Source organism: Pyxicephalus adspersus, chromosome Z (assembly GCF_032062135.1).
Source record: "Pyxicephalus adspersus chromosome Z, UCB_Pads_2.0, whole genome shotgun sequence".
NCBI classification, from domain to species: domain Eukaryota; kingdom Metazoa; phylum Chordata; class Amphibia; order Anura; family Pyxicephalidae; genus Pyxicephalus; species Pyxicephalus adspersus.
In genome coordinates, this window is record NC_092871.1 from 80,193,948 (window position 1) to 80,338,126 (window position 144,179).

Genomic DNA, 144,179 nt, shown 5'->3' on the forward strand with positions numbered 1-144,179 from the left:
GCCTCCTTGGTGTACTCAAAAATAAACCAGCCCCATTCAAAATTACCCAGACTACAAATAAGTTACTGGTCCTATTCACTGCGGCCCCTATTCATTTTGTGTGGAGCTACCGCCAAGTAAGATACATGTGATACAAGCGATTCCCTGCCAATGTGAACAAAGCCTTAGGCTACGTACACACATGCAATAATTATCGTTGGAAAGAAACGAATAGCGACCAATCATCCGATATTCGTTAACAAAAAATGTGAACAACGACAGGCCAACAATGACGATAAACGAGGAATGTCTCAGGAAACGAACGACCATCCTGACAGATCCGATTAGGCGATGATCGTTCGAGTACGCTTTCTCTTGTATGCATTACCAGCTGCATTGTTCAAACAATCCTATCTAGTGTGTGTACATCATTGGTGGATTATATTTGAACGATCGTATGGTAACAGCATGTACAGAAGCGTGCACTATACAAACGTTCAAATCGTGCATAATCGCTGATTTGTCATTAGTTGTTCATTTTCTAAAGATAAATTTTGCACATGCATACGTAGCCTTAAGGAAAATGTTTGGAAAAGCTGTCTGATAACATGCAAAACTACACTCTGGAGGTATTGGAGCCCTTGTCTTTAACTCTTGTATTTTTGAAGCAGAGATTAGAAAAATCTGTAGTATATTGTGGAAGATCCCTTTATGATAAATCTGTACAGATATCCTCATTCCAAAGGTGCCTAAACAAAGCTGAAAAAGAAAGTTTTAGCAATCAGACGAGTTAGCAAAAAAAACAGAAAATACTTTGAGGCACCAGGAACAACTAGCAGGTGTTATGTATAGCAGGAAATGCTGACTCTGTTTTTGTTTAATGCTGCATTATTTCCTTTTCAAAGAGTAACAACATCAATCAGAAAGGGAAAAAAGGGGGGGTGTTGTTTTGCAATATTGGATGTTATGTTTAGGAATATATGTTGAATATAAAGGATGGAAGGAAATAGGTTCAGCCAGAGTTTCTCAACCAGGGTTCCTCTAAAGGTTGGTAGGCGTTGAGCAAGGAGAAATTTGTGACTTTCAGGTCGGTGACACCAATGATTTTTTTGGCTATGTGTAAGGGTGACATTTTTACCAATGGCCAGCAATTTAGGGGGAATTCATCTAACTGACCCCCACTCTTATATACTCTGTGAGCTGTGAATATTGGTATTATTATCAGGGTCTCCCTAGAACCTGAAAGTTATTTTAAAGGTTCCCCTATGTTAAGGCTGGGTTAAACCATTGAAAACCCAAGAAATTTCTATTTCCCTTTGCAACATATAATGTATACAATCTTCCCGGTCTCTCTGCAGCCCTTCCTCCTCTTACTGTCTTAACGTACCAGGGGACAGATTTAATGACCTAAGCAAAGAGCATCCATATGCCAGCAACACGTACACACGTTAACAACTAAAGCTGTCTAGGAAACACTGTAGCCCCGTTTAAGTCAGGAAAGCAAATTCCGTGTTCTTTCGTTAAAGCAATCCATTATAGTCAGATTCAGGGGGCTTTTCTGGGATGGACATCAGTCATTTAGTTCTCTGCATTCTCTGTATTGCATGGAGCAAGGCCTGCAATTCCGACATTAAGCCATTGTCTCAGGAGTATGTTGAGATGAGAGTAATGGAAAACTTTATAGGATTTCTTGTGCCAGCTGCTGTTGTAAAAAGTAGAGCAGATCCCTCGTGTGATCTCCTACTGGGAAGATGAACTTCCACTGAACTCAAAAAACATCACCATATACCATATTTGTTTTATGTATTAATGATAGATTACTTCCTCATAAATCCTTTCCCTCCTTTGCAGAGAGCTGCATATCCTTAATGGCTGTGGCTACAGCTCATGCTTCGCTCACAATTTCTTCATTTGTAACCACCCCATTGTGAGGCACACAACTGGGACTAGTTTAATCCCAGCCCAACCCATGATACACAGTGCAAGGAATCATGGGACATGGAGTTTTCTCTTGGGCAGGAAGCTGACATTGCATCCACTCTGTCTAGTGTAGTAGTGAAAAACCACTTCTTGGATAGACTGCATACCATACATGAACATTTTTTTTTAGCAAATACCTAAAAATATGTATGATTGCTTCTTGATCTTCATTATTGCTTAACGTGAGGACTGTGACTTTCTTTAGGTATAAATAGAAGTTTGGTCATATGTAACTACAATGTCCTAAGCTTAAGGCTCACTTGGTGCAAATGATAAAGAAAAAAGAACACCGCACTAATTATTTATGAGTCCAGGACTATTATTCTTTTTGGAAACAGACAGCCAACATGTCTCAGAGGTCAAACACACTCCACCCCCTTCACCTGGGGTAATGGAGGTCTCAGTGTTCTTTGCTGGAAAAGAAACCCTGGTGGGTATTGCTACTTAGGAACTCCTGAAAGTAAAGCCAAATTAATGTCATGGATTGCTTTTACACTGATTGGGGTTTTTATTTGGGATTCAAGGTGCTACACAGGCATTGCAGCAACTGAGAAGGATGGTGGCACCCCTAGCAATCACCCCATTGACCCGATCCAAAATTGGCCCTGTCAGCTGCTATGTTATGTCCCTTCAGTTAGAATACCAGCAACCTTTAAATTAAACTGGATTGAATTGTTCAAGCTAAACTCCTGATATAAAAGACACAAGTACATATCTGTGCAGAGACCACCTGCAATGAACAGAAAGGAAAGAAAGGCTCCAAGGTAAGGAAACTTGGCAATGAGGACTGTGATTGAGTATTAATATGACCCTGATGGTAATAGGTAACTTCTAAAAATGTACATACCTGCAAAGAGGAAGTTTCTATACTTACCTTTGCAGTACCTTTTTGTTGAAAGACCACCTGTTCAGTATTTTTTATCTGCACCAGCTGGGTGAGTGAATACATGTTTCCCTCAGTGCATGCAATGATTCATTCCACCACCTTGTATGTCCTGTAGTACCATAGGGAGGGATGTAGAAACCACAGCATGCAGTGGGGTGGGGGCAGATCATTCCACACACCTGGAAGTTGGGAATGTTTGCAACATTTTTGCCTGTCAGCCATCTCCTCATGGATGTCTGACCGATTCCTGAAACTCAACCTGGATAAAACAGAACTCATCCTCGTCCTATTCGGCTTGCTCCTACTTTCTGCTCATTTAAAAGAGCGCTCAAAACCCATTTTTTCAAACTTGCCTACCCGTCTTCTTCTGTTTTCTGAAACTACCACTACTTCCCACCACTACATGTCTCCCATCTTATTGTGTGTGAAATTCCCTCACCTACTAGATTGTAAGCTCTTTGGGGCAGGGTCCTCTCCTCCTATATCACTGTCTGTATTAGTCTGTCATTTGCAATCCCTATTTAATGTACAGCGCTGCGTAATATGTTGGCGCAATATAAATCCTGTTTATAAATATTAATAATAATAACATTTTGCAAGCAATGAACCAGAGATATCTGTAAGTAAAATGCTGCAGGTATGTCTTTTATTACATGTGTGTAATTCGTACATGTGACAGTGTGTTACATTTTCAGTGTGTTACATCGCCTATGGCAATGATTATATAGAGACCTATAAAGTTAATGTCATCCCAAAAACATGCAGTTAGGTTAATTGGCTTCCCCCTAAATTGACCTTAGACTACATTAATGGCATATGACTATACTAGGGACATTAGATTGTGAGCTCCTTTGAGGGACAGTTAGTGACACGACTATGGACTTTGTACAGCCCTGTGTAATATGATGGCGCTATATAAATACTATGTAATAATAATAACAAATGCTGATCATCACATGGTGGTTATCTATTTTAAGCAGTTAAAGCCACCATCTGCTAAAAGCGTCAATGTTTAAGTTGATTGCCACTTTTCTAAACATGCCAATCTTATAAAAAAGCATAATTTCTGCAAAATCTTTCTAAAAAGGGCACCAAATGTTATTTACATAATACTGACTTTACTTTAGCCATGTTAATGTTCAATTCTTGGCATTGCAATCCCAACAGTGTAATACAACTAGTGACCACTTGTAGGCGCCAATTTCCGATCTACTCAACTCTTCCACTACAAACGTACTGCAGGTAAAGCCCCACCCACCACTTCCTCCACCCGGACTACATCTCCCGGCACTATTTGCGCCGAAGTGTGACGTTTCTCGCGAGGTAGGGCGCGCGCATATCTCTAGTCCTACATGCTGCGGATCAGCCAGGCCACGCGCACGAGGTGAGGAGCAGGGGGCGCGCTCCGGCGTAAGAGACGGGGGTAAAAAAAAAAAGCGCGGGCACGGCAGATACCTCACGGCTTAGAGACCATTGTGTATTTCAGTGTCGATGGGTGGCATTGGGAATGATTTATATACGGCGGTATTGGGGTGAAAAACGGACTGTTAGGTATTTTTTTTTATTCCTATAGAGCCCCGGATTTTCCTTACACAGAGACGCATTCCTACTTCTATCTGTTGTTTCCCGCATTCATGCCATTGTTTTTTTTTTTTTTATCATATTCGGGTATATTAATATTCGCTCGTCTTTTTTTTTTTTTGTTTCCTGAGGTAAACTCGGGGGCGCGCTCGGGAGGCGCGCGCTCTCTCTATTCGCCCCCGCTACGGCCTCGGGTGCGCGCGTTGGTTGATCGGTGTGTGGTGAGGCGGCGGCGGGTTGTCTGTGAGCGCTTTATAACCGGCGCCCCCCTCTCCACACACACATATATTCCCCCCTAACACCGAGAGGCTTCCCGTGCTCCAACCTACCTCCGTCACCCCCCCTTCCTCAACCTACCTCCTCCGCCCCGTGACAGAGCCTGGTAGCCGCTGACAGGGAGAGGGGGGCGGCCGGGGTATCATCCGGTGAGGTGAGGCGGGGAGGATGGGGCTGTTGTGTCATGACATGTCTGTGTGTGTCTCATTACATGTCAGCTGATGGCATCCATGTGAAGATCTCCCCAGCATCTATACAATGGCTTTCCCTTCCATCACCCCCCATAGTGAGCCCCCCCGTGCAGGGACCATGCATGTGTTGCTGGGACTCCGCTCAGCTTCTGGGATGCCATTGGCTTAGCACATCGATCGGCAGACTTCAGCACATCGATCGGCAGACTTCAGCACATCGATCGGCAGACTTCAGCACATCGATCGGCAGACTTTGTGTCCATGCATATACCTCCTTTCCTTATTGGTGGAGTGATCCTTTAGGAGATTGTATTGATTGCGTCCATGCATGTGCTGCTGTACTTGTGTGTGTGTGTTGTTTTTATTGATACATGTTTTGCTGTTTTATTTTGTTCTTCATACACAAGTAGTAGTTAAATCTTGTAGTCACCAAAACATCCTCTTTTTGCTGGAATTGTTTTGTTTTTACAATGTGTGGCATGTGTACGGTCCGTGTCTTACAATCAATAAACAGTTCTTATTTAGCGCCAACATATTACACAGCGCTTTACTTTTATTAATATTAAGTCTCAGCTATCCCTATCTCTGTTTACATTATTTTGTCACGGATCGATCAGATTGTGCTTCTAGACTTCCCCACAACGACCTCTCTTCCATTTCATCTAAAGCCCAGCGGTGGGATTATCGCCTTCGGCTCGGCTTTGTTCTTGGTTTGGTCTTTTTGTTTATTTTCCCTGCCAAACTCCACCTTTTTGTATCTTTGCCTGGTAATGAATAACTTATGTCGTTTGCATTGATTGAGGTTCCGGAGTATACAGTGTGATTAAATGTCGTTGGAGTTAAAACCATCACCGGCTTTTCCGCTGCTTGCCTTTTTCTGTAATTCATTTTCCAAAAGGTTCTCTTGGTAGAGATTAAAAAGAAACCCGTTTGTTCGTCTTGGCCAAGTTTACAAAGCTCGAACGCTGAAAGCAATGACTACCAGGCAAACGGCTTCGCCACGAATCGTCAATGCAGCCTGCTCTGTCTCAAGTGAAGTTTTTTTTGTTTTTTTGTGAGTTTAGGGGACTTGACTAAAGCTGCGTACACACGTGCAATTTTTGTCATTGGAAAGGATCTTCACAATCCTTTCCAACGACAAAGGACTACACGATGCATGAATGGTGCTGTACATACAGCACCATTCTGCTCTATGGAGAGGGGAGGGGGAGAGCGACGGAGCGGCACCCTGCTGCACGCTCTCCCCCTTCCCTTGCATTAGGATCGGTCGTCGTTCGTGGATCCGCCAGGACGGATCCACGGAGGATGAACGACGCCGACTGTACACACGCCAGATTCTCGCCCGATATCTGGCCGATGCCGATTATCGGGCGAGAAAAATCTGACGTGTGTACGCAGCTTTAGGAGACTCTGTTGATTAGTTGCCTGTGCATTGTCAGGTTGTATGATAACCTTTTATTGATTCCTTTTTCTATTTCAGGTCTTGCATTTGTTCTCTTGTTATATAACAGTTTGTATTGTGTGTTTTATTGTACATGTTTGGCTATAATTGTTGAGCATTGTCAGTTTATTTCAACATGAATATTGCAATTTTTTATTTGTAATGGCATGATAAAGCAATTATGAGTCCAAGTACCTCTTAGGCTCTGGGCTTGTATCAATGGGTAAATGCAGCTTGCATCTAGCTTGCTTTTTATCATTAAGAAGCTGCTTTTTGCATTCTTATAGACTTACATTGGAAGAGAAGTAGGCCATATTCAAACCACATGACCCAGGCACCTAAGGGCAGGTTATGAGCTGCTTCAGGATCAGGCGATCCCAAGGGGGCTCCAAACAGCTGGCACCTTGACAGTCAGTTGCACTGCAATGCTAGTTCTTAAAGAACCAGCTTCAGCACATTTAATAGCAGGCAGCAGTAAGTGCTACTAGTAGCGCCCTGTGCTGCCCCTTTTTATGGGGCTGAAGCCAGGAGAAGCTACATGTACTCTTTGCACAAGCAATCAGTAACCACACTGAAAGCACAGGGTATCTAAATCCCAAACTGTTAAATAGTGCAGCTATTGGATTCTAGATGCAATACTTTAATTAGCTTTTTTTTTTTGCTTAGATTTATGGATTTTACTTACTGTCCCTGGGTGGCCACATTTTCTCCTCCACTCTATCTAGGAGCCATGGTTGCCACCCAGGTTGGACTTTAATCTCTGCCTTTGTTCAGTTCCATGACATTGGTGCTGATGGCATTAGAAGTTTATAGAAGAAGCTTTTTGTTTTGGCTCATAGAAAATGATGGCACATAATTTTGGCCAGATTATGTATTTCATGTGCTGGCTTCAAATTTTCCTGAAACTATTGCATTCACTACAGCAATACCATCCATATTTATTTTTAGATTTGAAACAATGTTATTTAATACATATAAGTGTTTTTTAGACCTGGATTGTTGTTTATTAGCTTTGAACAATGTGGAGAAAAACCCGTCTTTTATTTTGTTTTTTATTGATGTTGAGGACACAGATATTCTGTCACTTTCTATCCTCAAGTTAAGCAGACAAGGCATTGAGGCAAAGTCTGCAAAAGGGACAGAGCAGGAAGATGTAGACAAGGATTCTAGCTTTTTCCCACGCTTCATGTCCGGTGAAACCCTAGTGAACGGGACTGTAAAAGTGAGGAAAGATCTCCCTATTGGAGACCTGTATACCAAACTAATCTACTCACAATCTATCCAGTGCTGAAACAAGTTTGGGTCGGACATTTAGTTTTCATAATAAATAATTTGTAACCCTTCTTATTATTTCTTCTTGCAGAAATCACAGTACTCCTTCTTGCCTTGTATTTGCCTTTCTCTGCAGAAGCACTAGGTTAGTCGAGATGCCGGTTTTGAGATAAAACACTCACGTCAATTCAGGTGCCAGTCGCTTCCGACTGACGCAGATCAGCCCCTTCTGCAAGTTGTTCACCTTTCTTCTTGTTACAATGTTGCATTATGATTAGAGGAAACTGAGGAAATGCTTCCTTCTGCTTGCAGCAGACTGATGACTTTATCTCAACCTAACACTGAAAGCTCGAGAATGGCCTTATGATTACAGAAACGAAAAAATATGTTGTATATTAGTATGTGAGGAATTTAAAGGTCAACTTTAAGTTAAACAGAATGTGTATCTAACTTGGCATTGTCTTTACTGATTACAGGAAATGTGTTCAAACCTAATTCATCAAGATCCTGCGTGGGAAATGCGGTTTTGGGTTTTGCATTACGCAGTGAAAAGTTTTCTATAGTTTCTTCTCCTAAAATGTTAATCATTTCCTGAGAGAATATATCATGCATCTAGATTTGTTTTATCTCTTCCTATTTGCATAGGCCATAACCTGTAGCTGAACTACATTTTTTTCTCTCTCTCTTTGGGGCCTGAAGGCATCAGATGAGCTCATGCAGAATGAGAGAGAACTGGTTCAGCTAGTATCCAAACTCGATAGTTTCCTAGGGCCAGCAGCCCGTATTCTTCTGAAGACAAGCTCTGCCTCCTGCACTTTCAAGTTCCCTCTGACACTTTCCTACATGGGACTGCATCACGGATGACGTGCCAGGGAAAAGAGTCTAAGGGGAATATGTTAGTGCCAGCTCAAACGGATCGCTGGAAAATCAATCTTACCGCTGGTATCTGTGGACTTTTGCTGCCTCTTGACATCAACTTAATGATATTTTTTTTCCACGCTTAATTATTTTTATATCTGTTGCAATAGGAACGTCCTAGATTGTGTTCTTTACTACGTATGTATATCTGTATCTTTCTGCGTTCCCTTTGCTTTTTTAGATTAAGTACAGAGGAGTCAGTCAGAACAAAGGGAGTTTCCTATGGTAGACATGGAGTTAAGTGATTCATTAAGCAGCACTGCACTTGAAAGAACTTGGTATCTTTACTATGTTGTCATATTATTCTTATCTGTGTTGGTTTTGGAACAGGATCCTGTTATTTTGGGAAGCTGCCCACTCTCTGGATATAATACAGGATTATTGAATGTTGTGGTATTATAGGGGTTCTGCTGTGTGTTATAGTTAAATGTTGGTTTGTCTGGAAGACGTGAAGTATTGTGTATTTTTTTTTTTCTCTTACAAATGGTAGCTTTGTTCTTTAAATGCTATTGGCCAGAGCTATAGTTATCTTCTCTTCCTGCATATGTCATGTGCTACAATTCTAGAGATGTTTGACCTCTGTGCATGTTTTCTATAACCCTTTGAGTCTGAAATTAACCCTTTGTATAAAAAGGAAACTAGATTAAGTATATATATATTTTGCTGTGCAGTGCAGCATTTACTTATCTATAGTGGATATAGACATATCGTATAGTATTTGTATTTCAAAGATTTTATGGAAAACTTTCAGAAGTAAATTACAGAAGTTGTGTTGTAAACCAAAACACATATATCAAGATAAAACAAAACAAATATTCCGCAATTTTAAAAATGCATATAGTATTTGATTTAAATTTAGTATTTGGTGGAATTATATATATATATATATATATATATATCTCAAAAATTGCAAGCATGCAGGTAGCTTTTTTACAGAATGGACAGTGTTCCTTAATTAAAGCTTCTTAGCATGTTCATAATTGTTTTTCTATAGCGTTACATATGTTTAATGTACAATCCGGGCATACCTGGTTTCTGAGAATGAATTCTCTCCCTCATTGCATAACCTGGTCAATCAAGATATCTGAAGATCCTGACCTATCTTGGCCCTTCTGTAATTAAAAAAATTCACTTAAAGTTCTACTTAAATATATATTTTAGAAGTCATATGTAATTTAATTTTAAAAAGTTGACCATTGTGCTTCTGGAGACGTTCAAAGGAGCAAAATATCAGTTGCAAGCTATTGGTACTAACAAAGATTTCTCTTAATCTCATGGTAACACAATGAATCTGATGACTGTAACAAGAATTCTGGCCTCTTATGAACAAAAAAAGTGCTGCAGCACCTAATTATTTCTGCAATTACAGTTTTCTCTTACAGTCATCTGGCCAAGACCTGAAAATACCTGTTGAGCTGGTCAGTGAAGTTCACCTAAATTTAACTTCTTTTGATGGTCTGACAACAATGGTGCACTTAAAAGCAGATTTGTGGCTTCTAAGTTGGTTGCGTGCATTCACTAGAGTGGGATGGATTTTGCTTTGCAGGGGGTGTGGGTTCCGTTTCTCAAGCCTTTGACTTGCCAGTCGGCTTTTAGCCATGCTCAGTCCTGCCCAATGCATTCTAGATTGACAGCACCGCCTCTGTTGCAGAACCCCTCGTACTGTGAGCTGCAGTGACTAAGGGGAGGACAAGAGATACAAAAAAGAATTAGGCTCAGGAAAAAGGGAGGTAAAGGAAGTTTCTTTCTTTTCTCAGACTTGTGTATTATGTGTTATCCTAATTTGGGATTTGTTTAGGTTGTCATACAGAATCCTTCATACTTTAAATCTGATTGACAAAATGTTTTTTTTTTTATTCTGATGACTAGCTGTACAAAGATCCATGTTTACAGTGTGTTGTTTGTGCAACAGGTTTTTACACAACAGACAATCCTGTTGTTTGCACCATTACACCACCACTAGCTTAAAGGGGTGTGTTGGGTTTCTTTTTCTATGGTGTAATTGTTGTTAGCATTGTGATAGAAATTACTCTTGATTTTTTTTTTTCACACCATTTCTTGTCAACTTTATTATATCCTGTCCCCTTTTTAAAAGTATTTCTTACTCTAACTCCCCACCCCACCTCCAGTCCTTTCATTTTGAAAGTTCACTCTAACCTCAATATTCTAAGAATTCTTTAGATTCTATATTTCTAAAACACCATTATGTTTTTTTTTTTTTTATAAATTAAGAACCTTTGACAAGAACTTGCTGTCTTTGTCTCCTCACTTCCTGTGTGGCCACCAAAATAGAAGGCCAGAAAGAATACCGGGTACATTTTTTTTTTTTTGTTCTTTTTAATGGAACGCTCTTCACTCTTATGTAGAACTAGAAAATAGATTTGGACTGAAAGAAGACATTAAAGCTGTTCTTTAAGTGACATAAGCAGCCCCTGAAGTTCACATATCGCTGGTATAGAAACTGTGCAGTCACAGCTTAGGTACATAAGGACCCCAGGAACAAACTGACCAGGTCTTTCATGGTCATTGTGTAGCTGTGCTTGGCGGTAGCTATTCACCTATCCATGCTGAAATTGTTAGCTGCTATTTTTGATCAGGTTCTAAAATTACAGCTTGCCTGGCTGGTGTCCTGATCCTCTGCCTTGAATAGCTTCTGAGTTCCAGAATGAGTATTTAGCTCAGGTATTCAGCTAATCGGCGCTCAACTTACCGCTTCTGCTTGCTTGTTTCAGGTGTGCCTGAAACTACTGAAACCACAAAATCGGCCTTACATCCAGGCAATCGGCATGGTTTAGAATACATTCAGCACTGGCAGCTTTTATCATCTTTATGTTGGTCCTATAAGGTTGTACTGTCATCCAGGAAATATGGTCTGTCATTTGTTGATCTTCCTTTGTTTGAATTCAGAGATGCGAAGGGAATAAAAAGCTGTAGTGTAGTGTGCAACCACATGAAACCAATATTTTGTTCACCATTTTGCTTCTCTGCAGTTCATAACCTTCAAAAATTCCTTTTTACGTGTGATGTCCTTTTTATAGTATTCAGAATACTTTTCTTTTCCTGTTGATAAAAAATTGAACAGTGATTGATATAGAGTATTACTTAGCTGAACACATCTGAAAACGGTGACCAATTACTAACGGTTTGTGACCCAAAATCAATGAGATAGTTACCTTAAAACTTTGGTATGCTCTGCAATGATTTCCTTTCATGCATAGCTAGCTTTTTGAGAATTTTTACTGTTTTCTCTTGTATCTGCCATTATAGCTTGAAAAATGTTTCTTCTTCCTATGAAAAGGAGTGCACTTGAATGCAGATTTGTTGGCTTTTTGTTTGTGCCTTGTTGTTTGAAATTGTTCATTATTCTGAATTGATTGCATTGCAATGGTTTGGGGACAGAATGGGACATTGTTATGGCAGAGCCCCTAAGCTATGGCTGCATAGTTCACATGGCATACAGCTAGAAAGCCATGAATTCTAAACACGCCAGGATTGTCATGTGTTTACATTGTATTTTACTTCTTGGGCAGTTAATTGGCTTGCTTATGAGTGGTTTGACTTTGCAGTTGTGTATACTTTAGCTATATTAAAACACACATAAGATTGGCATCATCACTTTGCCCTTGAGCACTTTAATATAGTTCTCCTTCTAGTAGATTTAACATGCTGTCTTATCCACATTCTTCGACACTTCTCGATAGATTGTAATAATATGTTACTTTTGTTTTCTGCAGACTTTGTGAAGGATTATCTGTTTTACATCCAGTGCATATTTGAACTGCAAAACTGAGGAAGATGGCTACTGACTCTGGAGAGCCTGCTACGGATGAATCTGATAAACCAGCTGGATTTTCTGCAGAGAAGAACTTGGCCACTCAAGACTCTTCCTTGGCCAGACAGGCAAGCACAGAGAGCACAGACAAGCCCCTTTCTGCTTCAGGCACTAGTGAAAGAAAAAGATTCTTTAGAAAGAGCGTGGACATTACTGAGGATGATAGAATTTTGGAACAACCCCTCAAAGAGGAGAAGGTTCCTTCCTCTGCGGGCCAGCAGCAATTGGATGGTCTAGTGTCAAATACTACAGACTTAGTGCAAGAAGGCAAAAACGAATCCAAAATGGTATCTGAGACTAGTAAAGACACCCCCAGAGAAAAGACTGAAAAAGAGATGGAGGAAGAGGCAGAAATGAAAGCTGTGGCAACGTCACCCGGTGGACGATTTTTGAAATTTGACATCGAATTAGGCCGAGGAGCTTTCAAAACTGTATTCAAGGGGCTGGACACAGAGACTTGGGTTGAAGTTGCCTGGTGCGAGCTGCAGGTTAGTCCAGTTTCAGTAAATTCACAGTTTACAGATAGCTTTTATGGAGGTTTTCAGCTTCATGGCTTGCTAAATTCCATGTTTGCTTTTGAACTTCCTGGAACATCAGCTTATGACTGTACCTTTCATTTTCTTCGAGGTGTCAGTGAGGTACATGTGAACATTTATTACAAACCATAGCCAGCAAGGCAAAAATAAATAGAGGAGGAATGTATATTTTTACATGTGGTTTTTGAGGCAAGGTAGAATTTATTTAAACTAAAGTCTCAGTGCCAATTACTGAAGTCAATATGCTTCTGTTAAACTGAAAAACATCTTCACTGAAAAGCCTACCTAAAGCATACAACATTTTTATGTATCAAAAATGTGATACAAAAATATAAGGTTTAGGCTTTCCTTGTAAACTGTAATTGTAATCTTTGAAAGAAGAGACGAGTAAAGAGAAGTCATTTTTTGTGCTTAATACAAATAGAGGGGTATACCTCCCCAATAGACACAGACATCTTCAATGCAAACTTGTCAAAACCCTTTAACACTTAGTTTTTCTCTAGAGATACTTTACAGTCTCATCCACACGAGCATCCTAGACCTAAAACCAGAAACAGACATTTCTTCAATGGCATTAACATATCTCTTTCTGTAATAATTACCGTTCAGCTTAAAAAAATAAAATGAAAAGTATCTAAGAAATGTAGTGGCGCAAGAAGATATCCCTTTATGTGGTTTACCTTTGCTGAAATACACTTTTTATTTTGGCTCTTGCTGACGTTCCCCCTGTTAATCTACTAAACCTAAGCTTCCTGTTGGATATGGAGTCCTAAAAGCAGAATGGGATGAGATTACTGACTGCATCTTAAATCGGCCCGTGCTGTCTACCTATATTTCGTTAAAGCAAAAACAGTTAAAAATTAGGTTTGATTCCAGAAGGTTAGAAGTGTATTTTAGAGTAATTTAAAATGGATATGCACTACATAAATAAAACACAGGTAAAAGGAAATCTGTTCTTTGGCATCTGCGAGTACATTGAAAGTGGAACATTGGTCAAATGATTCATTATATCTGCTTGTCTGATGAATAATTCATTATAGTTTGTACTTATCTACTGTAGAAGATTAGAAGAAACTTTCTCAGAGAAACATGGCAGATGCTACCTCTGTCATCTGCAAATCCTGGTTTACTATAAGACTCTTAAGGAGACTAAATGTACCCCGGAGCTGGACTGCCAGTAGTATGGGTGGGACCCCACCTAACTTCTTCATTGCAGTGTGGGAGCCTCCTCCTTTAAAAGGCTCTAGATCCCAATGATTTAGGTATTTATTTGTATCATTATTTATGCTGTCTACACACTAGCATACTAAATACTACATACTGTACATAAAACAGACTCTTTGTTTGTGATCTTCTATTGAATGTACACTGAGCTGTGCACATGTACAATCCCAGCACACCTGGGTACTAGATATTATTTTCTGCACATTCCTCCAGCAGCCCCTCTTTTGAACGGTCACCCTAAACCAAATTCTTTGTTTAAGAGATGGTGTGACACTTTGCATTTTTGCAGGTTTAACTTTTTTATTTTTTGTGAAAATGGTATTTGGCCACGCCTCCTAGAAAACTCATTGTCATCGATATTTATGCCTTGCAGAGGCAGTATTTTAAGGCTGTCTCTTTAACTGTTGTGTTCTTGTCTAGTAAGTAGTAGTCTTGAAGTCTCTGCTGTATTTGAAATACTTCTGTATTTTGCCACGCACTCTATGAAGTCTCTAGAGCTTCAGAAGCTGGCACAGCAGTCTTTCTCCCAAACAACCAAGGACGTGTCACAGTCTGAAACATCAACCATTAAAGTCTAAGTAGAAGCTGCGTATTTTATTCCTTGTATCCTCTTTTACCTCGTCTCAGTAACTGTTTTCTGTATTGGTGGTGCAAGTTAGCGTGTTCTGGAATTTTCAAAGAGGATTTTTATTTCTTATTCTCTTGTTAAAAGGAGATAGCTAAAAAATACAAGTGATATAAAAAAAATCCTGTGTCTGCCAAAGTACAATTTTTTTTTTTCTTGTTTGGTTGATAACCACCGCATTTTTGTAATGTCCATTAGGTGTGTTGGTGCACTGTCGCTGTTTATGAATCTCACGCATTTCTTTTGAATGGCACCCCATTGCACTTCTAAAGTTCACATTCCCTGCAACTTGCCTCAGCATGGCACATTGTACAGATTGCATCCTACTCTTTTAGTATATTCAGTGATTACCTTTAAGTTAAGATGAGAAGATTTTGGAATCCCCTCCAGATTGTCAGAGCTGCACTAAATTTCAATAGTAGTCAAAACAGTACTGAATAAAATCCAATAGTTAGACATTTAGAGACCTTTCAGTCAGAATGAAAGGACAAGTTCAAATAAATGTTCCAGTTCTGTTTTTTAATGATATGAAACTTTACCCTGGATATCATAAAGTGAATGCAGCATTATCTAATCTGGCTTGGCATGTGGTCTTTATTTTTGAGTATGCATCTACTAAACACCCCTATGGGGGAAAATAGAGTTAAGGGATCCCTTTAGAAATCATTTTCCTGAGTTTTTATAGGGTTTTTTTAATGTTTGTATAATTATATATGATTATGTATATCATCTTGTGATGAAGTTCTGTCATTTCTGCTTTGAGTGGAGTTATTTAAATCAGTTGTTCCCTAACCTTTTGGACATCATAGACCACTAAATTTAAGGACTCTGGACTGTGCATGTGCAGGGATCCCCTGAGTGACGTCATGATGCCAGAACCCAGAGACAAAGCCCACCCACTGCTCTGAGCCTGCGATGCATACGAGAACATGGAGCTGCGGACCATCAAAATTTTTCCACAGGCTGGGGACCGCTGATTTAAATGCTTTCTAGATGAGTTAATATAAATGTTTGTAAAATATTAAAGGTGTGGTTGTTTCAAGTAAGTGCATACTAAACATGTCAAGCCTCCGAATTGCATGGGCGGACAAAATGGTGAGAGGATACCGTATCCAAAAGTTTTCACCTTTATTATTCATAATTTTAGAGCTTAGCAAAAGCACTGGACATACAATTATTTCTCACCCATGTTTTTTCAAGCAAAGCTTTGATACATTTGCACAATATCCCCTACTTTGAAGATATCTGTTCCTAAATGATAAGTCTAAATAGGTGTAGCAGAAAGTTAGAAACGGATGTAGACCTTTTATTGCAGATACCATCGCCCTCAAAATATGTCCTGTTTTGGAAGGAAATGGTCTAAGTACATTTACTGCACACAAAGGCTTGTAGTCGGTGGGCAGCTGCTGCAACCAGTCATGTTCTGTGAATTGTGAAACCGGAATTTCCAACTGCTGACCTTGTTCCTGCTCTTTTTTTAGTCGGCCATTTGCTACTTAGAGACATATGGATAAATATTCTGCTCTTCTTTCAACAGCTTGAGCACATACATTTTGGTGAGGCTATAAAATAAGCCCTAACTGAATGATGTTTAAATCATTGTGCGTAATACACAACAGGCCTTTTTTTAAAATAAATAAAACATTTTTTTTTTTTTTTAAAGGAGTTTTTGCAACCTACCTAAATTTTTAAAGGAGTTTTTGCAACCTACTGTAGGGTCAATCATGATCCTTTAACTAAATGGGAGCAGTTGAAAACCATTTTTGCTCATGGCAATGGCAGGTTGATGGTGGTACGGATCCTTTTTGGATGAAAAACCAAATTTCAACCTCAACTGCTCTCGTCCTCACAGCAATACAAAGCAGTTGTCAAATGCCACGAGTGACAGCATAGTAGTTCAAGAGGGGTGCCTGGGGATGACTAACAGTTCAGTTACAGCATCAGTGGCCAGTGTCTAGGAGTTAATCAGTGGCCATGCAATGGCTGAAGAGGATTACCTTCAAGGAAATCTTTTGTGGAGCTGGCAGCAAAGATGGCGCCTTCCTCAGATCCAGTGAAAACAGGTCCTGGACCTGTGATCACTGCAGGGAAGTTACACACGGGTAAGTATGCGCCATAATTGGCAGGTACACTGTGCATACTTGCTGATTATGTCAGAAGTTCACCACCCACTAAAGACTTTATTCCTCTTTAATGATTTTACCTTTAGATTGTGCTGACTGAGAGCACTGTTTGTTATTCCTTAAGCAATACAAGAAACTTTGGGATTCTGCTATTGGATATTTGGATAGTATAATGTTTTGCAGCACAATCTTTCTGATCGAGTTCAACCAATAGATAAAATGAAAGCCTTCATATACAAATAATTCCTTATCTCCTAGGGCAATCGGATATTCTCTCAATCAACAATTTTATTCATAATCTTTATTACTTTTAAATGTTTTTATAGTCAGTTGTATTCTGAGTTTTTAGGAATGCATCCAGGTTTTTTTTTTCTTTTATTATAATCAACTGCTTCCTGAGGGATTTCAGATTCTCACAGTGCTTACTGCGAAGAAGCCTTTCTATATGAAAAGATTAAACCTTCTTTCCTCCAGACACAAAGAGCCCTTGTCCTATGCAGTGACTTTAAAGTGAATAACTTTGCACCAAGTGAACTATGTGTATGCTGTATGTAGCTATTGATTCTAGCATTTCTAACATGTATTTAAGCATTCGGTCAACTATTAGTTTTAGGTTTTTCATATTGTATTTATTGTCTTTTATCTTTTTTTTTTTTATTGTGTTTTTTTTTTTTTTTTTTTTTTTATTTTTAATGTTCCGGTTTTCCTTATGGCTAGGTTCACATTCTATGTGAATGTGTATTGTAGTAAGGCAGCCAACATACCCTAGCATGGCTAAAACCATTTTCTGAAATATCAAACATAACAGGTTGCAATGTGCTGCAACACATGTATGTTGCCCTAGTAGGTTCATGATGAATACCAGCACATTTTGTGAACTTTACTTACAAATAACAGCTTGTAGATTGGGCCAACAACCTCCTGTGTTCTTCTATTGTTCTTCCACTGGTCTACATGCATGCAGCTTTTTGATTCAGGGGAGGCACTATATGTATCGTCTACCTGCGACAGCCCAACTGTAAACAAATGGGGGTGGCAGGGATGGGTTTAATACCGCTCGCTGCTGCCTGTTGTCAAATCTGCAGATGCTGGTTCTTTAAGAACCAACACTGCGCTGCAGGGGCTAAGTGGCTTGCGGAGCTACCAGCTGCCAGGAACCATGTGGGATTGCTTGATCCCATTGCAAGTCTGAACCCAGTAAAAATACATTTAAGTAAATGCAGAAAGACATCCTTTTATTTTGTTGCCAAGGCAAATTCTATTCTTGCCACACAGTTTATGTAATCCAAAGCATCAACTACCAAGGTTACACTGATACTATTGGGGTGCTGGGCTCAGGAGCAGGAAGAGCTCCTTATTATTGTGCTACATTTTCCCATCTTAATCAAAAAAAGCACCAGCAAAATCCTATTGTAACTGCTGCATCATTCACAGTGAACTTGTTTTCTTCTTCTTTTAAGGAATTAAGTCTTAATAAATTTGCTTCCCCTTTCTCATGAAAGTTCAAATGTTCCCCTTCTTACACATCTTGACTTTTATCTGGGGAGTAGGGTAAATTACAAAATGAGAATGGTTTTACCTTTCAGTGAAGTATTAACAAACCCCCAATCCATAAGTGTCCTTCCCACCCACTCACCCAAGTACTGTTGATGTCACTTGGCCTTCTTGTGGCATCCTGGGAAAGAATCCAAAATTACTTAGGAATGCACTCTGCAAAAGAACAGAATAATATGAGTAATATGTTGAAGTGCTGATAATGTAAGTAATTGAACTGTTGAGTCATTCATCATGTTCTCTTTTGTGCTAAATTTGGTGTTGGATTCACTGATTGTATATATGTGTTTGCTGCCCGCATTAGGGAAAGCTGCCACAAAATAAAAACACAGGCTGCCAGAGGTAAGCTGGCCATACACAATGCCATCTGATGATCTCTGTAAAATCTCTTTCATTTTTAAAACAAATCTACACAATCCATTACCTTGGTTTTTAAACGGCCAACTTTGAACTTATTGTAAAAGTTCTAATCGCCCATCGAGACATTCTGAAAGGTCTGCAACTATACAGTGCAAAGTTGCCTCTCTCTTAAAGTCTTAGAGTATAATTTTCATTCCATTCGTTTCATGAACTGTTTTGTATCTCGGATACAACTTCACTAAAGTCTTACTGAAAATGTTTTGAGAATTTTGAGCATTTTAGGCGTAGCACCATCCAAACGAGTACAGTGGTCATAAATCATAGCCTGCATTCTCCTGTCAACATGTTCTCACTCAAGGTATGTGCCTGTGAGGAGCCTGGTCAGCTGCTAGTGCAGCCTTTTCCTCTCCTAGTTGAAGTAATTTTGGTTTTTTTTCCCCCCCCAATATCTGCATAAAGCCCTGCTGTATTGAAAAGTTCTGCAGCTAGGAAAGGCTTTTAGTAGTTTGGTATAGTTGCCATATGGACAGCCTCAGATCAATGGTTTACCAATTTTTTAAATATGTAGATTCATCTCAAGGAGTTGCCAGAATGAAGTAAATGTATATGGAAGCCTTAAGCTACGTACACACGTCAGATTTTTATCGCCCGATAATCGGCATCGGCCAATTATCGGGCGAAAATCTGCCGTGTGTACAGTCGGTGTCGTCCATCGTCCGGACGACCGACCTGCCGGATCCACGGACGATGGACGACAGCCGATCCTAATGAAAGGGAAGGGGAGAGCGTGCAGCAGGGTGCCGCTCCGTCGCTCTCCCCCTCCCCTCTCCATAGAGCAGAATGGTGCTGTATGTACAGCACCGTTCATGCATCGTGCACTCCCTTGTCGTTGGAAAGCATCGTGAAAGATCCTTTCCAACGACAAAAATTGGAAGTGTGTACGCAGCTTTAGACACAGAACGCCAACCTTTGTCCTGCGCCATGACCTCTATGTAACTTTTGCATTGTCTGATGTCTTTAAATTCAGCTCTGCTGCCTTTCTCGTTACATCATCCGTTGACTGTAAGCAAATGAAGCCAAAGTAACCCTTCTGTTTATTTTAAAAAATGTTTGTACAGGATGTTGGCACGGACATGTGCCAGCTCAACATTAGCAAAGCTCTTGGTTGACAGCAGAGGTCCACAGTACAATACATGGCAGTGAACAAAGGTTATATAATAAGAACTAACCATGCGAGGCATGAAACTTTTCAATGAATCCTGAGATGATTAAACAAATGCCTCAAAGTATATACACAGAGAAGCAGTCAGTCAGAAGAGTGCAGTTTAACCCCTAAAGTAATAGATAGACTGGAAATAACTGGGGTAAGGAAAGTCTAAATGTAAACTTTTCCTTTTTAGGTTCCTTTTGCACAGAACACGTGATATTTACAGTAGTGGGTGACCCCCAACATTATAAGCAGACCCTACATTTTACTGCAAAGTCTGCCTTAAAGCTATGGGAACATTGACAAAGTGTTGTAGGTATTTTTAAACTTTTCCGGCAACAAAAATATTAATAATAATTATATTGTATTTATATGGTGCCAAGACATTTTGCAGTGCTGTACATATAAATAGGGGTTGCAAATGCAGGGATTGACACAGGAGGAGGAGAGGATATAAAGCATAATGCCAAAGAAATACCTCATGAACATTTATAAGGTGTTTATTCTGTGTTCTGTTTGGATTGCATGAGAGCCGTGACACAGCCAAAAGAAAAAAGTGGCAGCTGACATTTTCATAGACACATAGGCATAAGTGATGCTGGCATCCATGTAAAATGTACACTATCTTGATAAATATTGATACAGGTGGCTTTTAGAGATTAATCGACGCTCAAAAAAGGACGTGTAGGCACTGTATTTGTTTACATTTGCATCTTGCGGTTGCTCCATCGTTGTGTCAAGCTTGCCAACCCTTAATTGGACTGCTAGCTGTTTGGTAACGTTCAAGAACGAACCATATAATCATCATTTATGTTCCCATTAAAAGCCATGCAAGGTATTTGTAGCAGCAACCTAACAGACAATAAATGGGTTTAATTTATTTTACAGATACTCAAGTACCTCTTATGATAATCTTTGAAACAATAGGTGGTAAATGGTTACCAACAAGCTCTTTAGAATGGTTACAGCAGTAAAAAAAAAGAATTGTATTATGGTCATATTCACAATGGTTGTATCTAATTCCCAACCACCTCACAAATTGCCAACACTAAAAGTAGTGTCTGGTTATTGAATCATTTCAAACTTCACCTAAACCTTTAAGCCCTTGTCCCAGCCTTCCAATATTAAACTGGAATTTTAGAGTTTTAGTAAATAAAAGCAGCGTTGGGGTCTGCATTGTGCTTTTGCCAACGACATCAATTTGAGGTGTCTATTAGGTTATTCAGAACTGATAGGTGCATTTGACCTGCAGTTGATCTCCTATTGACCTATATTGAGGTATCCCCTCACTTTGGAAATTGGAACCCGCCATGCTTTGGGGAAAAAGTGTGCGTGGCTATGATAGGCTGAAAACTGGACATGCCCCTAAGGGTCAAAAAAGAATATTCCAAGTCTACTCATAGCATATAAATATGCTATAATCAGTGAAACCACAAATTCCTCTATACCACAGATGACAAAGACTAAAACTCTATTAATACGTATGTTTTCCAGCATACGGAATGAAGATGCAAATTGAAGGTAAAACCTAATATAAATAGTTGGGAGCTACTTTATATGGGATAAACTTGAGATAACTATTTTAAAATGCTAATATACAACACGGAATATAAAATACAGGATTCATAACTATGTAATGTTCAAAATGGTGTACAGATTGCAAGGGTCATGGTTTAAGACGTGTCTATACAATTCAGCATTGCATGTAGAGAGCAAGGTCAAGATTATGAACTATGAACATACAGCATACAGGCATGTATGACACTATTCCAGTACATTGCTGGTCAGCAGCTGTAAAATATCCAGAATTGTTGGTCAGGTGTTTAAAGTCCACATCCATAAATTATGGTTAGGTGTATGAGGAGTGTACATATGTGCAAAATGTGATAAGTAGGTGAGGTGTGAATTTTGGAAAGGCAGGTGTGTAAATTATATAGATGGGGTATTAGTAGTGTGTAAATTTTTTTAGATGGAGTATTAGTAGTGTGTAAACTATATAGATAGGTAGTGTGTAAATTATATAGATGGGGTATTAGTAGTGTGTAAATTATATAGATAGGTAGTGTGTAAGTTATATAGATGGGGTATTAGTAGTGTGTAAATGAAGTGTGTATGAAATGGGTATATGGGATCTCCTAGATTGTAAGCTCTTCGGGGCAGGGTCCTCTCTTCCTCCTGTATCACTGTCTGTATTAGTCCGTCATTTGCAACCCCTATTTAATCTACAGCGCTGTGTAATATGTTGGCGCTATATAAATCCTGTTTAATAATAATAAGAGGGTCATGTATTATATGCAGTAGGTAGGTGAGTTGTAAATACAGTGGTGTGGCTTGAGATCATACCCAGGATAAATCGAAACTGATTGCAAATGTTGCTAATAAATAATGTTTTCCATTCCTTTTCTTCTCTGCCATTCCTGTTTACCTGTGATGGGGACACAATGGACTTGGGTTATTAAAATCAAATCACTTACTCTGATCTAACCACATACTAATTTTCCAGCATAGGGCTTGCGGAACTTTGGGTTTTGTTAGAAATCCTAGGACATCCCAGCACAATTTCTTCTGTGTTCTCCAAAAATTTTCAAGTAGGCCTTTTCACTTCTATATCTGTCTGGATTGTAAGCTCTTTGGGGCAGGGTCATCTCTTTCTGTGTCACTGTCTGTCATTTGCAACCCCTATATAATGTGCAGCGCTGCGTAATATGTCGGGGCTATATAAATCCTGTTTAATAATAATAATTAGACTTTTATAGGGATGTAAAATGGGCTCAAAGCAATGTTTCCTTTCATAGTAGCATTGATTTCCAAAAATCTTCTGTGCTACAAGTTACAAACAAACAAAAAGTGCTTTCTTTGCTTGATTCAAAATAGCTTGCATATCTCCTATTCTTAAGCTCTAAAATCAAACCACTTTATGTTCTTGTCTGTCCTCCGACGCATCTATGAATTATCCATGATCTCTTTATTTACATGTATGGATTAAGTGTTTGGATCTTGTATGATGATGCAGAATGAGAGTGATTAGCTCAAACTATATAGACATCAGTCCCTTGAGATCATTCAGTACAGCTAATCGACCTATTTACTAACAGGTCCCATAAGCCTGCCCTTAATTGATTGCTTGTGTTCGTTGTAAGCTCCAAGTAAATGATATGTTCTATAAATATGGTATATCTGTGAGTGGTGTGTGAGCAGTTTTAGGAACTGGCACTGAAAGACTGGCCTTATGTGGTTAGAACTGTCAGTAACAGGGAAATTTACACATCTTGCAGCTCTTCACTTTTGTGTGTATGAGAACACAGTCAGCTGCCTCAGTTTTGTGTTTTATATCAGGAAAAGGAAAAAAATATGCTTGCTGTATGTGTTTTTTTTTCCCATTACTTCAACTTTACCCTCGAGCAGTATTTTGTTGCTGCAATATGCTTAGTTCTGTTTCCATTGTTTGCCAGCAATGCACAGCGCTCGTTGCAATAGTTTTCTTCAAGTAGTTGTTTCATGAATACTCATAAACCTCAGGGGCCAGTTTTTAAATTCTAACTGTTTTTTTGAATTGATTTTTGAAATGTCTTTACTTACTAGCACAGCGTACATTCTCACTGAAAAATGTATTAGGAACACTATACTAATGCTGGTACAGGGCCTCTCTTTGCTTTCTCAATTCATTGTGGCGTGGATTCCACATTCCACAGACATTCCTTTTAAGATTCTGGTCCATGCTAACACAACTGCATCATTCAATTCCTGGAGATTTGTCAGTTGCGCATTTTATGTAAATCTCCTCCGTTCTGCCACATCCTAAAGGCGTTTTATTGGATTTAGATCATGTGGTTGGTCTAACATCTGTTGCCTCTGTAGAAATTGGAGCTGATCAGACTAAGCCACATATTTCCAGTTTTTAAAAGTGTGCAAACTTTGATTGTGTTCTTGGTTTACAGGAGTGAAACCCAAGTTGTCTGATGCTGTTGTAGGCCATCTGCCTAATGATTCATCAAACTGTGCATTATGGTTTCTGCTTCCCACAGTTGTAAAAAAATGTTATCGTAGCCTTTCTTTTAGTTAAAAACTAGTCTGGTCATTTTCTCTGGCCTTTGTAAATGTTAAGGTTCTCTCCCAGCAGAACTGCTGCTTGAGGACTGGAGTCTGATTGTCCTGCTTTAGAAAGAGTATCACTTGTACATTTTTATCTTTACAGTGGAATGTTTGAGTTCTAATAATGTGGGTATTTTTATTTTACTTTTTTAATCCATTGCCAGACTTGTAGGCATCCACAGCTTTCTTTTGAGGGGCTTTTTTTTTGATCTTCTGGAAAACCAGGCCCTAACTGATATAAAACTTAACTAAACCCACAATACTTACCTGTCTCTGTTCTGTCATGGGGCTCCACAATCTTTTTCTTTCTTCTCTTCTTAGAGACCCAATTGTCATTAGATTGGCGAGGATGACATAACTCCTGCACGGCCATGCAAGAGTTTTTGTTCCTTACCAGTGTGTGCAGGGGAAGTTGGGATTTCTGGCTATCCTGACACATACCTGGATAAAACGACTAGGTAGGAGGTATTATTGAAGAAGGGTCATTGCTTGTGCCTTTTTGCAATAATAACCTGCCTGATCGGTTTACTTCCATTGTAAGTGGGACAAGTTCAGCCCTCATACTATACAAAGAGACTTCAATCGCTGGAACACCGGATACTAATTTTATCTCGTTAAAGTGATGACAAATATAGGGGTGTACTTTTTTCCATGTAACAAATCTGCCTTTTTATTTATTTAGGTTAAGATTGAATAAACCATGTCAAAATACACAATAACACAGTTAAATGTGAAATATTTAATTTTTAATTTGTAGGCACGGTTTGAATTATGAGGTAATGGTAACTTTAAATATTGCCAAAAAACAGCACTCTTCATATGACTGCATAATACTAATTCTCAACCAATGTTACCTGCTAGTTTTAAGGCTTAAAAATATAGGGCAACGTTTCACATTTCTGTCAGTTTTGTACCAGTGGGATACTGTTGGACAAAAATCACATGCAGATTTCATTTGTCAGGGACTCCAGGGGCAGGCTATCCCTAGCAAGATTTTTTAAAGCAAACCTATGGAAAATTAGCTGCTTTGATAACAAAAAAAATGTGTTCTGCCTACAGACATTTTTCAGAGATCCCTGAGAGCCCATAAACTTGGAATTATATTATATTTGAACAGTGACATGAGCTAGAAAGCTGGCAATTTGACTCTAGCCCCCTCTAATTCCTTTGGCCAATAAAGCTGCTAAACATGCTGACGTCTGTTTCCCTGTTACAGTACGTAAGCTTTTGAGGTTGCTTTTGGCTTTCTACAAAATCTACAGAATCTAAAAAACAAGTACAGTCAATTTTTAGTTTTCTCATGGTTACAGTTCAATTCAGCTCATCTGCCAATTGCAATATGAAACGTGTAAGCACCTTCTGGACCTACAACTACTTGCACAGAGTAAACGTTTCTCAGGCATCAGACATGTAGCCAGCTTGGCATTTGCATGCAGAGAAAAGGAGGTAAAGTATAATGATCATGGATTTTGTGTGGTTAGATGATTATGTATTCTTTGTGCATTCTTTACCATAAGCGCAGAAGGTACATTTTGTGGCACTTTTGAGATCCAGGACAAAATGTGACACAGAAAAATGTAAAATGACAGCACATGCAGAGATATTTTTGCCTGCCATGTTTACCTAAACATATAATGTTTCTTAGTGACTCTTCATATATAAATATCATTCAGTTTTCATGTGTTAAGTTTTTCCAGTTGGTAAAAATACCTGATCAATCGGTGAAGAGTCAAGGGTGCACTAATTACCGTAACAGCAGGGGACCTGTGACCAGCTGCCCCAAGTAACTAAAGACAGCTGCCCAAATGTGCAACAAGTAAAAGGATCAAGTCTAACTTCTGAGAACTAGCTCCCCTGGGAAGCAAGACCTCTCCCGCCATACTCTGAATAAGAAGGGACTGGTGTATGAGGTCAACTTTTGCAAAAGTGCATGTGTGTGTTACATGAGGGGTGAAGAGTGCAATAGAATTGTACCTGCTTTTTACACTGAGGTCATCTTTCCATTGCTTTTTTTGTAAGTGTTCTGTTTTCTACCATCTACCTTCCAGGTAATTTTGTCCTGCTTACATGTATCAGCCACTAGAAATTTGGCCAAAAATTGTTCGAAGCAAGAGTGCAACTCTCGATGTGCAAGGAAAAAACATAAATCATGGTCTCATCCGCATTAAAAAAAAAAAGTCTTCCTGTCAGCTATCCCTCTAAATCAAAGTTCATTCTACTGTTAAATATTGAAGAGTTTTCTGTACCTTTGTGTTAGATTAACTTTTCCCTATTCAATGCTAGAACTGATAGCTGATGATTAACATGTTCTGGAATGTATGTGAAGACTATGACCTAGAACTGAGAGGTGATGATGTTTTTCAATCCTTTACATTCCTTTGCTTTCAGGGTTACCACATATTCGTTTTTAAAAAATGAGCATAGCAATTATATAGTTAGTTGGCTTCTCATGCATTGCTGTATACATAACTAGTTGGGTGTCTTCTGGAAGGATTTACTTATCTATATGTGCCTCCCATTCTGCAATGTGCTACTTCAAAGCGACGCTAATTACTGAAGCCATCCTGATTCTGCAGTGACTGAGTGCTGTACATTTTGTAAAGGACATAATAGTGATGTAGAATCATCAAGTGTTGGCTAGGACCATTGCTTCTAGCTCTGCAAAAAAACAGTGTACTGGATATTGTTCAGTCAGTAATTAAGCACAACTGCATACTCAGGGTTTATTGACAGGCTCCTTGCAATGCCTGATGGTGGTAGCCTCTGTCCTATTGCTAGCAAGAGAAGGGAAGACTTTCCACCTTGTTTGTCTAGGAACCGTTGAGCGATTGGTGGATGAATCATTAGATGCTTCATGAAAATTCTGCAACCTTAGGGGGAGTATGGGAAAACCTTAGGAGTAGTTTTTGTTTGTTGGTAAAGGTAAGTTTTAGTTCAGGCTTTCTTGAAGTTCTGATGAAAAGTTGAACTCCAGACAAAAGTATTTTTAGAAAAAGAATCGGCACAAGGAGCCAAAGGTGTATTCACATTAGCCTGGGACTGGATGTAGAACGGAGATGCAGTGCAGCGATGGGCTCATCTCTTGATCCCACTGCTATCACTTATTAACATGGCCATCTCTAGCTTAAAAAAAGTTTGAACTGTCATGTGTTTGTCCTGTGACTTGCATTGTTTGTATAGTGTGCAGGTTTATTTTTTATATTTCATGGAATCTATTATGTGGCCAATTGGCTACTATTTATTTTGGAACATTTGTAATAACAAGATAAATTACTAAGAAGGAAGTAATGGTGAAATACCCTTACTGAACAACAGTGGCATACAGTGTGAAACAATGAACATTGATTACAAAAGGAGAATTGTAATTCACACTGTAGTGCCCTTGCAACATCACTGTAGCCAAAGTTAGGCATTGCCCCAAGCTGTTTTTTCTCCTATTTTTGTTCAAGCGCCTAAATGTCTGTGTGCTTTTATTAGGAAATGTTATCTGTAACAATACAGGGCCCGTTTGTATAGTGGCAGTGAGAAGTGTCTGTGGCCATACCACTACAGTAAAAACTATGGGCACACAGATAGCCACTTTGGGAATGCATATACATTTATGTAAGGGAAGGTAGGTGAACCCAGGAATGATATTCCAATCATTTGATTGGTTAGTACTCCAATGTTCACCCTGCAGTATTATAAGAACAGAAGTCTCTTGTAGAAGGAGCTCCTAGTGGCTCAGTGCAGTTACCGTCCCTCTTTAGCATCTCTTAAGCTATTATCTAGATACAAAGTGCTTTATAATTTTCAATGATTAGGGTGACTTTTATAAAGGCGTGCAAAAAACATGGATCCTGCTTATCTATATAAAATATATGCCTGTCCCATGTTACATACATACGTTTGTAACATGGGTAAAGAAAAGTATCAACCCTTGAAAATATTCATTGTTTTGCAGTCTGAAAATACACAGAAAAACAAAATTCCCCCCCATTGGTATTTACTCAATGCAATTTACCCAAATGAAAGATGCTGTCTATAATAGAAACAGTTCAAGAATAAAAATTATCACTGTGATGTAAAAATGACCTGACCATTCTTGAAAAGTACACACACACGTGTCAGGTATACCTACCTACTCTGCTGCACACAAAGCAACATAATTGCTTTCTGTGATCGAATTTAAGTTAGAAGATGGACACCTAAAAATATAAAAAGTTTTATTAATCCCTAGGGGCACAGTAAAGCCTATTTTTGAGAAGTAGAAAGTGTTTGGTATTATAGATACCCTCTCCAGATCAGACTGTCCTCCAAACTAAAAAGTGAGGAGGAAACTGGTCAGAAAGGATACCAAGAAGGTTTGTGTTAAAAAAAAAAAATGGGTATCATGTTGTGCATGTGATAACAATATTGTGTGTTCTCTATAAACGTGACATGTATAGAAGGTTGATAAAGAGAAGACTCCTCTAAAATAGAAAAGTGTCAAGGTCAGATGAGACCAAAATTGACCTGTTTGGCCTCAACACCAAAGGGCACATTGGTCCGAAAGCCAATACAGCTCCCCATCCAAAAAACACTGTACCTGCAATAAATTGTGGTAGATGTTGTGGAGTGTTTCCCTGCAGCAAGAAAAGGGCCCTTGTAAGGACAGAAAATGGATAGGCAATAGATATTTTTCATTCTTTATGAAAACCTGCTGACCTCTGCCAGAAAGTTCTTGGTGGGAGGAAGTTTCACATTAAACATAAAAATGACCGGAAACACACAGCAAAACTGTCAAAGGAGAAATTGGTGAATGTTTTTCTGTGGCCTGATCAGAGCCCAAATGTAAACCACATGACAATTTGAGGAATGACTTGAAGGTTGCATTCTACCAACAATCATCATTCATTTTGAGTGCACTTAAAAAGAGTGGGCAAGTTGTCTGGATGTGTGAAGTTGAGGAGTAGTAACCCAGCAGATCCAGGGGCTTACAAAGCCATAGAAGAAGCTGTACATTCTCATTAGGAGAGCACAAGCTGCATACAGTAAATTAAAGGAACTACAGATCCTATATACAACATAATTTAATATTTGTTTTCTGCAATTCATTCCTGTGAATTTTTCAATTCCGTGAGGTTCTCGTTTTGTGTGTAAGCATTATTAAAGGCAGAAAGTGTGTTTGCTATTCTCAAACACCGGCATCAAAAAGCTGTGTTGCTTTGCAGAAGTTATTAATTGCTCTGAATTTAAATTACAGGAAAATGCATCTTGTGCTGCTATACTGATATTTACAACGCATTACAAGGAATTCAGCCTTTCTTGGTTTATTCTGAATGTTTTGTAAAAATGCTAGTTCTCTATTTTACCTATGCGGAGCAAGGTGATAATGTCTTTGTAAAGCCCCTTGACCCAGTTACACACCTTTTGCAGGTCTCCTTATATATGCACCATATTTTGCCTATCAAAATGTAAAATAAACCTTTTGGGTACACACTAATCAAATAAGATGAATGCCAATGAAAAGAGTCTGTATGCATGTTTAAATGCCGCAAAAGTAAATCGGGTTTACCACAAAACGGAGAAGAACCACTCTTAAGGAGACACTTCCTCTAGCACAATCATTCTCTACTAGGGGTCCATGGAACCTTATGGTTCCTCTACAGGTTGTTAGGTGTTGCTTGAGTTTTGGCAGATTGACTTTACATTCACATTTGACTTTATAGTTTTGTGACTGACAGTTGCTTGCATGACACAAAGATTTTTTTTAGCTAGCTGTAAGAGTGCAAATATTCCACTAACCAGCAATATAAGGTATATGTTTTCAGAAGTTCCCCAAAATCTGAAAATTTAAAGGGTCACTCAGAAGTAAAAGGTTCGGAATGGCAACAAACTTGAATCCCTGTTCGTGATTTTTATTCATACATTTGAGATACTTCTGTAGCTCAAACTAGCTCCTACAATCAAGGTGAATGTATTTTTGAAGTGTCTCCCTGACTCAGCTTTGAGGCTTATGTGTCAGTGTTTTAGCCTCCTGTGTTTTTTTTACATATCTACATATGTGGGTACATACATGCACTTGCCTTACCCGGTGTGTTCTGTGTGTTGTGGTGCTCTGTAGCTCAGGTGTATGTTATGCCTACTGTATATGTAGACTGATGTGCCATGCAGAATAAATTACAAAGTATTGCAACAGCAAAATTTCACATACTGCCATATGGGTTTTGGTGCATTTTGCCACAACGTAAAGCTGAGAATACATCCTAAAGCAAATCCAAATTTTACATTCTGCCTAATGTAACCTAGCGACATACTTTTTTATATAGGAAATCCAGATGTGCAGATAAATCTTTTTGGAATATTTATATTTACAGAAAGATAATTTAGTTAAGGTAAGTCTTGTGATTTGCACAGCCAAGAGAGCAGTAGTTTCTGATTAGGTTATTCTTTTTCTGGTTTATCAAATAAGGTGAGGAAATGAAAATTGTCTACTTGATAGATAGTAAATTGCCATCAAATTACCTTTCTTGAGGTAGCTGAAGTCCAGGATCAAGAAGTATCCTACTAGCACACGTATGTGTCCCAAGAATGACTGTTTATAACCTTTGCAAGTGTATGTATCTTTTTTTTTTTTTGAAACTCCACTATAGAACCCGTTCAGACAACAATTGTTAGATGCAATTTGCAAGAACACGTGGATATACATTTGTACGCTGTTGGGAAAAGAAAAGAAGCAAGACATTGAAAGCTCTGTTCTCTTGCTAGTCCTCTGCCACCATTAAAAAAACTAAAAATTGTGGAAAATAAAGTAACTCTCTTCCTATGATGCTATGGAGGACCATAGTCTAAAATCCCACATCTTCTGTGACATCCACAAACCAATGGGCATGTAGCCAATATTTACCTTAGTACCCATCTGGATTTTGGGTCCTGGTGACTGAAATCTGATAATCATTTTTTTTACCTTATTTCCTACCTTTGGTAGGATGTTGAAAGTTAGGTGTTGGAAATGTGCTTAAAAAAGGATTTTAATATGCTAAAACAACGAATTGTAGTGATTATTTTATTCATTCAAATGCATTGCTGTTAGTGCAATGCTTGTGGTGTGAATCCAGCTTTTTTTTTTTGTGGCAGAAATGTGCAAACATTTTCAGGACTTTGGAAAATAACTGTCCAAACTTGCATACGTTTCTTATTTGTTAATCTGCTGTTTAATTTTAGTTGACCCCCTAATCAGTGTTTACTGTGTAATATTCCAGCATTACTCGAGTCAAATGTTTAGCTGAACTACCTAGCTTTAATTAAATTTCCACAAGAATAATGCCACTCTGCAGTGCTCAATAAAGCATCTAAATACGAGTTCCCCAAAGGCCTGTATTAATAAATTATAGCTTAATAAGAATGTTCATCTCATACATCAGGGGTAAAATATTTGTCTGACTCTTGCGGTAATAAAGGTTATTCATTAGCCCGGCTTCTCATTTTATGGCCATTCTCTGCTTCCTCATTCAGTAGATCAGAAAGATTTTATGATAATGTTCACTGGTTCATGGGAGCTCAGATGGGTGCAAATTCCAAATTTTATTTTTATTGCTAGCCCAGGGGATTGTTTGTTTGAGATTCAATTGTGGCTCTAAAACCAGTCACCTTCCTTCATTAGCACAATAATAAGAAGCTGCTTTATTGGCCATTAGCATTAATATACTTTTACTAATGAATCTATTTAACCTCCAATAGCCAGAGCTGCTAGGCCTAAGGAAATGTCTGATAAATGTGTCCTAAATTTTTTTTTTGATACTATAATTTAGGATGCTTATCATGTTTAGGTTTTCAATTGTAGGTGAATAAAACCTTATATGTGATAGGGACTGTAATGACTGCTGTCTGTCAGACACTTTGCATTACTTAGAGTTAACAGCAAAACTTCCCTTTTACCCTCTGTATTCAGTCATTTGGAGGGAGGAGATATGAAAATTTCATTTTGAGCTATTGAGTTTTCTAAACAGTTTTAAACAATTCTCAACTATTTACTAAAACGCCATTTGCGGAAGACAAAAACTTAAAGCCAGTCGATGGGGACCAACACCTCTCCTCTAACCATGCTGCTCATTTTCCACCAGGAGTGCTTGAGTAGAGAATGGTAATGTTTTGTGAAGTTTTCTTCCACAGTCCCTCCAGTTGGATGATTTTGTGTAGCTGCTTGGTAGACATCAATAACTTAGATTGAAAGCTCTTTGGGGCAGGGTCCTCTCCTCCACCTGTGTCTGTATTAGTTTGTCATTTGCAACTTCTATTTAATGTACAGCGCTGCATAATATGTTGGTGCTATATAAATCCTGTTAATAATGTACTTGAAGTTCTCCTTTAGGCTTAGACCATGATTTCTTTGTTACAAAGACTAAATATGCTTTTGAATATTTTTATAAACTTAAATTTGTCCGTTTGTTGGCTTTGTTTCATGTCAAAACAGTAGTTTTGTGAGAATGCTAAATTCTTATCTATGTAAAATCCTTTAATAATTGCTGAATTTTTAATTTCTGTTTTCCAGGACAGAAAACTAACCAAAGCAGAGCAGCAACGATTTAAGGAGGAGGCCGAAATGTTAAAGGGGCTTCAACATCCCAACATTGTGCGGTTCTATGATTCCTGGGAGTCCACATTGAAGGGAAAGAAGTGCATAGTCCTGGTGACAGAACTGATGACATCTGGCACATTAAAAACGTAACTATCTTTACACTCGTACCAGTAGTGCCTTTTTTTTGCACAGGTCTTTTACGTTTGGGGGATGCTGTTAAGTGGCATTATTTTGCCTTGGCGTGGAAGCTTTTGTTGAAAGAGTTATAAGGCTATAACAGTCTATAGGGAGCAGCATGAGCTGTTTTTACATACACATAAGATTAAGTGGGAACTAAAATTGTGAAGGAAATTATGAATCCATCAGTTTTGATTACAAAAATGATCAAATGTTTTAAGGCCACCTAATTCCAGTTTTACTGAGATTCTTTGGAAATTGAAAGTAACAACTGTTAGTAGAATAGGTTTCAAGCCGTCAGTAAGCAGGTATGTAGTTAAACTAGGAATACTTGTTAATACTTTGCCTCCTTGATCATTGTGTGGCTCTTGTATTTTCTACATCCTCGAATGATCACTTGAGGAGCTAAGCTTTATAGTTTGAGAGTAGCTTTACAAGGGCCATTGTACTGTAACATATATCCACGGCTTCACACAAAGGAACAAATTATAAATTCTGCGCCTACACTTGTCACATTCTGACTGTCTTCTCACAAGGATGATATTAGGATGATATTAAGATTATGGTGAATGGTCTCCTTTTTGTACACATAATGGTGGCTCAGGGGTTAGCAGTCTGGCCTTTGCAGCACTGGGTCCCAGGTTCGAATCCCAGCCAGGACACTATCTGCATGGAGTTTGCAGGTTCTCCCCGTGTCTGCGTGGGTTTCCCCAGGGTACTCCGGTTTCCTCCCACATTCCAAAAATGTGCAGTTAAGTTAATTGGCTTCCCCCTAAATTGACCTTGGACTACATTAATGACATATGACTATAGTAGGGACATTAGATTGTGAGCCCCTTGGAGGGACAGTTAGTGACACGACTATGGACTTTGTGCAGCGCTGCGTAATATGATGGCGCTATATAAATACTGTGTAATGATATGATTAATAGCATAAGAAATGACCCTTCATTTTTTGTAGTCGTTTTGCAAAAAAAAGAAAAACGCCTTGAACAGTAAAGCTACGTACACACGTCAGATTTTTATCGCCCGATAATCGACATCGGCCAATTATCGGGCGAAAATCTGCCGTGTGTACAGTCGGTGTCGTCCATCGTCCGGACGACCGACCTGCCGGATCCACGGACGATGGACGACAGCCGATCCTAATGAAAGGGAAGGGGAGAGCGCGCAGCAGGGTGCCGCTCCGTCGCTCTCCCCCTCCCCTCTCCATAGAGCATGAACGGTGCTGTATGTACAGCACCGTTCATGCATCGTGCACTCCCTTGTCGTTGGAAAGGATCGTGAAAGATCCTTTCCAACGACAAAAATTGGAAGTGTGTACGCAGCTTTAGACTCTCCCATATATCAACATTGATACATGTATATGTCGAAGGAGAAGAAGCTGAAGGCGCATATGTGGATTGCCTAGATTTTCTGCATACATGCTGATTAACACTTCTTACATTGTAAGCCATTTTAAGAGTGAGATGTTGGTAACTCTTCCTTGAGCTTTGCTTCAATAAGCATTGTAAATAATATTTCTGGTTGTTGATTTTCTGGCAGATGTCAATACCAGTGGTTGCGAAACTGTCCATCCATTATGCAGATCTACATTTCCAGGTTTATGACTTTTTAGTTATTGCAGTGAGGGCCAGGCACTATCCTTTTCAAAGATTACCAATATAGTTTACAATTTATCTCAGTAGTAGTTAGAAGTTTGGATACTGATTTAAAGTCACATACATTTTTTTTTTTTTATTCCTTCATGTGAATTTCTGCACCTGATGTTTCAGTTCTACCCAAAACATTGAATCGTTTTTTTTCTGGCTTTTTAATGTCTCTTCAGGATGATTATCTTCCCACAGGAGTGCATGCTTTTCTTCCCTCCTGCAAAACTGTAACAAAAATATTAGTTTTTTAACTGCATATCCCAAGTATCTGTTTATTCCACAGTATGAATAATAGTGAGCAGCACCATCATTAGGCCTTGAAATAGTTGAGTGTCCAAACTGGTGACTTTACCTCTCTGTGCCGTTTAGTTACAAAACAACTTTTCATTGCAACGTTACCTTTTATAAATAGTGGCAGGTTTCTTTCTACTAATTTACACTCTGTCTCTCTGCTTACACATCTTTGGGCTACATTGTTGTGTTTCCACATAGACACTTTGTAGCTGCAAACACTTGTTTATTTACAGCATTATTAGTGAATGTGATTGTGTCTATGCAACAGTAAATCTTGCTCAAGGTGCTTTTGTGTTCTGTCCTGTCCACCCCAGGTGCAGGATCTTCCTGGCTGTCCTCCAAGCTTGCTCAATATGATCCAAAGAATGGCAGCTGCGTGTTATAATCCACAATAAACATCATTGTTTCAAGGGCCACATAACAAACTCTTCCTCTTGATGTGTTTTGGCTTAACAGGTTAAATTGTGCAGTAGAGACTCCTTTGCCTTTGGTAATCTTTACCAATAATGCCTAATGTATTTGTGTGCAATTTCCATTCTTGGGTCATGTTATATTTTTGAAAATAAAATGGTTTCTTGTTGAGTTGTTTAGGTAAATTTTAAAGAACCAAATTACCATTGTTTTTACAAAGCTTTTTTTTTTTTTAACATGGCCGTTTTTGTATTTTCTATCTTGCCACTAGCTAGTGTGATTTTACTACATAATTGTTTTTGTTACTTTTTTCTGGTGTACAATGGTTTGTCAGAGATCGATATATCATATTTTTAGGTGTGCTGGGAGAAAGATGTTTTACAGTTCTTTTTTCCATTCCATGTAAATGCAACCTCACTATATGTATTGAAGCAGTGGCCTCATTGCAGAGCTCACACACCTTTTTTTTCTCCGTCAGACCTAAGTTCTGCAGTTGGAATACCTCTGACTAAACTCTTACCTATAGCAATCGGCTTCCTAGACGTGGAGAATGGTTTGGTTTTGATGCAGCAAAGGGTTGTTCTTCATCAAAGAGATCACTGTGTCTTTACAGAGACCAAAGCTTCCACATTACATGATGCCTCAGCGGACAGGACTTTGCAAACCTTTATTTTGATGCATCTGCAATGTATTTAGCTTTAAACCTAAATGTAATATGGCTTTAACAGAGAATGATCAAATTGTGGTTTGTTACCAAGAAATCTAGAATGTTTAACAATGTTGGCATGCAGTTTAGCTTCCTTCAATTATTTTAAGCTTTTGCAAACTGTTACTGTTTAAAGCCAAATTCAAGGCCACCAAAGCTACTGTATTAATGCATGTGTGTGTTTATTTTTCTTCTATTTGTTTTATGTTGCAGTTACTTGAAACGTTTTAAGGTAATGAAGCCCAAAGTACTAAGAAGCTGGTGTAGACAGATCTTGAAAGGCCTTCAGTTTCTACACACGCGGACCCCTCCTATTATCCATCGTGATCTAAAATGTGACAATATTTTTATTACTGGGCCCACTGGCTCAGTGAAGATTGGAGATCTTGGTCTGGCTACTCTAATGCGGACATCCTTTGCGAAGAGTGTGATTGGTAAGTGTTTGTGCTAAAGGTAAATTTGGTGATGTTTTATGTACTCCCTGCCATGGTGAGTGAAAACGCACAACTCTGGGCAATGACGACTACTTAACTTTGAGTTTAATTTGTAATGCAGACATTTGCAATGCTCTATCTGCTCAAAATCACCTATTTACATTGCAACCTTCATTTTGTGATTATTTCTAAAATGCAGGCTGTGGTGTGAAATGCGTGGTATCTCCATTTTTTTTTAATCATTTAGTTGCAATTAGGATTAAGATGTGCTGCTGCAGTCGGTTGCACATATACTGTCACCTACCTCTCCTACTTATTCCCTACAACTTTATCCTCTCCAAATTTTTGTTTTCTCTTTTCTAATTCAGTCATCTTAACCAAAGGTGTCAGCATGCTGTCCTGTGTTAAAAATTGAAGGCAAATGGGACACATGTCTTGATAATTTAGTTTAACTAAAATTGTGAACTTTATGGATGCTTAAAAAAGTTATTTTGCCCCTAACACTTTGGGACATACTGAAGCAATGTACAGAATATAGCATGTGAAAACTGATTTTGCAATATTATTTGTACTGCATCCCAAGAGAACGATAATACAAAAGCCCACACATTGGACATCCAGACATTAAAGGTGCAACATACAGTCAACTGCAGTTTTGATTTACCATTTTAAAATTATTTAGAGCCATGATGGTAATAAAAACACAAGATGTTTTTGAATGCAGTATATGTTTTACCCACTAATGTCCAAGCAATACGTTTCTCTTTATGCACAGCAGGTCAACAATAATTGCTTTATTCTACTTATTCCAGGTCCTATCTACTTTAGAATGACTGACTTGGTGATCATGTGACATTAGCTAGGGTATTATTACAGGGGTCACTGTGTATACTGCTATTCTGTTCTTTAAATTGCCTTTCCACATTGTTCTACGTGCATACCAGAAATGATTGTGTTGCAAATCTGTGCTTCTAAGCTTTATTTCTCCAGCCCTGCATAAAAAATAAAAGCAGTTTTGCCATCTGAGACTGTATATTCTTTACTAGCTTTATAGCAAGCAAATATTCATCAAGTCGTCATTAACTAGGAAGCACTGAAACCTGTGCAAATATGGCATATGTCATAGAAATTCCTATGCTATTACTGGTATAGTAAATTGAAAGCAGTTACCTGTGTGTGCAACATGACCTTCCTAGAGCTAGCATGAAAAATAAACTGTTTGACAAAAGTTGCAGGTGTTTGTACAGAATGCACAAAAATTAAAATTTCCCTTTTGTAGCAGCAAAGGCATAGAAAATATCTTGTGACTTTTTATACAGATCTGTGCAAGGGAGGTTTAGTTTCAAAATGACCTGTTTCAGGAAATACATTTTAGCAATGATGATAATCTTGATGCTTTATTACTTTTTATGGCTATGCCATGGGTATGTTATAGCCCTGAAAGGGAGTTCTGGAAGCTTGCCTTTTGTGTGCATAGAAATGGGGGGTACTTTAAATGTTTACCAGATGTTGTTCCTCCTTTTTTCTTCCTACAAACTATTGCTTTATTAAAATCACAGTCCTACACTGTGTGTTTTAAAATGGGCTTGCAGGTGAAGGTGATGCATTCTGTAATAATTTCTCTCCAGGAACCCCAGAATTCATGGCCCCAGAAATGTACGAAGAGCATTACGACGAATCTGTTGATGTCTATGCATTTGGCATGTGCATGCTGGAAATGGCTACCTCAGAATACCCATACTCTGAATGCCAGAATGCCGCTCAGATCTACCGCAAAGTAACCAGCGTACGTCCGCTTTCTAACATTGTTTTGCCTTCTACCTTAAATCTATATTGTAGTCTGCTTTTGTTTCTCTCCTGGTGCAATTTTCTCCTAATTTGAGGAGTAAGCCTGTATGTGAATTACTTTTTTCATCATTGCTGTCAAGTACCTTTTAGAAAATCCGTTTTGTTTTTTTTACCTTTGTTTCATTAGAACTTTTTTCTAAACTTTATCAGGCTTGTTTTGTATGGCAAGGTAAAGAACACCAGGGCTTTATAAAATGTTTAAACCTAGCAATTTGGTTATATCCTGTTACCACTTCTTAGTTACTATAATTCTCTTGCCCATATTGTATTTATTTTGCTCATTATTTATATGAATCAATATTTTCAGTATTAATATGATTATTTTATACAATCTAGTAGCAATGTTTGCAAGAGCCTATACACATTTGCATCTCCCTGCTCCTTGTATCCTACCTGGTTTCTCTTCCAGTGTTGGTCCTTATGCTGGGGATGAGGTCACATGCTCCCTCCCTTGTGATAGGCTTATGTACTGTCACACGGGGGAGGTCACATGTTAGGACTTCAGCAGTAACGGGAGGTAGAGAGGGTGCATGACTCAGTAAATAAGCTGTCCTTGCTGTCTGCTATTTGCAAGCAATGTTGCTTTGTTACACTTGGGCTTAGTTCTGGAGCGTAGGTGATCATCATTACAATTTCCCTCCCCTATCGTTTCATTTTCAGTGCAGTGCCGTTAGGTGGCAGAAGAGGTAGTTGTATACTTCCTGCTTTACTGGCACATCTTTCTTTGGAACTTGTAGTTTGGAATCATGATCAGTTTAGGACACATAAAAAAATGGTAATGGTTTCGAAAATGTGATATTCTAAATTTATATATTTTTTTAAAAATGTATTTGTTAACATGACAGAATGGCTTATGCTATTTATACTTACATATAGTAAGTCATGTTGAAAACGGACATGTCCATCAAGTCCAACCACTAGGGAAATAAACCTATCTCAGATATAAATCACTATGGGCATAGTTGATCCAGAGGAAGGCAAAAAAACAAAACCCCTGGTACATTTTGCTCCAACAGGGGAAAACAATTCCTTCCTGATTCCATGAAGCAATTGTATGTTTCCTGGATCATCAGTCTGTTATCTTTTTTTTTTTTTTTTAATCTTTAATACCCAGGTATGGTGATCTATACAACATGTATTGCTTTCATTTTGAGCATTTTCAGCCAATACAATGGGTTTAGACCTCAAGTCCTGGGCAGTCAAAGTTCTTTCTCTGTATTCTGTTATTTATTTTACCTCTTGGAACAGAGGTTCTCATACCTATTCTCAGGATGACCGCTCCCTCACAAGAATCCAGGGAAATTGCCTCTTTTGTTGCATACTTCCACTCAACAGCTACAGAGGAAATGCACAAAATGTTCACTGTTTATGAGGCTTGATACCAGGTCCTATAGTAATATTTTGATGGGATTTAGGTTGGTTTATGATTGATGAGGTTTAGCATGGCCTAGTTTTCCTTTATGAAAGGCTGGGAAGTGAATATTTGGGTGTAGTGCAGTCATTAAAAGGGTGGGGAAAAACTGTTGCCTGCCTAAAACCATTATCTGTACAGTTTGGCCCTTTGGGAAAACTTTTTATTAATGCTTGAAAATTTCCTGTTAAGACTTCCTAATTGTTTCTTTGAACCTATAGGGAATTAAACCTGCCAGTTTCAACAAAGTGACAGATCCTGAGGTAAAGGAAATCATAGAAAGCTGCATTCGACAGAATAAAATAGAAAGGTAAGACAAATGACCTATAAAAATGTTAATTCTTGTCAACAGTTATCTGGTAGCATGATTGATGATAAATTTATGCCTTAGAAAAACGGACACATTTATTTATATACCGTTCAAAGTAGTTAAAATGTATATTATTCAAAGGTGTGTAACATAGGATATATTTTCTCATCTAAAGTTCACCATGCTAAACGTGTACAATGCTTGCAGGTATCACGTCTCACTGTAATCACGCCTAATCTCCTGTCATTGATTTTAAGTGCTGGGCTTATCTGAAGGATGGTATTGTAAGATCTAATGTGATGTTGGTTAGGCCAACTTTAGCCTAACAACTTTTGTTTTTCTGAGGATTTGCTTTTTAATTGGAATGATCTGTAAAGCTGAGTCACCTTTCTCATATAGTAATTTACAAGCATTCTTACAGTTTCTTTTTTTTCTTACCAATGTGCTCTTAATATTCATTTTTCTTTCTTTAAATATCCTGTACTATATATATTCATTTAAGTGAGACATTTGCTTTTGTGCTTCTCTTGGTCTAGGTTGTCTATCAAGGAACTTTTAAACCATGCCTTCTTTGCTGAAGACACTGGGCTGCGAGTGGAACTGGCAGAGGAAGATGATGGCATAAACTCTTCTTTAGCTTTGAGACTCTGGGTGGAAGATCCCAAAAAGCTCAAAGGGAAACATAAAGACAATGAAGCTATAGAATTTAGCTTTAACTTGGACATAGACAATCCCGAAGAAGTGGCTTTTGAAATGGTGAGATGTTTTGAATGCAGTTAGCATTACTTTGTAATTGTGCCTTTTTTTTGTAATCATAAGAATAAATTAATACGAACCCCTCCCTATAGGGAGCATAAACAATACAGGTATAAGGGGAACTTGCCAGGCAAAAAGCCTTACCCTGCACTACCCTCTGAAGCTTTAGATTCTAAAAGGCACCTACATTTAATTTGATAAAAGCCTTCTGTGCAGCCCGAAAAGCTTACCAGCTCAGGTTTTAACAAAGGACATCTAAATAGAGGGGGCAGGTATAAAGATTAGCTCACTAGTCTGCTGCTTCTTCATCACTGTTCAGTCAGGGGCTGGGGGAGGAACAGTACCTGTTAGTATTATGTAGCTATAAAATAAAATTCTGGTCCCCATCCTGTCAAACTGGACCGTGCTGGGGGGCAAAGTTGTGTAAATTTTAGGACTAAAGTAAAAATAAAGATTTTTTTTTTTTTTGCGAAAAAGTATCTCCTCCCAGTTAAAAATCCCAATAAAGTATTCCATAATCTTTGCATTTTCAGGTGAAATCTGGATTTTTTAATGAAAGTGACAGTAAAGCTGTAGCAAAATCAATACGTGATCGAGTGTGCCTAATAAAGAAGACAAGAGAAAGGAAGTTGCTGTCGGGACAGTTAGAAGATCGCCGCGATTCACAGGGCAGATCTTCTGGGGCCCCCTCTCTGCAATCTGGTACTTCTGTTACCGCTAGCTTCACACAGCCAGGCATTAATGAGAGTGAGGAGACAGAAGTGGATCAACATGTTCGCCAGCAACTCCAACAGCAACAGTATCAACAATGCTCTTCTATCACAGGTATTAGTCCATCAATAAATACTCATTTCATATCTGTGTTTTATTTCAAGTGTATGAAATGGCAAAAAAGCAATACAATTTAGGTTTTTCATGACATAAACAAGGGATGAAAAAATTATGATTGTTAAACTACCCCTACAGCCCTTTTCTTGGGGTACCCTAACATTAAACACCCTCCGGTAATGTAAGAATGTGCTGAAGGATGTCCAATGTACCCTGACACATTACTAAGCAGACAAGCATTTCCTTCATACCTTTGTATGTATCACAGTCACCATAAAAAAGGGTAGATTTAAAGTTGGGTTTTTAGTAGGGAGTTCTTGCAGGACCTGGATGTATCAAGGACAATTGTATAGGCTGATGTGATGAAGTATGGCTGAGCTTCAGTTGTACTTAAAAGTTGAAATTTGCAAATGTGCTTTGTCTCATGGGACAGGACTGTGTAGATTTCCAAGGAGCAAAAGCTTCATGTAAGCCCCTTGTGGTGTCCAGATGTATGGAAGCACTGTTTGCCTGTTCAGCGAATGAACTAAAGGTTTATTTTTAGACTTTAAAATATATAATTGAGCTGCCTAATTTTCCAACCTGTAATATAGTTGACAATTTATAAGTGAGGCACTTGGCTCCTTAATAAAGCTGTAAAACATGTGGTTAAAAAAATCCCTAGGTTTTAACTTTAATATTTCTGTTAAGTAATATTAGATAATGATGGACTTTTCTCTACAACACTTTTACCTACCTTCTTTTTAAAGGAATCGGCTTAATTTAAAACAATCCGTATTTTATAAAGCCCAGGGAATTAAGGCTCATTGCTGCTTGACATTTTATTGATTCAAAGCCGCTTTTTATTGTGACCACTTTTTTTAAACAAATCTTACCTAACCCCAATTTTCAACTACTTATTTGGTTCATAACAAAATATTGATACACATTGACACTGTTTGGAGCTAGCCTGAATAGATGCATTTCAAATAAACCTGCTGTGAGAAGAAATACAGGCTGCTATTACTGATTTCTTTCTGAAAACACAAAGTACCTGACCCATTATGTTGTCCTAATTACTTCAAAACATTTTGTGATCCACACACGTATGCAGATCAGGAAGCAGACGCAAAGTATTGAAACATAGTAGCATGACAGGCTCATTTTGTTTAAAAGAGATGTGGGCAACGACAGCCTCCATGTTTTTTCTCACTTTTACACTCAATCACTTTAGTTGATGGGAATTGGAGGTGAGAGATTGCATGAAGTCAGCCAGCTGCCTTTTTAAATGCTGATAGCACATGCTAGATTTAATTCACTAAGGTAAACTATTGTTGCTTTAATGCCTATAATTTACAAAGTGAATCGCTAATAGTACGTCATATGCCTAAACAGGAATATTGTGGACAATGGTACACTCTTTGTAGGTTAGTTAATTGAGGCTGTATTTCTCCAGAGTCTGAATGACAGTATCACATAAATCTCTGGAGCAATGAAAAACACAAGGTTCTATGTTTGATAGTTATGGTAACTTAGGAGCAGGCACGCAGCATTGTTTGCATGAATTTAGGACATTGATAAAGCGGCAAATGTCATATTCCAGGGAACATTATTATTATTAATAAACAGGATTTATATAGCGCCAACATATTACGCAGCGCTGTATATTAAATAGGGGTTGCAAACAGACTAAAACAGACAGTGATACAGGAGGAGAGGACGCTGCCCTGAAGAGTTTACAATCTAGTAGGTGGGGGAATTTACACACAATAGGAGGGGGATGCATGTCACCTTTTACCCAGGAAATATTTGAGACTCCTTTTCTCTAATAATGTAATTATTAGGTTTAGGTTTTCCTGTCTTTCTCCCAATTTTGAGTCATTCTTATCTGGAATCTAATTTACAACCATATACTTGATATTTCCAGTAGGTGTTAGTAAAAGTGCAGGGCGGTTACTAACCAAACTTGGGCTTTTTGCCAGAATATCCTTTAACACCCAGTCTTACTATAGTAAATACGTAAGCTTGCACAAATTAGACAACAAAATAATGGGTTTCATTTAAGGATTCAAGAAAGTTCAAAATTGTGTGAATATTCATTGAATATATTCAAATGAATATTCATTTGGATTATTCAGTCATGTGCAGATGACATAAATATAAATAGGGATTTTCTTTTCAGGTGTTTGTGTGCATTCAATCTGTATGGTTTTTGTTTCTTGACCATTTCCAAACCCTTTAGTATATTGCTCTTCTTGGCTTGTACCTAAGCCCTGTACAGACGATATCCAATGGACATCACATGATTGTCGCTTGAAACTATCTTTCCTGATCATTTCCAGTGACGGATGAACGAACTAGTGTTGCACACACAGCACCGTTCTATAGGGAGCAGAGTGGGGTGAATGAGCAAGTGGCACCCCACTGTTGGGTCTCAACTTTTTATTATGCAATCGTTTGAAGTAAGCATCCTCAAATATTTTTCCTTTGTAGTTCTGGACAGCACTAAACCCCCTTCCCCAATATTCTGCACTATCCAGTATAAACTCATTTGGGACCAAAAGGTTTTATCTTTGGCAGTGAGCAGTTTATCAAGTTTTCTTTTTATCATAATAAGAAGCATAATGGAAAGTAGCCTATTAATTTGCTCCCATAGATTTGAAGTCATACCTGCAAACATAGATCCAAAGACACACAGCTGCTTGATGTCCATAAATCTGCAAAATGAACCTATAATTTTTATTCTGTAAAATTAGTACACTGCGCATAAGCTAATAAAATCTTTAAAGTTTTACTAATCATGTGTTTTCATTGCTAAGTGTAATGCTTTTTTACATTTACAGACATTTTTTAAGCTAGTGTTTGATAGTTAAAAAATAAATAAAAATGATAAATATTTATAGAATGAAAAATAATATATATGTACTTGGTTACTTCTGTATGAGCAAAACATTGTATTCTACTGTCAATTTAAATTAAGAGTTCTTCCAGTTTATTCTTATTTTTCTTTGTTGCAGTTGATAGCATGTCTGATGCAGCAACAGGTTCTGTCACACTGTCAGACACTTCAAGTCAGCACAGTGCCATTTATGCAGCTTCCCACGAAGCGATAAGTGCCCAGCAAGTCCCTGCCATGCCACAAACAGAAAGCAGTCATATGGGCCAGTTTTATCCACCACAACAAGTCATAGGACACTATCAGCAGACACAGGCGGTGAGTGCCTTCTAAATAAGGAATTGTCTATTTTAAATCACAGATAAATGGAGGCCAACAATGGGAAAGTCAGATGATCCAGTAACCAGTGCTATGTGACTTTCAATATTTCTTAAGAAAGATGATGCTGTGGTAACCAGATCCTTTGTTGCTTTTAATACTTCACTTTTCTTTCACTTGTCTAACACATAGGAACAGAAAAACGGTCACCTCTGAGGTACCTCTCTGTTTCCTGGCTAGGTTCATTCAACATCTGATTATAAAAATTCCCATCTGAAATGTTCAAAGTTCAAATCGGTAATGTTACCGGGAGAGCTTACACTTTTATAGCCTGAATTATTGTGATTTAAACTTTAAATAAAGAACTTTTCAGAGTTGTTATCATTTGCTGTTTTATTTGAGTAGGTTGGAGGTTAGGGTTTAGCAGAGTTCAATTTTGGTATCAATTCAGTATTAGAAACACTAGAGTGGTCTTTCGGTTTAAAAACCCAGAGGGGATGCTAATCAGGTACACCTACCATAGAGTTTGCAGTGACCTCAGTTATATACCTAAATAGAAACATTCCACCTGACATAAATAGAAACTTTCCACCTGACTTAAATAGAAACTTTCCAACTAAATTCTTTGTGTGTAGCACTGAGCAGCCGATATGACTTTACAGATTCAGGTCTAGGTTGACATGTAGACTTCTCCTGTTCCCTCACTTACTAATTTGGTTTATGGATTGTTTTATGATCTGTTTGTCATGGAAGCATAGATTCTGCTCTTTAAAACACTCTGTAGGTTAAATCTCCTCAGACTTTCTAGGCACTGTGTACATATACCTGTGTGAATAGTTTAAAACATTTGCAAATACTTTTTGCACTTTATATATCTTGCAAACTATATAATGCAAATCTTTTGCTTCACTTTCATGGGCTCTTGGTCCGTGTCAATTCTGTATGTACGAGACAGAGAATGCTATATGCACAAACCCATATTAGCAAATATTTTGACAGTTGGGTGGTAATTAGGCATGTAGTTATTGCAGAAAGGACATCGCCTGTCCCTTTCTACAGTAACAATCAGTAACCATCTACTTTAATTACCAATGGTTGATATACGTTTTATGGTTAAGTTTATGGTTATGAAAAGAAGTTAGAGCACAGTTATAAACAGAACTGAGCACACAGGAGAAATCAAATTGTTTGTAGAGAAGTTCTAATGAAAATGATCAGTGTTTGTCTTCAAAAGAGCTTAGCCTCAATTTTTAAAAAGCAGTGGGTCTGTTTTTCTAAGCAGGTTGATTTATTTTTGCCTATGTGTGGGCAGTTTTATTTTTCAAGTGTAAGGCACTTGCTTTAAAAAAGGAAAATAAACATGCCCATCAATTGGAGCAGATAGCATATGGGTAAAGACAAAGAGTTTTATTATGCAGCAATTCGCATTGCTGAAATAAATTGTTTTGCTCATTGCTGTGACATTTCAAGAACCTCAGTAAGAGTGAATTCAAATAGACAAATCCTATATCTTTTGTTAATTGAAGTGTGTGCAGTGCTTTAAAACGATATTAATTACCTGAAGCAACTGTCATTGTTTTACTGGGTGCTAATGCTCTTGTTGTCTGCAACCATTGATTACACTCTTTCAGCTCACTGCTGCTTTGTTTTTTGTGTTTGTCCAGAAATGAATCTACACAGGCATTCTTTGTTAATAATGCAAATCGTGTGTCCCATCTGGTGATAAATATAATGCTCATTACGAAGCTCAGTGAACACTCTCTTACCTAATACTAATTTATATCTGCAAATGTAAAGTAATTATGAAATGGAAAATAAAGCTAAATCTGAAAGATACCATAATTTTAACATACTGGGCAGCATATGATGGTAGGAATTCTGAATTTCAATATTTAAGGTACAAATAACTAACCCCTAAGGAGAACCTGAACTTTGGAATCCAAACCAGGCAGGTAAAAAATAGTGCAAACATCAATAAAGGCTTTGATCAGCCACTATGAGGAACCCCTAGCAGCCTCTGGAGGAACACCGGTTGAAAATGGTTGAAAACGGCTGAAAAAAGAGTTAAAGAGTAGAATGTCAGGCCTAGCCCCTCACGCTCCTAACTATTGATATGGCTGCCTATAACTTTTAACAACCGGTAACATGAGGTGGGTTGGAGCAGTGCATTAAATAATGTAATCAAAGTGTTTACCTGTAAAAATTATAGCTTTTGTACATTGATGGCTTTGACCATAAATATACAACATGATACCCGATTACTTGATACTGCTTCCTAGTTTTATTTTTTTATTCATTTTTCTATAAAATCAGGTGACTTAAGAGCTACTGAAATTACTTTTGTATTTTTTTCCCCCAGATGCCCTTGGCACAGATGTTACCAATGCAGTGCTTAGGTCAACCTAATTCTCCATACCAACAAGTAGCTGTAGTGGAAGGACAGCTTACTGCACAGGTAATATACATAGAAGGGCAACAACTAAAATGTTTTTGACTCTGCAAAATATTTGATACACCATTGTGGTCTTACAGGCCATTCTCTTGGGCACTATAAGATGACAAGAGGACTGGAATATTTGTTAAAAAAAAAAAGTAAAAGAAAATGGAACAGTACCTTCCAGGGCATGTTCTTAAACTATTGGAGTCCTATACATGTTGCTACTACAAAACATGCTCTTTGACTTTTTACCAGGGCTATGGAGTCCGTACATAAATCTATTTCCACTACTTTGTGGTGACTCTGACTTCTACACTAACTTTAATTTTAATGTACTAATGTATTTTGTATGTTGTTTTAAAACATTCAACATACCAGGCATTTCACCACTGCCAAAGCTTACCAATTTTAACATTATATGGGGATGGTGTCTGCTTTTTGAGAACAAAACAAAGAACTACTGGAAAGTAGTTACTCTATAAACCATCCAAGGCTGTAATTGTCTAGACTGTTAAGAGTCTAAAATCTGTAGCTAAGCTAATGTCAATTTCTTTTTATGAAAGAAATTGCAAACTTTCATTAACCCTAAGGCTTAAGTAAAAGGCTATAACGTTTTAAGCAATAGTATATAAAACAGATCGGAAACATTTTTACAAGTTGAAGTATAAACCACATGGTATCACTAAAACAAAATCAAAGTTAAAACTACATGAACCAATAAACAATTAGAATGACTCAGTGTTAAATAAAGCTTGGTATATAACTGAAAAATAGCTGTTAAAATCCAAAATAACTAAGGTACTGTAGTTGTAAAAGATTGCTTCTGCCAGATCCTCCTTCATAGAAGCCTATTAATCTAATTTGATTTTTTTCAGTGCTGAAAATTGTCTTTCATATATGACTTGGGTGGGTGGTATTGCTGTTACAGTTATAGCTGCAGTACTAATAATCCCTGGATAAACAAGTATGGCTTGTTTTGTCTTTATTTTCAATGGGCAATCCTGCTTGTCTTGATAGATTGAACCTCCAAGGATCGACCTAATTTATTTTTTTGGTGGCATAAAAAAATGATCATAAATTACAGCCCTGTGTAGGAGCTTTTGCTACCTATTGGGCTTAGAAAACCACCTAGGTCACCTTGAGAAATGCGGATGAGAGCAATGTGCAGTTTTTCTGCAAGTGAAATGAGGGGAAACTTTCTCTATTACAGAATACTTATAAACTATCTGAATGGCACCATGAAACCTTACCCCTGACTTGTCTCCCTCCGTCATGGATAAGGTTTCATGCTGCCTGACGGCCATCCCATTATGGATGGCAGACAGGTTTCTGAAACTCAACCTGGATAAACCAGAACTCATCATCTTCCCCCTCCTCAAATTCTGAATCTCCCCCTGAGTTTTTTCTAACTGTTAACAATACTGTTATTCTCCCCTTAGGCACGTTGTCTTGGCGTCACCTTTGATTCTGCCCTCCTATTTACCCCCCATATTCAAAACATTTTCCAGGTCCTGTCACTTGCACCTATGTATGCAACATCTCCAAAATATGTCCCTACCTGTCCCCAGTGACCCCCAAACTCCTTGTATATGCTCTTATCTCTTGTCTGGACTACTGTAACATCCTCCTCTTCGGTGTTTAGCGCCAACATATTACGCAATGCTGTAAATTAAATAGGGGTTGCAAATGACACACATACAGACAGTGACACAGGAGGAGTAGAGGACCCTGCCTCGAAGAGCTTACAATCTAGGTGGTGGGGGAAGTATCATACAATAGTAGAGGAGATAGCTTATAACACAAACAATGGATACTGTACTGAAGTAAAACGAAAGCCGATGATCAGTAATAAGGGGGGGGGGGGGTGCGCCTCAGTATCAGTGGTAAGTGAATGAGAGAAACCCCTAGTGTTAATAGTTGGTGGGAGTGGAGACCATCCTGGTGGTTGGTGGTAAGTAAAAGAATAAGTGCTCTGACATGTGTAATTGGGAAGAAAACTTCCCCCAATGTTTATTGGTGAGAGGAAAATCAAAGTTAAATTCAGGTGTGCTGGGGCTTATTGCAGCTGCTGGTCCATGCTGGAAACACTGGGAGGTTTATTTGCTTGATACTTTTCAGGGCTGTGAAAGTTTTTAGGTAACAACCAACCATCTTTGTTTAGTCTAAAATGAAGAGTTGAAAGTAAAGATGAATGTTGAAGCTTCAGGTTTTAGAATGGCTATTCACTATTGTACTTTATTCTGTCTTTTTAGTCTTTAGATCCTCAGTTGACATTTTCTGCAGAAGGAAAAGCTGTACCACACCCTAACACAGTTGATGGCTCCGCAATGTCAGTTCTTCAACCACCGTATTCTGCCCTTTCCCCTCAAATAATATCTGGACAGATTGCAACTCAACAGACGAGGGCTGGTGTCCAACTTGACAGTTGTGGTGTAGCAGGGATACAAGTTCTTTCTGCTCCCACTGGTGGTGATCAAGTTCCAACCCTAATGTACAGCATGCAAAATGTGATGGGAATCCAGACTGAAGTTCAGCAACAACAGTTGACTACTATACAGCAACTGCCTCTTCAAGATCCTTTGAAGTTCTCAACAAATGTACACCAAGGACAACATTTTCACATGCATTCACACCTTGAACAGAATCAGAAGCATCAGCCTTCTTACCAGTCTCCACCAGCACAGCAGCAAATGGTTTTACAGCCAGCTCTGGCTGAACAGTCACCTCAGATAATCTACCCAGCTGCTGTTGTGCAGGAACCCATCACACAGCAAGTACGCATGGAACAGCAGTATGAAAAGGAACATTTGTCATTTAGTGCTCAGACATCTACTGGCCCTGAAACAGCAGTGCAAATACAGCAAACCATGACTGTGCATGAACAACCTATTTACAGCCAGCCCTCTGTGCCACATATTCCTGTCCAGCAGCCTTCCTGTGAACAAGAAAAGGCAGTCTGTCCCTCACAGATGGTTAATGCTTCTGTAGTAGAGCAGCCAGTTTTCTCTCAGTCGGTAGCTATTTCTTCAGAGCAAATGTTTTCTCAGCCTAATGTCATGCAGAATCCTCCAGAGCAACCTCTCTATATACAGATTCCTCCCATAGATACTTATAGACAGCAGCCAGTAGTTCCTGACCAAGTATTGTGTCCACAGACAAATGTTGCTTCCTCTGTTGTGTTACCTGAACAGCTAATGTACAGTCAACAAGCAGTGCAGCCTTCTGACCAGCCATGTTATGTGCAACAAACTTCCATGTCTGAACAGTTAATGCACACCCAACATGATAGAACAGATCATATTATGTACTCTAGGCAAGCCACTCTGCCAGCTGAGCAACCAGTTTACCCACAGAACTCATTATTGCCTGAAACTGGGTATCCACCACAAGCTGCATCAGCCGATCAGCCTACAATGCATTCATCTGAGCAACCTGTGTATATCCAGCAAGCTGTACAATCGGCTGAAGTTTTGCAGCATGCCAAGCCTGCAGTGCCCTGTGAGCAGACAAAGTATATTCAGCAAGTTGTTCCTCCAACTGGCCAGATAGGATATGCTCCGCAAGTGCCACAGTCTTCTGAGCACTTGGTATTTTCACAGCAGGTTATTCCACAAGTTGATAAAGCATTGTATGCCCAGCACAGTTTGTCAACAACTGAGCCACAGCCAGTGTGTTCACAGAAAGCTCTGACGGTTTCTGAACATCAGCAAGGAATGCAACTACATGAGCAACAAGCTATGCCAGTTTGTGGACAGGCACCGATATATGGTCAGCAAGTTGTTCCACCTTCTGAACTGCAGCCAGTGTATACCCACCAAGTGGTCTCGCAGCCTGAGCAGTCCGTTGTCTTCACTCAGCATGGTGTTCAGCAGCATGAACAGCAACCAGTCTATGTTCAGCCTTCTGTGCTGCCACAGGAGCACCCTATTTATACAGTAAATGCATTACCTCTCTCTGAGCAGCCCATGCATCCTCCACATAGTAAACCACCACTGGAAATGTCCATGCAAACCCAGCATATTCATCAACAGACTGACCAACTCCTATATGCCCAGCAAATGTATTCACAGCATGGAGTAGTCGGATCTGAAAAGGTTGTTTATACTCAGCATGCACTAACACAGATGGACCCACTGCTGTATGCTCAGCGTGCTGTTCCACCACTGGAGCAGCCTGTGTATTCACACCAGGTTGTTCCGCCACTGGATAAACCTATGTATGTCCAACCTTCTGTGGCACCATCTGAGCAGAGTGTCTATTTATCGCATCCTGCACACCCAAGTGAGCAGTTAGGATATCAGCAGCACATACAGAAAACCGATCAACTTGTTGGAGTAATACAGGGCCAATCAACAAATTTACAGAATGCTTCTGCTGATCAATATTTGTATGCACGTGAAGCTGTTTTACCCAATGAGCAGAAATACACCCAACAGGCTGTAGCACCACCCATGCAGCCAAATCTGGGCCCTACACCCCAGCTGCTTTGTAACCAACAAGTGGTGCCTACAGCTGAACAGCAAGCATATAACCAGTCAGCTGCTCAGCATATGCAAACAAACACCCATTTGATGACTGCTGGTGACCAGGTTCCAACAGCACAACATGCTGTACCTTTGGCTGAACAACAAGCCCATGTACATGGATCGGTGTCTCCGCAGCCAGTGTTTGTTCCTCAGCCTGCTTCTCTAGTAGAACATGTATATATCCAACAGGCTGCTACTTCTACTGATCAACAGTTGTATACTCATCAAGCAGCTCCACAGTCCAATCCACCCCTTTACATGTCCCAGCCAATGTCTGCCACGCATCCGCTTATGTATGCCCCAGTGCAGCAAGTTTCTGGTACAGAACACCCAGTCATGTACAGCCACGGAGTTCCTACATCTGTGCATGGTCATTTGCCTCCTTCAGATAGACTTGCATATGTTCAGAACACAATGTCTTCTTCAGAGCAGTTAGCTTATGGACTTCATTCTATGACATCTGCTGAGAAAACTAATTATGTGCAACCCAGTGATCAACAAGCAAATCTGACCTTACAGAAAACTATGACACCACCACAAGAGCACAGACCAGACCTTCATGCTGAGAGCCATTTATATCATGCCCAGCAGTCTGGACAGTCTCTGGATCAACAAACTTTGTTGATGCAGCCAGAGACAGAACAAAAGACGCAGACAGATCCCAGTCAAGTATCTCTTTCCTCTTTAGGATCACAGCACATGAATCAAGTTTTTGTGCCTCCTGTAGGGCCAGCTCAGCATTTTCCTGCTTCAGCTTCCCATGTGCAACTGTTAACCAGTGTTACTTCTTCCGAGCATGTTCAAACAAACCAGCTTTTAACTGTTCAACAACCACACAATGGCCTACAAAGCGGCATGCATGTCAATGCACCCCTTGCTGCTCAAGAATCACTTATTCAGGCCACTTACAATCAGCACCCCCCTTTACAAGCATCTGAACCACAAGCATCAGAAAATTTGGATTATATGGCTCATATGACAAATCGGATGTCTTTTCAAAGTCAAGTACCTCCTACATCATTAGAGCAGCCAACAGGGCCAGTGTTTCAACCACAACCAGGTCCTCATGCTGATACACACGAATCGACAGAGGCAACGGTTCCACTCCATAATGCTCACCAGGTTCTTGCCCCTGCTTTGCAGATTCAGAGCCAAATTCAGCAGCCTCTTCCAGAGTTACAAACCGTAAGTATTTGCTCCTAAAATTAAACCGTAAAGTCTTTTAAAGAGTTTACCCACTGTTTGCACAAGTTATTTTTCATTCTTTGGTTGTGTTTAATATAGTCTAGATCCCATCCAGAGGGCTAAGAAAGAAGATTTTGTCCCTTTCTGGTGGCATTTTTATATTTGTCTGTTTCTGGTTTTCAATACCTATTGGTTGTTCTTGAAAATGGTCATTGCTGAAAAAACTTTCCTTGAAAAGAATGACAGGCATAATATGGTGGGGCATACTATGGCCATACCTCCTATCCAATAGCATAATACATAAGATCTGGCACATGTTTACCAGCAGTCTTTTGGGGCCTAGTGATGAGTTTTGGATTTCAGTTATGTAATGATTATAAGGAATAAACAGTTATGAAGGAATAAACATCATATCATTATAAAATTTCATTTGATATCTTTACTTTCTGTACTTTCTGACATTCATAACTAAGATATTTTATATTTATTTTTTGCTTTTAGGTTCAAGGGGTGGAACAGTCAGGTGTTCAAAATATGGAAACTGTTCATAGGTAAGATATGTAATAAATTGCCTCTTTCTGAGAGAAGTTTTTTGTTCCATTGTGTTATAGTTGTGATATTTAGTAGAAAATCATATTTCAATGCTTTTATAAGACCGATAGCATGGAACCTGCTGTAGATTTTAACTGAAATAAATCTACCGATTGAATGCACTTTAACGCTGTAAATCTCTTCTACATAAATGCTTTTCTTTGCGTGTTATCATTTTGTTTATCCCACATGTATAGTAAAGTTGTATATTTGGTGGATTCTCTGCTGGGATGAAGTCACTCCCAGTGCACTTACCTGGTAGTTAAATTACCCAGACCATTCAAAATAACAAAAAAAAAATCAAATTCAGGAAAAAATTGGTTAAACATGGGATCGACAAGGAAGATTTCAACTATTACATTGTTGGAGAGGGGCTTTTTACAAGGTTAATGTGCTATAATGATCAAAACTCGCTAAGCCTACTTGCACAGTATAGCCTAAGTGGCTGGGGCCCTAAATTTAGCCCAGATGTTTGAAATGGAAGGTTTAACAAACTCATTCAGCTATATTATGACGTATGTTTTGTGTCAGAATACATTGTCTTTTTAAAATGCCTTTTTTTTTTTTTTTTTTTAATATTCTGGAGTATTTTGGCTTTCCTAAATATTGTGGTTTTAATGTATTTAAAGAACCAACCCATTTCTTTCTGCTTGTTCACATTGTATCAAACTGTTCCTTTATTTCTAGTGCCCATGCAGATGCTGGCTGTCTTGATGCTCCAGTGGGAAATGGCAAGAATGAAAAGATAAAGCAACGCAGAGCTTCTTGCCCTCGGCCAGATAAGATGACTCGATTTACCCTGACTTTCTTAGGGGTAGGTGTTCCTACCTATGTATTTTAAATCGTATATTACTTTTTAGTTTTGAAAAGGAGGGTTAGGTTTCTTCCACAGGTCTAATTTTCCTTCCCTTCCTGTTATATTGCACTGTTGTCATCTGGGAATAAAGAAGATGATACTCTTCCTTTTGAGGGAGCAACATGTTGTACTATGCTGAGATTTTCTAAAGAAGTTTCCCTGGATTTAGGCTTGAGGTTGGCCGTACGTGTTCAGTCAGAAAGACTGTGCCAATGTGCCAGTTCAGCATTTAGTGTAAATGCATTGTAACCAGTGATTAGTAGAGAGTTGTATGAAAAATTCCAGGGCACCTTATTGCTTTTAAGTCTTGGTAGTGTAATATATGTAGTGCCTTTTACACTTAAGGGCTTATTTAAAACCGAGAATGCATAATGATATCTGATGTTCATTATGCCCCGCTGCTCTAAACATACACCGGTGATGCTCCATGAAGCTCTGTAAATCAGAGGGAGCCAGTTGATTACAGGAAGGGTTAATATTATTATTATTTTTATTATTATTATTATTATTAACCACCTGGGCGTTACACTGATGTCTAGATTTCTGTTCCAAAAGCGTTACACTGTTTTTCATGAAATTTTTTTTTTTAAATTGTAGACCTGTAACTTACAGAAATATGTCCGAACAGGGTTCTAGTAGATATCATGAATATAAAAAATGTTTGAAACACACAATCATGTAAAAAAAAGAAAAAAAAAATACTTTTAATAAAAATTAAATAAAAAGACACAAAAATCAGCTTAAACAAGAATACATAAATAAATGAAAAATACTGAAAATGTGATAATTCGGTATACTGTATAGTAATATATTTTTCTAAAACACCTCCCTAGTGTCCGTCACATACCTATAGACAAAACCACATAAATATATTTTCTATTATTTTGTATTGGATTGGATACAGGAGTTTGTATTCAATCCAATACAAAATGTGTTTGAATGCGTTTCAATTTGAATTTCCCGCACACGCGCCGGACGGAGAAGAAGAACCCTCTTCTCCGAGAGGGCACCCGACGCTGGAGGACGACGCTGGAACACGACGCTAGATGATCGCAGCGGGACCAGGTAAGTGATCGATAAACCCGAACTTTTCTCACTGTATTTTCATACAGTGAGAAAAGTTCGGGTTTATCGATAATTGTAATTTTTTTTAACCCGAACCAAGGTCGGGTTTATCGCTCCGGTGGTTAATAAACAGGATTTTTTATAGCACCAACATATTATGCAGCAATGTACAATAAATATGAGTTGCAAATGACACAAGATACAGACAGTGACACAGGAGGAGGAAAGGACCCTGCCCCGAAGAGCTTACAATCTAAGAGCTGAGGGAAGTAACACTTAATAGGAGGGGAGACATGTCGTGAGGGTTTCAAAAGACAGAGGAAGATAGGTAGGGAAGTTTAAAAATGGGTTTTAAGTTCTCATTTAACTTACCTGGCGGTATGATTAAGTAGTACATTTGAAAATCCTCAATATTTTCAATTTCCCGCCTACCTGCCTAACGGTCCCGTCCTCGAGTCTAGGACTCACAAGCAGATGCCCGGCCGGCATCTGCTTCCCCTGGCCTTGCGTCCCCAGTGTTCACACGCCAGGGACACAGATGCCCGGCCAGCATCGCCAGGGGAAGAAGATGCCGGGCACTGCTGGAGAACGCCACTTGAACATGGGAACAAGGTAGGAGTTTTAATCTCCCTGGCAATTCCACCCGGAGTGTGGCTCTGGGTTATGGCTTTTGGTATGGAAAATTCACCCCGAGCCACACTCGGGAATACTGCCAGGGAGGTTAAATGAACAGAAGGTAGGAGCAAGCCGAATAGGATTAGGGAGACCGTTCCAGAGAGTCAAGGCAGCTCTAAACAAAAGTCTTGGAGCCGTGCATGTGAGGAGGTTATGAGTGAGGAAGTCATTAGTAGGTCATTGGAGAGACGAAGAGAGCTGCTAGAAGAGTATTTTGTTATCATGTCAGAAAGGTAAGTAGGACTTCTTTTCATGGTGTCAGCCATGCCCATGCTTGTTCGCTGAATGAAGGGCTGTATAGTTCAACAATATCTGTGCACTAGTGTTTACTATTTGCCAGTTTAATTGGTTATGTCTTTTGATTGCTTTTACTTTAGGTTTCAAAGTTTGGGGATAATATGGTGGAATGCCAGCTAGAGACTCATAACAACAAGATGGTCACTTTTAAATTTGATGCAGATGGGGATGCTCCAGAGGACATTGCACTCTATATGGTAAGCTCATGAAACTTTTAAAGCTAACATTTCTATTGTTTCTGTTTTGGTTTTCTTTATTTAATAGGAAGAACATGATAATTTAAAAAAAAAAGTGTGTAGCTGATTTGTTAACAGCCCAAAAACAGCCAGGTGGTCAGTGAAAAGTGCCAGGTGGCGCGCCTAGCTAAAAGGGGCTGGGGCCGAACACTGCTATTAGATTTCTTTGTCTTCAAATTGTTTGCATTTGGGATTCAGTGAATAGAATGCAGTAAAAATAGATTGAAAATGGTTGCAGTTTTCCTCATGATGGCAGCACATGCAAACACATTTTGAGTATTAAGTTTTAAGATTACCTTATTAGTGTCCTGATGGGAAAAAATGGTGGTGTTAATGTGGTTTAAATAGCTGGCTGCTTTTTAGCTACTACTTCCTCCCAAAAAAAAAAAAAAAAAATGTCCTCCAAAAGAAAAAAAATTGCCAACTTCCAAGTTGAAAAGTTACCTTGTTGATACCGTGTTTTCCCTGAAAATAAGACCTACCCCGAAATAAACCCTAGCACGCTAATCATGCAAGGGGAAAATATAAGCCCTACCCCGAAAGTAACCCCTAGAGTGCGGTCACGTGATACGTGGAGGTATAACAAGAGGAAGGAGAGCAGAGAGAGCGAGCAGGAGATTTTTAAAAGCACTGGAGCAAGGGGTCAAGAAATCGCAGGGTGGTTATTAACCTACTCTGGTGTGACACTACAACTTTAATAAGAGGTTGGTGGACTCTTTTTGTTTTGTTTTTTGCTTTTACTTAGAGTTATATTGGTTACTGTTCTGTGTCTGCATATGTTAATTGTCAGCATCATTTCTTGTCATCTTGCACTTGTTTGCTTATAAAGTTTTTTTTTTTTTTTTTTTCATCATTTTGTTTATTTTTTTTTCATTACTTCTTGTGTAAAAATAGGTGATTTTGACAGGTCAGGGTTAACACAGATGTATCTTTCTAGAGATTTTTTGTACATGAGGGAAAAAAAACATTCCCTGAAAATAAGCCCTAATGCCATTTTCAGAGGTAAAATTAATATAAGACCCTGTTTTTTTTCGGGGAAACACGGTAACTAGCAGATGTTTGATTCTACATATGCATAGCTTCCAGTTTCATAAATTAGAGAACAGAGAAAGTGTAAAGCTTTTCCTAGTGGTTCGAATATTACCCTTTAATTTTTGTAAAGCAACCATTCTGTTCTCTAAACCCAAATTGTACAGCAAGATGGAGGGAGTATAATACAATATAGGGTAAAGATGTCTTACTGTATTTTTTTTTAAATTTAAAATGTATGTACAGCCTACATCACCTTAAAAATTAAAAACTTTTAAACAGGTTGAAGATGATTTTGTGCTGGAAGCCGAAAAGGATAAATTTGTGGAGGAATTGAAGCTAATTGTTACACAGGCTCAGGACATCCTTCGCACCATTCCAGCTGTAGAGAGGACAGAATCCACCATAACAGAGTCTGGCAGCCAAGTAAGTAATTGATTTATTTTACCAGAACCTCTTGAACGTCTGCATTTGCAGAGGTAACTAATGTTAAAAACTTTTTTTTTCTGTTTTTTTTTTTTTTAAATCAAGGAAATAAAAGGCTTTTGTTTGGTGTGTAATATATATATATATATATATATATATATATATATATATATATATATATATATAAATAATTACAGTTATTGCATCTGACAATGCATTGTGTTCAAACACACCCTTCCTTTTGCAGAGATCTGACAGGTAGTAACTATATACAGTGTTTCAGAGACGTACATGACAAAAAAACAACCTATGGGGCTGGTACCAAGAACACTTAGGGCAGTTGGGACCTGAAATCTGACACTTCCGGAAATGCTGGAGCCCTAGGATTCCCCAGGCAACAGTTTCCCCTATTTTCAGCAGAGATCGCTCAGCATGCAGCTCTTGAATAAATTGATATGTGCTTTAAATACTGAAAGATTGGATATAGGTTCCTTTTGCAAATCCCTATGTATTTTTATTAAATGTTGCATTTTTCTTTCTTTTCATAATATTGCATAGATTACATATATGTATGCCTGCCATATAAATGTCTCAATTTTCTATTCAGGCAGGGTCATCTGAGCATGCACAGATAGCTGTCCAACCCTCTGCTCAGTCAGGAGGTAAGTGACTCTACTACTACAGAAAACTAGTAGTTGCAGATACTACAAAGACTGACAGTGTGCATGGAGCTGTGGTGTGTTAAGTTTATATATTTTTTCCCCCCCTCATAGAGTCTGTTCTGCAGTCCTCGCCAGTTGGCAGATGGAGATTTTTCATTAATCAAACAATTAGAAATCGCGAAGCTCAGTCTACAGTTAAAATTCCTCATCAGGCTACAGGTAAGCGTGTGTTTCTAGCTTTGTGTGTATATATCTTGTGGTCCTTTAGACTTGGTAGCCATATCCAGATAAAGAATATGTCCCTCTCCTGTTATCTAAACAGTCACTGAATATTTATCCTTGCCATACGAATTTATGGTACCTTCATTTAGTTGTAGCCTCCCCAAGCTAAAATATTAACATACTGTTTTTGAATAAGTGAGAGTAAATCCGTCCCCTTTCTCTATTGTGGTTTCCTTGGCAATATCTGTAAAAGCTGTATTGATTCCCAAGGTCCTTAGTTCAGCATTAGCTATAGAAGGGAATGTCCCAACTGTAAGAAAGGTGCTCAGGGGTCAACGTGTGTACTGTGGAAGCCCTTTTATGTTTCTAAAGTGTTCACAGCCCCAAAAAAGCCACCTAGTCTTGATGGTCGTAAATTGACAAAAAAAAAAGTTGTTTCATTCAATACACGTTCAGATGTCCCGTCTTGGTCTGCTCTCCTGTAATATAATTGCCCAGGAAGGTGCTTTAACTTCATGGTATTCCTGTTCCCTACGTTTTTTTTTTTCTCTACGCATCTGTATTTTCAAGATACTTGCGTGGACGCATGATTGCTTCTATGTCAGAAATAATTACATGTTTTATCTGTTCAACTTGTAGTATTGGGGCATTGTGCATTTTGCAGTAAAAAAAAAGTATTATATGATGTTTCCATTTTTCCCCATCTCTTTCAGGAGGAAATACTGAAAGCCTCCCTGAGGATTCTTCTCTCTCTGGACACAGCTGCTCTGTTCAGGAAGAGCACTCTGCTCTCCCCACTTCAACAGATGGTCAGGTTTCTGCCACAGAAACTGAACCAATGGCATCTATGGCTCATGTGGCCAATGACAGTGGAAGTGTTCCCTCTTCTGCAAACAGCGCATCTTCGCAAACACTGCAGACCAACACAGAGGGTGATGTCCCAGGTAGCAACATTGCTGTCTTATCTGAAGGTCAGCAGTCAGGCTTACAACTCTGTAGCGATCAGGATACACAAGTAATAAATGGTTTGACATACACTGTACAAACCACTGCTCATACCACTTCTGGCCACTTACCTGCCCAAAGCACTACAGGTTTGTCCTTTGGGCTCGCTTTGTCAGACACTGCAACCCCTTCAGATGGACCTACATTTGCTCAGACACCTGTCTCAGAATCATCACTTGCACACTCTGCTTCAGTCCAGGAGTCCGACACAGAAGGGCCACCCAAAAGGGACTTTGCAGACAACCGCATCAAAACCCTAGATGAGAAACTGAGAACCCTACTGTATCAGGACAGTTCTGCAAGTTCCTATGCCGACAGTCAAAAGGAGACACAGAGCACAGAGTCTCCTCTTTCTTCATCTGCTGATAATACCCTGTCTTGTCCTGCTCCGGAAGCCACCAATGTGAATACTGACAGCATTCAGGCCACACCAGAGGAGGCAGAACCTATTGGTCCCATGGTAGCCAAAGACCCTGAAGCTGTTATTACTGTACCTGGTCAGTTGACGCCATCTGTAAGTAGTGCTGTTTATCACACTCTTCTATGACTGATAGTATCATATGATCATTTGGTAGGCCATACAAATATGGAATAATGAAGAAAATAACATGGTTTTAGCTCTTTTTTTTTCCATATAAAAGCTGCAAGCTACTTTCTTCGATTACAAAGACACAGTAGCCAGAGAATACATTTGAACAGCCTACATTGTGTAGACATCATTAATTCTTGAGACTTCTGTTAAGGGAACACAATCCTGAAATTAAATTTGCTTTCAAGTAAGCACACATTACATCTCATATGAAAGAAAGGAATAAACTAGGATTGCTTTTACCTGCAATTGATAAAGTAATGAAGTCTCTTTAACGATTACCCTAGGAACTAATCCCACACCTATCTTTTCCCCAATATTTAAAGCCAACCTGTTGCCAAAATAAAATTGTCCATGAAATCTGTATCTGTAAAGAAGCAACTTAAAGCTTACCTGGCCTGCTGACCAAGCTGCTGAACACTAGCAACATTGAAATAACCAAAACTCCTGGTCTCTTTTTATGTTCAGTGGGTCCTCTAGCTTGACCCCTGTGGCACATATTCTCTACCAATGCTAAAAAATTATAAAATTATATTTTTATATTTTAATACTTTTGATTTTATTTACTCATTAACTATATATGTAAATAACACCATTGTGCTTTATTTTCTTATTGGCTATCTTTTAGTATTGAAATCTACCATTTAGAGAGTTTTGGAAGGCCATGGTTCTGCTTTAAATTAACAATTAAGAAATATATGTTTGTGTTTCTAAATTCAGTTCAAATTAGTTTTGTTTTATAGTGAGGTGAGATTGCTTGTAAAACCATTTGCATTTGTGTACTATGACAGGATTAGATATACTCTCTGAAATGCAAATGAAGAAAAAGTGTTAGAGGCACACACAATGATTTTTAAAAAGGCATATTGGTGTAAATTTTTACATTTTCTAATGTTGTTCACAATAACAAAAGTTACTGTTAAAGGTTTTCTTGTTTGCTCTATTTCTTTATTCTTTCTCCTTTCTTCAGGAAAGTTCTGAAGAAGCCTGGCACTCTGGGAGTTCTCATGCCTGCACCAAGCGCTCAATGGGTAGCGGAGCTGCGCATCTACAGACAGGAGGTGGATATTTTGGCCTAAGCTTTACTTGTCCTAGTCTCAAAAACCCTATTAGCAAGAAACCGTGGGCTCGCAAATTAAAAAGCTGGGCATGCAGGTTGCGGCATTCCAACAGCTTATTCAAGAGGTCAAGAGTCCGCCAAGGTAGTGTTGCTCACAGTTAGGCCCCCACAATAGGAAACATCCCTTTTGGTTATTTCCGTACGTATATATTTCTTTTAAATGCATTTCCTTATTTTGGTTTTTACTCATCCTCAGAATTGTTCCTCACGTCTCCCTCACTTTGCCTTTTATTTATTTATTTTAGTTTTTGTCTAGCTTGTGTCTTTAAAAGACACATTTGTAAGAGCCCTGGGCTTTTCATTGCTTTTTGTCTTTCATGTGTTACCACTAGTTTTGGCCTGAGCATGGCAATGTGTATTATCAACTGGAAGCCGCACTCGTCGTTGTGTTATTCTGCTGTATCCCCCCTTTACTTTCGTAGGCGGGCACAACTCATGAAATTTACTGAGCAGTGTGACCTGTTTTTATCTTTCTTTTAGCTGATGATGATGGCACAAGGCGGGAAGTATCTGATGCCACGCAAAGGGTTGTAGAAGCACTGGCTGAATGTGCCTTGTCTGAAGGGGCTGCCTCTGGAACCAGTGCCTTCAAGCGTGGGCGGTTTCAGGTGTGTTACCAGAGTAAAATTGGAAGCCCCTATTTATTATCAGAAATGTTTTTTAAACCTTTGTACCTGAGCAAATTTTGAGTGAATGTCTATAGCATTAACTAAAGTCTTTGTTTTTCTAAGTCATCCATCTGTTTTTTACCTATTGATCCCAATAGTGGATTAGTTCTTTTTCCCCAGGCCAAGCTATCCTGGAAATTTGGGAAAGAAACATATTACACTAATGAAGATGCCTGCAATGGTCAGCTGTTATCCTTAAGGCATTAGGTGGAACTTAGGTACTACGTTTAGAAATTTTGCATCAGCAAAGCCATCTTATTGCAGGAATGGGGAGGTGATGTCCTTTCTGCAGTAAGCTTTCTTACCCACCTGATCGCTCAGTGGGGCTGTCAAAAATGATGAGCTGCGTATACACTGGCTTGCACGGACTAAATGAACCCACTGTGCGGAAGTTGCATTATCCCAACCAAACAAGTTACCCGAAGATTGTTGGAAGAGGACGAATAGGGTAGTGGTGCCCTCTAACAGAATGGGGTCCAATGATTATAGCGGGGGTTTTAGGTTTGCTTTAAAGCTTAGGGGGGGGGGGAAAGGTCCTGGAGTTGGGCTTTACTTTTGCCATAGAGTGACAACACTGCTTTGCTATTTTACTGCAGATTGAACAGCGTTGTCATAGTATTACAGAAAGTGGAAAGGGACCAATAAGAAATACAATTGCATTATCTGGACACTCATGGGGGGTTGGTGGTAGGGGAAACAAAAAAATATATATAAACTGCTTCTCATATGTTTTTATTCCCAATCATTTTTAATTTTGCAGAACATACAGTAAGATATTTCCCATGATCTTTCAAATGTGAAATTGCCTTAAAAAAAACAAAAGTACCCACTTTGAGTCTGTGAGACAAGCTTTTTGGCTTGGTGAAAGAAAGCAGAAAGTGGTGATTTTTGATGATGGACTGTTCTCCTGTCTGGTAGAAAAAGTTTCTGTGTTGTAGCATCAGTAGCCATTGCTAATGTGCGGAAGATGCTATGCTGCAAACTACAAATTGGCTTAACCCCCCTAGCGGTCTAATTCCTTCAAAATTTCCATGCAAAAAGGGGTACAATTTTTTGCATGGAAATTTATTGTAAGTTGTAGTTCGTAGGCATAACTCACCGATATTTAATAAATTAATAATACACTTTACCAAAACACAAACATCTGTTAAAAAAAAAAAAAATTTAAACATGTAATGTAACTGTATGGTAGCATATATAATATATATAATGAATATTTCTTTTGTATTCATTGTAGTCCAATACAGCTATTTTGTATTGAATACAATACAAAATTATTTAAATTTCTCGACGATTCTCCAGCCCGCACCAACGTCACCGGGAAACCCCGGAGATCGTCGCTGCATTATGCGTCTGAAGATCGGAGGAACAGGTCGTGTCCCCTTTTTTTTTTTAGTTAAAAATGACCCCGAGTGTGACTCGGGGATTCCACTTTTTGCAGGTAAAATCCACCCTGAGTCACACTCGGGAATACCGCTAGGGGGGTTAGGTGATGCAAACTAGGTATCACCTTGGGTTAAATCACAAGCTGTAGTTAAAAAAGTGTGTGCCTTGCATGTTAAAGCAAATTGCAAGTGTCATTCTGTCATTTTTAGCCTTTTATAGTTAATATATTAGCAATGCAGCAAAATTAAGATGTTCAAATAGTGCAGAATTTGTTGAAACCTAAGCAAAAACAATTTAAATTAGCATTTCTTTTATCCCTTGCGACTTGGTAAGTACATTGGTTGACGACAGTGGTTAGAGTTTACATTTCTGATGCCTTATTAATATATTTTTTCTTGCAGGTTGTAACTGTCCCACAACAAGAGCAACCTGCTACTAATGAAACTACAGTTGTCCCACCCACATCCCTGCAGACACAAAAACCCATCCCTTTGGAGGAAACTGGGTCTGCTGATACCAAAGCAGAGGAGATGCCACAGTCAGTTAGCACAGCATGTGAGACAGATACCTCTTCTCTAACCCCTGATCGAGAGCTAGAAGAAACATCTGCAACTGGCAGCAGTGCTCAGTCTGGGCCATCACTCTGGATGAAAGATGGCAAAAAGGAGAATACCTTTCCAAAGCAGCCAAGCAGCGATTCTGAAATGTCTATAGCTCCCAGCAAAGGCCAGGACCTAAAAATGCGAGAGTCTGGACAAAACTCCCATGGGGACAAGGCATTTTCACAAAAACAAAACTCCTTTCTGTACTCTCCTTCATCTCCTATGAGCAGTGATGATGAGTCTGAACTAGAAGACGAAGAGCTGAAAGTGGAGCTGCAGAAATTGCGAGAGAAGTTAGTGTATTTTTTTTGTAGTTTTGGTTGTTTTCTGTAGTCCCTAGAAATATTTTTACATAGTGCAGTGCTTGTTGCTGTTTCCAGGCCTCTGTAAAACCATGTACAGAACTCAAAATTTCTCTCACTGAACACAATGAACAATTGTGGCACTTGTGCTGTTCTGTGGAGAGGTGAAGATGAGTAAGAGCTTATGAGCTCCTAAGAGCAAGATTTAGGTGTATGACTGATCCTGGGATCTTTGCTCTGCCCTGTTTGAACGGGAAACAGAATGTAGCTTTACGCTGTATATAAATTCATCAGTGAGGGAAAAAAAAAGTTGCAATCCCTATTTGATATATAGGATAGGAATTGTTTTTCTGTAGCTTTGCTTTGATATTATAGACAGCTATGGACAGTGCACAAAATGAGTCACTTCTAGGACTTCAGACAGGTGTCAGTGTAAAGGTGAACCCAAATCACTGATTCTCACCTTGCCAGTTTTCCTTCATTGTACCTACCCAGTCGCAGCAAACACTGGAATCTTGGGGAACAGTGACAATACTTGGGCCTAGGTATTGGTTGCCAGACCTGAGTGCTGTTACATGGGGGAGACCTCAACTTCCCTTACAAAGGACACACCTGAAATTCTGTTTGGCTAATGCAGCATAAGTGATGGGAGAAGGCTATTAAGGTGAGTATTATTGGGTCAGAGGTATGTGCACGAATGTTGTCATTGGCAAGATATATAAAAGAGAGTAGTGATCAAAAACAGACTTAATTTCCTCTGCAATTGTCAGGAAATTTTGTTTCCCATTTACATTTATATAAATGTTTCCCGAACAAGATACTTTACATTACACTTTAATAAGTTTTTTTTTAATTATTTACTTCCACAGGCACATCCAGGAGGTTGTAACTTTACAAGCCCAGCAGAACAGAGAACTCCAGGAAGTATATGCACGTCTGCGTTCTCTGAGAGAGGGCAAAGCACAGGTCTCTGATACTACTTCCCAGCCAATGTCCCCACGTCGTCCCAGGTCACTAAAAAGTAAGCAACGGAGCAGAACCCATTCTTTCACCCACATGGACAATGGAATTTTACAGACAGGTGGGTACATTAAAAATAAAGTTTAAGGTAGGCTTGTTAAAATGTCTTCTAGTTTGCACCTTTTGATACTGGATTTTGGCACCTATTTAAGATGAAGATGTATATGTTGTTATTTAAATATGGCATAGCTTTGAAGTAATGAATTTGATCATTTTTGGATCATAGCTATGCTTAGAGTAAGGAAGAGCTAGGTCAAGGGTTCAGGGTCTCTTCCTTGGACTTTATTTATACATAAAAGTCTAAGGAATGGATGTTTCTGTATTGATCAGGACTCTGATCTTTTCCTGTGCCAAAATCAATGCCAAGTTTTATAAATCTCAATTTTCATATATCCTTTAGTAAGATTGGGCTGGGGAGGTGCTATTATATTACAATCATACTGACGACCTTTAGTTTATGTTGCTTTAAAAAGAAAAATCTATTTGTTAAGTAATCATAGTAAAAAAAAAAAAAAACACATATACGCCTAATGAGGTTTTTTTGTTTTTCTTTTGTTTGTTTTTTTTTATAAGTTTCAGACCAGCAGTGCACTGAGAGCAACTCTGATGCCAGTCAGCAATCTGTCTCCGGAAAGAAGAGCATGTTCACTGATGACCTGCACAAATTAGTAGATGACTGGGCCAAGGAGAATTCGGCGAATGCCCATCTAAAACCTAGTCTGAATCAAATCAAACAGAGTCAGAGCCGCTCAGACTTAGATAGCTGGAATCGCGTTCATGAGGTAAAGATTGAACTTGGTACAATTGGGGAATAATAGAAATAGTGGTGGTGTTCAGGTAATGTTTATGACATGTTTATGACTTTTTACCCTTTGGGTAAGTCTACCGCAGAAACTGCCTACCTGTCCCTATATTCTTATTCTTCATCTTATTATTTAACGGTATTTATGTAGTGCCAACATATTACGCAGCGGTGTACAATAAATAGAGGTTGCAAATAACAGACATGACACAGGATGGGGAGAGGTCCCTGCCCCCCAGAGCTTACAATCTAGGAGGTGGGGGAAATACCACACAATAGGAGGGGTATATGGAGTGAATGGGTAAGTAGTGAGGGTTTAAGAGGCAGAAGAAGATGGGTAGGCAAGTTTGAAAAGATTTTGGGTTTTGAGTGCTCTTTTCAATGAGCAGAAATTAAAAGCAAGCCGAATAGGATGAGGAAGATCATTTCAGAGAGTCGGGGCAGCTCTAGAAAAGTCTTGGAGCTGTGCGTGTGACAAGGTTTTTGAGTGAGGAAGCAATTAGAAGGTCATTGCAGGAGCAAAAAGAGCAGGTAGGGGGGGATTTTTTTATCAGGTCCGAAAGGTAAGTGGGACAAGAACTGAGGAGAGATTCGAAAGCAAAGCACAGGAGCTTGAATTTGATTCTAAGAGGAAATGGAAGCCAATGAAGAGAACTACAAAGAGATGCAGCAGAAGAGGAGCAGTGATAAGGATGGATGAGTCTGGCTGCAGCATTCATAATAGATTGTAGAGGAGAGAGTCGGGTTAGTGGAGTATAAGTGAGGAGGATGTTACAGTAGTCCAGATGAGACATAAGAGCCGTGTATATTGGTTGAATTGTCCTTCCTTGAACTGTGAAGAACCTGGTAAACTCCAAAAATACTAACACATTGGGTGGGGTCTAGAGATCTCTAGAGAAGTGTTTGCTTTAGTAGACGCTGGTCATTTGATATTGAATTCATAAAACTTTTTTCTTTCTCTTCAAGAATGACTTTTTAAAAATGCAGTTTTATTTTAAGCAAATTTATGGCCATTGAAAATCTATACCAGTGTTTTATCAGGGCTTCCTCATGTTTTTATATAGATCCTGGCAACACTGTGATAATGTTTTAGAGAGTTTGACTAATATTCTACCCAACATAATCTAGTTTCCATTTTGATAGGATGGAAAAAATTGATCTGACTAGGTGGCCAGTATAGTGAAAATGAACAAAATTGTATTGCACATAACTTTTAAATGTTGTTTTTCAATGTTTTTGTTTTTTTATTCTTTAGAATTCATCAGCTTCCCCAAGCTACCCATCAACTTGGATTCCCACAATATCACAGGTTCATGGGACAGTTCCTGCTGCTATTTCTTCATCTCTTGTACTCCCCAACTTTCCAGCAGGAGGAATTCAATCGTACCCCATACCGCACACCTGCCAGTTCAATGCCATGGGCAGCACTGGCTACCCAGTACAAAGGCCTACCCAGACGCCAGGCCTTCCTGCACAGCATCTTGCTGCATACCAACCTGGAATTGGAATGCAAGCATTTCCCTCAGCTACAGCCCAGAAAGCTGCTACGATACCATCATCTCCTAAATAAATCCCACATAAGACATTGGACTGTTCTCTGGGATCTGTGCCCCCATGTGCTCTTGGTTTAGTGGTTTTTTGCTGATTGAGGATTGGCTGTGATGCAGAGGGTATGCTCTAAATTTCCCCTTTGTTCTGGGGAAATTTTTTTTCTTTATATGCTGTGTTGTGTGATTTGGATTCATAAGTAGCCGATCTGCTACACCTAGTCACTCTGCAATGTTGTTCACTTTTTACATTTGTTGTGGATAAAAAAAAAATTCCTGGTGCCATGCTGGTTTTTGAATGTGTTCCAGCCTACAACAGAAGCTGCACAGCCAATCCAGTTATTGGGTGAAATGTGAGGGGGATAAATCGTTTGACTGCATTCTCCACACAGCTCCCCGGCCTTTTGTACAGGGTTGTATACAGCACAACTGTATCCTGTCTTTTTACTGGAAAATCTTATGGCTTCACAGTCTTTAGTTCCTATGTTTGGTTATTGGTGCGAACAAGGTTCCCCAGACACCTTTTTTCTGTTTGTTTTTTGTTATCTTTAAGATGGAAAGTTAGCTGATGGTACACTATTATGCCTTTTGTTCGTTTTATTTTTTTTCTCACAAATAGAACATGACAAATAATTTTGTTGTGGACTGTTCTAAAGTAGTGATATCTTCACCAGCTAAATGAAAATGTGAATGGTTTAAGTTGTCATACGATTTTGTTAGTGACCTCTTCCACATCAGTTGAAAAAGTGTTTGTTTTATATGCTTTATTTTATTCATTGCCTTTTCATCAGTGATTTGAGTTTGCTGCCTCCAAAACAGAGGATGTTTGATTTGGTCAGCTCTTTTATTGCCTTGCTTTGTTGTACAGTTTATACAACTTATTTAGCTTTGCATGTGTTGCCCCTAGTAACTGCAAACAAAGAGGCCTTTTAGTTTCTGTCTTTAGCACAACTGCTGCTTCTGCTTTGCCTGCAGACTCTTGCTGTGCCTTGGGGGATATTTTACATTTGCCATCTCTGAATAAATAACCTGCCAGATTGTCTTTCTGTGCTAAGACACAGTGTTTGGGCTAAGGCAATTTTAGTTTAGCTTGTTGTAGTTTTTATACTTGAATTTTTTTTTTTGTTTTCTTATTTTTACCCTTTTTATTTGTGTTGGTTTCTTGAGTGAGGGCTATATCAATACACAGACAAGTTTATTACATAGAATGTCAACTATTTAACACAAGATTTTCTTTGAAATAAATTATTCTCTACAAAGAAGACATGAAATACTCTCCCTTTCTGCTGCCTATTGGCTGAGGCACACCGACAGTAGTGTCTGCTTTCTTTTACCCCACTACCTGTCACAGTAGTGATGTAGTCCTCAGTAGGTTAGATTTTTTTATCACAGCTGGGGACCAGGACATCAATACACCACCATGAGTGTCCCATACTGCATGACTTTAGTTGATGGTTTCTCTTCAATATTGCAGAGATTTTTGATGTGGGCAACAGGAGAGGAAAGTATTTCTATCTTCTTTGCATGGAGTTTTTTTTTTTTTGTACATATTTATTTTTGGACTTGCATCAGTTTGGAGTAAACATGTCAGGATAGAAATGAAGGCAATGCAATTGTTTGTTTGGGGGGATTCAAGCTGTGGAATGGTCATTCTGTTTTTTTCCCTCATCCCCTCGTTAAATGAATGCAACCAGTTTAGAGTTAGAACAATACAAATACACCATTTGTTTCAGGGCAGCAACTCCCCAAGTTTTGGGGATGGCAGCACTATAGCATACACCTTTTATAGCTGCAATATTTTTGTCCTGTAAGGATTCGTAACATAAGAACTTTTTATGTCTGGTATTTTTCATAATTGAAAATTGCATAATATAATTTTCTCTTGGACCATAGTTGGATGGAAGTCAGTGGAAACATTCTTATCCCTTCTGACATCCAGTGTTGTTTGGGTAATCAAAACGTCTCTGGATCACAGACATGAAAGTCTCAGAGGGCCCTAGCCTAATTTAATGTGTGAGCATGAATGCTTTTGAACAGAGATTTGCTGAAGTTAAAGAGGTCCTCTAGGAGCAGAAATGCTTACTGCTACCATTCTTGGCAACAGCAAGGGCTTTTCTGTCCTCCTTCTTTTATGGTATCTTGGATGAGCCAATCATAGGGACTCTGTTCCTGTTAAAAAGGAATAAAGTAGAAAATATATACGGTTAGAGTATAAAACACTCAACACAGTGTCAAATACTTTGGGACAAAAAGGTTTTTATGCACAGGGTTAATATATGAGCAATAATTTTAAAGCATTGCCATCTTCCTGATTTGTTTTCTTCAAAGAGATGAAAGTCTGTTCTTGTTCGGCCTTTAAGCCTCAGGTTTCTATAATTGGACAAAAACAAGACCCGTATCTTAATGTGAAGCAATGGATATAGACTTTTGATAAAGTTTTTAGGGCAGATTAGTCCACACGTCACTCGTAAAGACTTGCTCCAGTCGTAAAAGATCAATTTTTTTTATCTTGTTCTGTGTATTAGAATGTATTGTTTCTATATTTTTTTTTTGTATGTTTGCTTTTAATTCTTTTAATTTGAATCTACCTCGTCTTGTAGCGCCCATCCTAGATAAAGTTGACAGTTCCATAACTTGAGAGGGTCTTCCTTTACTTCTGTCTTCTTCTAGACTCTTCCTCTGGCTGATTCATTAGAATACGCTCTGCCACAAAATATCCTTAATATCTTCCGTGGCCTTTTTAAAACCCTGAGTTGATTGCCACATAAGAACGTTTTCCCATCATAGGAATTGATATTTCATACGGCTTCCAGATTTTACGTCATTATCAGAAGTTTTCCTTGCAGAGCTTTTCATTATATACAGTCCATTGGTAAATTGGATTTTTACCATGTTCTGAACTGTTAAATATTTTTTTTTTTGTGCTGGCATGTTCTAAATATTTTTGTGACGCTTGTTTTCTGTAACAGGGATAGGGACAAAGAAGTGAGCATTCTCCTTGGTCAAAGTATTATTTGATAAATATAGGAATCGGCTGAAAGGTTATTTCCAAATGTTCGTCCCTAAATTCTTTTATTTGTGATACTATGGCCTTATGTTGACAATCCTAGCCCGTCTCTTCCCCCAAATACTTTCTCTGCACCCAGCTCCTTTTTCCTTTTTACCTAACATTGGAGCTAACATTTGCCACATTTGGTGACAGCTGGCATTGTAGGATATTGTAGGTGTTTCTATAGGTATGAGCATTATCAAAGGAGATGCCAGGGGTACAGACTCTCCCTGCATTTTTGCAGGAGGAATTTGGGCATATAGCAAATTTTCATCTTCCCCATAAAATTCACTCTTGGTAATTCTACTTCTGCTACCAATTTAGTTAAACCTTTTCTGTTTAATTACCTTTAAGAAAAAGTTTTCTTTTGTAGTCAGTGTTAAGTTTAAACAGCAGCATGGTGTAAGTAAGAAATGATCAGGGTGACCCCCAAAGAATACTTTATTTTCTTGACCCTCTCGGTTTTGAGGGGTTATTCCAAGTTCTTTCAGCTACTCTGTCAAGTCTCCATACTTGAAATCTCAAGCAGGTAAAAGAGAGAGGTAAGACTTGGCATCTGTAACATCTATGCTGCTTTTGAAATGTGAATTCGCTGCACTGAACCATATGGTTAGTGAATATTAGGAGTCCCAAACATCTGCCGTGCAATGGAAAAAAGAAGCATTTTAAGGCTTTGTTCACCCAGCATCAAATTTCTCCAGCTTTTAAAGTTTTAGTATGGTGAAAGCACACAAAATATTGTTACAAAGCAGAAGAGCAATCCTGATTGTTGTACCATTATAATGGTTTTTGGACAGAGCATTGTTGGAAAGCTCAGAAGAGCAGCTGGATGGAAAATACCTCCTATTGGAAAAGGAACAGCTAACGTGTGATGCAGTCATTTCCATTTAGTTGTTTTTTTTTTTTTGTTTTTTTTTTAAATGGATTTAGATTTAACCAACTATATATCACAGTTGTGTTCCCTTCTATTCCATAATAGCACCGTATGCCTAGTATTTCCAACAGGTAAACTTGAGTATTTCTTATCCTATTGGATTACATATGGAAGCTTTTTTGCTTAGCCCTTCTTTAGACAATCAAAATTTGGCTTTCAAAATCTGGGGATTTGATGCTGGTTTGAAACAAACAATGGTGATTGCATATGAAGGTGCATGACATTTGTTAAATACATACACACAGAAAAGGGAATAAGTTTCTGCATAAAATTGCTAATATGATGCCTGAACCTTAGAGCTACGGTATATTCTGTTCACTTTTCCATATCTGGGTACTTTAACAACCTCCTGTCTAGTTTTGAGATAACTTCAGTACAGTTTTCAATGTTGTCTTGCAAGCAAGGATGATAACTAAATAGTAAACAACCAACGGAAGACCCTGTATATAATTTTAATCATCAAACTGTGAGGAATAGATATTTATAAAGTGATAAGTTATAAATAAAAAAACAATGCAGACCACAAACAGAAAAAAAACATCCATTAATAAGCTTCAAACCCAGTAGGCCCATCTAAATATGTTACAAGTGCAGTTGGGAATTAGGCATAGTCACAAGTAAAATGAGACTTTGACTTTGCCAAAAGGGTATGCATGGAGTGTGTACATTTTGGGGGAATAGATTTTCCCTGGAAAGGAGTGGCTGCCTTCAATTAAAGAATGGTAAAACTCAAATTTTGAAGAGGTTTAGTTTTATTGTTTTTTATTAGACGTTAGGCAGAGTGCAATATGAGTTTGTTGAAGGTTTGATTAAAATAAAAAATGTCATATATGCTTTATCCACTGCTAGAAAATTTTTAGAGGTGCCTAAATTTGTCCCAGAGTATTTTCCTTAGTTGTTGGATAATTCTCATATTATTAGCACACCAATATATTTGCAGACTGGTTCTCTTTTTTTTTTTTTCTTTTTTTTTTCTTTTTTTAAATACTGTATAATGCAACTTTGTTTGCTGCGTTTCTCCTCCTCAAGCACAGAAAATATTTTGCAGCAGCTGAAACCTGGTCATTCATTTGGAAGTCTTTGTAGCTTGTTTGCTGCTCTGGCAGTTCAGAATATTGTGTTGTAAAAATGATGATCTGCTGACTGCATTCATTGCTTTCCCTGTGCCATGAGGCTGTAACATATGCAGGTAATTGATGTTTAGTAGTCGCTATAAACCTGGTAGTAATCACATTGGTGTTAAAGATTCCTTTCCACATGTTTTTTTTTTTCTTTTCATTTTTTTTGGGCAGTTTTTACTTCGTGTTCTAAAGGTGAATGTTGCATCGTGGAATATAATTTTTAATATCCTCATCCTTCTGTCTTGCTAGTGAAGCCATGTGAGAAGACCTCATTGCTGTCAGCTTATTCATATTCCATTGAGCCTCCATCAGTGGTTGAGTTTATCAGAACAGTTGTTTTTGGTGTTTGCTAAGTGAGCTGCGCTATCCTGTCTCTTTGTGCGGTAGGAAGACTTTGTTCCATATACGAGGAAATGTCAACAACTCGAGGAATGCCATGAACCAAGGAAAACAAAACTTGGCTTTTGTGAAATTCCTAACATTTTTTTTATTACTTCGCCATATAAACTTATCAGTAATTTTGATAAGTGAATCGTTTTGCTGTTTGTTAGCAATGTTTTGCCTGTACCAGTATCAGTAACCAAGCTCTACTTTGAACAGGTCTAGAATAATGTTGTCATTTGCCTTCAGGGTAACATGTTGGCCATAAATGGGACAATTTTGCACTGATGCACAGATCTGCACACTGCTTATTATATTCTACCAGCGTAGGGGGTAAAGTATGATTAGAAATTGCCTATTTGGGACAACTGTAGTTTTAGCTGAATGCAGCTCTTGAAAACTTCTGGGTGCCAGATTTCTGCTGTAAAGTACCCATTGGAATGTTGTCTCTGTTTTCTAACTTTTTGTATTATTTTTTTTTTCAACCTACAGCACAGTTGGACCTCTTGCACGAAACAGATCATAACTCTGTGTGCAAGTCACGGAAATAGACCTTTTGTTAAAAGGCCTGCTTGGTAAAGGTGGCCAGTGCTCAGCACAGGTAGGACAATATTTAGGACCTAGCTGAAAATATTTAAAGGTAGCCATTAGAAGAGTCTGGCACAATCCTCTCTGTAGGTGTTATGACATGACATCGTAAAGAGGAAATACATCATGCTCCCTGTGCGCTCTGAGATCTTCTGTACAATAAACCTTGTTGGCCAAAGATCTCCCCTTGTATGGCCAGCATAAGAACCTAGTTTTCAGCTGCACAGCAAGAAGCCTTGCTTACCTAGCTGTGATGAGGAAATAATTTATTAGTTCTGAAGGCAAAAATACAGCTTCATTACAGAACATTATTCTCTGTAGCTTTTTTTTCACAGTGAACACAATTCTTTCCTATTTGTACTTTCATTTTTAATAATATGAAGTTGCAGCTGTTTTATGTAGTGAAAAGATGCTGGTTGTGAATTATAACTGCTGATTCAGAACGATGTTAATGTACACAAATTTTGTTCCTGTCATTTCCAAACTGTGAATATTATTTTTCCCACTCTCCAGGGATTTGTTCAGAATGTCTGCCCCTTTCATTCCCTTTTTCATTCCTTTACTGCTGAAAACCAAATGGCAGTGAACATTGCAATGTTTAAAGGGCCGGAGCTAAAACTGCATTTCAGTTCTGTAGAAATGGCCGCTCTGGCCCTCTGTCCTCTCCTTTTTGCCTTTTTTGTATTATTTCTTACAAATCTGAACAGATCCCTGCTTTAAATCTACCAGTGGTTTGTGTTTTATACATAATATATATATTCTTATGACAAGTACTGTGTTTATTTTTGAAAGTTTGTCTTTTACTGCAATATACTTATGTTTAGAGACGCAGCATGCACTTTTTTGGGGTATTTTAGAATACTAACATTCCATCACTGGAATTGTAATAATTGTTTAACTACAGGAGGGTCTTGTAAAGTTTGCATTAAAAAAAACAAAAATTCATTAAACGGTCATTATTAAACTGTGCGGTTTGTGTGTCCTTCTTAATAAGATGCTTGAAAATTACTGGAGTTTTTCTTTGTCGGTACTCGAAAATTACTCGCTTTCCAAAGGTCTATACTACTCATAAGGATAGGCTCAAGCGAGTTTTTAGGTCTTTTTTTTTTAAACAGCAGAACCTCTTCAGTCATTAACCATGCCTGCAGTGTGCTTATTGAGACACTTCATGCAGCTGAACCACGTCTATATGCATTATATGGACCACTTTTAAACCATTTTACAGGCGGTTTGAAAGTGTATTCCAATGGTTTGGCATACAACAGAAGAACAACAGATATCCCATTATGCATTGTGACCAATGCAACAAAAAAAACAAAACCGCTTACATCAACAGCTGTCAAAATTGCTAGAGAACACTTCTGGATTCCTGATACTTGGATGCAAGCACCCAGGAAAGAATAACATGTGTTTGAAAGATGCCCTTCTGGACATACAAGGGGTAAGCATCTGATCAAAAACTGGTGACAACTGTGCTTATTTCCTGACCGTTAATCTGGATCTGTTGGAAACATTATTTAGCCATTGGTATTATGTGACCCGTTCAATGAAACATTAGATCAACCTTTGTTTGCAGAATGTTTACACTTTGAAAAATGCATTCTGGAGCATGAGAGCATGAATAAGCTATCTGTTGGTGATGTGGATCTATACCCCAAAGTCTTGGATAGAATGGGGAAGGTAAGATACCGTGTTAGTTTTTACTGCTATCTGAAGCTTGCTCTCTGTTCTAAAGACTTTGGGGAAATTGAAGAACTAACTGCAACAGGGAAAGAGAAAACAAAAGGAACGTTCTAGCATATTAAAAAGCCTTGTCTTTCCTTTTACTTCTGATGAAGTTGCTGTTGGAGATTTCCCTTCATTTCTGTACTGGGAACAACCTTATTCCCAGTCAGCAAGTGAGGGACCACTTCCAATGGAACCTCCGACAGCAGTTAAACTTGAGAGCTAATCCTTCCCCACTCTGTCTAAAACTGAAAAAAAGCAAATTTTGGCTATAAATACACTTCTATAAATACAGCTTTACACTGTTCCCTGTTCATTTCCTTCTAGTCATGTCCAAAAAGTTTTGCATGTCAGTTAAATTGATTTTTTTTCTTTTTTGTATATCTTGTAACTGTATAGTATATTTTATATGCAATTGCAAGGTTTGCACATCCCTGCTTGCTGTATATTGGTTTTTATTGTTATTGTGTTATTGCTTCCCCATCCCTCTTTTTTCTGTACCCCCTTAAAATATATAACTTACAGAATGTTTAAAAAAAATTCATTAGGGAATGCAAAGCTTTAAACATCATACCCAAAAAGACTCAAGTGTGTAATTGCTGCCAAAGGTCCAACTAAGTAAATGTTGTGAATATAATATTAAACAGTATTTATAGCACCAACATATTATGCAGCGCTGTACATTAGGTAGGGGTAGCAAATGACAGACGAATACAGACACAGGAGGAGGAGAGGACCTTGCCCCGAGAAACTTACAATCTAAAAGGTGGAGGAAGCAGAACACAATAGGAGGGGAGATAAGGAATAGTGGGTGAGTAGTGAGGGTTTAACCTCCCTAGCGGTTCATTTCTTCCTGGTTTTATATGTCTAAAAGCGGTACAGTGTTTTTCATGAAAATTTATTTTACAGTATAATATAATAGTATGAGTATAATAAAGTTTGAAACACAAAACCATTTACAAACAATAAATTGAATAAATTAATGAAATCAATGTACTGCTTTTACACATAAAAATCCAATGTATTGAATATTTTGTATTTTAAGGTATTTTGTATTGAATGCAATACAAATCTCCCCCCAGTGACTCATCGGATGCAGAAGCAGAAAGAAGACGGAGATCGCGGCGCTGAAAGGCGCAGGACCCCGGCGGATCAGGTAAGCGCTCTGTTTACTAACCTTCTCCAGGTGTTCCAACCCCGAGTGTGACTCGGGGTTACCACTTGTAGCAACTTTTTTCTACCCCGAGTCACACTCAGGGTTACCGCTAGGGAGGTTCAGAGACAGAAGAAGACTGGTGGACAATTTTAAAAAGATGGGAATACTTTATGTAATATTTCTGTTTTTTTTAATACATTTACAAAATTGTCTAAAACTCTGTTTCCATTTTGTCATTATAGGGTACTGAGTATAGATTATTAAAAAAAAAAAAAGAATTCTATATATCTTCTGTGGTAACCATGCAGAGAATCCAGGGTGATGCCAATGACAAAATATGGTCTTTGCATAATTACCACAGAGGTGCTGAGCATTTAAACACACTTTAAATTGCCATGCAAAAATATATTGCTGATTAGAACATATCTGACCAGACTCAGGAGGCAGACTGGGTTCAAATATTATTTACATTAACTGTTTAGGGATTTAAAAGAACTCCTAGGGTCCATTGACATCCGAAATGGAAAACTGTGCACTTGGCAGCTCCCAGGTTCACAGAAAACTGCTGCCCAGGAACAGCAAACAGAATTTTAGGCAACCACCTTTGCTTTTTTTTACATTTTAGCTTGATTTTGTGTAAAATGTTGGGTTTTATACCACAATTACTAATATAATATTGAACTATAATTGGTAGCATAATGTTTAAAAAAAAAAAATCTGCCTTAAAAAAGTATAGTTTAAAGTGGAGGAAAAAAAATTTCACCTTTTTACCGATGACTTGATCCGTCCAGCAATTCCGGGCTAATCGGCTTCATTCTTCTTTCTGGTGCTCGCTGTTCCCCCATATTCTTTTTTCCGGGTTCTTCTCACATCATCCAAACACACAATGTGCAGTCGCAAGATTGGGTGACGTCCTTCTGAAAATGTATTTAAAAAATAAATAAGTTGATCACACTGTGCATGATTGTGTGTTAAAAAAAACAAAAAAAAAAAACATTATAAGAGGCCCCTGGTATATTCATACATGATCTCAGACATGCAGAAGGAGCAACCTCTACCCTTCTGGCGTATCAAGGCGAGAAGTCATTCCTAGAAAATGTAAAAAAAAGTATTTAAAAAGTGTAAATTATATAAAAAAATGGCCCTTTTATTTAATGTTAAAAATGTGGACTGGGAGAGTGGAATAATTATTGCTAATTAAGGTTAATTAGCGTTTATTAGGTACAGTGCTATTATATATATACACGTATATATTATGTACAAGTGTATAAAAAATAAGACATCCCCTGAAAATAAGACCTAGGGCATATTTTGGCATTTCAAAAAATATAAGACAGTGCCTTATAATTGGGGAAACAGGGTATTCAGCTTGTCAGCTCTAAGTTGTGATCACACTGTTTTGTTTTCTCATGTTAGCACATGGTTTGAGTGTGCTGCGGTCCCATCAATTCCTAATGCCTTCTAAGTGAATCTTACCAGTTATACTAATTATTACCAAAATGATTTGCGGCTCACTATGCTGAAAATGTATGTTACCTTTGAACAATACTATACGCATTTGTACCACACAGTGCAGTGCATCAGGCACAAAGTAATATGGGCTCAACTTTACAACCTGCTATTGACTCTTACCTAGCGGAACTGGATCTTCTCCATTTGAAGGTGGAACACCTGGAACATCTAAACAGTCCCATCACTGAAGAGGAGCTTTCGCAGGTTCTTTCTCATCTCCCTTCGCATAAGGCCCCAGGTCCTGATGGTTTACCATAGTTATATTATAAAACCTTTCTGCCAAATTTACTCCCCCACCTAGTAGATTTATTCAATGATTTCTTGCAAGGTAAACCTGTTCAGCCTTCCATGTCATGCTCCCACATCACTTGTATTGCCAAACCAGGTAAGGACCCCCTAGACTGTGCTAATTACAGGCCCATTGCATTGCTAAATTCGGATCTCAAAATTTATTCTAAAATTCTAGCAAACAGGCTCTCTAATCTTATGCCGTACATAGTGCACAGGGATCAAACGGGCTTTATCCCATTTTACCATGTGAGTGATAACAGCCGCAGAGTAATCAACATTATTGATATTCTCATTATTGATGGTTCTCTGGACTGTTTGTGGGCGCCATACGTTCCCTCTACACCTGTCCGTCAGCCTCAGTCAAATTACCTCACGCCTCCTCAGCGCAATTTCCAATTAAAAATGGGATGTGACAGGGATGTCCTTTGTCCCCCTTGCTTTTTGCACTAAGTATTAAAGATCGGACCTAATCCCAATATTCAGGGAGTTCCTCCTACAAAATTTAGCTGTACGCAGATGATGTACTCCTTACACTGACACAGCCTCTTACCACCCTCCCGAATCTATGGGCTGAACTACACACTTTTGGTATTGCCTCAGGTTACAAGGTGAATTCCTCCAAAACGGAGGCCTTGCCACTATACATGTCACCCTCACAACTCTCAGCATTGCAAGACAGCTTCTCATTTTTATGGCGGGATTGTTCATTGAGTTACTTAGGCACTCAAATTACAGCTACATACCGCCAACTATATGCCCGTAACTTTCCCCCGCTGCTCCAAGAGATATGCAACTATCTGAACAAATGGAAGGGGCACTCTCTGTCTCTTATGGGACGTATAGCATCAGTGAAAATGATGCTCTTACCCAAGCTCCTTTATTTATTTGAGACCCTCCCGGTCCGGGTCCCTATTCTGACCCTGAAAAAGGTACAGGCTGGATTTCTGAATTTTATTTGGGCACATAGGAGACATAGACTGTCTAAGACAGTAGTTTGTACACCCAAAGATCTGGGAGGCCTTGGGGCCCCGGACCTTATTAAATAATAAATAGCAACTCATCTCCGATTCTTGCCCTCATGGACCAAACTATTTTCCTCCAGTATTTGCCGGGAGTTGGAAGAGGCCTGGCTTGACCCTCTACACCCCAATGTGATGCTATGGAGCTCTTCAATGCTATTAACAGATAGGGATTTACTTTCACCAATGGTGTTTATGAGAAATGTGTGGAGAGCCTACAAACTTAAGTATGGCCTTTCTGCCCCGGCCTCGGTACTTACCTCTATTTTACACACCCCCCTGATACCCGACAGTCTCACCAGATCTATGTGGCAACCCTGGCGAGAGAGGGGGCTTTTTCATATTCAGGATATCTTGCATACAGTAGAGCGGAGATTACTTTCCTTCCCAGAATTACGGGAGAAATTTGACCTCCCCCGAACCTCCTTCTTTGCATACCTGCAGATCAGACATTATGTCCTCTCTCTTCAGCAATCACCCAGGTTTTCTCAAATGACTTCCTTTGAGAGGTTGTGTGCAGCTGGTCCTTACACCAAGGGCCCTATCTCCTCCATTTATCGTCTTCTTCATGTGTCAACGAGGGAGGCCGCTGGTAAATTTGCTTATATGTGTACTTGGGAAACTATATTAGGTCGCACCCTTGATAGGGAGGAATGGACTGAAATCTGGGAAGCAGCAAATAAAAGCTCTATTTGTACCCTTTTATAAGGAAAACTTGTATAAGATTTTGTTTTGATGGTATCACAATCCAGATGTATACATAGGCCGTTCCCAGAGGCAGACCCTACCTGTTGGCGCTGTAGGTCCCACCGCGGGACACTAGAACACATTTTCTGGTTTTGTCCCATTATAATAAGTTATTGGGATAAGGTTAATCAGTTCCTAGGGGATGTGACTAAATGTCAATCCATCCTAGACCCACTACATCACCTGCTGGGACTGCCCTTCACAGGTCTTTCCAAACTCACATCTAGGCTCATTACACATATTTTAGTAACGGCTTGCACCCTGATCCCCATTAAGTGGAAATCTGTCTCCCCTCCATCACTAGAAGATTTATACACCCATATTCAGGATATTCGATTGATGGAATACCTTACTGCTCTACTCAGGAACACTGTCACTAAATTTGAACAGGTTTGGGAGCCATGGGATGATTACTATGCCCAATTGCAGATATGATGTCTCCTTTGCTCCCCCCATTTTCTACATTTAATCGCCTCAGAAACCCCCTTTCCTCCTCCCCTCCCTCCCCCTTTTAGATATAGGTACAATGTCATGTTTTGTATACGGGAGCCCCCTGGTTTACCATGTTTATTACCTGGAACTGCATTGTTGTATTCGTACTCCACCATTGTTATTTTCTCTCTGTAGCTCTTTTATATGTATATATGTATATATATATATATATATATATATATATATATATGTATAGTAATATATGGTTTTGCTATTATATTGATATTGCCCCTGTATACTATGTTAATAACTATGTTCTTTTTGTCTTGTTTCTTTTGTTGTATATGTACAACTTTTCAATAAAAACCGTCATCTGTGATATACAAGAAAATGCATGTTACCAAAAATAGTATGTACACTGCAAGAATGTAAACCCAACCTTGAGTCTCACTTTGTAAAGTGTTATGCAACTTTATACAGCCTGCTCTATACTTACAAAACACTTACAGATAATCACTGTCTAAAATAACCCTAGATTCAGGATGGATACAACTGGAGCTTCAATATTTGCCAGGAGATCAGAAATGAGAGATGTTTGAGGTGATCATAACAATTCGTAAGATAAAAATAACCAATAATGAGAAAATAATGCATCCAATGAAATGCAATTTAATTAGGAAATATATAAGGATTATGCATCTTATATTTGTAAATTATGCATTCAGAGAAAAAAAGTTTCATGATTATTTTTATCTTCAATTTTTTTTTATCAAGCCTATTGTTGGGCAGACTGAAGAACTTCTTTTGATCTGCAGATAAAAGAACAAGCCTAAGTACATTTTATGCTGAAGTCTGCAAACAGTGTACCAAGAGGTGTTGTCATCACTCCTGCAATATAGTCCAGGGTTTTGTTAAAAAAATAAAATAAAAAATAAAGCTGGGTTTATCTCTTACAAAACCATGCTTCAGGATTGAGGATGTACTATACGCATACCTAGTACTGTATTTCCAAGGTCAGCAGCAGGATTGTATGAGCTGCATAAACCAGAGGCAACATTATTTTAGGAATATGCATAGGCTGTGTGTGTTATATTGAATAATTAATAAAGGTGGACAACTAGTGAGACCAATCTAGTGAGGGATGAACAGCAAACTGTTCTTCCCATTTGCTTTGAAGGGCTATACATTTCTCCTGATCAATAAATCAGCCAGGATATCCCTTTTATAGCTAGTGCAACCTTTCTCAACCTTTTTCACATTGGGGAACCCATTGAAATAACTTTCAGGTCTCCAGGGAAGCCCTTTTTATTATTACTGTATCCACAGCTCACAAGGAATGCCTCTTACATTGCTGGTCATTGTGAAGATTGTCACCCTTACAGATAGCCAAAAAGATCACTGGTGTCACCTAAACTGACCTGAGAAGCACAAACTGCTCATTGCTCAAGGAACCCTGGCTGAGATAAACTGATCAAGTGTTCTAATCACTTTATATTCAAATTGAAATAATTCAGTTAATTTGATCCCTGGTATGTTAACTGATTACTGGAAATGGCGGTTGTATAAGAAGGATGACAGTTAATGACTGTTAAAATTTAACCTTTGGAATTTACAGTTATACAAAATTACATTTACATTTCAGTCTACAGCTGCTGCAATGATCTGAAAAAAACTGTCAAAAAGCTTAATGCTGTATGGCAACCTGGAAGTGCTCTGTACATCTCTGAGGTACAGAAAGCTCCTAGAAATGTTATTTCCTGCTATAAATGATTGAAACTGATTTAATTTTACAAGAAAATGGTAAAGAAAATAAACAGGCCTTTTCAGACCAGAAAAATGTATACATTAAAAAGCACAAAAAATCACCCAAAGGGCTATTTCCTCAACAAAAGCAAGATTAAAAAAAGGACGAGAGGGAAGTAATTATTGTTCTTTAGTAATGCACAATGTGATTCTGAATTGTGATCAAATCATATCAGTTGCCCCATTGGGTTGTTGCATTGGAAGAAGTGGAAGAATAGCCATAGGTACCAAAGGGATTGGTATTTCTTATCCTGGTTTGTAAGGGATATATTAAGATCTTGTATATCACAGATAAGGGTCAATTTTCTGAACCCCTGAATGTCAAGTAGTAGGGGTATAAGGTTTCCAGAATTTGGGAATAACCTTACTGGTGATATTAATCAAAATTATGTGTAATGACTTCTATATTGAATCCATGGGATTGCAAAGCACAATAAGAGAAGCAAGATCATGTTTAATCATTTGGTGGAAAGAAGAAACCCTGATTGTGAAAACTGTTGTATTTTATCTTTATTATTCTGATTCTTACATGACCTCTCCCACATACCAAGGTGTTATGGTTATTTAATAAAGCTCTCCAAGGCTGGATAGGATATACTTTCATCAGGGAAGCTGGGTGATCTAGCAAACCTGGAATGGATTTATTTCTATCTGTTAGCAAATGTTTTTAATTCTGGACCAGATCCGCTCCAGGTTTGCTGGATCACCCAGCTTCATTAACCCATATTAAGAGGGTATCCTCTCCAGCCTTAGATAGCTTTCATAAATCAGGCCCTATGTGTACACCTGAGTGACCTGTAAAAAATTTTTAATTTGTGACCTTGAAAGTGAGGACTAGACTCCCAGCAAGCAAATAAAAACACTGTTGAAATTCTAACCTGAAATAATATAGTCTTTGCCAGTCCATCTTTCATCACCAGTGCTCTTGTGTAAAAAGAGGGGGAATAGGCATATACTTCCCATACCTAGGTATTTCTTTTGGCTCTTGAAGGAACAAAGGGTGCAAAAAGAAGGGTAGCCACAGATGAAAAATTGGAAAAGCATAAGATTGTGTTCACTTCATGCTGTGAAGTGATAGTACAGGTCTTCTTTGAAGATAAGTCTGGTGATAACCAAGTAGCCAATGGTAAGGAATTCTCAATCACATGTGTGTCCCACAGTTAAAATAAAAGAGAGAAAGCAGTACCAGTACCACAAAGACCAGTGTTGGAACAAGGTCCTTAAGTACTCAAAGCCCAAATGTCAAAGTGCACCCTCCCATGGCCTGTAGATTACATTGGCATCAGTTTCAAGTCTTGTCCATCTTGTGTCACCTCTTGCTAAAGTTCCTTTTAATCCATGACCCGGTTCTGTACTGGAGGATGCCTTATCGTTCTATGATCATCACAAAGATTCCAAGCCCTCATGGCCAAGAAGCTGCTTATCCATATCCTGTGTTTAGAAACTAAAGTGCTAGGTTAGCCTACTCTATATAAACCACATTAATAACACAGTGGTGCCCATGGTAAAGGGGCCTTTTATTGACCTATAAAGTGGACCATGCCATCCTCCAAGCACAGGCACATTCATACCTAGATGCATCATCTGTTCTTTTCCCTAAAACAGAACAAATCATGCTGCTACTGCCTCTGACATAGCTGCCCATTGAGAAAAATGTCACTCTTACTGATAGACAAAAAGACCTATTAAACGGATCTGAGGGTCACAAACTGCTCAAGGAACCCCTGTGAACCTCTGAAGGAACCCTGGTTGAGAAGCACTGCACTACAACATGTATTAGATTACCAACTATGACCTGGTGACTTATTTCGACATATCATAGGTCTTTTTTGTTGTGGTTTTTGTATAACATTAGCAAGGTAAAGGTTTTTTTTCACAGGTTCTCCTTCAGTCCCCATAAAAGATACTTAATGTTTTTAGATAGGAACACATAGGCACCACTTAGTCCTGCACATGCTCAAACAATGGAGGGAGTGATATCACGGTATGCCGGGGTTAATCTAGACCAGTGTTTCTCAACTGGGGTTCCTCCAAAGGTTGCTAGAGGTGACTCTTTGGGGATTAGCACTGTGTCCTTGGTTACTAAAGAATACCCATTACTTTCAATAATGAGGAACACATGGCCAACTCTTAGGCCTGCACGTGGTCATGTGATAGAAGTGGTGATATCACAGCACCCAGGGGTTGTTCTAGACCAGCGGTCGCCAACCTTTGGACCTCATGGACTACTAAATTCATCATTTTTAATCCCGTGGACCATTATTATGAATTTTTTTAAAAAAGATAAATACATTTGTAAAATAATGATCTTCCTAATGGTGTCTGACAAGGACTGCGGAGGCTCTAAATCATTGATCAGCTCACGGTTAAGTGAAGTATTACTATTGTTACTATTATCTTTGGTATTACTAAAGAAATGCAAAATATTTGTTTGCTTTTTCTCACTCGTTATGGGTTTATTTCATTCCAATCTAAGACCAAACAAGAAAAGATAGTTATTACAGTCAAACTTTTTGATCCCATTAAATATAACAGTTAAGGAAAATACACTGTTAAGGTCATACTTACCTAAACGATCATCTGAGAAATAAACAAAGTAAAACAATCAGATGAGAATCAGTATTTGCAGAGTGGGGTGACTATTGTAATGGTGCAATCAATACTGAAGCGTAGGGCTCGGCAACAGTTACCTCATACAATTTAAAGACCACACTGACGTCACGCTGCTCCTTCCTTGTTTTTCCATCCCCAATACAGTTCGAGAATTTAGTGCAATACAGATAGCCCCTGTGTTACATACAAAATAGGGGCTGTAAAGGGGTTTGTCCTTGAGTTGAACTTGTATGTAAGTAGGAACAGGTACATTATTTTATTAAATGAAATTAGGACAGATTTTTGCTTCAACATATTATTAGGCAGTGTGGTATCAGTTACTGTATAAAATTCTCACTGTGAGGTAATCACAAACAAAGCAAAATAAAAACTTTATGGGACCTAGACATTCAATAACTTCTGGAGCAAGCTGTGCTTTGATATGCAAAATGAAGCAACTACAGAGTTTGTCTTGGTCATTAAAGAGTTACAAGAGGCTCAGAAAGAGCTCACCCCCCTAAGATCACCCACAACCTCAGCTGTGTTTAGCAAAAGATTTCTTCTGCAAGTCATGCAAACCACCTCCTTCAAGCCTCCATTTTGCACAGAGCAAGCAGGAAAGCCCTGTTCGTTCATATCTAGAAGTTGTTTGTTCATTGGATTTCCCTAACCCAGGGACTACCGGTATAAAGGTGAAAATTGTCATTCAGAATATAGGAATTTATTAGAATAATAATAAATGTTTTATTATTAATCTATATATATAAAATTGGATGTATTTGTGTATGTATGTATGTTCCACCATTACTCAAAAACGCATAGAGACATTTCAATGAAACTGCTATACATATGACTGAGACTCATGTGAGTGCATCGGCTGATCTTTGTACAGCGCTGTGCTATATGTCAGAGCTATATTTGGTGATCACTAGGAAACGCATTAAGACTTTTAAACCAAACTTGCCAGACTTATGACTCATACTCATGTGAGTGCACCGCTGATCTTTGAACAGTGCTGTGCTATATGTCAGAGCTAGGATTGGGCAAAAAGGCCTCTGACAGTCTCGCAAAAATTTCCTCGAACTTCCGATGGGTCACACAAAATTTCTGGGAACCAATTTCGCAAATTCCCTTAAAGTCTATGGGCCAACTTTAAACATTAATAGCAAAGCCCCTATACATGTTAGAACCACCAAATTTGCTAGGTATGTGTAGAAGAACAGTGACAACAAAGGGAAAAATACAAAATTTTCAAAAGACCTTGTGGTTTCCTAGGAAAATGTCAGGTAAAGTGACAGCAGGCAAAATGGATTTTTGCGTGATGGACAGCGCCCAGAAGGCAGCATAAACATTAGGACATTGAGAAAGGTGGCGCTTCATGTGAACTAAACCCACCAGCAGCTGTCCCTGCCATCAAAACAGCAGGAGACCACATTGCTTGCTAGCATCATGACCTGTATGACATGTGTTAGGAATGCCACCCATAAAGTTGGGAAGAAGTAGCGCGGTGACATTAGGCAAAAGAATGGAGAACCAGAGATGGAGCGTGGGTCTGCAAGAGCAGTAGCAGTGTGTGGCCTCTGGTTAGCTATCGCCGGGGAGACCACATTGGTAAGTGTCATGGAAAGCTGGGTTTAGTGCATCGTCAATGCCACCCAGAAGTGTGTAATACAATTTTTGTGAATGCAGTACTGACAGGAGGCAGCAGCAGGAGGTGGCAGTGAGCCCTGAGACAGAGCGTGGTACGCATTGGTAACAGGCATCTAGGTCACCCTCCTGTCCCTCAGTAGGTGCCAAAACATCTTCTTCCTCATGACCCACCTCCTCCTCTTCAAGCTGCAGAAGTTCCTGTTGTTCCATCGCCTGCACAATGCCTGGGGCATGACAGCACAAATGTGGGTTGGACGGGTCCTGTCCAGCAGGCTCAACATGGTCTCCCTCATCATCATCATCATAATCATAATCATCTTCCTCCTCCTCCTCCTCTTGGAACTCCTGATGCTAGCCTGTATCCCTTCTTGCTCCTCCTGATGCTGCCTGTGCTGTATGGAGTGTAATGTCACCCTCATCCCCCTCCCCCATTGCCACTTTTCATCAAGCCACACGGGGTATTATCAAGCAGAAAGTTGATAGGTATTCCAGCCTGACTGCTCCCGACTCACAACGTTTTTGGCCTGCTCAAGGGGGGCCAGTACCTTGCACAGCGTCTCCATCTGCAGCCACTGGTCACTGGTAAAATAGCTCAGTTGTGTGGCTGTACCAAGGGCCCCGCTGCCTCCATGCACCATGCTGACCAAGTAATGGCGGATGGCTAACTTTTGCTCACACGCTCAGACGCTGGAGCATGTGCAGGGTGGAGTTCCATCTAGACACAGTGTCACAAATCATTCTATGCGGTGAAAGCCTCTGTTGGCGCTGGATCTTGCTAAGCGCCGTGGCGGCAGTAGGGGATCAGGGTACATGCCTACAGATGGGGAGAGCCTGTCTCAGTAAGTCCTGCAGTCCTGGGTACGTGCGCAGGAACTTCTGCACCACCAGGTTCAGTATGTGCGCAAAGCAGGGCACATGTGTTCAGCAGCCCATGCGCAGCGTGGCCACAAGGTTGGCCCCATTCTCGCACACTACGTTGCCTGTTGTGAGCCAGAAGGGCGTCAGTCAAGCCTCAACCTTTCTGTGCAAAGCGGACAAGAGTTCTCTGGCGGTGTGACTTTTCTCCCCCAAGGAAATCAGTTTCAGTACTGCCTGGCAACGTGTGTGCTTGAGGGAGCCGTAGTGGCGTGTCCGCTTAACCACAGTGTCCTCCACTGCTGGCCATTCAGGAGGAGTGTCAAAAAGAAAAAAGAGAGGGGTTGACGGTAGAGAGAATGCAGGAGGTGAGAGAGGACTGGGGTAGCCCATGCTTTCCCACCACGCCCCTTCCCGGGGGCACCAGGTGCTGTAATGCCTTTCGCAGACTACTGCCCACTGAGCTATGCAAGGCCACCCAGTAAGCGGTGAAGGACAGGTAGCGTCCCACTCAGTGCCTGGTTGTCCAGCTGTCCATGGTGACGTGGATTTGGCTAGACACCCAGAATGCCAGTGCCCGGGAGATGTTATCTATTACATGTGCATGTAAGCTGGGTACAGCTGTGCGGGAGAAGTAATGCCTGCTTGGTATATTCCACCGCCGCTCGGCACAGGCCATCAGGTCACGGAAAGGAGCCAAGTCCACAAGGCTGTACGGCAGTAGCTGCAAGGCCAATGGTTTGGCTAGATATGAATTGAGTTGAATGACTCTTGTTGGTTGGACCCATAGCCTGATGCCTTGTGCAGAACTCCGGTAGAGTGGGCTGAAGGGAATGGAAGCTAGGGGAGCTGAAGGGGTCACTGGAGTACCCATCTTGCTGGGCTGCCACCAACCTCCTGAGACGTAGTAGCAATGACAGTTGGAGGTGGAGAAGGAGTCAGTGGAGGTGGAAGAAGAGATGATGACGTGGTTGCACCTCCTTCAAGAGAATGCAAGTACTGCTCCCACTTTGGTACATGCAACCACTCTGCTGCTCTTTTTCTGTGCCTGCCTCTGCTTCTGCTGGGTGCCCTGCGTCTGCTCCAGCTCCACCTCCCCCATGATTATATCGCCTCTGACTGTTCCCATGCTTGTGCCCACTCTCCTGTCTCGTCTTTGGGACTCACATGAGTCAGATTGGCGGCCCTTTCCATCCCCAGGCTGCTGCTGCCTTTCTTCTACGTCTGTTTCGGAACTGCTGCTAGCCCTTACACGCACCAGTAGTTCCCAGGTGACATCACAGTCATCATCATCTTTATTTTCATTTATGCCAACCTCTGCAAATGAAGCCACTGATCCAGAACCCTCGCCCAACAATTCCTGACCACACTCTCCAAGGGTCTCAAAGTCTGCCTCCTGCTCTGAACTTCACACTGACAGATCCTCAAGCTGTTTGTCACGCCACGCTAAATCCTGTGTTTGCTCCTGTCACGGCTGAGCTGGTTCCTGCTGCTGCTGCTGCTGGGCCCGAGACCCAGTCCACAATCCTCTCCAAATGACGTGGCTGTATGATTGTATTCCACCCTCTCAATACATCTACCAGCGTACTGGTGCTCTGCACACATCTCAGACCTGTTTGACAACTTGTGCTGCTGCCTCCAACAGTTTGCTGCTGCTGCTGTCCTACAGTGGCGGACTCCCAGGGAGTATGCCCCCTGCCAAATGCGGCAGGTCGCCCAACGCCTTGCCTTCCCGAGTCTCCCATCTTTTACTTAGTAGGGCAAAAATGCATCTGTACCAAACAGTTTCTTTGGTAAATCGGAACAGGTATTAAACACTGAAATATCTGTATTTATTTTACAGTAGGACAGAAATTTACTTGTACCAAACGGTCTTCTTTGGTTAGTTGGAATAGGTATCAAACACTAAAATATTTGTATTTATTTTAAAGTAGGATAGAAATTTCACTGCACCAAACGGTCTTCCTTTGTAAATAGGAACACATATCTAACACTAAAATATCTGTATTTATTTTAAAGTAGGACAGAAATTTCACTGTACCAAACAGTCTTCTTTGGTAAATAGGAACAGTCATCAAACACTAAAATATCTGTATTTTATTTAAAGTAGGAAAGAAATGTCACTGTACCAAACAGACTTCTTTGGTAAAAAGGAACTGCAATTGATTTTATTTAGCATTAGTGAATGTACAGTGTGAAAAAAGATGACTAACACTGTCTTCACTAATACACAATATAGATTTCACTAAATGTGCTGCCTGCTGACAATTTACCAAAACTGAGTAGCTATGCGTGGCACAACAAAGTAGCTGCAACCACAATTGTACCTTCAGTGCATATGCAGTCAGTGAACAGCACCTAAGAGTGTAATACACACAATATAACTTGCAATAAATGTGCTGACTGCTGACAATTTAAGAAAACTGACTAGCTAGTAGCTTGTGTAAAAGTAGAGATGTCTGCCTAAACTATTCTACATACACAAAATCCTATACTAAACAGTAATACAGGATACTTAAATGCCCTATAAAACACAGAACTATGCAACTAAGAAGGCTCCTACACTGTCCCTGTCACACTACACATCTCTCCTTGCGTCTATTCTATACACAGAACACAAGATGGAGCAACTAACCCCTCCCTCCTTCCCTGTATATATATTCCTGTGCTCAGATCTCTCCTGATTGGCTGCTGGGCATCCTGGGAGCAAATGATTCGCTCCCAGCCGCGATTCCCTCCAAAATTTCTCTGTGTTACTCCCCCGATTTTTCCCTCGTTCATTCAGCGAGAGCACAAGCTGTTCTCGCTTTTATGTTCAGTAAGCCAGAAAGGCCCAATTCGCCACGAGATCGAATTTACAAATCTTGCTCGCTCATCCCCAGTCTTGCTATGTTCCACCATCACTCAGAAACGCATCAAGACATTTAAAGCAAAGTTTCTAGACATATGACTCATGTGAGTGTACCGCCGATCTTTGTACAGTGCTGTGGTGTATGTCAGAGGTATATTTGCATGTATGTTTGTGCGTGTGTATTGCTCAGTGACAGTGTGCCTTTTGCTTACATACATTTTTTGGCCTCTTTTACAAATTTCTGGCCTGTAATAATGCAGTAATAAGGCAATTGGCTGAGTGAAATCAAAGGCAAAAAAAATGAAACAACACCATAGACAAGAAAATCCCGAAGACAGGAATAAAAGACTTGCCATTCTGCGTGAGAGAGATACTACATCTAGAACTTTATAGACAGTACAAGAGCATGGGACCTGACTACAGGATAAGAGAGAAAGAACTACTACATCTAGAGCTTCAGAGACAATACAACAGCGTGAGACCCGACTACAGGATAACCGAGAAAGAGCTGCTACAACTAGAGCTTCAGAGACAGTACAACAGCGTGAGACCCAACTACAGGATAACCGAGAAAGAGCTGCTACAACTAGAGCTTCAGAGACAGTACAACAGCGTGAGACCCGACTACAGGAAATGAGAGAAAAAGCTACTACATCTAGAACTTCAGAGACAGTACAACAACATGAGGCCTGACTACAAGAAATGAGAGAAAGAGCCACTACATCTAGAACTTCAGGGACAGTACAACAACGTGAGACCTGAGTACACGAAATGAGAGAAAGAGCCAAACGATTATGGACTGCACAACATTTTAGCTTAGCATTGGAAGGATTCCACTATCATCCACATAAAAACTACTCGCAGCATTCAATTGTTACCATCGGAAAAATGTAAATGGTTTGTAGTTACTGTTAAGCCAAGAAGTTTAAATCTGAGTCTCCTGGAATTTGTTGCAAAGAAGGGAAAGTCAAACTCCAACTGCCAACTGGTAACACCACCACAAGAACTTTGAAATTACACATGAGCAAATACCACAGAGTCAAAGCATTTTCTTAATAACATCAGAAAATACAACTCATGTTTCCAAATGACATCATTTGGCACCACAATCAGTTGTTCAACAGCATGGATTTCCATCCACATTCACGGTGCAAAAGTAAATTTACCATAAAGCAGGATTGTTACTTCCGCTGCCAGATCAATGACCAAAATTTCTTCAACTATATTTTATTGAAAATTAACTAATGGAAACTGACCAGAGGTGCACCTACATCTCAGGAGCAAAATTTCAGATTGTCTTAAAGTTACAATAGATGTTTCATGAGCACAATGTTCCTATTAAAACAGAATTGGAACATATGCCAATAATTTTGGTTAATTTCATTTTTATTGTATTGTATATTGTACTTATACCTTTAAAACCTGTAAAAAAAACATTTCTTTGACATAACAGTATAGCTTTATTTGTTTCCTTTACCTGTATAAGATTGCAATAAATAAATAACCAGGCAACATGGGATAATAAGCTAGTAAAAGATAAAAATTGCAAATAATGTCCATATTTTTCTGTGGACCACCACTGGTTGGTGACCACTGTTCTAGAACAGGGGTCAGCAACCTTTACTATCAAAAGAGCCATTTTGCCTCCTCTTCCACTAAAGAAAAATAGTCTGGAGCCGCAAAACATAACACAGTTTATAAACTTTTAAAAGTTTTAATATTTTTTTAATTTTACCTGTTACAACAAGTGTGCATGTGTAGGCCTACTTTGAAATAAATTAAACACTGAACTATGCCCCTAGAAGCCTCCAGCTTCTAACGTATCATCCTGTTACATTAGCTGGAGGCTTCTAACGTAACGGTAGATTTTTTTGATGAGTTCTTTATGTTCTGACAATGCCTTAGCGATTAAATTTTAAGGGGTGTTAGCCACAGGTGTCCCTCATTTGCAGCTCAAATTTTTTTCACCTGTACCCCCGTTTCCAGATAAATTGGGGTTTAGGTGCTAGAAGCCTCCAACAATGTGTAACAGGGTAGGGTTTTTTTGATGGGTGGAGTTTTTAGGAGGTGTTAGCCACAGGTGTCCCCCACTTGCACCTCTAATTTTGTTCACCTGTACCCCCTTCCTGTTCCAGAGAAATTGGGGTTCAGGTGCCTCCAGCAATGTATAACGGTAGATTTTTTTAATGGGCAGAGTTCTTTATGTTCTGATGATAGCCTAACAATTAAATTTTAGGGGGTGTTAGTCACAGGTGTCCCCCACTTGCACCTACATTTTTGGTTTTGTACATCTCCCCATTCCAGAGGAATTGGGGTTCAAAGGAGGGGGATGTCATTGTACACACCCATTTGTACACGCCCCGTGGTAGATTTATTTCACTGGTAGATTTTTTTCATTAGAACACTGGATAGGGAATCCCCCTCCTCCGCTGTGTTTTTGGAGGAAGGGGATCCCCCATCAGTGATCTCCCCGCGGCAGCCGAAGGGAGCCACAACAAGGAGGCTAAAGAGCCGCATGCGGCTCCGGAGCCGCAGGTTGCAGACCCCTGTTCTAGAACAATGGGTTCCTCCAAAAGATTGCTGGAGGTTCCTTGAGCAATGGCTCAGTGGGGATTAGCACTGTGTCATTTGTTATTGAACTGAAAAAACCCATTACATTCATAGAAAAAGAACACATGGTCACCTCCTAGGCCGCACATGGTCATTTGACGGAGGCTGTGATATCTTAGCACCCAGGGGTAAAATAGAGCAGTTTTTCTTAACCAGGGTTCCTCCAAAGGTTGCCAGAGGTTCCTTAAACAATGATTCCGTGGGCAGTACCACCATGTCCTTGGTCATTCTTGCTAGACTTTGAGAGCCAAGGATACCGTGTTGAAGTCCCTAGCACTACCTAGAATGTGGAAAGAAAAATTTGGCAAGAAGCTGGCAGAAAAATTGTCCTTTTCCAATGGAAGGCTGGCTTTAAAATTAGAAACGCTGCTCCGGAGCGCCTCCACCCGAAAGAAAATAGTGTCTTATGCAGAATCCCTACTACGCCTAATGGTTTGGCTGGCTCTGACGGCACCTCCAAAGCCTCGGCATGGCTGGCAGTCACCATGGTGATAGGGGATCTGGGGACTGTGACTACGTGTGACAGACATTTTGGAAAATTCATGTATATCTTTTTGTTGACTTGTCATGTATATACAATTTGTTCTTTTTTGACTACAGCTGTCTGTTCTATAGTGCCAAGCACAGACATTAACTCCATGGCCACCTTGTGAGAGAGAAGAAAGCAAGTGAACGCGCGCAGTGCATGACGGGAATTGTCTCTCCCGCGCTCCCGTCAGCCGCCATTTATAGCCCCGACAGCGGCTTATAAAGGCTGTGCTCCCATAATGCCCCCCCTCAGCCGCCCGAGTTGTCCTCTTTCGGGTGCTGTGGAAACTCGGGCGTAGCCCCTGACCCGTCCACTTTTCACCCTCAATGCCATTCTGGTTTCTATAACTAAAAATGACGGCGCGCGACCCCGTTACACTCCTCGTCAAGCTGAGGCAGACGGGGCGGCTCGGAGCATGCCGGGAATTGTAGTTCGCAGCTTGTCGCGAGGCAGTGTCTGCTGACCAAGCTGGGACTCCATTTCCCGGGCTGCACCGCGCTTTCGGGGCGTAGTAGCGAGCCCCGCTGAAGAAGAAGGCGATTAAGATGGCGGTTGGTGGCGCGCAGGGACCGTCCCCCTGCAGCCAGGCTCTGTGAGGGAGGAAGCCGCCCGCCCGCCGCTGCACCTGCCTAGGCCTGTGCCGCCAGCTCCGTGCCCATCTCCACCCGCTTTACCCCGCTAACAGTCCAGCTTGGTTCCGCCACTCCTCCCACCTCCTTCCCACATCTCCGGCCGGACACAATGGGGGTGCAGGGCTTCCAGGAGTTCCTGGAGAAGCGCTGCCCCGGGGCTGTGGTGCCCGTAGATCTGCTGAAGTTGGCCAGGACAGTAGCACGGCAGCAGCACCGGGCCGGTTACCCTCCGCCACCTCCTCCGCCCCCCACACAGCCCCCCTCCCCAGCTGCGCCCCCTCCTTGCCGGGTTCTGGTGGACGCCGACTCGGCCTTGCAGCGCCTCTATGGCGGCTACCAGACGGACTGGGTATGCGGGGGCCAGTGGAACGCCATGCTGGGCTACCTGGCGGCCCTGTCCCAGGCTTGTCTGTACCAGGGCGGCCTGGAGCTGGTGGCCATGTTCAACGGCACGCTGGCCAAAGAAAGGCTGCCCGAGTGGGCACGGAGGGCACAGGGCGAACGCCAGACGGCTCAGCTGATTGTCAGCCACGTTGGAAACAAGGGCACCCCGCCCCCCCGGGCCTGGTTCCTGCCACCCGCCTGCCTGGCACACTGCATTCGCCTGGCCATGATCCGGTTCAGAGTGAAGGTAACCGGGACAGTGCGGTGTGTGCCCACCTTGGGTGTGTGTAGGCGCCTGTGTACCCCCATACAATGATCCCTAAAAAGTGCCCCATGGGGGCCTACTCAACAGGGCATCCCTAAAACCTGCCCCCATAGGGGCCTATTCAACAGGGCATCCCTAAAACGGCCTATTCAACAGGGCATCCCTAAAACCTGCCCCCATAGGGGCCTATTCAACAGGGCATCCCTAAAACCTGCCCCCAGTCCCAGCAGCAGTTCCTGCAAGGTGCAGAACAAACACAGCAACCCCAAAACTAACCCCTCCCCCCCCAGTGCCATCTTATTTCTGCAAACCAGCAACAATTTTCATGCCAGCAAACAGCATGGATGTGTTCTATATTGCAGGTTCTATGGCTATTTTTTTTTCTTTTTCAAGCAAAAGGTGACAACTGGCATTCACCTGAATTGTAGTGTATTCACTCCTCACTGGGCCTTTCATTGTCATGTGACCTGCAGAAAACAATGGGGTGATTAATGTTTTAATGTGTACCTTACAAAGTCCATAGTTATATCACGCCTTCCTGGACACTTCTAATGCAAGGTTTGTTTCTGCAACATGCACTGCTGGCAGGACTGGGGGACAGGACTAGGGAAAAAAAGTGTACCCCTTTAATCTTAGTGGTTGCTTTTAGTTTCCCACTGTCTGATTGAATAGGCTTAGCAATGTGCAGATGGCATGGGGGATATATCCATCTCTGATCTGTGTTAACCAATCCCAAAAAGAAGGGTTGGCATCTAGATAAATCAATGCTTTAATATTGTGACTTTATATGACATGACTGCTATCCTTTCTTACCCTCAGGATGAGATCCCACCTTGAATGAATGGCAGATGAGAGTGTGTAACCCTAAAACAATGTAACCTATGCTTCCAATGTTAGATACATTGCAGTTATTTGTAGTCAGCCACACTGATGTGCTTTTTTATAGCAAATAACCAAAAAGTAAGTTTTCAGCTTTGTTGCAGTGCAGCGTGGGAACTTTGTGTGTAACTTTAGGCAGCCGGTAGTATTGGCTTTCCCTTTATTATCCCATTTTATCCCATTTAGGAAGTCACGTGCTTCTCCTACCCTGAGGCTATGCGACAGATAATGTAGGACTAGCACGCCCCCATGTGGACACACGGCAGAAGACATCTGACAATACATTTCTCTGCCTGCTTGGTGTAGTCTAGAGCAGTGTTTGCCAACCCTTTTTGAGCCTCGGCACATTGAAAAAATCTTGCGGCGCACCACAAATCAAAAATGTTACAAAATGACTCTCTGTAGCTAATTCTGTTGTCTCTAAGAATAAACAAGGCAATTAAGCTACTTACTGCCACCCACTGACATGGAAGAGTATTACAATCAGTGTTCAACCCAGGAAATTTTTCAAGCTGGGTGGCAAGAAATTGTAGGCGGGTTTGCAGCCCCTATATTGTCACCCAACTCATCAGTAACCACCCAAAAACAGCCGGGTGGTTCCTGAAAAGTGCCGGGTGGTGTGCCCAGCTAAAAGGGGCTGGGGAGAACAATGACATTACTCTGCTAGTCAATACAGCACAGACACTCGACAATGGTAATTGGATAATTTCCCACGGTACACCTGAAGATCCCTCACGGCACACTAGTTGAAAATCACTGGTCTAGATCAGCGGTCACCAACTGGTGGTCTGTGGCTCTGGGTCCTTCCCCCAGTGGGTTTAGGATTATGTCCCCTGTATGGACACAACCTGCCCACCTTCCCATTGCAGGCTCAGACCTGCTTGCTAAACATCCTGCGGGGACAGTAACGCAGGGCTGTGGACACAACTTTTGATAAATCCACAGCCCTGTGCTACTGTCCCCCCTCCCCAGATTTTAGCAAGCAGGTTTGGGCCTGTGATGGGAGAGTGGGCTGGTTCTGGTATGTCATCATTCTGGGGGAAGTTTCCCCTTTGAGTGACACATAGCTATGAGGTCCAAAAGGTTGGCGACCACTTGTCTAGATCAGACGCTGCTTCATGTCATAGATTTTGTTTCAAGAAGCTGCTTGCGTTTTGACTTCTCTAATGACCAAAATAATTGAAAAGGGATAAAACTTTTTTTTTAATATATATAGATCATACACTTTGATTTAGAACCCATACAACGCATGTGTGTAGGTGTTGGTATTGCTGGGACAACTTCCTTCTAAAGCAGCCATTATAAACCAGGGTTCCTCCAGAGCAGTGTTGCTCAAATTGTTGAAATGGGGAGCCCTTAAAATAATTTTTAGGTCATTAAGGATCTCGTTCTATAAGTAATATATCCACAGCTCACAGTACAATAATGTGGTGGTCACTGTGAAGAATATCTCTTATATTGCTGGTCAGTGGGAAGAATGTCACCCTTACAGATCATCTCAAAAAGATCATTGGAGTCAATTAAAGTATGCCCTTGAAAAGGCCAAATTGCTCATTGGCACCGCCAGAGGTTTACTAGGGTTCCTAGGAATCCTGGATGAGAAACTTTGATGTATATGGTGGATATCTTGGTCCTCCTGGTGGGTGTTTACTTCCATCCAAGGCTTGTTGGATTTCTCATTACCTCCTGTCCTGATGACTAGGGTCAGACTGGGAGCTTTGGGCTCATCAGAAGAAACATTGCCCCAGAGGTTGCCATTGGTTCCTCAAGGCATCTTCTGAATCGTGCGAACGTGCACGGCTCCTTGCACCGAAACTTCTGTACATTTGACAGCTGGCAGAAGTGAGCCAGCCTATTCATTCCTTATGGAGCTGCCACAGAGAGACACCATCATGTAGACTTAAGCTGTGGTTGATTAACCTTCCATTTGATGCTTCCTACTTAGATCTTGTGCCAGTACCATTTGGCACAGCCACATGCTAATGATGGATTTAGCTATCTGTAAAGGTGGTATTATGACCACCATTGTAAAAGTGGGCATTCACTCCCTCCCATTGACCCCTAGTAAGGGGTGATCTTGCAACTAATTTTCAATTAACTGCTTTTCGTAGGTTCAAGGGTTCTCTGGGTATAAAGTTTGGGAGAGGCTGTTCTAGAGGTTGTGTCCACTACTCCTCGTATCCGGGCATACAGCAGCAAGCTGGGGGTCATATATGTACAAAATGCCTGCGGATGACAGTTTAGACCCATGATAATAAACTTTTTGTATTTCATAGAGCAAGCTTTCTCAACCTCTCAGTAACCCCTTAAAAAATTTAATTTGCTGGGGAACCCTTACTATAATCAGTCAATTGGAAAAATGATACAGGTAGTCCCTGGGTTCCATCGGACATAGGACGCCTTCTAGATACAACTGGGCTTCCCTGCTGTTCTGTGCAGGGCAGAGGCTGGGTGAGGGGGGCGGTTTGCATGACTTGCAGAAGAAATCTTTTGCTAAACACAGCTGAGGTTGTGGGTGATCTTAGGAGGGTGAGCTCTTTCTGCAGCCTCTTGTAACTCTTTAATGACCAAGACAAACTCTGCAGTGGTTTTTTTTTTTTTTGCTTTTTTTGTGATTAATTCACAGTGTGGATTTTATACAGTAACTGACACCACACTGCCTAATATTATGTTGAGACAAGCATCTGTCCTAATTGCATTTATTAAAATAATGTACCTGTTCTGACTTACATACAAATTCAACTTAAAACGTACCTAAATTTTCCCTTACATGTACACAACCCTTTTATGTAAGGTAGAAATTCTGTTTGGTTGTTTTTTAAGTACAACACCTTTTTTAAAACAAAGAGTGCAGCACCGCCCCCTAACTCGCTAGGCATTTGAGAATGAATGGGAGCACAAAGTCTCCCGGGATACCTACATTACTGGAGGCTCTTGGGTGTGCCTTCTGGGGATGCCCGAGCATCTCGGGGATGCACAGAATGAACCCTTTCGTCAAAAGTGAAAAAAAATTGCCAAACTCATGCATGCACAGTAACAAGAACCAGGAAGAAAAGGCAAAGATGGCAGTGCTCGGAGCACCGACCCGAAGATGGATACAGGACGACAGATATGATGGAAGAGAAGATGGATACGATATGACAGATGGAAGAGATCTCCAGACCGATCGCTAGCCCTGCGGGATTGAAGGTAAGTGGATTTTTTTTGTTTTGGGGGACTTTTGAGTCGAGTTCCTCTTTAAGTACAAACCTACAGCCCCTATCTCGTATGTAACCCAGGGACTGCCTGTATTTGCATCCCCCCTCTTTCTCAAAACTTTAGTGGTCTGAATTCCATATTTACGTCTTTTACAGATAAGAGGGTCCATGGTTTCCTGCTGGTGGCTACTCCAGATGGTTTTGGCCCCAGAACTACACAGGCATCGTGTTATGGGAGGTCAGTGAGCCACAGCTCATAGAATCCCTGGCAGCTTCTAGAGGAACCCTGGCTGAGAATGCCTGCAATAATGTTTATCTATAAACAACACTAATAAATATTTTTGGATAGTGAAGAAGGGTTGCACCCTCAGCCATGCATTTTGTTTAGTCTTTTCCTCCGTTGAGTAGATTCATCACTCATTGTTCCCTAGAAGTAAATTGTTCACCACAAGTAAAAAGTAAACATTTTAGAGTTGTCTCCAAAGAAAAAAGATTACAGTGAATGTTCCATTAAGACAAAGAGGAAGTTCCTTGACTTTAGATTTCCTTATACCTTTCTGATGTATCTTTGGGGTAGGAATGTAAGAAACTAGAAAGAATTTTAATGCTTTCCTAATATATGAAAAATTAAAAAGTGTAAATTTTTTACACTTGAATGATCACTTTTTATGTTTTAAATTCTTACTTAAATTTGAAGATTTGGTTAGAATATAAGCAGTTTGCAAACTGAAAATATGAACACCCCAAATATGGATTTCTGCTTTAAAATCAGCTTAAACTTGTGCTTGACGCTGAAATACCCAGCTTTCTTATGCTGGCATGTATATATTTTGTGGGAAAACATTCGTCATTCCTAGTTGATTTAGGATTTGATTGGTCATAGTCTGCGTTGAAGACGAACTTTGCAAATTATTATAAAACGGGATTTAGTGCCAACATATTACTCAGCGCTGTACATTAAATGACGAAAACAGGAGGATGAGAGGACCCTGCCACAAAGAGCTTACAATCTAGGAGGTGGGGTGAATATTAAATTAGAATACACATTGCATGCCTGATACGTGATTTGCTTGTCTATTATTCTTTCCCAGAGTTCTGTTTAGCTGATATGTAAATTGGGCTCTTGCAGATAAAATTCAAGGTCCACTTTGCAAATTCCCATCCTCCCCTTCCTCCTTTGCTGAAAATTGGCATAAAGGAAATTAGATGCTTTTCCCTGGCCTCTGGACAAGGACAGCATCATCCTTCCTTCAGTAGTACTCCAACTCTCAATATATATACACTCCTAGCAGTCTTCTTACGAATTGAATTCCCTGGCATCTCGTCAACAGAGAGGTGACCTCTCCCCATGAAACTATGGAAGGTGCAGGAAAGGCAAGAAAAGCCTCCCCTTTCCCCTTACAGGTCTGTATGTAGATTTTAATATTCTGTAATAACAGGTAAGGGGAATTTAGGTAGACTTTGCACTGGTGTCCGGCTGGTTACACATGTAGGATTTATTTGCTAGAAACTCTTTCATGATTGTTTTTAGTTACAGATAAATGAATGAGGACTGAACACACAGCATCATTCTTTGTAGAGGGAAGGGGATGAGCAAGCATAACCCCACTGTGCTCTCCTCCATTGACATGCATATCGGTCATTCCTGATTGTCGTTCATTTATTTGCAGTAGCGAATTGATGAACGACATCGGGTGACTGTTGTACACTCATCAGATTCTTGCCTGAGACAAGCATGTTATAGGCAATGATTATCTGACTTGTGTACACAGCTTCAATTAGACTTTACATTTGGTCCTGGCAGAACAGAGAAGCAAGGAATATGGAGCTGAAGCATTAAAGAATATATTAAAACGTATTGTGCATTGGTGGCTTTTACTAGCATTTATATCTTCTTTGCATTGGACTTCCCTAACTAATTTGCCTTTTTCTAAGAATCCTTACTCCTGTAGTCCTTGTAATTAATTATTTGAACATCCAATAAGCTGCTGTGTAATATTTTACTAAGCCAGTCTAGAAGTGGCCCGTGTATTTGTAAAGGTTCCTTAATATGTGAAAGACAAGATATTATAGACATTTCTCTTTAAGTGTAATTTTGAGGTTTGCTTGTCACTGGATAATACAATTGTGTACTGTAATATGTAAAAATAATAGTCGCAATGGACCATTAGTGGAAAATTGCATTGCAGTCTATATTGATTTTGATAGAAAAACATATAGATGGTTTAAGATATTTAATTCCCCATTGCACAGACATTTCACAGGGATGACATTAACATCTTGTTTTATCAGTGCATGGCCTTGGGTTTTGAGCCAAGGCTTTCCAGCTCCATTCCAAGGCCAGTGGCTTGCTAAGGATTTAGGGTAATCAGCCAATTTTCTCTGCAGCATTATTTCGTTATAATTGGAATTTACTCTTGAAATTGGAGACCATAAAAAGAGTCTTTTTTTCTGTTATTGCTTATATGCCCCTTGTTTGATATTTTTTTTTAAATGATATTTTAACAGACATCACACCCCCAGATTAAAAATAGATGTGCCGTTGCATGACATGAAACATGACTTCCCAATATTTCTCCAATTTCCACGTTTGACTAAAATATATCATATAACCTCCCTAGCAGTCTAATTCCGTCCAAATTTACATGCAAAAAGCGGTACAATTTTTTGCATGGAAATTTATTTTTCATTGCAGGCTGTAATTCTTAGGCATAACACACTGATATTTAATAATAAACTTTAAATAACAAAACACAAAAATCTGTAAAAAAAAAAAAAAAAATTAAAAAAAATTTAAACATATAATGTAACTGTATAGGAGCATATATAATATATATATTTTTATATATATATATATATATATATATATATATATGTATATTTCTTTGCATTGGACTCTATACAGCTATTTTGTATTGAATTCAATACAAAATGATTTGAATTTCCCGCTGCTAAGTCCCGGCCGCACCGACGCATGTACAGACGTCACTGGGAAACCCTGTAGATTGAATCAGCACTTTGCGACTGCAGATCGTAGGAGGCAGACGTGTCCCCAGGACCTGCGGGGACCAGCAGGACGCCGGGGGACAGCGACGGAACAAGGTAAGTGGGTTTTTATGCTGCTTTTAGGTTCCCCTAAGTCAGATTTGGGTTTACCGCTAAGGGTGTTAAAGCTCTTCTGGGCAGGGTCCTCTCCTCCACCTGTGTCACTGTCTGTCATTTGCAATCACTATTTAATGTACAGCATGTAGAGCACTACATAATATGTTGGTGCTTTATAAATACTGTTTATTAATATTATTCACACCCCCCATTTGTGTGTAGCTGATTTGTAAATTAACTCTATTCCTGTCAATTCCAGTCCAGGGTCTTCCAGTTGTGCCATTGAGCAACCACTGGTATGTACACATTTGTGTACTTCATCATTCCACCCTGCACCTGTTTCTATCACCAGATCTCAATAACAACCCTTTGTATGCACGGCTAGGATCAATACATTATAAGAGATTTTATTTTTTCACCAAAAAAAACCCTCTACTGGCAGTTTATTTTTAGACTTGACTTCCGCTTTTACTGTGGTCAGCATTGCTGAACTCGGTCTACTTATTTTTTCCTTTTTAGCAAGCATATGCATTTCCTGAGCTAGGCAACAGGTTTGCTTTGTAGCAGGCACACTATGGTCTATCAGTGGAATTCTATAGAATGCCATTCCTCATGGTATGGGGGGGGGGGGGGGGGAACGTATGGCATGTTTTCCCACTTTTCAAACTAAAGCATTGATGAATAGAGAAAGGAAGCTTTGTTTAAGCATATGGTGGTCCAAAACCCAACTCGAGCTTGGCAACCTTTAGTTTTCCCATGTACACCACACGCATTGGCCAAGTGACAGTGCAACTTGTATTGACGCTCATTAACCAATGTGTTGACAAGTTCTAGGACACACAATTAAATTAGTTTGTGCTTCTGTAGATTTAGCTACACTTTTCTCTGGCCTTTATTCAAGTGTGCCATCAGTATCCGTCTCCCTGACTGCATGCTTTTATATTTATGCTTTGCTTTGCAAATGCAATAAATCAAAACACAAAAAAGTGAAGGCTTAAAAATGCATGATGTAATCCCAGGCTTGCAGTAGATTCCAATAAAAGCTTGTGGCTTATTGATCCAAATTGGCCCTGACACATGGCTCAGATAAGGGAGATATAATTTTACAGATCTTGTTGAACAACAGAGATGTTGGTTGCTTGATAGTTTGTGCACCATTCTTCTTTTGTTGCCTTGTAAATTGGTTTAATGACCAGAAACATGGCTGAGACCTCAGACACCTGCTGAGGATTTACAAATTACAGCCTAAAAAGTGCACTGGATTTTATTAAAAATTATCTTGGTTGTCTCGTCCTTTTTTAAAGCCCAGCTCCATTACATTGTGATTACATCCATTGGGATTACATTGTTCCTTCCAACCCCCCCCATACCCACTATGTGGTATTGTCAAACTATTATTATTAAACTGGATGTGAATAATGCCACTTTACATTAAATAGGGGTTGCAAATGACAGACAGTGACACAGGAAGAGGGGAAGTTCCTGCCCAGAAGAGCTTACAATCTAGGAGGTATTGCTAGGAATATGAAAAAAAAATACAGGCACATCTTGTACTGCTTTATTAAATTTGACACCATTACATCTGTTGTAATAAGCATACATAAAATCCTCAGTCTGTATTTAATGTGTTGCAGTAACATATTTATAGGTATATTTTATCACATAGCAGCTAACCCACCCTCACAAAATCTGCTATCCTCAGATGTTTGTGAACACCTTCGCATGTAGTAGCTTTCTAAACTAAGAACATGCTAATTAATAAATATGGCAAGCTATTGGTGCTTCAAATGAAAGGTTGTCTTTTCTTTATAGTAGACATTTGTTAGAGGGGCAGACAGCTTTTGGGTTTTCCGGCATATTGGCCCTCTCTGGTGCTCCGGAGGTGCTTGAGACTGGGTCTAAAAAATTACCAGACTACAGGCAATTATTAGGTAGCAAGAGGCAGAGTAAAAATGTACCAACTCCACAACCCTGCTTGAAACTAAACTTTTTGTTGTGGATTTTGAGTACATGTGTTAAGGTTACGGTAGTTGGCTTATAACAATAGGTTCTGTTTTGACTGCATTTATACCTTTGGATGAGAGCCTTGCTTGGCTGAAGGCTGCCATAAATAACAGTTGTTTCTAAAGCTGAACTAAACCCTATGTATATTCTCCTGTCCTCATTTTGTCATGGGTGCTGCAGTCTTTTTTCCAATCTTCGGCCATCTTGATTGGCTGGGCCTGGGATGACAACTCCTGCGCAGGTGTTCATTTAGTACCGGCACCTGCAGGGAAAGCCGGGATGTGTTGGAAATCCTGGCAACCAACACTGAGCTGCACATGCGCAGCTCAGAGATTTTGACAGATCAAGAGAGCGATCAGGCGGGTGAGAATGCTTATAGCAGAACTGTCTCTTTCTGTATTAAAGCTCTGCGTTTAGTTCCACTTTAAGTGTGAAATAGAGTATGTGTTTGCAAGCTTCTTTATCTTTTAATAGCCTAAAATTCTCTTGTCCATTATGAGTTAAATCAAAGATTTAGATAACAATTATTGCATCTCAATAAAACAAAAACTATAACAGACACATTACTGGCAGCACAAATAAATGTAAACTCTACATATGACATGCTTTGAATGCTTTTGTAAATATGAAATTAAAAAATAAACTCCAATGAAACAAAAAGATTCTCATTTGCAGCTTTGTTGTCTCACATGTACCAATTCAGCACCATTCTAAGATAACAAGATGTTTTTTTTTCAAGAAATCATCCAGTTGATGAATGAACAACAATATCCTATGCTATGACTTTGGTTAACTACCTTCAGTGTCTGCTGATATGCCCACTGGGAAATTGTTTCCAGTTTTACTTATCAGTACGGACTAGCTGGTAAAATCTGCTGATAAGAAAAATATTCTATATCGTCAGCATGTAAGTCTTTAAATAATAGTAAAACAACAGAGATGGATATAACCTGCATGGCCTGTGCAAACTGGCTTTTGAACTTATGTTGCTGAGCAAATGCAGGCTGCATTGGAGATCATTTTGAGATGTATTGAAGGTGCATTTGACCTCCAAAGCTCGACCATCTGGCCAAATCCTTTTTTTTCCCCCTCCCACTTGTTAGCTTTAGCCTGTTGGCATAGACCCTTAATCTTGCTGTACATTATCAAACTTTTCATGGTGTCATACATATAATAAACATTTATTGTTGCTTCATAAAAAAAATCTTTATCTTAAACTGCTTAGCTTCTAAATTGTTAAATAATATTATAGAAAATCACATCACATGGTGTCTTGTAAAACCGTTGTAATTGTTATTCTTTCTGCTTTTCAGGTGTTCCAGAGCTTGGAAGATCATCACCTGGAAGTCGTTTCCTTTTTTCGGGAGAACGGATTTCACGGCCTCATCGCCCATGACTCTGAATATGCTTTGTGCAACATCCCATCTTACTACAGCTCTCATGCTCTCAAGCTTAGCTGGAATGGGAAAAATCTTACCACCAACCAATTTCTAATGCAAGAAGTGGCTAAGCAGCTAGGCTTGAAGATGAGCAATTTCCCGATCTTTGCTGCCCTCTTGGGTAAGGTGACAGCCAGTGAGCGATAGTGCATTATATTTAAAAACCATTATTCCAATTAAATATTCATTAAAACATTATTTATAATTTGACATAGCACCAGCATCAATAATTGATTTTACTCTGATACCAGGCTTCTGTAATCCTCTACAACAACGCTCACCGTGACAGACCAGTGTTATCAGGGCATCAGAGTCTGATCCTGCTTACATAAGGAGAGATGGCTTCATCAGTGTGCTGGTTTTTTTTTAATTGGGCAGGTTAATGAACTAGGACGAGAATATATATATATATATATATATATAATATTTATGGTGCGTGGGATTTAAAATGATACATTTAGTGATATATATATATATATATATATATATATATATATTATAATATTTAAAAAGAAATACATTTGTAAATTAATGATCTTCCTAATGGTGCCTGATAAGGACTGTGGAGGCTCTGATTCATTGATCAGCTCACGGTTAAGTGAACTATTACTATTGTTACTATTATCATTAGTTGCATTATTTTTGGTATTACTAAAGAAATGCAAATTATTTGTTTGCTTTTTCTCACTCCCTATTTATTTCATTCCAATCTAAAACCAAACAAGAAATTATAATTATCAAGGTAAAACTATTTGATGCCATTAAAGAAAATACAGTTAGGGTCATTCTTGCCTAAAAGAGCATCTGAGAAATAAATAAAACAATCAGATGAGAATCGGTATTTGCAGAGCGGGGTGACTGTTGTAATAGTGGAAATAATACTGAAGTGTACAGCTTGGCAACGCTTCGCCTCTCTTGTTTTTCCATCTCTAGTATAGTTCATGAATTTAGTGCAATATAAAGTCGGAACTTGTCATTCAGAATATAAGAATTTATTAGAATATTACTTTTGTTTTAAGAATAATAAAACATAAAAATTCGAAATTTTGTCAAAATTTTTCTGCAGACAACCAGTTGGCAACTGCTGGTTTAATGCATCTCTAAACCCAAAAACAAATGTAACAAAAAATGTTACAGGTAAATGTCAGTGTTTACCATTCTTTAGATGTTGGCATTTTTGTTCCAGACTAAGCAAATATTTTGCATGACCTTGCCGGTAGCTTTCTGCGTTCTTAACTGATAGCTCAAACCTTGTTGCTGCAATTCCTAGAACACATTCTTTCCTCTATGATATGGAGATAGGCAACTTTGCTCCATAAATAAATTATACAGTGAATTGGTTGTTCAATACTGAATATATTTCATTACTGCTGCATTATTTAGGCTTCTTTTATCTTTTTCTTTTCTTTTTTCTAGTCCATTTGTACAGGACTTGTTCAATGTGTAGTGGACTTGCATATTTTATATCACTCACTGTAAATAGTTTGCTGTTAATAGAACCATGCTAGTTGAACCATAGTTGCTAGATAGAACCAAGAAGATTTAAAGCTGGGAATCCATGATGTAGAATAGCAAGTGAGCTTGCTATACATTAGGACATAAAGTGCCTTTCCAGCAGAATCATCCGAGGAAAATAAATGGAGAAAAACCAAAAAAGGATAAATCGGCCACCTTCCTAAGACTTAAACTGCCGTTAATGATATTTTTGTTTTAAGTTTAGATATGCTGTATACTGAACTGAGAGCAAACAGTCAGATACAAATCTGGGGTACATATTTGCTGGGTTTATTTACGTTCAGCCATCCTAAGTGAAGCACTCCAGCAAAACATCCAGAATGGTTTTCTGTTTTAAAGTACAGCTCTGTCACAAACCAGCTGATGGACAGTAAGGGACAATAACCTCAATAAATATTTACTTTTTTTATGTATTTTAACATTCTGCCTTCTCCTGTCAGCGTGTCCAAACTGTTGACTGACAGCACTGTGTGATACAGTGGATTACTAGTTATAGCTCACATTCCCTGCTTTTCATCAAAGGTTGTACATGGAATTCTCAGACGGTGATATAGAGAGAAATTTATTTATTTGAAGCTGAACTGAGGTTAGACCACTACATACAAGGTTTAAATGTAAATCTTTTGCCAGTCTAAGATATAACTTATGGTGCACAGTCAGACAAAAATACAAAATTAGGTTTTGTTTTTGCTTCTGTTAAACAATGCACACAGGTCTTCTCTACCCTCTATATTCTTACTGGAAGCGTAGGGAGAAGCAGCAGATGGATGAGTTAATCTCTGTCACTATGCTCTCTTCTGTCAGAGGTTCTTTGTGCACACACGAGTATTGCAGTATTGCTATGTGCTGCTTACCCCTCTGCCAGCCTGAGCTCCTCTGTACAGGGAATGCAAGAGGCATGGTAGGTATTTGAACAGCATATATTTAGAAAGATATATTGACACATAGCTGTATTAATTTGTCTGCCTGGGAATCAGCCTTGAACTTGTGTTAAGCTAATGTTTGTTAACATTTGGCTTAATTTTAATAAAAAAAAAAAAACACTTGTCTATTGCATTCAAATTGGTCATTTAATCTTCTTTCAGGTAATCATATTCTTCCTGATGAAGATTTAGCTGCATTTCACTGGAGCTTGCTGGGACCAGATCATCCTCTTGCGTCTTTGAAGGTAAACATTTTTTTTTTCATTCTTTTAGTTTACATTTTATGATTTTATTAAGAAGAAAAGCAGGGAACAAGCAAAATCATCAATGTTCAGTACTGAATATTTATCAGAAAAGCTCCTTTATTTGTTATCTGATTTTCTTTTCTCTATTCTAGTCCATTAGTGCAGGGCTTTTTCAAGTGGTGGATTAGCATATTTAGTGAATTTGCATATTTTATATCACCATGTGTATATAATTTGCCATTGATAGAACCATGCTAGTTGAACCACAGAAAGAACCATGAAGATTTATAAAGCCATAGTCTGGGAATCTATTATGTATTTCAAACCCTGGGTCCACTCCCTGGGTCTCAAAAGTTGCACTAAACTTCATGTTGCTACAGAGACAGAGGCAGTGTGGAGGTCAACAATAGGAGCTAATGAAAGCTACCAAAACCCCAAGACATTGCCAGTTTCCTGATAAATTTGTGGGAAGAATTCATGAGTAGTATGAGAATTAAAAAAGATTGTCTTCGCTTACAAGAATGCCTTACGTTAAAAAAATGTTAGTACAGGTAGTCCCCGGGTTACATACAAGATGGGAACTGTAAGTTTGTTCCTAAGTTGAATTTGTATGTAAGTTGGAACCATGTACATTATTTTAATAAATGCAGTTAGGACATTTGTTTGTCTCAACATAATATTAGGCAGCGTGGTGTCAGTTGCTGTATAAGATCCTCACTGTGAGTTAATCACAAACAAAGCAAAAAAGAACAAAAAAAAACTTTATAGAGCCTAGACATTCATTAACTTCTGGAGCAAGTTGTGCTTTGATATGCAAAAAGAAACAACTACAGAGTTTGTCTTGGTCATTAAAAAATTACAAGATCTTGGAGAAAGAGCTTAGTCTCAGCTGTGTTTAGCAAAAGATTTCTTCTGCAAGTTTTTTCTAGGAGGCATCTGTATGTCGGATGTCCTTAACCCGGGGACTACCTGTATAGTGAAAGGGTTGGGTGACTTTAAAATGAATTTGTGCCTAGGTTATGTACACTAAGGTATTTGATGTTACTTCTGAAAAAGCAGTAAAAGCAATTTAAAACAAGCCCGTATTTACCTCTTGAGTTGTTCGAAGTTCTTTAAGTTGGTTCTAATTCTAAGTTGTAATGCCAGCCTGAGGTTTGGAGGTTTTATTGTGATCTTTCTATTATTGAAGAATTTATTACTTCACAGTACAATCTACAAGCTCTTTTACTACTTGCTAAGAAAATTTAGGTGAGTACAGTGGCCATGTCCGTTCATACCTTAAAGCAGAGCTAAACCCTTAGGATACTCACCTGTTCATATTCTGTTGCGATGCCATCGTCTTACTTCTCTTCCACATTCTGATCTTCAGCCATTTTATTTAGCTGGGGCATGATGATGGAATTTCCACACTTCCAGTTTCTGCACCCATAAGGGAAGCTGGAAGTGCACAGCTCAGCAAAATTTCACAGATGGGTGGTAATTGGGCAGGTAAGCATACTTATTGCAAAAGGGACATCGCCTGTCCTTTCTGCATTAAGGACCTGCCTGATGCTAAATTTTTAAAGTGGAATATTAGTTACACTTTAAGATGGTTTGGGTGTAATCCAAATGCAAAATGTGAGCAAAAGCACATCCTCTGCAAGCTAAAGCGGACTTGAAAGTATAAGGATCTCTATGCCACTTGCTTTTTTCTCTACAGTACAGACATAAAAAATTTGCCTGAAGAGTAGCCATTCAATATGCGGCATGCACATGACATAAGGGGACATTGTCACCTATTTAAATATTCTGTTTTTGTAATGCGTGTTTTCAGTGACAATTTGTAAACTTACATGACTTTTTCCACAACTTCCTAAAGCGGAACTACACTGACCCATCCGTCAGTGATTCAGCAACCATAAGCTCCACTCACCCAGTAGATCTTTGGCAACTTTCGCAGGAATTCTTTCATACCAGCATAGAATGACATGTACATAAAACTGCACATGTGCAGCTCAGTATTTGAAACCATTTTAATCATGATTATAGTGTTGACACTTCTAAGTGTTCTTTACTGTTGAAGCATTTGGCTCCCTAAGATGCTCACAATCTGTTTTTCTACTACAGTCATACACTTGCTCAGTACCTCTACATGTTCCTGCGTTGTCTGTTCAAAACAGCCTGACATCCAGACCTGTTTTCTGCTTCTATAGGTCCGTGCTCACCAGCTTGTGTTACCTCCTTGTGATGTAGTGATAAAAGCCGTCTCTGAATATGTGGCAACAATTAAAGATGCCTCTAATTTGGACACAGTGGGGAAGGAAATATTCAGACACTCTCAGGTATGAATTTAACATGTTTGTTTTTTGTTTTTTTTACCCAAGATCCTGATCTGGGATCTTGATAATGTGAGTTTGTTTTTATTGCATAGAGATGTGACTGCTGGGGCCATGTAATATTGGTTCCTCTTAAATGGTTTTGATTTGATTTTTACAGCTTTTTTTGTTAAATGTTTCAAAAATGAATTGTTTTACAGTCTAGAACAGAAGACAAGATTGAAAGATTTAAAAAAGCTGTGGAATATTACTCCATTGCAACCAAACAGCGTCCTCAACCAATGAACCCGTCGCCTTTTGTTGGTGAGTATGTAAATATACCTATGTGTGTATTCTTGCTGAGAAATAGTATTGTTTAACTTGAACTCTATCTTTTTTTTAACATGGGGGAACTTCTATAAATACTATATCCACAGCACAACGTGTATCTAGAATGTCACCCCTATAGATAGTCATTGGTGTCACTTAAACTGACTTGTGAATTGCTTCAAATTGCTTCTTGCCCTAGGAACCCCTAACAACCTCTGGAGCAACAATACACAAGTAGTTACACATCTATACATTTATTTTTTTCTCAAAACTTTAGCATTACCTGTCTTGCACAGCTTTAAAGACATTTTCCTTTACTGAAATTGCTTACTTTGATTTCACTGCACACATTTGACTTCTCACACTCTGCATCAAGTCAGCGACCATCCGATTTCCTGGCTGAAGGATGTCCAGCATCATGCAGCCTTTTTCTTTTTTCTGGCCTGCCCCTCCAATTAGGTGAATTTTAGACTGTTTGATCATAGAGTCACAGCATTACTGGTGGCTGTTACCTAGTGTATTTACATCACCCCTTTTTGCTCTTCCACCAGCTGTTTTTTTTTTTCCATTGCCTTTCATGTAATAAAAAGTAGGGACCAGAGAAAGCAAATATTAGCAGATTAACTTCCCTAGCAGTCTAATTCCGTCCAAATTTCCATGCAAAAAGTGGTACATTTTTTTGCATGGGAATTTTTTTTCATTGTAGGCTGTAATTCTTAGACATAACACACTGATATTTATTAAATGTAGTAATAAATTTTAATTAAAAAAACAGTAAAACGTAAAGTAACTGTACAGTAGCATGTTTAATATATATATATATATATATATATATACATTATATGAATATTTATTTTGTATTGGACTCAATACAGCTATTTTGTATTGACACCTGCGAGGACCAGCAGGACGCCGGGGGACAGTGACGGAGCAAGGTGTTTTTTTTTCTTTGAGTTAAAAGCTACCCCGAGTGTGACTCGGGATTACTGCTTTTTGCATGTAAAATCCACCTCGAGTTACACTCCGGATTACCGCTAGGGGGATTAAACACACTGTGCAATAAAAGCTGCATCAAGTCAGCAACCATCTTATTTTCATAGCTGCAGCATCATGCAGCCTTTTCTAACTCTGGTCTACCCCTCCCGGTATGTGAATTTTAGAACTTTTGATCATAGTCGCAGCATTACTAGTGAGTGTTACCAAGGGCATTTACATCACTCCTTTTAGCAGCTGTAATTTTTTTTTTTTTTTGGGGTTGCATTTCGTGTAATGAAAATGAAAAGTAGGGACCAGGAAAAACAAATATTAGCAGGTTAAACTTTAGCTTTGAATGCAGTCTCTTTAAAGCAGAGCTAAAGTGAAAAAGAAAGTAGCAGCACAATGAGCACATTCTCTTTATGTGCTTACATGATGGAAGCTTGACGGAAGAGAAAGCAGAGTGACAGAAAGAAGAGCCTAACCACTGTAGTGCTTCTCCTTTCACTGCCCATTCATAGACTGAGATGCATCCAGGACAACCTGGAAAACATTGTGGGGAATATTTCTGGTTTCAAATTTTATACTGTTGCAAAAGCTGTTTATTTTCTTTCTCTTAAGGGTTTTTCATTTTAATTGTGGTGTTTTGGCTAAGATAGGTACTGCAACAGTATACATTGTTTGTAAGTTTACGTCATAATTATCATGCAATGCTGGAATTATATTTCAATATTTACTTTGCATATATTTGAATCATTTGCATGAATATTTCCCTCAGTTGCAGGGTACCCTCCCAATCAGTTTGGAGTACCTCCTCTTCCTCATAACCAGATGGGAGGAATGCCTGTTGGGAAGCCCATGGTGAGTTTTGCAAAAAACGTATGTAAACCTAACACAAAATGTGTGGTATGCAAGTAGCTTACCATTCTATAAATGTGCTGGCTTCATTTGTTTTTGTTTTTTTTTTTTTCATCTTTATTTTTAGCTGGTAATCCTACCCCTTTGTGTCTAGGGTGATAACACTTGTTCAGTGTACGCTGAATAGCTGCAGGCCTCCATGAACAAAGCTCTTAAAAATACAGCTGCCTTATAACTTCTTCTGTGTAATAATTTCCACTTATTTAACATTACTTGCTTAACATTAGAATACTTTACTGTAGATAGCAAATCTTGTTTATACTGCAGCATAATATTCCCCAATAGATTGTGCCATAGCCACTGATCAAATTTGTCATTCAAAACTAAAAATAAATAATTCTCCCTAAATGTTTTAAGAGGTTTTGCATTATCAAAGCAGGTTTAATATTGGCAAGGAGTTTGATTTTTGACATCAGTCCCTCTGTTTATTTAAATTTAAAAGGGAATCCTTAATATTTTATTTTCTATTTATTGTTTGACCAAAAAATTATAAATGTTCAATAAATATTTAATATCTGTATAGTTCCAGTTAGCAGGGGGAGGGATAGTCTCCTTTTAATTGTTTTTTCCAGGTTAACCTAAACTATCCTCATAAAAGCCTGAATGGAAATGTAGCTGTAGTGCTTTCCGTTGGAAAACACATCATTTTTTGCCTAATCAGTGTCGTGGGTGCATCCTGTGTGCAAATAACCAAAATATTTATTTGGTACATCTGGTGACCATACACTGTCAGCGCTAAATCCTTTCAGCGCACCATGGAACCCAGTTTAGATCTTACAAGTTGGGCCTGGTCTTGCAGAAGATTCTGCATTCTTGGCAAACCGACAGTAAGGCATTCACATTACATTGTGGGGGAATTTGGGAAGTGTCCAAAAAATTTTAGGCTGGGGCCTGTTAAAGTGCAGCAAAGACAAATAGTTACAACAGCAGAACTGGACAATGTCAGGTCCTTTTCTTTTTCACTTAGGTATGAATTTATACATTTTTAATTATGCTAGCCAGCTGGGGTCTAAAACACAGATATTTTTGTTTTTTATAGCTGCAATGTTTGTTTGATTGGCCTTTTAAATTGTAAATTAGGAACAGTATCGTATTTTCTTTTATGCATAAAAAGTAAAAATGCAAAGGCTTAAGTCCAGGGAGTATAAGATTAATCTGGACACAAACACCTTGCAGCAGTGGTCGCCAACCTTTTCGGTCCCGCAGACCACTAAAATTACCGGCCCCGGACTGCACATGCGTGACCCCATAGTGACGCCATGATGCCATAACCACGCCCACTCTCCCATCGCAGGCTCAGATCTGGGCGGGTTGTGTCCAAAGACAACCTGCCCATTTTCCTGAGACTGAGATTTGTACAGGGGACCACTGGTTGGCGGACGCTGCCTTGCAGGACTGGATAAGCCCATACTAAGGGTTTATTTACATTTTAATTGTTTGAGACAGAAATGTATGATTTCAAAATATTCTTATTCTATTTTATAGTTTAGCCATCAGATGCCTCCAAAGCTTCCCTATCAGCATCATCCCTTTCCTCCAGGACACAACTCTGGTTTTATGTTTCCTCCTCACCCCATGGGAGATCTGTCTCACTTTCATGATGACAACTTTCTAAAAGGAGGACCATTCTCAGGCTGGTCCATACCTTATGACACAACTGCTTCCAAATTTCCCAATCACCTGACTTTGAAACCTTCTCCGTCATCTGGTCACGATTCATCACCATCTTCATCTTCCGATGAAGATCAGAATGGTGCCGCATCCAAGTAAGCATATAAAACCTGTAGTAGTAATAAATTGTTGGACACTTGATGTTTTTGCAATTCATTGCTTGTTACTTAAGGTGTTGATGTTTTTTTTTTATTTAAATAGTTCTGCACAATTTAAAGATTGTTGTATTTAATGGGGAAAGTAACCCTTCAACACTCTCTTTGTTAAGAATAATTTTACCTGTAATGTTTTTAAATAGAAACTTTTAGCTGCAGTCTGTTCTGTATTGCAGCCAAGTTTCAATCAAACAACTAGCATATTGAGATAAGCAAAAGGGCCATAAAGATTTATTAGCAAGGTTTTGATGCAGATGGGGACTAATTTTCTGTGACAGTCGAAGCCTCCTTTTTTTTAAGCCTCCAGTCTTAGAACGTTAAAATCAGGGGTCGGCAAACTTTTATGGCCACTAGGCCATTTCAGAGGTGGGCGGGAGCACACTAGGCCGGGCTCCCGCTCTAATGGCTCCGCCCGCCACCAGGGAACGCCCCCTGACGTGAAATTCCTCTCCTCCGTATGCATTGCGAGGAGAGGGATTTCCCTTCAGGGAGCATGCTATATTTGCTGCGGTGGTGAAAGTATCAACATCGGCTGTGGTAAACGGGAGCCAGAGCAAGGAGGCGGCACCATAGCTCCAGAGCGCTGTCTCCGGTAGTTCCTAACGCCCCCTGGCAGATCTGGCCGGCATTAGACTGGATCGGCCAGGGGGCTTTAGGCCGGAATGAACTACTGGCTAGGCCTTTTCTGGCCTAAAGGCTGGAGTTTGCCGACTCCTGGTTTAAATGTTAAGGAAATAATTCAAATATTTGGATCCTCTGAAAGATTTTTTGATGGCTTTGTTGTGCCTTGGTGATATTTGACTTCTTTCTTTCCATCCATCATACAGCCATGTCACAGATGCTCGACAGCACAAGTCTAATTGGGAAGAGTCCTCTGGAGATAAAATGTCACAGAACTGGGGCCATCAGTCTGGATCTGGAGACTCCCAGCAAAATATAGGGCAAAATGAATCACAGATTCCATCGCTGCTGTCCATGGCAACCAGAAACCATATGGATATCACCACGCCACCTTTACCTCCTGTGGCTCCTGAAGTATTACGAGTGGCAGAGCATAGACATCGGCGGGGTCTCATGTACCCGTACATCTACCATGTTCTCACCAAGGTTTGTACTATTCAAAATTATGATAGAACTTCAGAGATCTAAAGTGTTTGCAGTTGTTACCATAGGATTTTTGCCTGTCATATATTCTATTGTAGTTTTCCACAATTATATTGAAAAAAACTAATGTTAGCCCCAATTCAATATATAGTGTTTGCCTGTAGTTATTGTGCAGAGCTTAACCTTTAACCAATAATGTGTTCTTCCAGCACTTACATGATGGACTGCAGGCAGGTCCTATTGTTATACCGTGTTTCCCCCAAAATAAGACACTGTCTTATATTTTTTTGGGCTTCCAAAAACACACTAGGTCTTATTTTCAGGGTAGGTCTTATATACTTTTTTTAATGAAAAAAAACACTTACCATATTCATGTAGAACAATGTACATTTGAGAGTTTTATATGGTGACCCAATTGTAAATTAAACTCTTCATTGATTCATTGCTACCGGTATTGGTTACTGAATTCAGCATTTCTCTTCAGCCAGCTTGTCCTTACAAACCTAAAATCAGCACAAAATGTGGCTGGGGCAATGATTGCTCACATTTTTATTTTATTTTTTTTATTTTTATACCGTAATTGTGCTGGTTAAAATAAAAAAAAAAAACTTACCTTATCAGAAGACGCGAGCCGAGTTCCTGGCTTCTGACAGGCGAAGTGCATGTAATATCACTCCGCCTGTGACAGGAGCCGGAACTAAAAGGCAAGCATCGGCTTGTGCGGCTCCGGAGTGTGTACGCCTGCTGTCTCCCGCTCGGTGAGTATTTTTTTTTTCTTTTTCTACTAGGTCTTATTTTCGGGGTAGGTCTTATTTTCGGGGAAACACGGTAGTTAGGCTAAAGTTGGCCAGGTCTATCACCCTCTTTCATTTATGCCAATGAAGCATTCTGTGTCAGTCCTAATACTGAAGATGGTCTACACAACTTTTACCTTTTAAATGGATTTCTCTTCTTCCCATAGGGTGAGATTAAATTGCCAGTGTGCATAGAGGATGAATGCAACACTGATCTCCCCCCAGCCACCATTCTTTTCCGCCCAGCACGCCAATATGTATACGGAGTCTTATTCAGCCTGGCTGAGACTCAGAGGCGGCTTGAGCGGCTAGCCATGCGCAGGCGTCTGCCAGTGGATGGTAAGGGAACTTATGTGTGCTTTTTATGTAGTTGTTTCATGTTCTTTATGTGTGTTTTCTAGGTTTGAACACTTGAAAACATTTAACAAATATGGCAAAAAGAATATCTACGCCTTGTGGGTTTCCTGTCCAGGCTAGTTCTTTTTTCTCTTAGTCCCTATAAGTCCCTTTGTTCTGCTAAGCAGTCTTATCTGCCGTAATCTTCCTAAGGATATTTTTGTCTGCTGTTTTGCTGTCAGCCTCTCTGCTTAGTTGCAGGGTTGTTTTCAGGTTTGTTTTTTGGTAGCTGACGTGTCATTGCTAAATTAGTACAACTGTCCTGTTTAAAGGGCTTTGAACGTTGACTGTCAAATTATAAATTAACTATGAAATAACGTAATATTTACACCTAAACATCAAATTGTACTTGTACATCCTCTGAAATGAGGATGTTTAACTTCTATGTAGCTTTGCTCAATTATTACTTTATTATAGATTGTGTTTTTTGAAGAATTTGGAATATGCACTGGCACACCCGAAATGTTTATTTCAGGCATTACTCAAATTTCTTTTTACATCTCTCTCCCTTTTTAGATAGGTCCCACCATAATGATTTCCCTTCCTTTTGTTCCAGTAATGATAAACTGTTTTTATTATTCTATGTGACAGCATTGTTAGGGTTGTAAAATGTAGGGGCCAGCTAATGAGGAGTTCAATTCCTACTGCTTTAAACATGCCCCAAATTCCTTTCTCTGCAGTGTGTGGATAGGTGCTTCAGAATCGAGGCATTAGCACTGCTGTTATAGAAAAGAATTTCAATTTTGCAAATGAAAAGCAGTGTTTAAGCTGGATGGGAAGAAATTGCAGGGGGTGGCAGTCCCTGTATTATGACCCAACCCAGGTCAGGTGGTTATTGAAAAGTGCCAGGCGGTGCACCCAGCTAAAAAGGCTAGGGAGAACACTGGGAAAGGAACAAAGAGGATGGGTAAAATGTGTAAACAGGGGTGACAGCACTGTAAGTCATTGAATTTCAGCAGGGATGCTGTTCTGACGACCTAAACTGTGGAGGTATGGGCACACATATATTTACTTGCAGCAGGTTTCAAAAAGATAAAACATTGAGAAATGTGCATGTACTACCCGATTTAAACTTTTATACCTTTTTACTACTACTTTAATAGTTTTTTTTTTTTTTTTTTTTTTTTATACCATTTAGGATTTCCTGACATTTTCCATTTTCATTCAGTTTTTAGTGTTCAGATTCGTTTTAAGAGGTAGTTGATTTACCTGACTAATTGTAATATACACAAGCACCTTTTTAAAAAAGAAAACATTTTTGCATCAGAAGGAAAAAAGAGTGAATTATTGTGTATATGATATCTCTTTTGAGCTGTTAGAGGGGGAGTTTTGCCCTGCAGTGTAACTTTTCTCAGCTGGGTTATGTGTCTCGATTTCACATTGCATACATTGTTGTGGTGGTGCACATTGCATCAACATGACTTCTTCAATCTGGGTAATGTCGTCCGAACCCCTTGGCCTTCACAGATGCAATATCTTTCATACTTCAATAACAAAATAACTTGCTCTTGACTTAGGACTGCCTGCCATTGGCATTTGAGCCTAGTTGCTTATTAGGTCAGGCCACACCACTGCAACAGCTCATGTTTCCGCTTCATGAAATCCCTTGCTCAGATCAAGGTTAGTCTTCCATCTTTTGGATGATTATGACTTAGCGATTTCTTATGTAGCTGTTTCAACAGGTGCCGATACAAAGAACATGCTTCACCTTGCATTCCAGCTACTCAACTGCCTAAAGACCTTAGGCATTTGCATTCATAGCAGTCATCTTTCTTTTCCCCCCTTATGACATCATGTATTTTGTTAACCAAAATTATATTGCTTCCTTACCAAAATACATCTGTTTCTTGATCTATGTACAATCCCTGCAAAATTGCAATGTATAAAAAGAGGTTTTGAAATAATTTATTTGCCCCTTTAATGAGCCATTATGTGACCACTTTTCAGCTGATATAAACTGTAGGGTCAGGGCAGTGGACAGGAATAAACCAGCAAAACACTTAATGTACTGGTAATGCTGCTCTAGGCATATAGTATAAATGAATGAAAGGCTCTGTCAGGTGCTGCTGTCAATCAAGATCGGACGACCAACCCTACAGGTTAGCATACCTGGGCATCTTGATGTAGAACAAGGACGCTAGGCACAGGAGCTGATGCACAGGAGGAACAATGCTGATAGAAAGCTACCTATTTATAATGTTGCTGCTTTGGGTTTTTAAACAGTCTGTGTAAATCTGTGTGTTATTGTAGACCTTGGAAACATTTTATTTTCTTAACTCCCAGCTTGTTGAGTGTAGAGATTTCTTAAACTATTATATTATGATTTTATTTGGACATTGGCTTTTCCACAGTTTTCTGCACTGGTACAGAACTACAAACTTCCCACTTACTGAAAGACAGCCATCTAATTTTTTGGTGATTTTTGCCTTTTCAGTTCCACCAGTGATAGTTAAGGAATGGTCTGCTTATAAAGGGAAGTCGCCTCAGACTCCAGAGTTGGTATCGGCCTTGACTTTCAGAGAATGGACTTGTCCTAACCTAAAGAAACTGTGGCTTGGCAAAGCTGTAGAGGATAAAAACCGCCGAATGAGAGCTTTCCTGGCCTGCATGAAGTCAGATACACCAAGCATGTTAAACCCAGCTAATGTGCCCACACATCTCCTCCTCATGTGCTGCGTGCTGCGGTGAGAAAAGCCAGCAAAACTTAAGCTTTTAAAGTCTATAGTTACTTCTAAATTGCACCGAGTCACAAAGTGTTTTTTATTTGCAGATATATGATGCAGTGGCCTGGGGGAAGAATATTACTTAGGCATGAGCTGGATGCATTTCTAGCACAGGCTGTATCTGCACAACTTTATGAGCCAGACCAGCTACAGGAGCTTAAGGTAGGTCATTTTGTACAATAGATTTTTATTTTATTCACAAAATTTGTTACACAAAATATATTTACTGTAAGTGACTGTTATTAATCTTGTCTTCACTGATCAGATTGAGAAACTGGATGCCCGAGGTGTGCAACTTGCAGCTCTCTTCATGAGTGGCGTGGACACCGCACTATTTGCCAATGATGCCTGCGGCCAGCCTGTTCCATGGGAGCACTGCTGTCCCTGGATTTACTTTGATGGCAAGCTTTTCCAGAGCAAACTGAACCGAGCAGGAAGGGAGAAAGCACCTTTAATTGATCTTTGTGATGGTCAGGTAAGAAGTCAGTAGTGGTACGATGGATGAAACTATAGATAGTTCCTGATAAACAATAGTTTTGTAAATCCAATTTTACAAGTTATGTGAAGTGAATATGTAGTCCTTATAATAGTTATACTGTAAGCAGATTATAGGATACAAATTAATATACTTTATTCATTCATACATCATATAACAAAATTTTTTTTAGTACCTCAGTAAGTTTTGGTATTAGCCCCTCTGTATAACAGAACTGGGACTTTAACAGAGAATTGGCAAACCACTTGTTCTGCAATTCTGCTTTACCCCGGGATCAGGCAGGCCTATATTGCAGAAAGGGATTGTCGATGTCCATTCTGCTATAAAACATACACACCTGCCTGTGAACTTTCCTAGACACCTGTTGTATCATAGTGATCCTACCGTATGAGGGTCTTAATCATTGTGGTGTGTCCAATCAATGTGTGGTCCTTGACAGTGACAAGTCTGTCTTGCTAAGTTAGGTATTGAAACAGTAAAGCATCAATTGGTCTTTTTTGTAGGTTATTTTTATCTATTTCTTTCACTGCAGGCAGAACAGGCAGCCAAAGTGGAGAAGATGAGACAGAGTATCTTGGAGGGGATCAACCTAAACCGCCAACCTCCTCCACCACTTCTGCCACCACCACCTTTCATGCCACCCATGATGCCACCCTTTTACCCTGTTCCACTATATCCTAGAGCCATGGGTTCCATGCCCCCACCTCCTCCAGGAAGAAACAGAGGGTTTTCAGGTGTGTATTGTACTATTTCATACAAGTGATGTATATTTTAGAATTTAGTTAACTTTTTACATTCTTTGCAGGCGTTCATCCTATTCCACCACAAGGGGGCAAGCTGGAGATTGCTGGTATGGTTGTTGGTCAGTGGGCAGGCAGTAAACCTTCCCGTGGCCGGGGAACTATTGGAATGCAAGTGGTCTCTGTTGGGGGTCCAGGAAAAGGGTAAGCATGGTATACAAATAACTATACGTTGTTCTTATGTAACATACTCGGTGTGAACAAGCTTGTTTGCATTTTCTCACCATTATGCAAATATTTGTAAACATACTACTTCAACTTAATAATATACAAGAAAGTTGTTGTATACAAGTGTTGCATTTGACTGTAAGTTGTGTTTTGCAGATGATACATTTATCCTTAGATCACTTAGAGAAATGTTGGCATACTTCAGACAGAAAGAAGGATAAAAATACTGCTTACTGGCATTACACATTCCATAAGTGAAAGATCAAGAACTGCACTTTACATTGTTATCTTTTCAGTTTAGCATTCATAATTTTTACTGGAGTAGTTAGGATATAATGAGGGCAAGCCAGGCTCTTTATACTGAAAACAGATATTCATTTTACACTTAGTTTACTTAGCCGTGATTACCAATGTAGGTTGCAGTATCCTGTGTAACTTTTTGCAGGGCTTGCTTTGGCATTTTCTAAACTTCGTGCTTAATGGAAAAATTGAAACGATTGCTTATTTACCATATTGATCACTAGTTTCTAATAATTGCAATTCTTTAAATAGTGTTTGATGTAATCTTCTTCCTCTATTCCCCCAAGCACCCCTCCCCCAGTCCCTGTTTATCACAGCTTGATTTATGCAAGCATACGCCTAATGTCCAAACATTGTTGGCAGTGTTCAACCCAGAAATTGTTTCCTGTCGAGTGGTAGGAAGCTGTAGGCGGGTGGCAGCCCCTGTTTTGTGACCCAACATTTTAGTAACAAAATTTTGGTTTATTTTGTAGATCTTACTTTAGTCTGCTGCCTTCACGGGTGAACTTGGGCATGTGGTACTATTGTAGAAATTTCTGACTATACATGTGTGACACAGCCATTACTACTTGTACTGTGTATTCTATCACACAGTAATGTCATAGGGTACACACCATACATCAGGTTTTTAATGGTTTTTATTTAATTGAAGGGTGGTTCAGGCTATATTGAGTAGTGTGTTTTGACAGTGTACAATAAATATGCACTTCACATTTTTATCTTTGAATTATTTGTTCTGTACATTTTCAATTAATGGTAATTATCTTCTTTCAGAATGATATTGTGTGAAAATAGAGCCAATACTATGGATAATAAATAGTTATCTGCAAACCAACAGATCTGATTTCCTCTCTGTCTTTTTCTTAGGCGTGGAAGAGATCCTGCTGCTAATAAAATGGCAAAAACAAACAAAAAAGTGAGCAAGCAGGTATTTAGTATTAAACCACAACTGTGTGCTTGATAGTATATGTGATATGTATGTTTAGGATGGAGGCAACTTACTTTACTTTAGTGGGTGCTTGGTATTCTTGATTCATTAATTATTTAGGCCAATAAATATTTTTTTCTAGATCCTAATATTTTATATATAGCTTTAGTTGAGTTTGGTTTTCCTGTGTAGGTTAGAAGCAGCAGCAAGTCATATAGATCCTGCCCCATCTTCTGGCTGGAGGGCATCCAGTATCCTCTATCCCTTTCACCTAATGTTTTACATTTCCTTTTTTTTTTAAACATTTTTTATTTTCATTTTGCATTTTTATTTTACAACAATAAAAAAAAGGATGGAAAAAAGGACATAACATACACATAAACAAGGGTAGTGAAAAATCTGCAAGGGTTACAAAATCAATACAAATTCAAGTTTGTATTCATGGGTAAAGAAAACAATCCAGTAGATGTACATGCTTTACAATGTAGGAAACCTATAAGTCCCCTTTTCATAGGTGTGTTACCAAAGTTAGTCCTGAATGCAAATGCACCCTGGAATGCCCACTCTGCCAAACTTTTCCATCCATCAAGATATTTTGATATTTGCAGGGTTGATTGATATATTGGCAGGGTGCGCTAATATTCTCAAGAAGCTATTTAAAGCACTTTGCCATCCCCTCCCAGCAGCCATTATCTGTGTGCACAGAAAAGCACAGAGAGCTAAAGATGACATCACTGGGTCTAAAATAGGGTGTGCAATAAATATGCAATTTTTTTAAAATAAAATCAGCATTAGCAGGTTCAGGAGGGGTCATATTAAGGAACCAGGGAATGTCAAAATATAGAAGGATTGATCTTTAGCTAAAAGGAAAAAGACACTTTAACGCTAATTTTTTTTTTCAGGGGTCATCAGAAAGCCGCAGCCCCACTCAAGTTAATGGGACCAGTGGAACCACTGTTTCTGAGGAAGAGTCCAGCTCACAAACAATAGCATGTGCCTTATCCAGAGAATGCACTGACCCTTGCAGCAATGGCAATGCCTCTCACTTTACCGGAATAAGTAGTGAAGGCGGGGACAACTGCCGCGATGACAAACTGGGTCCAACCGCCCTCCAAAAGGAGGAGTGAGCACTGCAGGGACATACAGGGCATGCACTGGAGGAGGAGAGTGCTTGAGGGAGGTACAGCATCTCCCGCCCCCTTTTCCAAAAAAAAATCAACATATTGCATTTGGGTATTTTTATTGCAATAAATTGGATGAAAATATAATCATGAAAAACAAATTTAATGTGACCCCTTACTTGACACAAACTGCTGGTTTCGTGTCTCTTCCATTACAGATTGTCAGAGTGAATGAATTGCATTTTGGCGTTATTTGTATTACAGAGCTGCTAACCCCCTTCCAGGGGATAAATAAGCTTACATTTTCTAAGTGCACAGTAGAGCAAACAATCGCAGGACTACTGCTCTGCCATTGTTGAAATGATTGACATAAATAATTGTGTCCTCTAGGGAGATGTAGAAAGATCGTGTCCTGTAAAAGATGTAATTGCTCTCAGTAGTAAATATTGTTACTGTGAGTGGATTCAGCAGTATTGCCATGGTGTGATTTGTATTTGCTGTACCTCCCTCACTCTCTCCGTCCTCCATCCTCCTACGAGGAATCCTCCTGCCAGACTACCAGAACCTGTAGATAATGTGGGGCTTTTTGTCGGAATTTTATTAATATTATTTTTTATATGTACATATATATATGTATAAATATATATAAATATGGCCTTTGTACAAAAGGAGATTTCAGGAAACAAGCTGTTTTTTGGGCAGATTTTTCCTGCCTTCAAGTTAAGGTCAAGCCTGTGTCATGCTGGGTCATGTCATTTGATACAGTAAACCACCTCCATTGGCTTCATGAAATCTTTAGCACCTTTTAATCATGTTGCTGCTGCTGCTAAGATGCACCTTGTAATTGCTTTCAACTACAGAGGGCCGAAAGCAGTCACAATCAGTATAGTTTGTATTTGCCTTAGCCATTTAAACCCCTGTAAAATGAGCAAGACAGTGTTTTATGTCTGTCCAATAATTTACCCCTTACCATAGAAGCCTCTAGGACACTTAGAGGATACCTAAGCCATTTCCAATGCGATATTTACGTTCTGACATTTTGGTTTTTATATATTACAGCAGAAGACAGCACAAGAAGTGCAAGGACCCATGGCAACCAATTGGATTATTTCTTTTTTTTAAAATCTTGTTGCACTAAGCCACTGAAATCTGGTTGCTAGCTGCATTTAAATCTAAAATAAAGGCCTCTGTGTTGAAATGTTAAAAGGAGGTGGTATTGTAAATTAAACATAACTCCTTACAGCAGTTACTGTTTGCAAATGAGATCACCCATAGCAGAAGTGGAGAGCACCACACATTGCTTGACGCCAAAGAGGTGACACCTGTCTTGCCGGAGGTGTAATGTGAATGATTGTATGTGCATAATGTGTTATCTGCTGGCACTTACCCACAGATGGGATTCGTGCAGAGTACGCATTTAGGACTTGTCTGACAAGGCTCACTGTGTATATTGTGAATATGCATATGTTTGTGCACAGACTTTATGTACAGAGAGAGGCAAAGAGAGATCTATTTATGTAATCTATAAATATATATTTAGGTATAAGCCACATTTGCATCCTGAGCAGAACCAGTATTCCTCGAGAACGCTGCCGCTGCTGGGGGGAGGTTTGTGGTGAATCAGAACTGTACTCCGGACGTGTAACTCAAATGAACAAGAGAGGGCAAACTTGGCTCTCGTGTCCAGAGCTCCCGCTGGAAACTTCACTTGATGCCCAACTCTCTGAAACTTAACGGAAATGAGAAACCTTTTTTGTTTTTTTTGTTTATGGTATTTGTTTTTGAGAAAAAAAAATACCCAGAAGCTCGTCAACATTTTCTCTGGTTGAAGAGCTTATACAATGTTTTGCTCTGCACCTGTTGGTGGAGTTAAAAAAGGACCCTTTTTTTCATGATTTCCAATGCTAGTAACTCATAGAAAGTAAACCCAGTTATGGAACATGATAAAGCTTCCCTTCCTCCAAATCCCATTTGTTTTCATGCAGACATTCTAGCTCATGAAAATCAATAGTAGGCAATGTTTAACTGTTTTTCCATACTCTTGGCTGATTGGGTTCTCTACCAAAATGCAGGGCCTGTTCCCACTTTATAGATTTTATCCCTACAAGTCCAGCTGCTGCTTATTACACCTAAAAAAATAAATAAATCATGTTGCTTTTATTGCAATAATGCTCATTAGGAACATCAACTCATGAATCATTATTGCAAAGACTGAATGCCAGTTCTTTGCTTTGCATGTTGCATGAAACTTGTATTTTTAAAATTCACCTAAATGTGCTTTAGAACCGCATTAACACTTTTGGTAACCGTATCATAAATGCATGCTACTACTTGAGCTCAGGAGTGGAAGGGCCCGTTAAATTTAATATAGGTACAAGGCTTTCTTTGAGCAGTTTCGCTGTAGTATTGGTGGAACACTTGTATGATTGTTTCTGGTTGACAGCAGTGGCAGCTGGTCACAATATAGCAAAGGTAGAGCTCTGACCATTTTACCTTGCTCCTGTTTCCAGACACAAGTTTGCTAAATGCCTGCAACTGGGTAAAAGAAACCTCCTAGTTGACGATTGGAATAATCAAGTTGAAGACTAACCCTAATATTCTCTAATAAAATAAAAAAAGTATGATCAACCTAACCAATATATTCGGGTTTAAAGGTTAGACCGCCATATAAAATACATTTCGGTGATGCTCCATCATCGAAATCTCTGATGGTGTGGTTTTATTTTAGTAGCGTTGGTGTACCTTGGGTGTCGAAGTCATCCCTTAGGCTATCCCTGCTTTTGAGTGATTCAAGCTGGCATATATCCAGAAATGCCAGACATATATTTTTCTTGTGGTAGAAAGCTTCTTAGCCTTGAGCTCCCCATTATGTGAATGTTCTCATTGTACACTTCCTAATGATGGTGTGCCAAGTTCAGATCTAGATTGTCTGCCAACAATGAAAACAAATGATTTAGGAAACCTTTAGATACCAGTTACTGATTTTAGCCAAAAATAAAAAGTCATATGTCTTTTTTGTTTTTCTTTTAGCATGATATTTTCCTTCCAACCCTTCATGACTAGTAAGCAGCCGGTCTGTTCGCAGAAGAGCTGAGCTGTTTTCCAGTGCAGAGCTGGTTAACATGTCACTGCAGTGTCGTGGCTCTAAGAACAGCCCTTACACTGCATCTTGTTGTTTTTTTTCCAATATATTATTAAAAAAAAAAAAAGAAGAGAGGTATCCTTACAACGGTCTTTCAAACTTTCAGCGATACAATTCCAGCAGCCTAATCGTCTTGGCCACCAAAATTCCCATAGAGGACGATAAAATAACCGTGGCCGCGATGACAAACTGTTCTCTTTCGACATTGACATCGATTGATACTCTGCTGCTTGGACCTCTTCTTTTAGACATTATCAATCGTGTCCTGGGATTGTAAAACCCAGGATTTGTGACGAAAATTCCCCTCCGTTTACGACGGCCACTAGATGGACTTCAATTCTTCTTGGAGAATTCCTTTTTATTTTTATTTGTAAAAAGTGGCCTCTGATATTGCCCATTTTTCGCCATAGCCAAACTGGCTGACAACGGGCAACGCAACTCTTTGTTGTTTATAAAGGGGGGAACTTGTTATTTCACAGGGGGAAACCAACAGCCAGTTCCCGCCCCAGGTGTCAACTTGTGATCTTTTGAATCTTTTAATTTGTAAGCCGTTACAACTTAATACATATTTTTTTTGTGTTTTTATCTCTACTGCATTTCACAATAACTAATTTTAATCACACATGAACATCCACTTATTGATCCACCATTAATTACCGTATTGATTTAGTCTCGTTTTGGATTTTATTGCAAAAATACACCTTTGTCATTTAAAAAAAAATCTGAATTAGTGTTCTGTACACATTATTTAGCTGGTAAACGACTAAAAAAAAAGTTTTAGTCACCAGGGCTTGTTTAAACGTTTCTCACTAACCATATTCTGATGTTGAATTATTAGTGATTGCTAATCTCATTGATATCACGTGATAGTATAATGCTGCACTTTCCCTTCTACTTTTTTGACATTGAGCACACATTTCAGTTCTTGTGGGTCACCCTATTCTGATCAGATGGTACACAGATACTAATACTACTCAAAAAAAAAAATAAAATAAAGCGTTATACTGAAAGGCCAGGTTTGATTTCAGAACGGGAACTTGAGTGTATGTTGCTGCTTTTGCAACTTGTTTGGTGCTCAAGTACCCCGCTAGGTTCTGCCCTGACCTTCCAAAGGGGAGGGTGGGTGGCTACTTTGATATAATACTGTTCTTTATTCTGAATTTAGTTTATGGTAGGTTCCCAAGAACCCCTGTAGTGTAAAAGAAGTCAGATTAGCTTTGCTTGTAACCCAAGGGCGCTGGATGGGGGGGTAGTGTACTAGGGGAACATAATACAGTAATGCTTTGTTCCATGTTTATCAGTTTTTATCTGATGCTACACCTAAATGCAGCACCTAGATGTATCAGAGATGAGCACCCATACTGAGTGTTTTTAGGCCAACTTGGCTGAAACATTTCGTTAATCATAGGCCTTTTAGTTGGAGCAAACCTTTCACATTTAACTCTGTTCCTTTGCCTTAGTTTTAGCGCTTTGTATTCTGATCATCTAAAAGCATAATTGTGTTGTACGGGGAAGATGGAATATAATACCGCTGTCCGTTTTGTTTCCTTTTTAACGCAACCTGATGTCAAATTTTTGACGTCTTAACTGAAAAAAAAAACAAAGGGCAGCCATCTTACCCATTTCCTCTGATTTTAGTTTTATTTACTCATTCATATATTTTGATTTCAAGGATGCAAAAAACGTCCTTGGAGATGAATTTAACACATAATTGCTGAAATATTGTCTTTTTAATGTCATTTTTTTTTTCTTTTAGATGTTCTATGAAACTAACAGAACATTTTCTTGTTAAGGAATAAATGTATGAAACCCTTAAAAAAAGGAAAAAAAAAGAAAAAAAAATTCCTTGCACCTACATCCTTTTGGGTGTAACTTTAACCCATCTGTATCTGCTGAACATGTACTTTGTGATATACTGCTTCTTTTATTCCTGGTTTAGTGGTAACTAATTGCATTTTTTTTCTTTTCAAGAAGAAACAGAGCCTTTGAAAGTAAATATTGCTAACTTTCAAAGTGTACGTATATATTTTGTAAGCCCGCTCCCTGTTGAACCCAATTAATATAAACTTCTGCTTTTCTCTTTAAAGTTTCTTTATTAAATTTTTTTCAATTTTTTTCATTTTTTTTTAGCTAGGTGAAACCTTCACTGCAATGAATCTAGTAGTTATTCATGATGTTTAACGGAATTTTGTCTGTGTTAATTACAATGGAAAAAAAAAATAAACCATGGCTTCTGGATTATATTTTCTCCCCCTGTTAATAAACGCCCCTTTATGCTAGTCACCTGTTTAGTGGATGGGTAATGTGTAACTATCTCCCACTTCCCAAAATCTTCCTGTCCTGTAATTTCCCCACCCCCAGCATCTCCATAGTTTATCAATGTAAGTTAGAGCGGCTAAAACTCTGGGAATGTCTGTTGTTGCTGAGATGGTGAACTTATGATGCAGAATGTTTAGGAATGCTTCATGAAGGAGCTTGGTTTTCCAGTTAGAAAGACTTACAATGCTTAATAAAGTCTATTCTTTTAGTAAAATTTGTGTCTGGTCTTTGTCAAAATAATGCAGCCATAGATTTCTGTTCCTGAAAAATGAAAATTAATGTTACCTAGGAATTGGCCATTTGCTAATTTTAGGTGGGACTAATTGCATGTTCCAACAAACGATCATTCAAAAATTGTCTTTTTTTTAACTATTTTTAAATGCTGGTGTTGCATTTGACAGTGCAAATATTTAAATGGCCAGCCCATTGGTTAATAGCTTGTTCTGTCTAGAGCAGTGTTTCTTGACCTTAACATGGGGGAACCCTTCAAATAACTTCAGGTCTTCAGAGAACCCCGCTATAATTACTATATCCACAGTTCACAGTACATTAGTATGGTGGTCAGTGGAAAGAATTCCTCTTACATTGCTGGCCAGTGGGAAAAATGCCACCCATACAGATAGCCAAAAAGAACATTGGTATAACTTATATTGGCCTGAGGGGCACAAACTACACATTGCTCAAGGAACCCCTATCAATCTCTGGAGAAACCCCAGGGTTTCACAGAACACCGTTTGGGAAACACCGGCTTAATATCTTGTTCTGTCAACCTTTTCAGATTTATGGACCACTAAATGCATGAAATCTGGACTGCTTATGGGCGGGGATATGTGTTACTCAAAAGTGAAGAAACTTCCTCGTATTGACATCATGATGCCAGAACTGGACCACATGGGACGGGTTGTGTCTATACGGGGACATGGTCCGCGGCTCTAGCCGGTGCGCCCGCCCCAGCAGGGTCCTTCTGACCGCTGGTCGGTACACTGGCCAGAGCCGCGGACCACTAGTGGTCTGCAACCGCTGGTCTAAAGAGATACTTTTGGAACCTCTGGGACACTCCTGCCCAGCTCCTCAGATTATGGTCATGGTTCATAGACCTATTGAGCTGCAAGGTTTCTACCATGGTTACCTGGTACAAGATTTGGCATCAGTATAATGGCCAGGTTAATAAAAATTTCTCCTGAAAGTTAAATTAGCCTGAGGAGGAACAGATGAGAAGTCTGCATTTCTAAAGTGGTTTTCTTTTTGCCATTGAATCATTTTACCAGGGTTTCCAGGCACCAGCAGAAGTCATTAAAAATAAATGTCAATGTTGGATTCTTTACAATGCAAGATGCAGCACCATTTTTTTGTGATACTGCAAGGAGGTGCAGAGCCAGAAACTAACCTATCCTAAACAGTCATCAGCTGTGTCTGGGTAACGTGTGTTGCTTTTCCTTTTTTCCTAGATGTTTGTCAACAGTCCCATTGAGTGTTCCATTAATAACCATAGAGATGCCCATGCTAGGAATCTTAATTTGTGGATCGATAGAGATGGGGCCCCTATAGCATCATGGTGGTAAGTTTCTGCTATGACTCCTCTACAAACTTCGCTAAGACCCAACATGAAGATGTAGAAAATGAAAGACCAACAATGTGCGTGGAATTTAGATGTTGTTGACCTATCATCAGTGCCATCCCCCTGTCCTCTCACTTAGTCATATAACAGTGAAGCTTACCTTATGGTGGAAACATCAAATAGAGCTTTGTCCTTTCTGAGTGATTTTTTAGGTCTCCACAGACTTCACACATGATTGTCTTGCTTCTAAGATAAAATGGAATCTGTGCCATTATCCCCAGTTTCATGCAGGGGGCTTGGTGGATAATAGCCCTGGTGACAGTGGATGGTGAGGATATGTCTAGAACAGGTGGGCAGACTTTTTTAGTCAGGGGCCACAATCTGAAAAAAAATTTGCCACGGGCCGGGTCAATGGTAGAGTGGGTGGGGTTATGTCAAAATGATGTCCCTGAACGTGATGTCATGATGGCATAACCCCGCCCACTCTCCCAACACAGACCTGAGCCTGCTATGGGAGAGTGGGTGGGTTGTGTGCAGTGACATAGCCCGCCCACTGTCCCATCGCAGGCTCAGATCTGGGGACGTGGAAAACCCAAAAGGCCAAAGAAACATCCCCATTGGTCCGTATATGGCCCGCGGGCCGTAGTTTGCCCATGCCTGGTCTAGAATGTGGAGAAGGTGTAAATAACAAAGTGGCTGTCCCATCACCCGTTGCTCTATGAGGACACTGCTGGCATCTTCCTCAATTACCATCTTCACTGCCAGCTTCTGTCCAGGGGAAGGATGAGATGCCATCATTAACTAGAAAAGTGAATGTGTTAGAACATGACTGGTAAACATACAGAGGCACAGACTACCTTGAATGTTTCATGGTACAGACATCCGCATATGATGTAAATTTCATTCCCTATTCAGGTTTAGGAAATAAACATAACAAAAGGAGATGCTGGCTGGCTTTCGTAGTCAATATAACCCTGGTAGGCTGGATGCCAGTTTAGTTGTCCTTCTCTGCACGTTCTCCAATTCCACAATGTCCTATTTGTGAACTGGTGCCCAAAACTGGACTGCATAATCCAGATGTGGTCTGACCAATGCTTTGTACAGGGGCAGGATTATGTCTCCATCTCTGCAGTCTATTCCTCTTTTATTACAAGAAAGTACTTTACTGGCTTTATATATTGCAGCTTGGCATTGCATGCTGGTATTAAGTCTATGATCTACCAAAACCCCCAGATCCTTTTCCATTTCTGACTCCCCCAAATGTATTCTACCTAAACAGTATGTTGTTTGCCACGTTGCTGCCCAATCACACAATACATCCAGGTGTGCTTGTAGATTATAGACATCCTGCATGAATTTAATAACATTACAAAATTTGGTGTCATCTCCAAACACAGAATAATCCCAAACTCCACATCAGCAAGGACAGTAACTGAGCCAGGTTTTCATAACAATGTCATAACCAAAATGTTCTTCCATTTAAAAGCCCAAAGCTGATCATTTTTTTCACATCTGTTAAGTTTTCTCCTTTATCTCCTTTATAAATTTCCCCAAAGATATGTTTCTGGAACAAACAGTGATAAATCCCTACAAATATTATCCTTATGCTGCACTACAAAAATGAACAAACAATATTTAATAAATATAAAGAAAAACTTATCAGTATTAACTGTATAGGAAGGCGGAGAGGAAGGAGTTAACAAGGACTAAATAGCAATAAATGTGGTTAAACAAGAGCACGTTGTCTTTTTATAACATTTGTAGGTCTATTGGAACATATAATATGCACAATTTATGGAACACTCATTTGAATTGCACTTAAGCGCTAACTGTAAAAATTGAAGCAATGTATGCAAACAGTATTTTTTTTCTTTGTTCATAAAATGTTTGCTGTCAGCTGTTGATTCCCAAGTGGGAATCCAAGCCTCACAAATCACACAAAGAGGGTGCACAATATAAGGTCTGGGATTTGACCCTCTCTCAATGCAGGGCTGGCTCTACATGCATGTCTATACATAGGCAGTGCTCATAAGATCTTCCTGAAAAGACCAAGGGGAGTTGGGGTTTGTATCCACTGGTTCATGCACACTTCAAAACAATTTTTTTTTTTTATACACGTTTGTTTTTAAGCATCTAAAAAGCACTGCAAAGACCTTTGAAAAGCAATTGGACAATCTTCATGCTTGCTTTAGCTTTAGCAGTGCACCATGTTGCTTTACCTTTTGTCAAAACTGCATTCATCTCTTGCCTTTATGCTTCTCAAATCAGAACAAAGTGAAAAATGTTCTGCTTTCCTCACTACACAGCGTGAAACTTTGCATAACATCAGTGGAAACTCAAAAAAGATCTAAATCTAAACTCTAAAATCAAAATTCACTCAGACTTGCAAAAGGTGCATTCAGTAAGAATGTTAGGGTTACTTCATCTGCAAGAAGAACTCCTATTGAGAAAGATCATTTTATTATTATTTAAAGAAGTAGTGGAAAGATTCGTAAGGAATGTTTTTTAAAATCTTGGAGAAATAGAAACAGAAGTTGTTGCCAATAGTGGTGTATTACATTTGCAACCTAAAAATTAAATAGGAACCTTGACCAGTCACTTTTAATCTTTTCATGAATCATTCCATCTGTGTTACAAGACAGGGAGGAGGGTGGATAGGAGCAGTTATAATTAATTGAGTTCCCAGCAGTTGCTCATTTTGTTTTCAGTGCAGATCCAGGGATAAGGGAGGAATCACACAATCATGTTGGTACCATGGGTTATCATGCTCTGGGCAACAGTATTTGTCTGTATTGCTGATGATAATTGTCCAGGTAAGTCCTCCAAACCCAATGCCAGGCTGATGTCCTTATCTTTATAATCACTTTTATTGGTGTGTATATATCATTGAGAATCATGCCTAATCACCTGCCTGTTATAATAAGTACACTTATTTTTAACACTTGTTTTGCATCTGAAAAAAAAATATTTACCAAAAAAAAGTAGTTGCTTATAAACTTAAAAAAAAAAACATTACTTTTGTGTTGCATATTTTAACTACCGTAGTTGACCATTTTCCTATACAAGATTACTCTACTTTTGATATATATTGAGTTACCAAGTCTACACACATCCTGTAGCCATTATTAAGGTCTTCCTTTGTCCTCTGTGACCAGCCTGGAGCTGGTCATGGTGCACCATTGCAGAGGAATTGTGTCCCACAGGGGCCAGGGCTGCATGCTGCCACCCTGGGTGCCTTGGGATGATGGTGAGATCTGATGGAGCCCCAGTTCCTTAGAATGGACTCCACCTGTTTACCTCTTAACTGTTTCACACATCTTTGCACTTTCTCTTTAATGTTCAGTTTTCCCAACATGGTACTTGTTTATTGGTCTCGTGCCTGTGTTTTGACTTGTATGGGTTTGGTCAACTGCTTTAGGCTGAATTCTCAAATCTTTCTATTCAAAGCCCAGCCTGGCCTAGCGCTGTCTATGGGCTGAGATTTAAAGGGACTCAAACCCCCAAGCACCACATTTTCACACCCACTGTGGGGGTGGGGGGGTCGGTGCATGAAAAGTTGACCAGGAATATCCATAACCCCAGGAGGTCTGGAGTGGGGAGCCTTTATGATGGGAGATTTTTCTGTTGGTAAATCCAAGACTTTTTTAATTGGAAGTCACTGACTGATTCACCCTCCCAGGTTCTTCTACCTGGTATCCTTTAAAATTAACCCACTAAATGTAATCCCTATCCTTAGACTAAACACTAGATCTAGCTCTAGACTCCAAAATGTATATCTGCATGACAACCATGTAGCCAGTATTTTCTGAAGGAGAGATCAGCAATAGCAGCTTCTTTTTTTCTCATGGTTGGTGTTATCTAGAAAATTCTGGAACACATTAGGGATGCATGGAGAGTTCCACAGAATGAGAATCAGTGACTTGTTGTCATCTGACATATTATCAGCTACTCAGACTAAAGCTGCATACATACGTGCAAAAATAGTCGTTGGAAAGGATCTTTCACGACATACACCACCATTCTGCTCTATGCAGAGGGGAGGGGGAGAGCGACGGAGTGGCACCCTGCTGCACGCTCTCCCCCTTCCTTTGCATTATGATCATTAGTCATCCATCGTCCGTAGATCCGCCAGGACGGTCATTCGGACGATGGAGGACTGGCGCTGTACACATGCCAGATTCTCGCCCGATATCAGCCCTGATTATCAGGTGAGAACCGTTGGACGTGTGTATGTAGCTTAAGAAAAGCTCCCCACTCAATGTTACCAACAGCCCCTGGATTAGTTTCTTAGAATAACTAATCTAGAGAAGTCGAAGCACCTGTTACCTTTCCATTACCATTGCTTACCTTGATTATTTATGGTTTATGAACACCAGAGGAAACTCCCAATATTGTGTATTCCGTTTGCAGAAGTAAAGAGCATAGGAATTGGAGACTCAAATAAACTGACCATTCTCAGAGGATGTCCTGGTGTTCCTGGACCTCCTGGGCAAAAGGGAGAAGCTGGAACTGCTGGATTGAAAGGCAAGTCGAATACATATACACATACAGTATATAGACATGATATATGGATATTTATCACAAGTGATATGGAGGTAAAAGGGGGTTGTATTACATCTTCACTTGCTTTATCCATCTCTGAGTTTTCCATCTCCTATCTGATTGCTTGGTAGCTGGTCATATAATGCCTTGCAATTTGGATATGCAGTCTCTTTTCAATCTTTTTAATCTCAAAGGAAGATGTTCTTTGATTGTTGCTGTAAATGAGTGCAGTACATACACCGTCGTTCTGTCCTATGGAGATGGGAGGGTGGAGGACGAGGAACTTCACACTGCTTTATTCCCCTCTATAGGAGTGAACAGCGCTAGTTTCCAACTGATTAATTATCAATCCATTATGGCGGATTCAAGAATGACTTTAGAGACTACATCGTTTTTGTAGATCTAAAGCTATGTACACATGTCAGATGCATCACATTGTGTTCAATATTTAGGTCTATTCCACGTGCTGTGTATATAAAGAACACATAATTATCAGAAGCCAGGAAAAGAGGGTTTTCAGCAAAAGAAACGTTGCATCCTCTGGCAAAAACCTCTACCTGTTTATAAAGGATAAACCTCCCTGGTGGGAATCAAATACTGCCATTGAAACACATGAACCTGGAAGATTATCCACCCAGGAATGTTTTCCTGTATATATGTATTTGTGTGTTGACAGAGTGTCCCTTAAAATGTCAGGTATAGAGTTGGATGGCAGGTATGTATTGCCTCGGATGAGGTATTACCTACCTGTGTTAATGGCTCCAGGGAAAGGAAAGTGGGTCGTGTGTGTGTGTGTGTATAGGTTTCTGGAGGACAACCAGGTTCTTTAGGGCCCTGGAGTCAGCCAAGGAAAGTGAAGGGTGGGTTACTTGGCCCAATTCTGACTGGGATATGTTCACCTGGTGCATTTTAAAAAGGTGATCATTTGGAGGCTGAAGGAACCAGTGTGTTCCAAACTTGAGAAGGGAGCAGAGCTCCAGGGAAGCCAGTGTCCAAGCCTTACTACAAACAATGAGTGAACAGTATTGACATTGAGTGTATGTGTTGGAGAGACAGGGCACCAAGTGAGGTAGCCAGATGCCCAGCCGGGCTACTGTTTGTTTTTGTTGTAAAGTTATGGAGAGTTTTCTGTAACGACAAGGTAAATTAACCTAACTGCTGTTAGTTTGGACATTTGAAGCCTCCTGCCTCCTATCTGCCCTGCAAGCTTCTGGTTACCATGAGCAATCCCCCTGTGATATCTCAGTGTGTGTATATTATATGTATATTATATGACCAGAAAAGTAATGCAGACTAAAATTTGTAGTGCCTTCTCACTAATGGCCAATTGGAGTTTCCTTCTTATCTTATAGTGGTGATTGGTGAGATAAGGGACGCCTTCATTAATTGTACGATTACATATGAAGGGTGTAAAGGGAGGCCAAATCTTATTTAATCTTCTACCATATTAAATATTTAGGACCAAGCACTATGCCTATGATAATGTGCAATGTGTTCTGCATTCTGATGCCTTTTTTTTTACCATTTTGTTTCATTTAGGAGAGAAGGGCACTCAGGGGATACCTGGTCCTCCAGGTGAAAAAGGTGTGTAAAATCCCCATTTTTTTTTTTTTTTTTTTTACAATTTTTCTTCATGCTGACTTACTGTGCAACACCGTTTCTTCACTTCATTTGTTTCAAATATTTCCTACTTTCCATCTGACCTGAACTTGACTAGAATTTTCAACATGTGGGGCCCATATCTAATATGGGACACATTGGTCGATTCTATTAGTGTGTTCACCCAGAATTTATATCCTTTACCTAGAAGATACAATTTTAAATGAAGAAAGTGAATCCAACTTGAATTAAAAGATGTATGAATCCTTTTAAAATACTTTAATGGATTTAATGCACCAATGTATTCACAAAATACAGAATTAAGCAATGTGGCATATATAACATGGGGTGATCCACAGTATGTGAATGTTATTTCAATAGCCAACAAATATGGAAAGTTGGCTGTACCTGAACCAACGCATGCCTATCACTATTCTTCAGTAGACAGACGTTGGCTGTATAAGTAAACCATTTAGAAATAGGTATTGAAAGTGATCCTTCAGAAAATTTCAGGTCCAAGTGACAAGTCTACTTTCTGCTAATAAAAGCCATTGAAAATGTGAACAAATATTTATTGGTTCAAGGATTTTTTTTACATTTATTTTAGGTGTTAAGGGCTCTGCTGGAGAGAAAGGAGAACGTGGTAAGATTTCCAAATACTTTTTGTAATTCATGTAATTAAAATATACCCCTTAATTGGACACTCCAGGTGTCCGGTATGTTCCTTAACTGGGTGTTGGGGGATCCCTAACAGCCCTGAATTTATGGGTGTCTGAAAATCATTACCATACTCATAGCTGTAATTTTCCTTCCATAGTAGTTTTGTAATGCAGAATTTTCCTTGACTAGGTACTGGCGATAGACCCAAATTACCTCTCTTCCCTAGCACAGCTTTGCCAAAACTCTACTATAAAAAGCACTCTTTACCTGTGTATATTATGCCCACTACAGCCCTTTATTAACCTCAAACTCAAACACATAATAGTAGGAAAATTATGTGAAAGGTCCTCAAAGGAACAAGGTACTGAATTCAAACACTGTATCTGTGGCAAACAAATCCCAGCAGCACCACACTGGCTCAAGGGCAAATGGTAAAATAACTATTCTTAACCAAGCTGACCAACTTCATGGACTTTGCAACCTGCACAATTGCTGCAATGACTTGCCATACTAAAAGCGTAAACCGGGATTTTTTTTTTAACTTACCAATAATAATAACTGAAATCATGCAAAAAAGATCATTTGAGAGAGGAGGCCATCATTATTATTTAGAAAAAATACACCACAGTTATATATTCATGTTAAAGAGGAACAAACCCCTAGATACTCACTTATTCTTGTCCCGTTGCAGGGCTTCCCTTTTCCTTCTTTCTTTTCTTCCTAAAAACTATCTTCAGACATCTTGATTTGCAATACCAGGGTGACATAACACCCACACAGGGTGAGCAGAAGTTCATTATTCCCGGCAAGGGATGCTGAGATTTATAGTTAGGTCCATAAATATTTGGACAGAGACAACTTTAATCTAATTTTGGTTCTGTACATTACCACAAACAAGGGTTTTCAATGGCCAAGTCAGTCACCTGAATTGAACCCAAATGAGCATGCATTTCACTTGTTGAAGACTAAACTTCGGACAGAAAGGCCCACAAACAAACAACAACTGAAAGCCGCTGCAGTAAAGACCTGGCAGAGCATTTAAAAGGAGGAAACCCAGCATCTGGTGATGTCCATGAGTTCAAGACTACAGGCTGTCATTGCCAGCAAAGGGTTTTCACCAAGTATTAGAAATTAACATTTTATTTTCAGCTTTTTCATTTGTCCAGTTACTTTTAAACCCCTGAAATGAAGTGATTGTGTAAAAAAAAAAAAAAAAAAAAAAAAAGCTTTAGTTCCTCACATTTTAATGCAATCTTTTTGTTCAACCCACTGAATCAAAGCTGAAAGTCTGCAGTTCAACGGCATCTGAGTTGTTTCATTTAAAATTATTTGTGGTAGTGTACAGAAACCAAAATTAGAAAAACGTTGTCTCTGTCCAAATATTTACTTACCTAACTGTATGAGCAGCTTAGTAAAATTTGACAGCTGGGCAGCTATCGGTTAGATAAGAACTGTTATTGCAAAAGGAGCATGGTCTGTCCCTCTCTGCAATATCTACCTGCCTGAATTGTTTAAAGTGGGACTTTAGTTCCACTTTAATTTTATTTATTTATACTGTTTATTTATTTATTACTGTTTTGAACGTGCCTTGGGTTTATATTCTTGAATAAAAACAAGTACCCAGGGTTTGGTTTATATTTGAGTATATACAGTACATTATGAAACATAGTGCAAAAAAAAGGGTAGTACGAAAGTTTCTCCAATGTCAATATCCAACTAAGTATGCTTTGCTCCACTAACCAGACCCCTTCTGATCTCCCTCCTCATCAGTTCTAATCCTTCCAATTAAAAAAAGGCCCATTTTTTAAATTGTGCTATATTATGACCCTTAGCACTTTATAAACGATACCTCCCCTTCTACTCTATCATGTAGTTCCTGCACCTGTTTCTTGCTTCTTGCTCCAGGTTGAATTTTAAAGAAAACTTGCATTAGAAAAACAATTCTTGCTGTCCTGTTACTGTCACATCAGAATAACAACTTTTATTTTGTTTTTCTCATTACAGGAGAAAGTGGGGCCACAGTACTAACTGATTATTTCCATGGTAAGTTTTAACTTTCTCAAATGTATTTCTTCTGCATAGTGACGAGCAGGCACCTTCATACCACTATCTCTCACATTATGGTTCTTCACCTACCAATCCTAAAATTCACACTTTATAAACGGCTACTTACTCCCCAGACAAATAACCTTGGTTAGCATGGTGATTAAATTACACATTACCACTTTGGGTGGTGTATTTTGAAATGACCCCAGTTTTTTGCTATCACATCCAGTTTTGTATGATGCAGGGTACCCTCCATTTTTGTAAAACTACAAAAATTATGAAATAGCTTGAATTTACAGTTTATTTAAATTTCTTTTGTTCATATAAAGGATTTCCTGTTATTTTACAGTAAAACATTTGAAAGTGAATGGGGTAAGCGGTTAAGGTAAAAATGTATTCCTATAGTTTTTCCTGGAGTGTTCAGTGTTGGGACAATCCCGTGGGATGCTCCAACAATAGTCAGCCATCATATGTACATCTCATCTACACTGATACCTTCCTTCCATGACCTTCAAATCCTGGTGGAATCGTTCACCTTGCTCATCACTGACTGCACCAAGGTTTTCCGGGAAGTTAGAAAGATGGCTATGCAGAAAATGCACCTTGATGCTCATATTGCAACCAAGCATTTTGTAACTCTTCAAGAGTTTCTGGGCAATTTCTGTGTAATTTTTTGCTCGTGTGTTTCCAAGAAAGTCCTTGACAATGGCTTTGAATGATAACCAAGCATTATTTTTGACTTCTGACATTGTCCTGAAAATGAGGTACTTGAAACATTTGGCAAGGCTTTAACGAGCTCGTTCATCACACCAAGTTTTTTTTATGTGCAGAGGCGGGAATATAATATTCTTTCTATCAACAAATTGCTCATGTAGAATGTTTGGATCATCTGGTTTTAGGGAAGATCTTGGAGGCCAATTCCTTTCCACCCAATGCTTCTCACAAGCTCTGCTGTCCCACATGCACAGATAACAGGAATACTTGGTGTATCCCCATTGCTGACCAAGAAGGAAGCATACCATTTTAAGGTCAACACAGATGACCCAATTGTGTTGGTGATATTGTAACAACTCAATGACTCTCTTTATGTCAGCATATTCTTCACAAAGAGAAACTGAATGGCCAATTAGGACTGACCCAAATATATTGCCATTGTGAGGGAGGACACACTTTAAACTCCACTTTGAGCTATTGATGAATAGTCGCCAGTTATGGATGAGTTATAGATTGGAATTCCCATTTCCTCCATTAAACCAGGTATGTTATGGCAATACACAAAGACACTGTCAGTTCTAAAGTACTGCAGAAAGACAGTTTTTCTGGTTTGAAAGTATAATACCTTTGTTCCTTTTTCAAGTAAGTTTTTCTCACGTAGTCTTGATGCTAGGAGTTCTGAAGCCTTCTTCAATAGTCCCAAATCGCATGCCAAATCATTCAACTCATGCTGATCAAATCCCTTACGAGTCCTCTTCAGTTTCAAACTCTTCATCATTGTTGTCACCTAGTTCATCACCATAATCATGTTCTTCAAAAGAGGGTAGTGTAACGAAACGCGGCATCGGGATTTCATCTGAATGAGCCACTGGGCGTAAAGCCGATGGTAGACTAGGATACTCTATGTTACATTTATTTTCTTGTTATATCCTGAGGTTTTCACTAGACAAAAGTAAGTCACTGAAATGATCTCCTGGCTCTCGCCAAACCATAGGTATACCAAATGGCATCTTATCACATGTTCTCTTTGTCCACATCCGTAAACCCTCAACACACTGTTTCCACAACTTATGAGGTGCCCAAGACTTATCTTGATCACCAAGTTTAACTTTGAAATATGCCAAACAGGCTTGCTCTACAAATGTGCTGATGTTCAACCTTCGACTGGGAATGGTGAAACTGCCACAGATATAACAAAATAAATCAGGGTTGTTTAGGCATTTACGACGAGAAACAGCAGAGCCAGACATGATCTGAAAGAAAGGAAATACATGTGTAAGTAGAAAAATAAATTTTACTTATTCACTAGGTAGAGCAGCGCACAACCTCTGACCACATTGTCCTGCGTGTAGATGAATAGCCTATACAAATCCACGCTACAGTAATCACATTAATATTAGCGGTAGAGAAAAACCTGACAAGATAGAAGAAAACTAACTGCACTTTCAAAATCGGCATACCTATTTTAGTGTAAATAAGCTAAAAAATTGAAGTCAACATAAAAGGTGTTCAAAATTGTTCCCCAGTTGCATCTACCTTATAGCACCGGGGTATTGGGTCAGATTTCCACCAAGAAGTTATGTATGTGTACAACAGTTTCTCAACCAGGGTTCCTCCAGAGCAGGGGTTCTTAACCTTTTGATGACTCCAGGCCCCCAATGGATTGTCCAATATGGTCTCATACCCCCTTTACTTGACTGTCGAAATAATCATCACCATTCCTTATATTAGTTGCCAGTATGACTTCCAAATATGTCAACAGCTTGAATTTACTGTACTTTAGCTATGGATAGCTAGGAAGAGAACATGAAATAAAATTTTAAGCATTGATAACTTTATCATATTTATTTACAAAAAGCAAAAATAAAAATGACAAATATACAAACAGCTACAACTATTTTAAAATATATCTTTGATTCACCTGTTTCAGATTATAAACCAATAATTTTACTTCTTACATTTGAGTATTACACAAAAGGAGAAAACAAACTTAAATGTGCAAATTTTTTTCAATAGCTCCACCACATAACTTTCACTAGTCTAGTGAGATATTTGCTGTGTTTTCTGTGCAATCAAAGCATGCAATCGGGGTACAGTTACAGACAAAGCTACTCGCCTGTCATTTGACACATCAAGTCGATTTCTCCACTTTGACTTCAGATTTAATAAAGCAAAGAATCCTGTTTCAGAGATATGTAGTTGGGAAGGGAACCGAAACATTCATTGCCAAGCTTGGGTAAACTGGTCTTTGCTCATACCAAAACTGCTTGACATTCATCCCAGCCCTTTCGAAATCGGCTTCCATTCTTGGGTCTTCTTGGAAGACAATTAAATCATCCTTTTGGATACAAAACTTTCTCATTTTTTATAACGAGATTGAGTGATAACGATTCAGCAAACATATTATATGTTAAGATCATCAATATCTGGAAAGTAACCCTCAAATTTTTTACTTAGAACTTCCAAATGATTCTTGACTTCTACAAGTATTTCTACAGGCAGTGTTTTACCATCTCCAATAGGGATAATGTCAACGATTGGAAAGTTTGAGAGGTTTCTGGTTTCAACACGGCGACGCCAGATAGGCATTTTCCTTGTAAATGAGACAACTTTTACCCTGGTTTGAACAATGTCAGCATCTCTTCCCTCCATTGATATGTTCAGATCATTGAGGAGACTGAAAATATCAACCAAATATCCCAGCCTAACAATAAAATGTTCATCTTCAAAATGATCAACTAGGACGGATTGTTGATGCTTGAGAAATTTGAGAATTTCATTCTGAAATTCTTCTATACCCGCAAAACCAGGGCCATGACTCAACGTACCTCTGTATGGTACAGTAACACACTGTTCCACTCTAAAATCACAGATTTTTGTAAATAATCGATGGTTCACTGCACATCCACAAATAAAGTTGACTGTTTTGCACAGTTTCTTTTGCAATGTTTTGGATACCAGAGCGATGTAGAAAACTATGTGTAGTGAGCACATGTGGAGCTTTCTATTTGACCATAGCAACAAATCCAGATTCTTTGCCAATCATGGTAGGAGCTCCATTTGTACAAACAGACCCAATCAAATCCCATGCCATTTCATGTTGATCAAAGAACGATCGGATCAGCTTGAGTACATCAACTGCTTTGTATGTTTGTTTCACAAGATCGTTTCTTGATGTTCTTTTATGTACCTAGCGTACAAATACAAGCAACTGACTGTGGTTTGAAACATCAGTTGATTCGTCGATCTGCATGCTGATTTTTTGCAGGACTTTGTTTTTTCTTGCTGACAACTTGGGTTATGTCCTGACTCAAGTCTCTAATTTTCTGGTGTACAGTGCCATTGGACAAGGACACCTGACTCAATTGCTTTGCGGCATCCTCTCCCAGCATGATTTTTGCTATCTCCAGGTTTCATGAACTTTTGTAGGAGGCTTGCAAAGGAGATTTTCCTGGAGCAGCAAACCTATATGACACGGGTAGGCAAACTCTGGCCCTTAGGCCAGATACGGCCTAGTCAGTAGTTTGTTCCGGCCTAACGCCCCTCTGGTCGATCTGGCCTAATTCCGGTCGGCAACCCGTGGCTCTTGAGCCTCCTTGTTATGCCTCCCTTCCCTATTTACCACGACAGGCGTTAACACTTCCGCCGCCGGGGCAAAGGGACATTCCCTCCCCTCCGTATGCATTGCGGAGGAAAGGGATTTCCCTTCAGGGGCGTTCCTGGTAGGGACGGAGCCATCAGAACATGACTGGAGACAGTCTGTCCTAGTGTGCCTTCTTGACCTCCTAAAATGGCCTAGTAGCATAAAAAGTTTGCTAACCCCTGACATATGATGAGAGTTGCTTTCTGATTATAACGAACTCTTCTCAACTTAAAGCATCAATTGATGTACCAATCTGATTACTGTGTTTGCTTTCGAGATGTTCCCTCCTCCATCAAGTCCTGATGGCTTCAAATTTCCATTGCTCATTACCAAATTGCAAACCATGCATCATGGGGTCTTTCAGTTCCATCTCGTTCTGTCACACAGGTGAAGTCAAAACTAACATATGAATCATTCCACTTCCACAGCATATTTGTATTTGCCTTTTTATTTGCCTTTATATACAATG

At 39.3% G+C, this 144,179-nt stretch overlaps 3 protein-coding genes across 8 annotated transcripts in view; all 3 read left to right on the forward strand.

Moving 5' to 3' along the window:
• The first annotated feature begins 4,589 nt into the window (after positions 1-4,589).
• WNK3 (WNK lysine deficient protein kinase 3) lies at positions 4,590-74,921 on the forward strand. 4 transcript variants are annotated; one of them, XM_072430942.1, is made up of 24 exons: positions 4,594-4,856; positions 12,259-12,844; positions 32,590-32,762; positions 36,070-36,290; positions 37,919-38,076; positions 39,771-39,859; positions 40,396-40,615; positions 41,149-41,440; positions 44,440-44,636; positions 46,996-47,091; positions 49,326-52,784; positions 53,286-53,335; positions 54,063-54,189; positions 56,349-56,465; positions 57,816-57,959; positions 58,567-58,621; positions 58,733-58,840; positions 59,557-60,362; positions 61,408-61,639; positions 62,038-62,165; positions 64,013-64,506; positions 65,385-65,596; positions 66,109-66,317; positions 67,593-74,921. In XM_072430942.1, the coding sequence occupies exons 2-24, from the start codon at positions 12,320-12,322 to the stop codon at positions 67,905-67,907; spliced, it is 8,427 nt and encodes a 2,808-aa protein (XP_072287043.1). In that variant the 5' UTR covers positions 4,594-4,856; positions 12,259-12,319; the 3' UTR covers positions 67,908-74,921. The 4 variants fall into 4 exon arrangements, with proteins under 4 accessions (XP_072287047.1, XP_072287043.1, XP_072287046.1 ...); XM_072430945.1 differs by having other exon boundaries at positions 4,595-4,856; positions 61,408-61,498; XM_072430944.1 differs by lacking the exon at positions 4,594-4,856 and adding an exon at positions 8,673-10,836.
• A 19,194-nt stretch (positions 74,922-94,115) lies between these two features.
• FAM120C (family with sequence similarity 120 member C) lies at positions 94,116-129,162 on the forward strand. 3 transcript variants are annotated; one of them, XM_072430875.1, is made up of 16 exons: positions 94,116-94,992; positions 105,506-105,752; positions 108,232-108,314; positions 110,507-110,635; positions 110,830-110,932; positions 112,692-112,774; positions 114,317-114,597; positions 115,485-115,764; positions 116,723-116,894; positions 119,386-119,635; positions 119,722-119,836; positions 119,940-120,149; positions 120,703-120,904; positions 120,976-121,114; positions 122,306-122,369; positions 123,269-129,162. In XM_072430875.1, exons 1-16 carry the CDS (start codon positions 94,471-94,473, stop codon positions 123,491-123,493), a joined length of 3,105 nt encoding a protein of 1,034 aa, XP_072286976.1. In that variant the 5' UTR covers positions 94,116-94,470; the 3' UTR covers positions 123,494-129,162. The 3 variants fall into 3 exon arrangements, with proteins under 3 accessions (XP_072286976.1, XP_072286977.1, XP_072286978.1); XM_072430876.1 differs by having other exon boundaries at positions 94,119-94,992; positions 122,306-122,366; XM_072430877.1 differs by having other exon boundaries at positions 94,121-94,992; positions 122,306-122,354.
• A 6,594-nt stretch (positions 129,163-135,756) lies between these two features.
• Positions 135,757-144,179, forward strand: part of LOC140344433 (ficolin-1-A-like) — a 13,270-nt gene continuing 4,847 nt past the window's right edge. The window contains exons 1-4 of the mRNA XM_072431552.1: positions 135,757-135,763; positions 136,588-136,632; positions 137,255-137,290; positions 139,312-139,350. Coding sequence (XP_072287653.1) covers positions 135,757-135,763; positions 136,588-136,632; positions 137,255-137,290; positions 139,312-139,350 — 127 coding nt within the window. The remainder of the gene's footprint in view (positions 135,764-136,587; positions 136,633-137,254; positions 137,291-139,311; positions 139,351-144,179) is intronic.

What these genes read in the sequence shown, in the direction of transcription:
- WNK3 (XM_072430942.1), top strand. Translation starts at nt 12,320, where the DNA reads ATGGCTACTGACTCTGGAGAGCCTGCTACGGATGAATCTGATAAACCA. An exon ending in ACATCTGGCACATTAAAAAC is followed by an intron (nt 32,763 to 36,069) that starts GTAACTATCTTT and finishes TTTATGTTGCAG; the next exon opens with TTACTTGAAACGTTTTAAGG. An exon ending in CTGCAGAAATTGCGAGAGAA is followed by an intron (nt 64,507 to 65,384) that starts GTTAGTGTATTT and finishes TTACTTCCACAG; the next exon opens with GCACATCCAGGAGGTTGTAA.
- FAM120C (XM_072430875.1), top strand. Translation starts at nt 94,471, where the DNA reads ATGGGGGTGCAGGGCTTCCAGGAGTTCCTGGAGAAGCGCTGCCCCGGG. An exon ending in AAATATTCAGACACTCTCAG is followed by an intron (nt 110,636 to 110,829) that starts GTATGAATTTAA and finishes ATTGTTTTACAG; the next exon opens with TCTAGAACAGAAGACAAGAT. An exon ending in ACCAGCTACAGGAGCTTAAG is followed by an intron (nt 119,837 to 119,939) that starts GTAGGTCATTTT and finishes TTCACTGATCAG; the next exon opens with ATTGAGAAACTGGATGCCCG.